Below are 124,675 nucleotides of genomic sequence, written 5' to 3'. Positions count from 1 at the left end.
TGGAAATAGATCTTTATTTTAGTTTATGAAATGAAAGATTAGAGTATGCCAAGTGGAATGTTGATATGTATACTATATGTGTGATTATGTAGATATAGAACGTAATTTTGTTCCAGAATAATTGAAGAATTATGATCGAATCAAAGCAAGCAAGGCTAAGGCTAGTACAAATTTAATTGTATTTATGTTATTGAATAAACATTGGCTTACGATGAGCCAGTGACGGAGTTACTATGGTAAGAAGTGACTCCTAAAATGTGATTTGAATTATGATTCTTATGTGTGTATGAGTACATGAAAATGGGTATATGTTATTATATATGAAATTATAATATAGGATATGTGACGAGATATGTGTAATACGTGAAAATATGTTATAAGTTGTGTAATAAACTATGTGAATTGATATAAATAATTAGGAGAATAAATGGAAAGGTGAGATAAAATAAGTAATATTTACTTATAAGGTAAAAGGAGATTATATGAATAGAAGTATTGATAGGGCACACAAGACTACATGTCTATCTTTTAATGTAATAAAAGTGTATATGTGAAATGACATGATAGGTGATAAAAACCGTGAGCCTATATGAATATGTAATATGAATGTGATATATGTGATGTATGGAAACATATGAGAACAAGAGATGTTACATGTCATATGAACACAGGAGAAATGTTATTTCCTATAATTATAGTATATGAAGTCATAAATATAAGCAGGTGAATGACATGATTTGTATGATGTATGAAATGAGATATATGAGAAAAGGTACATGTAACATGTGAATTATATGGAAATGATCTACTGGTAAGCGAACTACGTGACTATGTGATATGTGAATATACTTGAAAAATACATGTTATATGATGAGATATATGTTTACACATACATGTGGTATGTGACAGAAAAGAGGAAATATGTGATCATAAGAGCAATGATATAAATCATAATGATAGTGTCCATGTTATGTGATATGAGAGCTATAAGTATAGTTGGCATGCCAAGAGTCAAGGGTTTACCTATGTCTTTCGGGACATATGGACATTATTACCTATGTCTTTCGGGACATATGGACGGTATTACCTATGTCTTTTGGGACATATAGACAGTATTACCTATGTCTTTCGAGACATATGATTAGTTTACCTATGTCTTTCGGGACATATGGACAATTTACCTATGTCTTTCGGGACATATGAACAGATTATTATATGAGTTGTGGTGACAACATAAGTGTGCACAACCTAAAAATACTCACATACCTTAAGTTCTCAATAGTGTGCATGGGCTTATAAAAGATGTAAAAAGTGTCTACATGTTTGCATGTTATTATTGTTTACACTGAATTACATGTGTGCATGGACTAATAAAGAGAATTAATAAATAAACTTGGTATGATAGTATATGTGTATGCATGCATTTTGTTATATGAAATGTTATATGGTTTCTATTATATCTTTTATATGCCTCACTAAGTCAACGACTTAGCGTATGATTGTTTCATACGTAGGTTCCGAGAAGAGGAAGATTGATAAAAGTTAAGCAAGACACGTCAGTTACTCCTTTCCAAAGATCATATCATAAAAGAATTGAATAGTTTGTATTTTGTCATACGGATGGTGGTTGGCATGTAAATAAAGGTTTGAATCTGATATGTTCTAATCGGTTTTGTAAAATCATATGATCTAGCTTTATAATATTTTAAACGTATTTATATAAATGGTAACTGTATAGCAATAGAAGGTTAAATTTTTATGAGTTTTATGTATTTTACGGAAGTTATTGTAGCAGTGTATCGGTTCATTGTAGCAGTGCATCGGTACATTGTAGCAGTGCATCGGTACATTATAGCAGTGCATCGATACACAATTTATATTTGATGTTTTTGTGCATCGGTACACTGTAGCACTGTTTATGGTACTGCTCACGGTATTGTCCATTATTGTTCACGATACTGTTCATACCGTATAGTACTGTTCATAAATATGTTTTTGCCTTAAATTTTATAATGAACATAATTCAACAGTATATTATTGTATTTTCTTAATATGAGTTCAAATGTTTTGTTATTTTGTAAGAATATTGTTTTAAAAAGTCAATGTGACATCTTAAACTCGTATCTGGGTCGGGTACGGGTTAGGGGTGTTACACATCGAGCAGACCAGACCATCATAAACTACAGCTAAGAGGGCCAAAGATAGTAAGGGTTTGTAGAGACCCCTAGTAATAAAATCGATGACGACTAGATATAGTTCAGATTGAGGGGGTAGATTCGAACCTAAGAGAAGACCCCTGACCTCAGTCTCCAGGGCTAGTTCCAGTGAGTCAGCAAGAGTCTTCACTCACCCTATTTATGGTAAGTATGAGATGAGGCATCTAGGGACATGCCAATAGAGATCGAGGGGTTGCTTCAGTTGCGGCTCCTTAGATCACTTTGTCAGAGACTATCCAGGGACTCAAGGAATGAATCTAGTGTCGACCCAAAGATCAACATTGTTTGTATAGAGAGGTTGGGGGCCGATGAATGGTGGTAGCATTGTATCTGGATAACAGAGTATAGGGATAACCAGACTAGTGGCTGATGTAGAGCCGAGGCCAACCTTCAGACAGTATGCGAGGAGAGCCCAGGATAAGTGCAATACAACATACGTGATATCAGGTACATTCATAAAAGTTTCCATTATAGTTACTACATTAATAGATCCTGGTTCCACCCACTCGTATATTTACTCTAACCTATTTCAAGAGATAGAAATCTCAACTGAATACTTAGACGTAGGAGTTTGAGTATCGAACCCTCTAAGTCTATATGTTCTAGTAAACAAGATTCACCGAAGATGTCCAGTAGAAATTCAGGGTCAGAGTTTCCTAGCAAACTTAATGGAATTACCCTTCCAAAAACTCGACATGAACTTAGGTATAGATTAGTTATCTGAGCATGACGCCAATTTAAAGTGTAAAGACAGATAGCTTAAGCTCATTGTAGATGATGGTACCCAGTTATTGATGACCAGTGAGAAATTAGGCCAGTCAAGGATCGTATAAGCTATAAAAGCCCAGAGGATGATCGACCGTGGATGTGAGGCCTTATTGGCTCATGTGGTCGAAACTCAAATTTTAGTTTAAACATTTAAGGATACCCGATTAGTGAGAGATTTCTCTTATGTGTTCCTAAAGGATTTTCTGGTGTATCGCCTGATCGTGAACTAGAGTTTGGTATTGAGGTAATTATGGGTTCATTTATGGTGTCCATTGCACCCTACTGCATAGTACCGATATAATTGAAAGAGTTAAAGACTTAGATTTAGGAGTTTCCAAAGAAGGTTTCATTCAACCGAGCATTTTTTGTAGGGAGCGTCGGTCATGTTTGTCAAGAAGAAGAATGGATCAATGAGGTTGTGCATCGACTACAGACAGTTGAACAAGTTAACCATCAAAAACCATTACCCATTTCCTAGGATAGATGACCTCTTCAACCAACTGAGAGGAGTGTGTGTATTCTTTAAGATTAACTTGCGGTCAGGCTATTACCAGTTGAAGGTAAAGGATGTCGATGTAGCGAAAACATCTTTTAGGATGAGATACAGTCATTATGAGTTCCTAGCAATGTCGTTTGGACTCATCAACACCCCAACGATATTGATGGACTTGATGAATTAATTCTTTCACCTATACCTAGATCAGTTCATAGTGGTGTTGATAGACGACATCATGGTGTACTAACGATCATATGAGGAGCATGACCAACATCTACGTGTCATCCTTCAGACACTTCAAGATCGACATTTGTATTATAAGTTTGGAAATTATGAGTTTTGGTTACCAGAGGTTTCATTTTTGGGTTATGAGCATACGATATCTGAGTCGACCCTTAGAAGATTTAGGCTATAGTTGAGTGGGAGTCACCTAAGAATGTGTTAGAGGTACGCAATTTCCTAGGTTTAGTTGGGTACTATCATCGATTCATTTAGGGATTTTCGATGATAGCTTCCCTCATTGACCAAATTACTTCAGAATGAAGTTCCTTTTGTGTGGGGTGAGAAGCGACAGAAGAGCTTCGATGAATTGAAAACTATCCTAACTCAAGCCCTAGTGTTGACCCAACCAGACTTGGGTAAGGACTTTATAGTTTTCAGTGACGTTTCGTTAAATGGTCTTTGATGTGTCTTAATGTAGGAGGGTAAGGTTGTAGCTTACGTATCTGATCAGTTTAAACCTCACGAGCATAATTATCCCACAGTGGTGTTTGCCTTAAAGATTTGACGACAATACATTTTTTGTGAAAAATGTCACATCTTCACATATCACAAGAGTCTTAAGTATCTACTTACGTAGAAGGAGTTGAACTTGAGAAATTATAGATGGGTCGAGTTACTTAAGGACTACGATGGTGTGATAAACTACCATCAGAGTAAGGTAAACGTTGTAGCGGATGCCTTGAGCAGAAAGTCGATATCAGAGTTGTGAGCTCTCCTAGCACGGTTGAGATTGTCTAGTGAAGGTGGGTTGTTAGTCGAGTTGTGAGTTGAGCCTGAGTTGGTGGGTAAGACCAAGAGATTTCAGAGTTTAGATGATCGTTTAAAGGCTCGGGTCGAGTAGGCTCGTTTAGGCGAAGCATTAGGCTTTGAGTTACGTGATGGGGGTATTGTACTTCAGGGGTCGATTGTACGTACCCACAAATGCTTAGTTACATAGTAAGATCCTCCATGAAACACATTGAAGTCCATCCTTCATTCATCCAGGTAATAACAAGATGTATAATAAGCTTCAACAATTGTATTGGTGGTCAGGCATGAAAAGGGAAGTGTTACAGTTTGTCGCTAGATGTCTAGTGTGTCAGTAGGTTAAAGTAGAACACCAGTTCCTTCAGGTTTACTTCATCTCATTCAGATTCCTCAATGGAAATAAGACAGAGTAACCATTGACTTCATGACTGGGTTGCCCATGACCAAATAGAGACACGATGTAGTTTGGGTCATAGTTGATCGTTTTAAAAAATCAACCCATTCTCAATTAGGATAAATTATACCCTAGAGAGATTAGCTCAGTTGTACATCCATGAGATAGTGAGATTACATAGAGTACCGACTTCTATCATATCCGATAGAGATCTCTGATTCATTTTCCGTTTCTAGAAAGCCCTTTATGAATCCTTAGGCACCAAACTAAACTTCAGTACCATTTTCCACCATCAGATAGACGACCAATCATAATATGTCATCCAAATCTTAGAGGACATGCTTAAGTGCACCATCATAGATTTTGAGTGTAGTTCGGAGAACCACCTACCATTAGTGGAGTTTATGTACAACAATAGTTTCCAGTCAAGCATTCATACGGCACAGTATGAGGCTTTGTATGGGTGCAAGTATAGAACTCCGTTATGTTGGATAGAGCTCAGTGAGGGTAAAATTATAGGTCTAAACTTGATCAGAGAAACTAAGAAAGAAATCATGTTGATTCATAGTCAGTTGAGGGAGGCTTCAAATAGAAAAAATCATATGCGAATTTAAAACACAATGATGTAGAGTTCGTAATAGGGGACAAAGTGTTCTTCAAGGTTTCCCCATAGAAGAAATTATTTCGCTTTGGTCGCAAAGGAAAGTTGACCCTTCGTTTCACATGACCTTACGAGGTACTAGAGAAGGTTAGATCAGTGTCTTGCCAGTTAGCCTTACCACCAGAGTTGGAGTGCATTCACAATGTATTCCATGTATCCATGCTTAGAAAATACCGTTTCGATCCATCTCATGTCATACCCTTAGAGAAAATCAAGGTAAGGCCATACATTACCTGTGAGGAGGAACCGGTTAGAGTTTTAGCTAGAGATGTAAAGGAGCTAAGCAATAAGAGAATTACTTTAGTAAAGGTGTTGTGGAGGAACCATGTCGTTGAGGAAGCAACTTGGGAAACCGAGGAAAAAATGCAGCTTCAGTACTCTCACATATTCTATTCAGGTAAATTCGATGATGAAATTTTAATTAAGAAGGGAGATTTGTAACGCCCCGAATCCTGGGTTAGTAGTTAAGGTTAATCTAAGTGGGCCTTAAAATAAATTTATTAGCCTTGTAAGGAAGTTTAACCCAAATGAGTGTAGTTTGAACCTAATGGATGATAAAATAGTGTTTTTAGTTGTAATCAAAGTCAGAAGGACCAAAAGAGAAATTATACCCTATTTAGTTTGAAAGGCTTATTTTTATTAAAATTTGTTGATATAATGCCTAAACATCTATTCCTTCCCCAAGCTTTTTTTCATCTTCTCCATTCATCTCCTCCAACCTCATCTATTTTTCCTTCACGTTTAGCTAGCAAAAGGTGGAGGCTTTTTAACACCCCCAACTTTTTTACGAATTTCCTAAGGTAAGATTCATAATCGTCTCTCCCAAAGCTTCTTTTTAAGCCCCATATATCAAGCTTTGGGCATGGTGACCACATATTGGTTTAGTGGGGGTTAGAAACTTAAATGAAACCAGCCCATTTTTGGAAGATTCAGACCCCTAAAAATGTTTTAATTTTTTTTTCTAAACTTTCCAACAACATTAGTAATCCATGTGTTTGACTATTGCTTAGTGAGAGAAGTTAGAGAAAGCTCCATGACTAAGGGGAAGTAAAAGCTCACTTTTGGTTGAACCTTGGGTGTTTTAAGCAGCTTAGGAACCCCAGGTAACTCACTTTTAACTCCACTCTGCCACATGTAGATCACTAGGTTAGTTTTGGTATGTTGCATGAGTTATGAAGCATGTCCATGGTAGAATGCATCTTTTGATGTTTTCAGCATGTTAAAAACCTATTATGATCTCTTTTAACACACTTAACATTTTAATAACATTTTGGGGACCTTAGTAGGATGTTTGGGAGTGTTGGGGAGACATTTTCGTGTCTAAAATAGGATATTTTTGGGAATGAGTATCGATACTAAATGAACAATACTATTATTGTTCTTTAAGTGTACAAAGTGATTTTGTTCTAGTAGTATCGATAATCATGCAATGGGTACGACATTATAAGTAAGGTATCGATACTCGTAGGGTGGTATCGATATCGAGTTCACTTAGCAGACTTCAGTAGTCATTTTTGGTATCGGTACTCATGAGACTATCGATACCGTAAACCAGAAGTATTGATACTCCCCAATAAGGGTATTGATACTTAGGAATTTTTCAAAACATTAAAGCCAAATTTGGTATCGGTACTCAGGAAAGTATCAATACCGTAAACCAGAAGTATCGATACTCAAGAAGGAGTATAAATACAAGCCCTTTGTTATCAACCTTTAATGATTCAGTAGTATTGATACCTAAATGTTAGTATCGATACCCAAAGGCCAATGTCTATATTGAGGAGCTTAGTATCAGTACCCACGAACAGTTTTGGGTAAGAAACCCTAAGGGTTTTAAGGGTTAGAATTAATGGACCCAATAATACCAGAACACCATGAAATAAAACTACAAGTGAGAAAAAAATAAACTTAGAACAGTTAGAAACAACAACAACTATAATGACATAAAACTAGCCTTAATTGATGTTCGGGACACAGTCAGGACACTGGAATTACTTTAGCATATATGATCGTATAGTTGGATATCCCAGTTAGTGCCAAGACACTTAGCCGCCAGTTGGGCACAGATGCCCTAAGACTCGACGGAGTAGTTGGTCAGGCGTACGCTCTCAATGTAATTCCGGATCTCGCCCATTTAGGAAGACTAGAGGGATGTGTGAGCTCTGAGATGCAGAACCCTCAGCCACACCATGATGCCTACTTTAGTATGTTAAATCAATATTCTCGTGTCTTTATACATGTGCCTCTAGCATGCACATTTAGTGAATGCATTTAGTATAGTGTAGTTATTAGGGATTAGGGTGTTAGATACATTACTATTGAGATTTTCCAAGTTTGCGATTTGTAATTTTCTATTTGAGAGAGTGTCTCAAGAATTTGGGGTATAATTCTTGAGAGAGTTGTAAGGTTACACTTTGTCCTCAAAGGTTGATACAGATTAATAAATTTGTGGAAATCCTTAGTTTGGATAGCTAAAGTAGTGGATGTAGACTTTGATTTAAAAAGTCGAACCACTCTAAAATTCTTGTGTTCAATTTTTATTTTTTCTTAAGCTTCCACCAAAATTTTTATTTGTCAATTCACCCATCTCTTGACTATTTCATCCTCTTGATTGACTCAACAATCATGTTTAATAATGTAGGTAGACTAAAGGATATGCAAATTACAGAAAACACAGTCTTCAATCTGTATAGATAAACATAAATAAAGAAAACATAAAATTTAACTAATCACTTCCTTTTATCTTTATTTTCTTCTTTAAAAAGTCTGTCGAGAGTAATCTCGACTTTGCTGATCTTATCGAGTTTTTTTACAATGGTAACCGAATTCACCTTTCCTACGACTGTTAGTTTCTGCTCACTCACATTTGTCGCTATTGTATCAACGCATGTTCATCAAAATCTGACGCCAAAACTAGATAATGATTTTAGAGAAACAAAAATATCTCTTGATAGAGTATTATTCCATGTATGTCAGCAACGGTCTCCATAACTTTCATCTTTGTCTTTTCATCATTCATGGTCGTGATTTTCACAATCACCTCTTGAAATTCAAAAGTTAATATTTATTTACCCATATATATATATATAAATTAATTAAAATTAAAATACCTGTTGAGGATATTTCTTGGAACGAAAGCACGATAGAACCATCTTAAAATAAAGAACACTGAACTTTTATTTAAAAAGTTCTTTCAAAAAAATCACAGACAACTTGATATATAACCTTTATCTCTCGTATTTATTTATAGGTATAGTTAATTGAAAATAAAAAAGAATCTTATTTAATAGAGATTATAAAAATCAAATTTTCTACTTTTAATCAATATTAAAAAGTTGATATTTTCTTAATTTATATATTAAATTAAGTTTTCCACTTTTTTCCTTTTAATTTATATTTTCGTTAATGATAATCAAATCAAATTCGAAGTAACTACAACCATGAAAATAAGGTAAGAGAAAAGAAAGTTACAATTCAATGAAAGGTCGTCAAAAATGTTGCATATGTATATATATGACTACTGTAATAATGTCTTAAATAAGCTATTACGAACAATGGATCTGACTTTCTTTTTTTAAAATACTGATCATATTCTTGCAATATTGAATGAATTAGGAGTATTCAACTTCTTAAAGAACCTTCATAATTTTTTCCTTTTGATTTTATAATGATTATTGCAGTTATATTTGATAGTTTATGTAGATGTTCAAGCTCAACGATTATATATATATATATATGAATATGAATATGATTCAGTAATAAAATATAGAAATTTTTTAAGAGATAACTCATTATAAAATATATAATTTAGGAAACATTGGTATATTTAAGTTTTTTTATCTCAGGTTTAATATAAAAATAAGTGCTTAAAATTTAAAATTGATTGGTTGTGTTTGAAGTATTTTTCGTTAAAAATAAGTGTATAATAATTGTTGGTATTTACCATTAAAGGAATCCATAAGTGTCATGTATCACGTATTTTTAAAAAAATATATTTTTAAATATTATTATTATTTTTTAAAAAAATAATAATATATACACGTGATATGTGTTATTTAACTTTTTTTTTTACGATAATCGTTTAAAATTATAACCGTAAAAGTTAGACTCGTGTTTTTAATAAAAAAAATTAAACACCAAAATTTAATTTTAAGCATAGTAGTATGCATTTATTTTTGTATTAATCCCTTATCTAATGACAGTTGTTCGGGTTCCTAACAGTTAGCCTAAAAGTATAATCTACTGCGCCTCTCCGTCCGCAAAACCCTAAATCTGTTTCCCTTCGAGTTGAATTTAGTAGGATTCTATTTGCGGAAATATCCTTGAAATTCTTTAATCTCCCTCACTATTTCAAATCTAAGCCATGGATGCACAGCGAGCTCTGCTTGACGAACTCATGGGAACGGGTATTTGGAAACTTCGTATCTATTTGGCCCCGATATTTGTTTATTTATTGGGTTTTGTACGAGTTCATTTTCTAACATTTTTCTTTTGTTGACAAAAAAAACTATAGCTCGTAATTTAACTGAGGAAGAGAAAAAGGGACACAAGGAACTTCGATGGGATGATAAAGAGGTTTGTGCATTTTATATGGTTCGCTTTTGTCCTCACGACCTCTTCGTCAACACTCGCAGTGATCTCGGTGCGTTTTGAATTTTGAATTTCCAGTTGCTATTTGATTCCAATAATAATTTATTACATAATCAGAGAATGTTTTACTATATTCGATGATTCTGTTTCTTATAGTTTCTGAGACGGTTAGGTCTTCTTATTTTCCTTTAGCTGCTTCGTATCTTAGTAGTGGTTACTGAGCTGTGTTAAGAGAATGTGAAAGTTTAATGACTGTTTTATGGTGTTCTGTTTTGGTGGATCAGGACCATGCCCTAGAGTTCATGATCAGAAGTTGAAAGAAAGGTGGGATTCAATGGGCATTCTTTTTGGATGTCTATGCTGTGAAATTTCCATTTTGTCCAAATGCATCACAGATGGCTGTTTAAATGCCTGTGCTTATTCTGTTTGTTTTTTAACCTTGCATAGCCTTGGTGATTAATAGTGAAATTTTAATAAACATTTATGAAGAATGTTACTGATCTTGTGTTTTCCTTATTAAGTTAGCTTCTTCATATGTCCATGTAGGATGGAACTTAATTATGCATTACACGCGGTATGCTAAGGTGTTGCTGGTTTTTCTTTTTGAGGTAACTGATCTAAACATTCCGATCAGATATTTACAAGGGGTATGAAGAGATAATTGAACTCTTATCATCAAAGGATGTTATTGGAAAAAAGGGGGGAAGGATGTTTTATGTTGGATCCTTTCTAAACCTTTGATTTTCTTACAAAGAAATGCTTTAGGACCTCAATTTTATTTTCCAAGGGGAAATGAAAAAAAGATTATGTATTCTAACTTTCCATGTAAAATGGAGCGGTATTAGTCACAATAATTAAAATTGAGGAAGTAATTATAGAGGTAATTGATTGTGTTCCATGCCATTGGTGCTTAGCTCTTGAAACCTTGCTTTTTGATTTCCCTCCTTCAAGTATCCACAGTTAACATTATTGCCATCACAGTCAGCACCATCAGAGATACTGGGGGATTTTTCATACCAATTAATTGGGGGTCATTTACTTGCTCAAAATTGCATGTCTACTTTTATATCTGTTTGAATTGTAGTGACATTCTGGATGTAACATTTTAACATTACCTCTCTTCTGTATTATTAATGGTATCATTCCTGGAAATCTAAATGGGTGACTGATGCACACAGGAGAGCAAATTTTTCTATATCTTTTCCCCTTTGACCTGTCTCAAACCACTGTCCCTTTGAAACAATTTTCGGATATACTTTGCCTTCTGAGTAACTTGTTCTTGTCTCATCTGATATGTTAAAGGATGAGATGGTATTGTTACAAGAATGAAGTAAAATTTAACCAAAGCACATTAATCTTTGGGGTGACTGGTAATCCCTTGGCAATATATGGTAATATCAGATGAGAAAAAGTTGCAGTAATTCACTTTTTAGTAAGTATATTTTGGGTGCATCATGCTTTTTAAAGTAAACCTGCCTCGCAATTATAGCTTACTTACCACGTGTGGGGAAAAATTTCTTTTAAGATGTGCTGGAAAAAATTGTGATCTAAAGTGCCCCACGGTTTAAGTTATATCATTGCTGCTGCTTTCATATCTGGTTCCCTTATGCTAAATTGCTGCTTGATATTTTTCCCTTGTAAGTTGCACGCAGTATCTTGCATTGTTTACAAAAAATAACTTGTCTACTAGCTATTTTGCAGCCTCTAACTTTGGAGGTTGAGTTGTCTGGAGTCTGGACCAGTTCTGTTTTTTCTGATCAATGTACATTTTTCATGTGGGATTCATATTTTAAGTTGGTGTTTGATATTTGTGACTTTAGTTTTGAGAAGTCCTCCAGACACGATGCATATGTGCCGAAATTTGAAGCTGAACTGGCTAAGTTCTGTGAGAAATTGGTGGGTTCCATTTCCCTCACTTTTTAACTTAATATCCCTCTTGTTTTCCCGTGACAACACTTGTATTCGTATATCACATAACATGCCTACACTGTCTAGGTGATGGACCTTGACAGAAGAGTTAGGCGTGGACGAGAACGCCTTGCTCAAGAGGTAGAACCAGCACCACCTGCTCCACTATCTGCAGAAAAGTCTGAACAATTATCTGTCTTAGAGGAAAAATTAAAAAATCTGCTGGAGCAAGTGGAGAGCCTTGGTGAAGCTGGAAAGGTGGATGAAGCTGAGGCACTTATGAGAAAGGTGCGGTTAAGGTTTTACATTATCCTTTAGTGATTGATCCAAAAGTTTATTCTAAATGTTGTCACATACCGGACAGACAGCAGTTGACCACCTTGGAAATTTTCTTTTTGTCTGATTGCGTCTTTAATATGTTTATTTTTTTCCATTTCACTTATGGCTTTTAAATTTATCACAATAGGCATTTCAGGTTTTGAAGTTTGACCTTCTGTGATATTTGTTTAGGTGGAGGCACTTAATACTGAGAAGACAGTCTTGACTCAACAACCTCAAAATGATAAAGTATTGATGCTTGCACAGGAGAAGAAAATGGCTCTATGTGAGGTTTGTGGATCTTTTCTAATAGCTAATGATGCTGCTGAGAGGACTCAATCCCATGTTACAGGAAAGCAACATATTGGTTATGGAATGGTTCGGGATTTCATCGCCGAGTTCAAGGTAAATGTTTCTGAGTAGAATGCTTTGTGGGTGTCAGTATATTTATCCTTCTGTTGTGAATGAAGAACCTGAATGAACTTTTCAGGAAGCAAAGGAGAAAGCGAGGGAAGAGGAAAGATTAGCTAGAGAAAAAGAAGTTGAACGGAGAAAGCAGAGGGAGAAGGAATACGAGAGCAGGAGCAAAAGTGATTCAGGTGATAGGGACAAATATCAGGATCGAGACAAGGATTCAGACAGATACCGAGAACGTGATTTGGATCATGAAAGGTCTCGAGAGAGGAATGAGAGAGGTAGTAGGGATGGAGAGAGGGAATGGAGGTACAAGAATGGTAGGGATGGGGGCAGAGATAGGCATCATAATCTCAGCAGGCCCCGTTCCCCTGGTAGACATAGTAACAGGAGGTCCTCAAGAAGTCCAGTTCGCCGATATTAGTGCCATTCTGTACAATAGTTGTTTTGGCTTTGAAAGCCAATGAGGTAGACCTCTTATTTTATTTCTAGTTTATAAACGTGTGCTTTTGGAGTAGAGCTAAATTGTCACCATGGATGAAACTTTTTTCTTGGTAACTCACAGCTTTGTTGGGACTGTACCAACTCCTCCCTTTCATCAAAATTACTAGAGAAGAAAAGGGTTGAGGTAGGTATAACAATATTATTGTTCCTTTTATTTTGGTTGGACTAAACTTATATCACGCATCTATGGACATTGTTTTGAGTCTTATTTATCCCTGCTTCATTCATATTGCTTTTATCCATAGTCAAGCTGCTGAGAAAGAGGATCTTCTGGCTTCGAGTTAATAGAGCAAATTTCAGTTAGAGCACCACAATGCTTTAGTTGACTTAGGCATCCATTTATGCGTTTTTATTTTATGGTTGTCTCCGTTGATGCGTATGTGGCTTTATATCAATTATTATTTGAAAAGGCTTGCTGTTGTGGAATAGTACAGGGAAAATCTGAGATAAATTGCGAAAGTGCCTTTAACCGTACGTGGTTTGAACCTAGAAGTAAAATTTGACGCATTTCTTATGCCTTTAAAAACCCATGCAATAGAATACTGCACCCTTCTGTTTAGTCTTGTAAGCGGCTAGGTTGAGCTATTTGGTTTCTTGTGATGTTTTTTGTATGATTACAAGTTTACAATGTGATGGATTTGTTGTTTGAATACTGATTTTGAAGGTTGAAATAAAGTTTATTTGGTCCGTGAAAAGGGCCTTATATCTCTTTATTTATATCCAAAAGCTAAAAACGAGAGAATTTCGCTGCGACCTAAATCAGTGTTGGTCCAAGATTGCTATTTTTTCCATGTTTCCTTTTGGTTTTGAGGATAGCCGAGCAATACCATACATTTGTTGAACTATTAATTTTTACGTAACCTTTAGTTTGGAAGTAATTTTTTATTTGACTAGTAATTTCATTGAGTTACCGTGGGGGGCTCCGGTAAATGTAGCAAATAATATTCAACTGTAAGAGTTAACGTCCATTGAACATCTGTTTTGTGAACGGAATAAAATTACCATAGATTCCATTTACCAAGAAACAGGTGCAAACGGGAATCATTTCATTAGTAAAAACTAAAAAAAATGGCCAATACGGAACGTAAACTGGGTTTTTTCAAATTACAAAGTGGAGCAAAATTTAATAATCCAAATTCAGACCCCCGAATTTTACACAATGTTAGCGGTAGGAAGATCAAGGTGGTTCCCATTATCAGACTTCAACAGATCTTTTAACTGATGCCTAGGAGTTGCAAGGCAGGTTGAAAGAACCGGAATTGACATGAGGAGAGCAGAAGGCACATTACTCAAATACTGAATATCAACCGACAGCTGTTGTGCTCCATGATCTGTTATATAGCAAGTACTGAATATCAACCGACAGCTGTTGTGCTCCATGATCTGTTATACAGGGCGGTGGCACCTTCAGCGACCTTCCCAAAAATAACACAGCCAATATGTATAACGATGTAAATGTCACGGAAGAAATAAAAATAATTTAAAAAAATATTCATAACTTTTGGATATAAATAAAGAGATATTTGTAAACTTATCATTAATATTTGTAAAATCAGTACAACATGGGAATACGATTACAAAGGATTTATCGATCAGCTCGATATCTTAGGAGATGTAGGTAGTGTTTTCTATTGTGGCCTTCACCTCTACAGTGGCCACCACCTCTACAGTGGCCACATAACTTTGATAGACCTTGTTCTCTTTGAGGGTCATCCATATTAGTATGAATTTGATTAGATTCAGGATAATCCCTCAACTTTCTTCATAATTACGGATTGGACAATCATTCTTCAGAGACAGTAGGTGGACAATATGCATTGTTCGGGAGATACTTAAACTCGTTCATAGGCAGAAATAAATTTCACATTTCCTCGAACTCGTTTTTAACAATGGACAAGGCAATGGGGAAGTTGTTTCTGTCACCATCTTGTGCAACAGTTATCATAAGGATGTATTTGTATAAGCTGTACAGAAAAATGTCATCCACTTGAATCATTTGTTTGTAGTAACGAAAGTCTTCAATTTGTGACTTGAAAGCTCATAATAAGCCTCTAAAAATTCTCCTCCCAGGGATAATTTGTCTATCAAATGTGGTTGCAAGATAAGTGTAGGAGCGAACAATGGTCCCTGTGATGAAATATTCCATTGCGTGCAATAGATGTGGCAACTCATTATACGACTGATCCCAATCACCGTATAGTAGTGTCATAGCTTTCTGTTTGGCCATCCAGGACTTGTAATAAGACGAAATATACCCAAATGTATTTCGTATTGATGTCACAATCATTGATACTGAGATCCTTGGATTTTTCTCCACTAATAGTTTCATGTATGCCACAACTTTCCATAGGTCATTCAATGCATAATTTAAACAAATTTTTAAAAAACGGGTGAAATAGTGGTACATTATCATATTATGCAACTTTTCAAAGGTCATTCAATGCATAATTTAAACAACATTTCAGATAACGAGTGAAATGTGTCTTATCATCTTCAGCAATTTTTCAGTGATGTATCAACTCAAATCAAAAAACTTTTGTGTGGTGCATTTATCACTTCATATCAGGAAAAAAATGTGTTTCTCATAGGCCAAATAATGACCAATTTCACCAACTTTTCAATGCCCATTTAATTATCTTCAGCAATTATTAACATGTGTGAGTTGAAAGCCATTTTACTCTGCTATTGATGCAAAAAAATCAAAACACCTTCAATCTTTCACTTCCAAAGCTTGAGGTTTTTTCCTTCAAACATGTCAACTATTTGTGCAACTGTTTTTTACAATTGCAAATCTATAACCATGTGTTTCCTAAATAATAGTAAACTATTCGAGTTGAAGTTCAGTATAGAAACAAGAGTTCTACTCAGAAACATTAGAATAGTATCTTCCTTATATTATAGATTTCCACTATCATACACGAGGTTTCATCTAAGCGATGATATAGACCTTACTGGAATGATTCAGACATATTACTATCACTCTTTCTCTACTGTCGATTTGTTTGTAGAGTTAGATGATCTCAACCTTGCTCGTACCATTGAAGATGTTACTTCCAACTCGAATATTCCAACAACTCAGACAAATGACCAAGAAAAAATATAGATGATGGAGACCCAGAAGCATGGTTCCAATTCGTACGTGCACGACAACAACAAAAAGAATGGAGAATTGAATAACTTAATCTTACCTCTGACGAGTCTATTGATCACGAAGATTAAAACTTCTTAATCAATACTCCTATGTTAATGATTTTATTTAATGTTTATGATGTTCGTAAGGTTAGTCATATTTACGTCCTTATGTTAATGTATTAAGTTTATAGTTTTTTCTTCCTAATGTGCATTTATGAAAGTCTAATCTAATGTTCATAGTTTATTATTCTTTTCAACCTAATCTACCACATTTTAGAGAGAGAAAAATCTAACAGAACTCGTCACCTCGACGTGATGAGTTCCAGTATATTTTTTTCTTTCCAACATTAAATCTGTATAATAATCTAAAAAAATAATAATTTTTTTCACATGAAATATTAAAATATTAAGCCCATAATATAAAAATTATATCTCATGGAACTCATCACGTCGAGGTAACGAGTTCTCCCTAGACTGTAGAAAATACCGTATAATCCAAATTAATTATTGAGGTGCCCTATTGGGGGCTTATCAGATGTCAATGAAGCATTAGTTCAATGATAGTATTGGGGGATCCTAAGAATTTTAATTACTTATGTTTGGCTTTTATATATATATGAATTTTTATTTCAGATTTTGTTTTAATTTAAATTTTTTGGGTGTATACTTACTTAGGGAATATATTCCGTTTATTTGAAAAGACAATTAATCCAACTTCAAAGTTAGTGTAATTTCAATCAAAATTTGGCAGTAATACTAAGGCATTCATCTAATCAGTTATACTAAGACATTAAATAGTATTTAGAGACTCGTGGTACATGATAAACTTGTGATTATTTTTCTAATCAATCCGCAAATTTGGGGAAGGCATGGGATGCACAACGCTTGAATTATGACTTTTAATATTAACATTAAAGCATATCTAGAAATTCATTCGAAGGAGAAAAAGAATCTGTTTCATATCAACTCCTTAAAGAAACGTTCTGGTTTGAACTTCTGCAAATCGCAATCTCTAGTCGATTCAGAAAATTTGTTAGATATATAATAATATATTTTTTACATAATAAATAATATTTTCTATTTTAGTTTTAATTACATCATCTTTTAAAATTTAGAGTAAAGTACATAAACGAACTCCGACTATAGGGTGCTACCTTATTTAGTCTCCCGACTATTCAATGTTACAAAATGTTATTCTTACTACAATGTTATTTTGTTGAACCCCTAAACTATTAAGAGCCGCAAAATAGTCACTCGACTATTTATATGTTTCAAACCCGTTATTTTATGTTAAAAAATTGGTGGTTGTTTGAGTATGACGTTAACATGATGGTTGTGATATGATGGTCGTTTGAGATTGTAAGATCATATTTTATCATATATTAGTTAATATGTTATCATCCATCTCAGACTGCTTTCATTCTTTTAACAAAAAAGGATAAGTTTGGAACATATGAATAGTCAGGTGATCATTTTGTAATTTTTAATAATCAATGATTCAACAAAGTAACACCCTATAATCGGATAGTCAATTTGTAGCTTTTAATAGTCAGGGGATTCAACAAAATAGTGTCTTCTAGTCGAAGGATCATTCTAAAATTTATGTTTATTAAACATATTAATTATTGTTAAGGATGGTGGTTATTTAGTTCAGATAGTATGTTATAGTTGGTTATTTAGTTAGGCTTGATAAGGTGCTATATATACTTGTAAATACTCTTTTATTGGTGCAAGGAATAAAACTTCTCCATTCATAAATTCATTGTGATAATTATATTTTTTAAGTAGATCACTGAACTAAAATTAGAAATTAATTTATAATCGATAATATCTGATCTACATCTTAATTTAAATTCAATATATAATTTATATTAAATTCTAATAAATTAAAACATTTAAATCTTTATAATTTATCAATAGTAGAATAAAATCCCTTATAATTTAATGAATATATATATATATATATATATATATATATATATATATATATTGTCAAGTCCCTAGAATCACGAACTAGAAATTGTGCAGCCTTAGAAGTTTTCTTGAGTGAAAATGGCTAAATCAGCCTGAATCGTCTAAGTGAAAAGATACTTAGACAAAAGAGCAAAAATAATAAGAACTTCGAAAGGAAAACACCTCACAATAAGAACAACAACATAACTTAGCTTTATTCAACTCTGAATGAAAAATGAGGTGGGAATAAGCCTTTATTTATAGTGAGAGCTCCCTACATCCAAAGGTAGAAATTGAATTACATCAATTTCTTCGCACAAACCCCTTGTACATATTCAGGTTGCGCAAGATTGATGTCAACTTGGCAAGGACAAGGTCCCCAACTTGAAAGTTCATGTCCCTACGCCTTTCGTCTGCCCACTTCTTGTCCCGTTTACCCGCCTTGTGCAAACAAGCTTGGGCTAACTCATGGTGCTCTTGTCACTCCATGGCGAAGTCATGTGCAATTAGAACAAGCCCATCATACCTGAAAACAACCATGTTGGGTGTTAACGGTTGTTTCCCTGTTACAATTTCGAACGGACTCTAATTATTAGCCTTGCTTCACTTTAGATTGTAGGAAAACTGAGCCACGTCAAGTAACTTCGGCCAATTGCACTGTGTGGCACTTACATAGTGTCTCAATTAAATTTTCATGAGTGCGTTCATTCGCTCTGTTTGCTCATCGGTCTGTGGATGGCAAGTCGTTGAAAAAATCAAGTTTGACCAATCAACTTGAATAACTGAGTCTAAAACCTTACAGTGAATCATGTGTCTCAGTCATTAATGATTGTCTTCGGCACGCCCCAATATTTCAAAACGTTCTTCATGAAAAGACAAGATGCTTCCTCAGTTTGGCACACTTTCAAAGCCGGTATAAAAGTCTCATACTTGGAAAACATGTCCACCATAACCGTTACACTAGATAATCCATCAGTGTTTGGCAAACCAACAATGAAATCCATAGAAACACTTTCCCATGGCTTCTCTGAAATAGGCAATGGTTGTAACATTCCTATTGGCTTCTTCATCTCAATATTATGTTGTTGGCACACAATACAAGTTCTCACATAGACTTCAACATCATTGTCCATGTATGGCCAATAATATTGTTCTTTTATTAAGGCCAAAGTCAGGTTCATGCCCGGATGTACCGTCTATTGAGAGTCATGACACTCTCTCATGAGTCCCTTATGTAATTCTTCATATTAGAGAACAAAGAGCTGACTTCCCGAGCTACAACAAGTCTCCCTCGAGCCAGAACTTTCTGGTTTTCCCTTCCTTCATAAGATCAACAAGCATCTTGGTTATTGGGTCATGAGACAACCCCTCGATAATACGTTCAAAAAAATGTCACCTCAGGTAAACTCACAAACTCCATCGCATACCTTCGGCTTAAAGCATTTGCCATATAATTCACCTTCTATGGCTTGTACTACAAGGAAAAATCGAATTCTAGCAAGAAATTCTTAGCAACGTGCATGCTTAGGAGAAAGTTTTTTCTAGGTTAGAAAATAATTATTTACAACATTATTAGTAAACACAACAAACCTCAAACCCAAAACATGGTATTACAATGTTTGCAAACGGTGCACCATAACAGTCATCTTTGTCTCATGTACGAAATATCTTTTTTCAGTGTCATTCAACTTCCGGCTTTCATAAGGAACAAGATGTTCCTCCTGCATCAATACTCCCTCGATGGCAACATCTGATGCATCAGTGTAAACCTCTAAAGGTTTGGTGTAATCTGGTAACACTAACACCGGCTCGCCCACCATGGCTTGCTTAATTGCCTCAAAGGCTTCTTGGCACTTTAAATCCCAATCCCACACATTGTCATTTTTTTTAGCAACTCGGTCAAATTTGTGACAAGTTTAGAGTAGCCTTTCACAAAACGACAATAATAATTTGCAAGCCCCAATAATGGTCTCAATTCCGTCACCTTGGTCCGTGGCTTCCATTCTTTAATTACCCGAATCTTGTCCCCGTCTATCTGAACCTTGTCATCTCCCATGATGTGACTGATAAATGGGACTTATTTTTGGGTGAACGAGCATTTTTCTTCTTTCGCATAGAGCTCATTTTCTTACAATTCTTTGAACACTTTCCTATAGTGTTCCACATGCTCCTCTAGAGATTTACTATAGATGACAATATCGTCAAGATAAACAAAAACAAATATATCCAAGAAATTATGTAATACCTTGTTCATGAGAGTGAAAAAGGTAGCATGAGCATTCGTGAGGCTGAAAGGCATCAACAAAAATTCATACGAACCGTAACGAGTCACATAGGTTGTCTTCTATTCATCTCCCTTAGTAATTCTGACTTGATAATACCCAGATATGAGATCCAACTTGGTGAACCACCTTGTACCACCAAGTCGATCAAACAAGTCAACAATTAAAGGGATTGGATACTTATTCTTTAGCGTAAGCTTATTCAAAGCTCGATGATTGATGCACATCATAAACGACCCATCATGCTTTTTCTAGAACAAAACCGAGGTGCCAAAAGGTTCCTTAGATGGGTAGATGTAACCAACATCAAGGAGTTATTTCAATTGTCTAAGTAACTCCTCCAACTTGAACGGAGCCATTCGATAGGGAGCTCTAGTGGGTGGTTCTTCATTTGGCACAAGTTCAATCTTGTGATCCACATCCCTCTTCAGTGGCAAACTCTTAGGCAATTCTGAATGCATCACATCACGGAACTCAACTAACACTTGTCCTACCTTATTAGGGAATTAATCAACCTTGGTAACCTCATTAACCATATGGCTTATCGAAAAGATTGGTTCCTCCTTACACACCACCTTTTGGAATTGAATATCTGACACCATTTTGGCCTCAACTCTGAAACTTTGGTTACACACTAATGCTTTGAGTCAAGAATCACTAAGCAGTTAAAAAATAGAACAGGGAACACATGGATTTGGTTAAAGAAACTTAGGCCAACTACAAATTCAAAGTCATCTAAGTGAATTACCTTAATTATTTTCTTATCAATACAATAACCAAGCTTTAGTTTGACTCCATTACTTTCCCGGTAATCAGATCTTCTTTGGAATTAATAGTTTTGATGAATCCTCTTACCTTCTCAACATGAAGGTCAAGTCTTTTAGTAGTATGCTCAGACATGAACAATTTTGAGTCACTTGTATCAACTAATGCACTCAGTTTCCAACCTGTCATGCTGACATCTACAAACATAAACCCCTTCTTCTTGTGTTACTTATTGGTTTCCAATGAACACATGATGGAACCAAGGTTTGAGAATTCTTCTGGACCATCAGACTCTTTAATTGCTACACTTTCTCATTCTGTGGGTACTTTCGTGCAATGTAGTTTCCCCATAGTTGTAACATTTAAAAGGCTAATTGTTCTTTTCCTACGGCTTGTAAAACCTCTTAGGTTTATCACTGGCTTATCTAGAGGCTTGTCAAATCCATCTTTGAATGTTCTTTCCTTACCTTCCCCACCATTGCCTCTGGATTTTGGCATTGGTTTCGAAGGGTCGGCTCTTCGTATTTTAAACTAGACAATGTCTTCAACTTCATCTAATGCCCTGGTGAGATCCTATACTCCCCTGCGTTGGAGCTCCATATTTGGCCACCGTTTTAGCCCATCCATGAAGGCAAAATAACCTTTTGTTTCACTCAAGTGTAGAATCTGAAGTTTTATCTTGGTAAATCTATTGTCATACTCCATGATTGAGCGATTACGCTTCAATTGCTTCAACTTTGTGCAGACTATTAACTGAGTATTATTGAGGTAAAATTTTGCCTTGAGTTCTCGCTCGAACTCCTTCCATGTCTCGAAGAGAATAATTTTTTCTTTCACCTCGAAACATCTACATCGCCACAATAAATAGGTGATACCAATCAAATAATTAGAAGTAGCGTTTACTTTGATGTTATTGTCTTCGATACCCATGCCACGAAAATACTGCTCCAAGAACCAAATAAAGTTCTCCACCTCTTGGGTTGAATGCTCCCTTTGAACTCTTTTGGGTTTGGGATATCAATCCTAGGTGGGGTGTTAGAAATTCATTTCGAACTTCACTCCTCACAGCGGTCTTATAGATGAGTAACTCACTCTCAAGGTCATTTATCCTTTAAGTGAATCTGGCCTCTACTTCTACCACTTGTTGTTTCACAAGAACCCTCATCTCCTTCTTCGAACTTACTATCAAGCTTTCGGATGCATTACTTTGTTCAGCCAACTTGTTGTAAACTTCATCAACAAGTTTTTGTAGATCCCCATCTAAGGATTCTAGTTTTACCAAATAGGGTTCTAACTCCTCTTGGGTCTCTTTGATATCTTTGATGGAAGCCTCAAGTTTGGTAACCCTTTTTTCCATCGAGCTAACAACATCTCACAATGTTGTTATCTTTTTCCTCTTTTCTGTTGAACTAACAACATCTCTGGGTGATGTTCGTTTCTTTCCAACATTACACTTATCGACTGACGAGGCTTCTCCTTGTTGTGGGGCAATCTTTCTTCTCGAAAACATGCTATGATACCACTTGTCATGCCCCTAGAATCATGAACTAGAAATTGTGTGGCCTTAAATGTTTTCCTGAGTGAAAACTGCTAAGTCAGCCTGAATCATCTAAGTAAAAATATACTTAGACAAAAGAGCGGAAATAAGAAAAACTTCGAAAGGAAAATAACTCATAATAAAAACAAGAGAAACTGAGAGAGAAACTTAACTTTATTCTACTCTGAATGAAAAATAAGGTGGGGGTAAACCTCTATTTATAGTGAAAGCTCCCTACATCCAACGGTAGAAATTGAATTACATCAATGGCCAAGATTAAAAAGAAATCTAGCTAAATATTTTTCTTATTTTTATTTTGAATTCAAAATAAAAGATAAAAAATAATAAAAATTAAATAATAAAAAGACTTATTCAACTTGGGCCAGCTTAAGCTTCAGTGGCCCAGGATGTTTCTGCAGGCCCCTATGGTGGCTTGGTGTCGCATTATGATGTCTTGATGACGCCCCTATGGTGGCCCAAGAGGGTCTGGATGTGCCTATACTAGTTTAGTCTTCACTTGGCTCGATCACAGCCTGGCGAGTCGTGACAATATATATGTACAATTCCTTAAATTGTAGAACAAATTACGTATTTAGTACCTAAACTATCAATTTTTGTCTGTTTTAATTCTTCAACTTTCATTTTTTTCATAATCATACTTAATGTTTAGTTTTTATTTCATTTTAGTACCCATCGTTAAAAACTTAACGTGTTTAATACCTAAAATATCAATTTTGATTTATTTTAGTACTTAAACTTTCTAGTTTTTCAAAATCTAGCGTTAAATTTTGAACGGGGTATTAAAATGAAACAAAAACTAAACTTCAGGTATGATTTTAAAAAATTAAAAGTTTAGATAATAAAATGAATCAAAATTAATAATATAGATATTAAACATGTAATTTATTTGACAAATTAACCGGAAACAATGGATTGCTTTAATTTAGCCTTATTAAATTGTCCTATGGGATTGATAAAATCATTTAAAAACTAGTATGGATGGATTGATTGAAAAGCCCAATAACTCTGTTTTAATTGGAGTAAGCGTTTTCCTTCTAATAACTGATACGATCTAATTTAAGGCGATTTTCCCAAAAAATACCTTTTCGTTTAATATTTACGTGTCAGACACTCTTTCAGATATATTTCCCGGTCTAACACCCTTTGCAGAAAGGCACAGCCCATGCACCGCACCTTACGCTGATGTGGAGCCACGCTAGGTAAGGCACGGTGTATGGACCGCACCTTATGCCACGTAGGGTAAGGTGCGGTGCATGGGTCACGCCTTATTGTCGTCTGACACACGCGCCAAATAGGCGCGGTGCATGGGCCGCGCCTTGTATAATTATTTCCGCATTTCTCGACTTTAATGCTTTTCCTCTCGGCTATAAATGAAATGCTCTCACCCCGTAAACATTCACACAACAATCCTCTCAACCCGAAAACATCACACAACAATCCTCTCAACCCGTAAATATCACCCCACAATCCTCTTACCTTTGATTCAGAAGTTCGTTCGATCTTTCGTCGTAAGGTAATTTTTATAATATTTTTAATAATTATGTATGATTATTTAAAAAAAAATATTACACTAATTATTTTCAATTAATTTTTGTGGTTGTAAAATTGGAAAGTGGGAGCATACGTCGAAATATTTTTGTCGATACGGTAATAATATAAAATTATATTATTTACGTTTATGTGTAAAAATTTTATTGTGTTGTATTTTAATTCATATATTATTTATTTAGGTTTGTTTAAGGGTTTTTTTCGGACATAAAATTGTCTCCCTTTCAAACTCTAAGAGTGATGTGAATTTCAGCTATTGTTTATTATGATGGAGAAATTCGGGAAGATGAAACCGGCGTTGTTTTCGTATCAAATCATTATGTTAAAAATATCCTTCAAGAGAAACATAACTCTTGAGGAGATGATAACGAAGATTTCAAGGAAGGTTCATGTTGGAAGTACTAGAAGAATGTCGTCGCTTCAATACAGATTTCCAACATCATTGTTTCTGTTAACTTATACAGCGTTCAAATTATCGAACAATGATGATGTTGAAATGATGGTTGATTCTCAAAATCATTATTCAAACGCCGATACGGAGATATATGCAAAGTTTTTTAAAGTACGTGTTATTTGGGGTCTGTCATTAAGCTCCCACTATGGGCTGGCTGAACAACCTGATCAAGTTGACAGCCCAACTACAGTAATGTGTAATGATTTTAATTCCATAATGGGAAATCCACATCATTGTGTCATCTCATCAACTTCAATGGGGAGACATTCATCAACAACTCTTTACGATCTATACCGAGGTGGGTCCACGAACAATTCGTATAGCAATATAGCGTCCAGTTCAAGGGGAGGCATCCATCTGCCAATTTCTTTGACCTAAATATGGAGATATCATCGACGCAACAATCTGTACAGTTTTCATTTGATATAATGGGTTCAAGGTCCAAGGGAGGCATTCTACTGCGAACTTTTTCGATCTCAATATCGAGATGCCTTCTAGTTCAAGGGGAAGGCATGCAAGTAGTAGGTTCTTCGACCTAAATGTGGAGAGCATGAAGGAACCCTTATCTCCACCAGAATAACCGCTTCATGAGCCAGGTTCGGATGGTGCTGAGACTGGACTATTCATTCACCCAGAATCACTGCAGTTCAACTCCGATGATGATGATGATGATGTCGATGAAGTTGCCATAAACATGGCACAAATTGAACCTCCAACACACATGTATGAAGTTGACTATGGTGGAATGTACGGGTCAGAATTTGCGGATGACTATGGGTTTAACTCATCAATAATTAATGGTGAGTTATATTTAGGCATAGAGTTTTCAAGCAAATAAGAAGTGATGATGGCTATAAAAAATACAATATCCATAATTATGTTCAGTCCAGAGTCAACCGCTCTACGGTAGAAAAATATATCTGTCACTGTGTTCGATGTGAAAACGGATGTAATTTAATGGTTCGTGTATCGAAGAGGAAAAATAATAGATGAGAACTAACAGTATACAACGGTCCTCACATATGTCTATTGTTGTGTCAAGCCATAATACCCATGGTAAAAGCAAGGTCAAATATAGCTATTGTTGTGTTGATTTCAGCTATACAATCGCAGTATGGGTATTCCGTCTCATACAAAAAAGCATGGTTGGCAAAGCAAATTGTGAGTAAAAAACTTAAAGGCGAATTGGATGCATCTTACAACGAACTTCCAAGTTGGTTTAGGGTGGTAAAGAGGTTGAATCCTATATAATTGTGGATTTTAAAACTTGTCATGCATACTATAATGATTGAGTTTTTTGTGATCGATGTCAATTCTACCGGGTTTTTTGGACTTACTCGCAGTGCATTAATACTGTAAAATACTACAAGCATGTGGTCCAGATCGACGAGACTTTTTTATATAGAAAATACAAGCAAGTTTTACTATTGGTAGTTATCCAAGATGGTAATCGCAACATTATTTCAGTTGTTTTTGCCCTTGATGAAAGAAAATATACAGATTTTTGGGCTTTTTTCCTCCGAAACTTACGTTCACATGTTATCACAAGGTAAAAAATTTGTGTCATTTCAGATCGCGGAGCTGGGATCAAAGCAACAATGAAGTTTTTGGGTCCAATGTGGCAACCACCCTTTGTCTAACATAGGTACTGTATCCGACACATTGTTGCGAACTACCATGGAAGGTTCAAGAAGAATGATGAGCACCAATTACTTGTGCGCATGGGTAAATGAAACTGTTGTAGCTTTTTCTTCTTTCGATCATTTTCATTTTTAAAGAAACAAAGTTAGTAAGTTCTACATTTTATGCTCATGTTACGAACTACTACCTCAAACAATTGAATCAATGCTTCAAGATTTGCGGGCGAAGAACGAGGAAGGATACGATTACATCAGCCTCATCAATAAAGAAATGTGGACAAATGTGTATGATGGTGGATATCGATATGGACACATGACGACCAACTTTGCTGAGGCAATAAATTCGACCTTAAAGGGGGCATGTCACTTACCTGTAGCGGCTTGGGTAAAAATGATATATTTTTGTCTGAGGCGCTTTTTGCGAAGCTTGGGGGACAAGCTCAAACATGGATGCAAGGCGGTCATATCTATCACCCTAGATTAGTTACAAATCTACAAAAAAAATTACTGCATCAAATGGAATGTCTGTAACAAGCTTATCTAGAACGCATGAATTGTTTCGTGTCACAGAGATGTCGCGAATTCTTCAAGGGATTGAAGCTAACTCGTTAAGAGTAAATATACGGGACAGATGCTGCAACTGTGGGTTTTTTCAAGCTCTGAAGTATTCATGCTCTCATGTGATAGCAGCTTGCTCGCATACCCGTCAAGACTATAACCGTTTTGTGGATCTCGTATACCTACTATCAGAAGTGTTTAAGTTATACGAATTTGAGTTCCCCCTATAGGTAATGACAAAGACCCTAATGAGGTTCAGAATTGAGTTTTGATTGTACTAGATCCGACTTTATTGAGGGACCGTGGTCGGCCAAAATCCACTCGAATTCGTTATGATATGGATATTCGAGAAACATCTAGACAAAACAGAAGATGTGGGCATTGTAGAAACCCATGAAACACTACAAAAACATGTCCACTTCTTTTGTCATCAAGTAACCATTGATGAGGAACTGATGTAGTTGTTGTTTATCAAATAATAGTTATTGTAATTTAATTCACATTTACTTAAAGTTAATGTCATTTGATAACCACTGTTTAATTAAAAAACAATACAAGAAAACGATAAAAAAGAACCATTCAAAACGCAAATTATCCATCAATATTGATAAAGAATAACCATTCAAAGATATGACAACATTTTTATTGGTATAACGGGATTCGACGTTGGCGTTATATGTGATTAAAATAAAAGAGATAATAAGTGACAAACTTAAAAAAGTTATCGAACACAATTATTAAATTTTATCAAACTAATAGCAATTTGGTATTTGAATATAATTTTAAATACAACAAACTTTTAAAAGACAATTGTTTTTTATACATAAATTTACTATTATTATTATAAAAGCAATTAAAAAACATTAAATGATCATCACCATTCTCTTGAATTAAGTAATTAACAAAATTAACAAAATAAATTAAGTATTAAATGGTAAATAAAAAAATTACAATAAAGAAAGTCCAACAAACAAGTAAATACAAATATAATAAAATATCAAAAACTATCGATGTCTGAATTGTGAATGTGTTCCACAGGGCGGTGAATGTCTGTCTTAATTAGGATTTCTTTGTATAAATGGTTCTGACTCCTCACTGTCATCATCATCATCGTCATCATCACCATCATCATCATCGTCATCAGGAGCATATAAATTTTATTGATGAGGAACTGATGACGATGTAGCACCTCCATCGAATAAGGACCATGGAGGTGTATGACTGAATATCCCACCGCTCATAGAAAACTCAGAAAACACAGACATCGATGAGTGAGAAAAATGTACATAAGGTGTCTATGTGGCAGCCATTGGTGGTGAGGTTGCACCCGCCAAATAACCAGAATATGAACCCCAAGTTGGATCTACAAACATAGAACCATAATATCCTCCATTATGGGTCATATAACTTTGTGATAGTGGCGGTAGCGACATCTGGTAAGTAGTGGCAATATCTGATATGGTTGCGGGATATACGTCGTTGCAGACGGTGGTTACTGTGAAGGTTCTGGTAGAGCAGATGACGTCGAACCGGAAGCACCTGCTCTCCGTCCATGAGTCAGGGGATAATGGGGTTGTGATGGTGCACGTCTCTGTCGACGTCGATAAATGCCTCGTCCTCGTGCATCCTCGAAAAACAGGAACGATTTCCCGTTACTGTTGAACCACTAATAATAACCATCTGCAACCGTCAAATGGTCAACATAAATGGGTTATCTATAGGGAATGCGTCGATGTCGATCCTCCCATATCGTGACCCACTCATAATGCTTCACCAACCAATCTATATATGTCTTACCACGTCGATCTGTGTTATACAATTGGTCGATATTTTAAGGTGCTTCCGGAATTGGTTGTACAAAACCAAATTGCCGGAGCACATGATCAGTGTGTTGCCACTCTATAATCGCATAACAGATCAGAGGGACCACTGTCATCCAAACATCTAATGGGCCCCTTAACTTAGGTGGGATGCAGATCCTCATATCATCATTACAATAAGGAGCTCATTCAAACTAAAACAAATATATATAATTCTTATCAAAATAATAATCTAATTATATAACTAGATAAAATGATTAATATACGAAATCAGTTTTGTAATTATCTCAATAGTAGTGGGAATACGAACGGGTTCTTCACAACAGGACATAAAAATGGCAAGCGATACCATGCCCAAGACTGTAGTAGAATGAGACATCCGTCGATAGCATTTTTCCTGTAGTCAGTAACTCGACACATCTCCCTATACAGGAATGTCAAAAATGTCAAGCCCCAACTCAGTGATCCAGCCAGATGAAAATCGCCAAGATGCCGTAACCATATACAATGAACTTGGTTGCGCGATTTGTCCGGCATCAGTAACCCTCCTATAAGCTGTAGTATGAATGCTTGTGTATACTTTTTAACTTGATCCTCTGAGGCGTCCTCACTCAAATTCTGGAAATTTGCATCCAACCAATTCCGACCACCGTTAAAATTTTGCGAGACACCTCCTAGATATTCCTGGCACAAAGAATTCTAGTTATCGTGCGCTATCCCTGAAAGCGCATCTCCATCCATCGAAAGCCCCAAGTGCATTGAAACATCTTCTAGCGTAATCGTGCACTCTCCGAACAGAAGATGGATTGTGTGTCTCTGGTCTCCACCGCTCCACTAATGCAGAAATCAGATTTGGTTCTATCATACAATGGCCTTCATATCTAGCTATGTAACTGAATCCAACCTCGACTAAATACGGCCAGACACGGGTTGGTATCGCTAACTTAACGTTGCGGATAAAATGATCTAATATACGGTCGTTATCCTAAAAGTTTAATAATTATAAAAATTAATTTATAAACTAATAATAAAAAGTAAATGAATAAATTATTACTAATAATTTAAATTAAATTAAAATTTAAAAATGTTATCGTATCAGCAAAATGTCTTGATATATGATTTTCATTCAAACGAAGCAGACCGTCTTCCATTTTATAACTGCAAAAAAATAAAATAATTAAATAAAATATTAAAAAATTTAAATAATTAAATAAAATACTAACAAAATATTAAATAGAATAAAATATACCTTATAAAAAAAACTTAAACAAGAAGTAAGAGAATTTGAGAGGATTTGAGAGAATTTGAGAGGATTTGGTGTGGTGAAAATAGTTGAGAAGTGGGTATTTATATGGTGGGATGGGGGTGTGAACGGTCGGTTGGGCCGAATTAAAATCGAAGGTGCGGTTTATGCACCGTGCCATTCTGACTCGTGTCAGTTGGCAGAAAGGCACGGCCCATGCACCGCGCCTTACCCTATGTGGCATAAGGTGCGGTGCATGGGTCGCGCTTTTTTTCAAAGGGTGTTAGATCGAAAAATATATATGAAAAAGTGTCTGACACGTAAAAATTAAACGGAAAAGTAATTTTTGAGGAAAATCACCCTAATTTAATGGCGAAATTCCTGATAAATAACCCTCACCCTCTTTTATTCCCTGTTAGGCACCGTTCAGAAAATATTTCCCGATCTAACACCCTTTGCAGAAAGGTGCACCCCCTGCAGCGCGCTTTAGGCTAATCTGGCGCCACGTGGGGTAAGACGGGCCCCCTGCAGTACGCTTTATACTGAGTTGGATACACGCGGATAAAGCACGGCCCCTGGGGCGCGCCTCGGTGCAGGGGCTGTGACTTAGCTTTAATGCTGACACGCATCAAAAATGCGCACCCCCTGTAGCGTTCCTTAGCTTTAAATACCTCGGCCGTTCACACCTCATCCTTTCCCTATAAATACCCCCATTCTCAATTACTTTCATCACACCAAATCCTCTCAACTTCTCTCAAATACTCTTATATTCTCTTATAACTGTTTAAGGTATATTTTATTATATTTTGTATTTTGTTAGTAATTTATTTAAGTATTTAATTTTTTAATATTTTATTTAATTATTTTTTTACAGATATAAAATGAAAGGCGGTCTACTTCGCTTGGATGAAAATCATATATCTTGATATTTTGCTGATACGGTAACATTTTAACGTTTTAATTTAATTTAATTTATTAGTAATAATTTATTTATTTATTTAATGCATGATTATTAGTTTAATTTTTGTAATTATTTAATTTTAAGAGAGAGATCATATATTAGATCCTTTTATTAGGAACCTTAAGTTAGCGATACATGCCCGTGTCTGGTTGTATTTAGCAAAGGTTGGATTCGGTCACATAGGTAGATATGAAGGTCTCTGTAAGATATAACCATATCTTATTTCTGCCTTAGTGGAGCGGTGTAGGCCGGAGACCCACACATTTCATCTTCTGCGTGGAGAGTGCACGATTACACTTGAGGATGTTTCTATACACCTGGGGCTACCAGTGGACGGAGATGTGATATCAGGGATGCCGTACGATTCCTGGAGTGCTTTGTGCTGAAATTATCTAGGACGTGTCCTGGAAAGTTTTAACGGTGGTCGGATACCGTTAAATTGGTTAAATAACAATTCTTGGGAGTTGAGCGAGGATGCCTCTGATGATGAAATTAAAATGTATGCACGAGCATGCATATTACAGCTGATAGGAGGGTTGCTGATGCCGGACAAATCGCGCAACCAAGTTCACTGTATGTGGTTTCGACATCTTGGCGACTTTTATCTGGCTGGATCACTCAGTTGGGGCTCGGCAATTTTGGCTTTCCTGTATAGGAAGATGTGTCGAGCGATTGACTACAGAAAAAATGCTATCGGCAGATGTCTTCTTCTGCTGCAGTCTTGAGCATGGTATCGATTGCCCTTTTTATGTCCTGTTGTGAAGAACTCATTTGTATTTTCGCTACTATTGAGGTAATTATGAAACTGATTTTGTATATTAATCCTTTTATATAGTGTATAATATTTTTATCCTTGAATAGGTGGTCTATTGACAGGAAAAATCATCAGGAGATACCTGATGATTTAGAAAAAATTAGGGTGCTAATCGATCAGAAGGCTGACACATAGGTATGCAATTTAATGTTTAAAAATCGACGGAGATACCTGATAATTATTATTTTGATAAAAATTACATATATTTGTTTTAGTTTGAATGGGTGCCATATTCTAATGATGATGTGAGGATGGCAATCCCACCTGAGTTGAGGGGCCCATCAGATGTTTGGATGGCAATGGTCCCTTTAATCTGTTATGCGATCGTCGAGTGGCAGTCTATTGATCGCGTGCTCCGGCAATTTGGTTGTTTTCAACCAATTCCGGAAGCACATCGCAATATGGACGAGTTGCATAGCACAGATCGATGCTGCAAATCGGATACAGATTGACTGGTGAAGCATCATGCGTGGGTCGTGCTGTGGGAGTATCGACATCGGCTACTTCCCCATAGAGAGCCCATTTATGATGACCTCTTGACGGTTGTTGATGATTATTATGAGTGGTTCAACAGTATCGGGAAATCATTTCTTCTTTCCGAGGATGCACGAGGGCAGACTTTTCAGCGACGTTGATAGAGACGTTCACCGTCACAGCACCATCATCCCCCGACTCGTGGACGGAGAACAGGTGCTTCCGGTTTATCCTAAGCTGAACCAGCAGGACCTTCACAGCAACCACCGTCTGCAGTGACTTACATACCGCAGCTATATATGATGCCGCCACCGCCATTCCCTTACCAGATACCGCCGCCGCCACCGTCAATTGGTTTTATGACCCCGCCGCCACCACCGTCACAGAGTTATATGACCCCTCCTGGAGGATATTATGGGTATATGTTTGCATATCCAATTTGGGGTTCATATACTGATTATTTGGCGGGTGCAGCCTCATCACCCATGGTCGCCGCGCAAACACCTCCTGTACAGTTTTCACACAATGCGATTTCTGGGTTTTATGAGTTTTCGCATTTATCTATGAGAGGTGGGATAGTCGGTCATAAACCTCCAGGGTCCTTATTCTATAGAGGTGCTACATCATCATCAGCTCCTCTTCAACAAAATGTATCTGCTCATGACGACGACGATGTTGATGGTGATGATGATGACAACGAGGACTCACAACCAGCTATATGAAGAAATCCTCCTCGAGACCGACAGCCACTGCCCTGCAGAACACATTCGCACCGCAGACATCGATAGATTTTGTTTTTTTATTATATTTGTATTTAGTTGGATATTGGACTTTTTTATTGTAATTTTTTTATTATTTATCATTAAATACTTACTTTATTTTGTTAATTTGGTTGGATATTTTTAAAATTTATTTTGTTGGACTTTTTGTTAATTTATTTTGATAATTTTGTTTATTACCATTTAATATCAGTTATTGTAATTTGATTATTATTTACCATTTAATACTTATTTTAAGTTTGTTGTATTTAGAATTATATTCAAATACCAATTTATTATTAGTTTGATAAAATTAAATAATTTTGTTCGATAGCTTTCTTAAGTTTGTCACTTATTATCTCTTTTATTATAATCACATATAACGCCAATATCCAATATCGTTTTCTTGTATCATTTTTTAATCTTCATCAGCGGTTATCGAATGACATTAACTTTAAGTAAATGCAAATTAAAGTACAAGAATTATTATTTGATAAACAACTACATCAGTTCCTCATTAATTGTTACTTGATGGCGACAGAAGTGGACATGTTCTCCTAGTGTGTCCTGAGTTTCTACAATGCCCACATTTTTTTTGTGTCTATATGTATCTCGAATATCCATATCACAATGAATTCGAGTGGATTTTGGACGTCCACACTCCCTCAATAAACTCGGATTTGGTACAATCGGAACCCAATTCTGAACCTCATCAGGGTCTTTGTCATTACCTATGGGGGGAACTCAAATTCGTATACCTTAAAAAATTATGATAGTAGGTATACGAGATCCACAAAACGGTTATAGTCTTGACGGGTATGCGAGCAAACTGTTATCACATGAGAGCATGGATACTTCAGATCTTGAAAAAACCCGCAGTCGAACGTTCTGTCCCGTAGATTTACTCTTAACGACACAGCTTCAATCCCTTGAAGAGGTCGCGGTAACTCTGTGACACGAAACAATGCATGTGTTCTAGAGAAGCTTGTTATAGACATGACCACCTTGCATCCAGGTTTGAGCTTGTCCTCCGAGCTTCGCAAAAAGTACCCCCAAATAAAAATATATAGTTTTTGCTAAAGCCACTACAGGTAAGTGATGTGCACCCTTTAAGGTTGAATTGATTGCCTCAGCCAAGTTGGTCGTTATGTGTCCATATCGATATCCACCATCATATGTGTTTGTCCACATTTCTTTATCGATGAGGTTGATGTAATCGTATCCTTCCTCGTTCTTCGCCCGCAAATCTTGAAGCATTGATTCAAATGTTTGAGGAAGTAATTCGTACCCTGATCAAAAAATGTAGAACTTACTAATTTTGTTTCTTTGCAAAATTAAAATGATCGAAAATTAACAAACTACATCAGTTTCACTTACCCATGCGCACAAGTGATTGATGCTCATCATTCTTCTTGCAGCTTCCATGGTAGTTCGCAACAATATGTTGGATACAATACCTATGTTGGACAAACGATGGTGGCCACATTGGACCCAAAGACTCCATTGATGCTTTGATCTCAGCTCCGTGATCTGAAATGACACAAATTTTTTCCCTCATGATAACATGTGAACGTAAGTTTCGGAGGAAAAAAACCCAAGAATATGTATCTTCTCCTTCAATAAGAGAAAAAGCAAATGGAAGAATGTTACGATTACCATCTTGGACAACTGCCAATAATAAAACTTGCTTGTATTTTCCATACAAGAAAGTCTCGTCGATCTGGATCACAGGCTTGCAGTATTTGACAACATTAACGCACTATGGGTAAGTCCAAAAAACCCGGTAGAATTGGCATCGATCACGAAGAACTCGATCATTATGGTATGCATAGGAGGTTTTGAAGTCCACAATTATCCCAGGATTCAACATCTGCACTAGCCTAAACTAACTTGGAAGTTTGTTGTAAGATGCATCCCATTCGCCATGAAGTTTGACAATGACATTTTGTTTTGCCAACTAAGGCTTTTTATAGGAGACAATGTACTCATACTACGTTTGTATAGCTGAAATAAACACATCAACAACTATATGGGAGCTTGCTTTTACCATGGGCATGATGGCTTAGCAGATCACTTCAGAGTCCAAGTTGGGATGATCTTGGTTGATCCCTCCAGCACAACATGTGTGAGGACCGTTGTATACTGTTAGTTATCATATATTATTTTTCCTCTTCCTCTTCGATACGCGAACCATCCAATTGCATCCGTTTTCACGTCGGGCATAGTGACATACGTATTTTTCTATCGTGGAGCGGTCGACTCTAGATTGAACAGAATTACAGATATTGTAATTTTTTATAGCCTTCATCAATTCCTATTTGCTTGAAAACTCCATGCCTAAAGATAACTCACCATTATTTATTGATGAGTAATATCCATAGTCACTGAGATGAGGCATATCCGTAAATTCTGGCCCGAACATTGCACCATAACCAGCTTCATACATGTGTGCTGGAGGGTCATTTTGTGCCATATTTGAGGGAACTTCGTCTACATCATCATCATCATCGGAGTTGAATTGTGGTGATTCTGGGTGCATGAAAAGCCCAGTCTCAGCGTCATCCACACCTGGCTCACAAAGCGGTTCTTCTGGTGGAGATGATGGTTCCTCCATGCTCTCCACATTTAGGTCTAAGAACCTACTACTTGCACGACTTCCTCTTGAACTAGAAGGCATATCGACATTGAGATCGAAAAAGATCACAGTCGAATGCCTCCCCCTTGAGCTTGAAGCCATCGTGTCAAATGGAAACTGCACAGATTGTTGCGTCGAGGGCATCTCCATATTAAGGTCAAAGAAATTGGTAGATGAATGATTTCCCCTTAAACTGGACGTGATGTTGTCATACGGATTGTTCGTGGACCCACCTCGGTACATATCATAAGGAGTTGTTGATGAATGTCTCCCCATTGAAGTTGATGGGCCGACACCATGATGTGGATTTCCCATTATGGCATTAAAATTATTACACATTACTGTAGTCGGGTTGTCAACTTGTTCAGTCAGCCCATAGTAGGAGCTTAATGATTGACTCTAAACAGCACACACTTGAACAAACTTTACATACATCTCAATATCGACGTCTGAATAGTTACTTTGAGAATTAACCATCATTTCAACATCATCATTGTTCGATAGTTCGAATATTGTATAAGTTAATGGCAACAATGATGTTGAAAATCTGTACTGCAACGACGACATTCTTCTACTATTTCCAACATGAACATTCCTCGAAATCTTCGTTATCAGCTCCTCAAGAGTTATGTTTCTCTTGAATGATATTTTAACAAGCTCATTTGATACGAAAATAACGTCGGTTTCATCTTCTCTAATTTCTCCATCATAATAAACAATAGCTGAAAGTCACGTCATTCTTAGAGTTTAAAGTGCGATAATATTATATCTGCAAAAAAACAACTGAAACAAACCTAATTAAATAAATAATATATGAACGAAAATATAACACAATAAAATTTTTACACATAAACGTAAATAATTTAAATAATATAATTTTATATTATTACCTGTACCGCAAAAATATTTCGACGTATGCTCTCGCTTTCCAATTTCACAAACTCAGAAATTAATTGAAAACAATTAGTAAAATATTTTTTCAATTAATCATATATAATTATAAAAGAATATTATAACAAAATTACCTTATAACGAAAGATCGAACGTACTTCTGAATCAAATATAAGAGGATTGTCGGTGTTATTTACGGATTGAAAGGATTATTGTATTAATTTCTCGATTGAGAGAGAGTTGTGAGAAAGTTTACAGTGGAGAGAGCTATTTATAACGGAGAGACGATGCTTTAAAGCCGAGAAGTGCGGATGAAATTATGTAAGGTGCGGTGCAGGGATCGCGTCATGCATTATGCATATGTAATAATTAAAAGGCGTGACCTCTGCACCGCGCTATAGCCTTACGTGGCGTAAAGCGCGCCTTAATCACGTGTATCAAACTCAACACGCTTCAAAGAGCGCACCTTTCTGAAAATGATGTTAGATCGAGAAATATAATCTAAACGGTGCGTGACAAAGAAATAAAGACGCTTAGAACGATTTATCGCCTAATCTAATCAATTAATGCAAAAATTCGAGCTCCCCCTGTCCTTTCAAGATGAGACACCAGAGGAAGGAAATTTCTGAGTGATTTCTTCAAGCTTCCATTTTAGTTATAAAAAAAAAAGAACATATGGAAAAGGACTTACTGATTGGAGAAATACCTAGTCCAAAACAAATCATTCCCCAGGGAAGGCTATAGCTTTCATATCCATACCAATAATTTACACTGTTCAAATGTCAGCACCTCCCATCAATCTTATTTATTTTATAAAAAAGATGATGTCTTATTCAAGAGATGACAACTACGGCCGAACGGGTAAACTAAAAGATTTTAGTGTTTCTTTTTTACAAACGGCATCGCCATTGTTGTATCATTCGATTTAATATTGGCATTCTTATTTAGCAGCTAAGTGTTTCACCTTGATCTCATAGTTAGACGAACTATGTATTTAATCATTTAAATGTTATTTTGGTTTTATTCAGATTATAAATTATTATTTTTTTAAAAATTATATTTAAAATTATATTTGAATTCTATTTAAGTCTTTTGAATCCAAAATTAACCAAACCAGCTGAAGCCAAGTCAAGTCTCTCACTCTCCAGGTGTCCCTCAGATCTTCCTTCAACATTACATAATACTCGTCCCACGTCATGGACATATCAAGTCAACTAAATTGGAGAACGATTAGATTTGGTTAAATAATATTTCAGTTTGATATCGTTTAAGCAATGTATCATATTTGAGTCTTTATGTATGTATAAAATTTTCACTTAAGTGTAAGATGCGGATCGATCTGATTAAAGAACAAAACCTTAAAATCGGGGGAGCAATCAAAATGATAATAACAATACTTTAGTTAAGGATTGATCGAAGGGAAGTGAATGAGAACGTTCACTTTTCTTAAAATTTTCAAATTTTCATGCATTTTAATTTCTTTATATTTCTATCATTAATTTATTTTCAACTTGTAAAACTTTATAAATTTATCACTTTTTAAAATTTTATAAATTTGTTCGTTTAACATAAAAAAATTTACTCATCCTAATTTCAATTTAATTGATACAAAGAATGAACGTTGAAATGTTCATTATATTTAAGATAAAATGGAGAGTCGATGAACTAGGTGATTAGAGAAGGTGAAGAAAGGAAAGGAAGATGATAATGTTGTGGGGAAGTGGTATTCTAGAGTAGTCGACAAAGTCCAATACTTGTATAGGTATAAGTGTTATCATAGGTGTTATGTGCCATATTATAAATTATAGTCTAATGTTGTAAAGGATTGATAATAAATAAGTAATTTTTCTATTATAAGTTATGATGTGTTGTAGGTTCGTACCTAATAAGATGTGAACGTTGAGTCAAGATATAACAGCTTATGATTTAGGATTTAAATTTTTATATTTCCAGTAAATTTATAAAGTTTAAAAAAAAGAAAGATAAAAATATTTAAATTATATGAAAAATTAAAATTATTTAAAAGACAATTTTTTATTTAATTAAAAGTAATCTTACTATAATTTATGATGTGATTACAGTTTCTGTTTCACCAAAAGAATGTCTCAATCCCCAAATCAACAATGGACTCTTAGATTTTTTTCATCATCTGATCTCCATCATTAATCATTTGATGGGATTAAAACTAGACTATGTTGGTCGACTCGTCATTTTCTCGTGTTTCACCATTTGGATTGGTCGTCTGTCCATCGGAGTTATGTCCCATCAGTACGTTTGCTAAGTTTTTAACGACCGGATACTAAAATGAAACAAAAAACTAAACGTTAGGTTGATTTAAAAATAAATAAATACTAAAACAGACCAAAACTGATAAATTAGATACTAACTATGTAATTTATCCTATTAATTAATGAGCTGATAATGATTGTTATTGAAAAAATGCTCGTATATTATTTTTCAACTTACTATGAAATATATTATGTAATCCAATCAGACTCGCAATATATTATGAGACAACGTGTTATGTTTTTCATCAAAAGTCCTTGTACTGGATCCTTTTTAATACATCTAATTATCCTTAAAATTGTATCCAAATGAGAATTCTTTGGTTGTTATATAAACTGAGTTAGATGTTGAACAACGAATGTGATATCATGTAACGTTCTAAATTTTGAGTTAGTAGCTTCGGACTAACCCAAGAGAGTTTAGGATAAGTTCATTAGCTTTGTAGAAATCTTGGTTCAAGTTGATGTGAGTTTGGGCTTGTGTTGAGCCCAAATATAATTTTAAAAAAAGATGGTTTTGAATTAGTAACAAAGAATGAAGCACCAAGGAGGTAATTATCCCAATTTATTTTCTAAAGTTGGTTCTCTCATGTGTTGATGGAAAAGGCTAAGTTTTATTTCACAGCTCATATTTTTCACCTTTGTTGTATCTTTGAGATAAGATAGTAACGTGGTAACCTTGCAAACTTAGTCCAAAAATATCAAGGTAAGAGTTGTAATCACCTCATCTTAAGTTTCATTTCAAGTCCACAATATCAAGGTTTGGTCATGGTGGCCATAAGTAGAGGTTTAGTGGGGGTTTAGAAACCCATAGTGAACCAGCTCATTTTTTATGGATTTAAACATTAAGAAGTATTCTTAAGTTCTCAAATGAGTTAATAACTCGTTTCCTTGATTCTTGTCTAATGAAAGAGTAGAAGAAAGCTCCATGAGCAGGGGCAAAGAAAAACTAGTACTTGATTGAACCTTGAGTTGTTTCCAGAAGCGTAGAATCAAGGCAACAGACTTTTAACTAATCTTTACCGTTTGTAAGTCATTATGTGTTAGATTGGCTTGTATGAGTTTATGAAGTATGTAGGTACATTTACAGTGAATCATGACTTGTATTCTTGGATGTTATACAACATGAGAAATAACTTATAATGACTCCTTTTACCATAAATAAGCTTTAAATAATGTTTAAGGGCCTTAGAGAGGCTTAAGGGTGAAGATGGAGTTTCATTTTCAGACAAAATAAAGTATCTGGATTTGAGTATCAATATTGGATGAACATAATCAATATTGTTCTTCGAGTATCAATACTGAAAGATGCAGTATCAATATCAGTGTTAAGTTACAAATTTCAATAGCCAATTTTGGTACCAATACTCATGGAGTATTGATACTACGTAAAGTAGAAATACTGATACTCTAAATAAGGATATCGATACTAATTTATTTTCCCAAACATCAAACCTCAATTCGGTATTGGTACTCAGGATGGTATCAATATCCTAATAGAGAAGTATCGATACTCAACATAAGGGTATCGATACTATAAGGCATCCTCATAACATTGAATGTAAGATAAATATTGGTACCATGCAAGAGTATCGATATTGTCAGGTCGATATCAATAGTAAAGGGGTTTAGTATTGATACCATCGTATATTTTTGGGCAGAAAATCTAACTTAGGGCTAAGGGTTCGAGAAAGGGTCTAGAACCACCAAAGCTTCTCTAATGAGCGTACAAGTGAGAACAACAAATGAATACCACAAAAGCTTAAAAATCTTGAGAAGTAAAATGCGTAAAACTACTTTGATATATGACTCTTAAAGAAGTAAAAAAGTTCCATACCACGAGTACTAGTGAAAACTGATTTTAAACCAAAATAAAGAATTGCTTAAGATAGAGAATGATGTCAGATTTTAATCTCAACAAGAAAATGTAAATCATTCAGGTGTGATCATCAATAAAAGTAAAAAAAAATAACCTTGATGTGTAGAAATTCTGTAAGGCCCCACAAATCTATATGCATTAGTTTAGAGGGAGTATCAACTCTAGAATGACTTAAAAGGAAAAGGTAACCTATTTTGCTTAGATAAAGGGCAAAGTGGGCATTGCTTAATATTATCAGCATGAAAAGGTTTAGATATAGAAAAATCTGGTTTGTGCATTTTAATAAAAAGAAGATGAACACAAAAAAGTTGTAATTGCCATATTAACTGTAGAATTGTTAGGGGAAGAGCTGTACAAAAGGTCTAAGATTTGTTGATATTGTTATGAAGTGAACACTGGAACACTATGATTGTTATAAAACCTATGAGCAGCCACTATGAGTCTACGACTCACATACTCACCTATGACAATTATAAAACCTATCCAGCATGATCGAAAAAATATTGTAATCTTAATAAAATTATCTCACCTTCATCTAACTCTGCTATACCCTTTTATGAAGATAAGAGTAGCTCAACATCAACTAACGACCGGTCACGATTTTATGCCTAAATTAGAAGGAATAAATCTACGTTATTGACATAATCAATTTATTCCCATAAGCAATAATATACGACAGCATGTATAAATTAAAAAATGAATTGGCGAAGTAGGGCGTGTATCATGTGGCTTATCGTTGGTCAAATCATTCTCGCAACAAGTCATTAACATTAGACTTGGTCTTCTTCACCTTACATACTGATGAGTGAGATAATTTAGTCACCACACTGCATTTTTAGGTTATAAATGAACGAATTTCAATTTCATTTTTAGTTGCGTACGTTAATTATTATTGCCAGAAAGAGCATGATGTAAGGATAGATAGTTAGTGGCTTAGTGGTGATTCCTGCCTAATGGATCCCTCCATCTTAATAGTTAAGAAATTTCCAAAAACGTGTTTTCGAGTGCAATTGAGTAAATTTACCCAAAATTGGAGTTATACAATAACTAGGGGATCAAAATCATAATTGGAAAATATTTGTAGGGACATGATCGCCAATTCCTATCTTCAAATTATTTATTTACGTCCATTACAAGAACCCTGACGCGGCAGCTGGAACTTGGAACCGTGATTGCGTTTCTCCTTCATTTAACAGAGGAGGGTAACTTACAAACGAAACAAAACAAAGCGAGAGAAAGAGAAGAGTTTCACTGGGGAAGGGAAGTTAAGAATCTAGTGAGCTCAGCCAAGTTGAAGGTAATGATCTTTCTGTTCATGCATTCTTGTTTTTTTCTCTGTAAAGTTTTAATGTTTGTAAATAGTTTTTTATCTTCTTTCTACTTGTTTTTTGGAAGTAAATTTGACAAACCGAGTTTTTTTATTCCCTTTTCCTGCGCCAGTGATCTCTTTATTTCGATGTAGAATCTGTAGTCACGCTTAAAAAAAGTATTTTAACTCTCGATCGTAGTTTTGTTTGCGATTCATGTTCTGTTTCTACTGCTTTCTGCATTTTTTAAAGATTCCTTTGAATTCTCTTCTTTGTTGAATCATTAACTATGGCTCTATTTAAATTGGGGTACGATATTGATTTGTATGTTGAATTTGAGACTGTTTCGTGTTTGAAAAAAATGAAAATTGGGGCTCTTTCCTTTGGAGAAGACGATGTGTATTAATTTCTAAAGGACTGATTAATTTGAGCTGCGATATTGTTATTTTTTCTCTGGATCTTTCTTTTTATTTCCTTCAGCTAGGAAAAATAAGAGATTAATTTGAGGACTGAATGATTTTTTTAATGGAAATTTAAGCATGTTTCGGACTCTGCCCTGCATTTAACGACTTATATTGGGCTATTTCTTAGAGTTGTCGCGTCGAGTGATATCGTTGTTTTGGTTTAGAATGAATCAAGTTCAACTTTATTGTTTGATTATAATTTACTTCAGAATCTACAGTTGTATTTGGTATTTGCTGTTTTATTCTTTAAATTCTTTGTTGATTAAGAATTCTTTTGGAGTTGCATATCGAATTAGTTTCCCACATTGCTAATTGATTTCACAAGTCTCCAGCTTGTTCTTGTTGTTTTTTAGGGGAATTTGCTGCTCTGCTTTCTCATATTTTTCCGAGGGAATCGAAGTGCATGGGTCCTCTAGGTGAATTGCCAGCTTTGAGAAATCTCAGAATGCCTCTTGGGATTAGTTTCTTCGAGCACATTAAGAGAGGGAAGCTTTCTTATAAAACTCATAAGCAATTGTCTTGATTGTAACATTTCTCGCTTACACTTGCTACCATGCCACAAGGAAAACAACCAGCATCGTCAAGAGTGCTCTCGATCCGCAGTCACCCGATGTAAGCTTGAAGTTCCCGTGGAGGATAACATACCTCAGTTCACCTGCTGAAAACAAAAGAGTTTCTTGGGTTCTAGGAGATGGTTGGGCACCATTTAACCGATCCGATGGTCGGTCTTGCTTGGTGAACTGGACGTGGCGTTCCTCGCAATATATGCTTTTGGAACGTACTTCTCTGGACATTTGGGTGATAGAATGAATTTAAGGATCTTTTTGACAGTCGGAATGATCGGAACTGGCTTGTTTACTTCACTATTTGGTGTTGGGTACTGGGCTAATATCCATAGCTTTTACTACTACCTTATAGTGCAAATGGTTGCCGGTTTATTTCAATCAACAGGGTGGCCTTCGGTTGTTGCAGTGGTCGGTAACTGGTTTGGGAAGAAAAAGAGAGGTTTTATTATGGGCATATGGAATGCTCACACATCTGTTGAGAACATTACCGGTTCATTGATTGCTTTGGCACTATTGAGCTACGGATGGGGTTGGTCCTTTGTCGTGCCTTGTCTGCTTATTGCTTTCATTGGCTTGTCGGTTTTCCTTTTGTTGCCCGTTAGTCCCGAATCAGTCGGTGCTGATAGAGATGAAGATTTAGTGGATTCTCCTAGGAAGAACGGAGAGGAAGTGACAGAGCCTCTACAATGCTCGGATACTAAGATCAAGGAGAAGGCTGTAGGGTTCATCGAAGCATGGAAAATCCCCGGAGTTGCTCCTTTTGCTCTCTGCCTATTCTTTGCCAAATTGGTCGCTTACATATTCCTCTATTGGCTTCCATAATACATTTCCCATACAGGTATGCTAATATCTATTTTTGGTCTTGAAACATGTTGAATTCATTGGTTTTTAAATGTTTCTTGGTTGACTAGTTTGTTCATCACTAATTCTCTGGTCCATTCACCGATCTTGCAGCGATCGAGGGAAAATATTTATCAAGTGAAACAGCAGGAAACTTGTCAACAATCTTTGATGTTGGAGGGGTGCTTGGAGGAATCTTAGCCGGACACATTTCCGATCGCTTAGATGCCAGAGCCATAACAGCAGCAACTTTTATGTACTGCGTGATCCCAGCTCTCTATTTATACTGTACTTACGGACACTTTTCGATGGCGATGAACATAGCTCTCATGTTCATTTGCGGCATGTTTGTAAACGGCCCCTATGCTCTTATAACAACTGCTGTCTCAGCCGACCTGGGAGCGCACGGTTCATTGAAGGGGAACTCAAAGGCATTGGCAACCGTGACAGCAATCATAGATGGAACAGGCTCCGTCGGTGCTGCAATCAGACCATTGCTGACCGGTTACATTTCCGCCAAGAGCTGGAGTGCGGTTTTTACAATGCTCATGGGAGCAGCTCTGGTTGCAGGGCTTTTGTTGACAAGGCTAGTGGTGGCCGAGGTGGTTGCGAGGGTTTCCGAATCAAGGTCAAGGTCCCAAGGAGGATCCCAAACAACATCCCAAGATGAAGAAATTGATGTATGAATGATTTGTTTGTAGAAGCCCCATATGTATATAGTGTGTGATTTTTAGAATTTTTCTTGCCTCTAGTTGTAAAAGGAAGGGGGGAAGATACTTTGAAGCCAGGAATTTTCTGCCAATTTTCCATGATTAACATGGGAAGAAAAACAAAGGGCGGGAGGAGAGCACGCTCCATGTCTATTTGAATGTACATTTTGTACGTTGTGTATTGTTTTAATACATTGGCCATAACATTATAACATGGTTAAAGTAAACCTACCATTTATCTCTCTGAACCAGTTAATTAATTATTATATTAAATTATTATTCTTAATATTGACTATTTATTGTATTGAATTATTAGTCTCAATAATATGTGATGGTTGATCTTTATTTTAATCGCAATTAATAAGGTCGGATTCAAGATTTTATTTCAGAGGCAAAAATTTAAGAAGTTTTATTAAAAATATTATAGTACAAATTATAAAAATTTAGGGATGTAATATTATATCATAAATAAAATATAAAATATTTAAATCATATTAGAATTTAAAATTTTTAATAAGTGTGATTGTCTCTAAAATCAAAGATAAACTTATAAACTTAAAAAATTATATTTAAAATTTTAAAAATAATTAAAAAATAATTAAATTAAATGTGAAAATTGTGACCGCTTCTCAACAAAATTTCGATATATCCTTGCCCAAACTCTTCTATCTATCCATAATTTAGTAAAATGACGATTACAAGGGTAGTACTTGTTCTAAAATATCTTAATCATTTGAAAATTAATCCTCAAATATCATTTAATCATTGATACTCGAACTTAAAACTTAAAAAAAAACCGGCTTAATTCGTACATAATAGATTATTAAGAACTATTTCTTGGTCTTTTGTTTTCGGTACGACGCAGTTAGAAATTCGGCCCACTAATAAAGGGACCTGCCTGCCATTAGCCCCTTGAGCATCAAGGCCTAAAAGGGAAATTAGGGTTAGATTAACTCAATAAGTCAAACGGGTATAAGAATAGTCTATTATATCAATTTGAATTTTATTTTGAGATATACGATAATATAATAAACTCGTCACGTCGATATAACAACTTTTAAAAAATATATTTTATTAAAATTTATCACATCGATATGACGAATTTTAAATCACTATAGTAAATATTATAGATCTCAAATTAATTTTAGAAGTGACCTAATAGGTTAATCTTTTTGAGGCCTATTAGGCCAATTATACCGCAAAATTAGTCCTAAACATAGGCTTTAAGAGTAGACATTAGTAATCTTTTCCAGTGGATTCAAATTTTGTAAGTCCAATTAGTCCAACCTAAATTTATATTGATTTATTAGTTTGTTCGTATATTGTAACACTGACTTCATTTATATTTATTTAGGTGTATTGATTATAATTATAAATGTATTTATAATTTTAAGTGAAGAGATAATAGTTGGAAGATAGACTCAAGTAACTATGAAATTATTTAATCACATGTATGATTGTAAACGATCAAAACATACGATAAATTATTTATAGTTATTCATATATTACGTCAGTTAAATGTTAAATAAATATGTAAGAACAATAATTTCATATTCTTTTATTAAACAAATAGATTTGTGTAAAATATATTCGATTCATTAATATTTACGAATAAATTCAATATTTATTAGTTTGCTTACTTGAAATTTTTATTAAACTCATAAACAATACTTCAAAATATTTTATTTTATATTTGTTTATTTATATATAATTATTAATACTTTTGTTTGATTACTTTATATATAAAAACAAAAATATATATTTATTTACAATTTGTTTATTATTATTATTACATGAATATATGTGTTTGTTTAATCAGTGGCGGATCCAGAAATTTAAGAATGAGAATCCAAAATTTTAATTTTTTTTCTTAAAAATAATGGATATGCAAAAATTATAATTTTTTTTCTTTTTTCCTTAATACATTAAGTTAAATTTAACCAATTTTTCAAAATAATGGATGCACTTGCCACTGTGTTTAATATCCATGAACAAATTTATTTGGTATGCATGAACAAATTTATTTAATATGCATAAAAGTTAAACCGACAAATGCACTAACCAAATAACCTTCCTTGGTAATAAAAAAATGATCGTTATTTTTTAAGTTTTAAGGTTTAAGCACTATGAATAGCATGGGTATAAACATTAAATTTTAAATAGTTGAGAAACAGATAATACATTATACTTATCCCATGTTAAAATAAATAAATAAGAACCTACATATTTAAAAAAAAATAGCAAAAATACAATTATAAAATTCAAACTAAAAACAAAAACAATTTATAAAAAAAAATAGGGGCAAGAATCTCGACATTAAACGCACAAATAGAAGAATACCAACTATCAGGATATCCTAAAAAAATAGCCACTAGATGAAGGGGACAGTCCCTTCCCAATGAAAACATATGATATGAAGAGAACACTCCAAACTTGAAAGCTATACTTTAAAGGATCTCCTTCAAATTCATGTAAAACGACGTCTGGAGGGAGGGATTGAAAGAAATTCAAAGCTATTGAAAAAGTCAAAATCCTCAGCCCCAGTTTGCGAATTGAAAAGTATGATCTAACTAAAATTTCAATACCATTTAGAAGTAAAAGCGCGGAAATTTCATATGAAAACTCGTGTTCAACCATTGCAAAGTCTGCCATTACTTTGAAATGTTAATGGTGAATTGTCACTTTCTGGAGATATTAGAAAAGAACACATGCCGAATGAATAAGCCCTGTTTTATTCATTCCTCAACAACGAACAAATCCAAATTCAATGTAGTCACAAAAACATACAGTGAAAATAAGAGTCCAATTGCAAGTTGTAATCAAACACCAACTTTACGGGAAAAAATATAGTGGTTTTTTGTTTTGCAAATCCCGAAATCATATTTGATCCTAAAAGAGGAATTCTCTTTTTTCTCCATAACTAATGCAGAGAAAAACAACATCGAACCTGTTGATTCCATTGATTCTTGGAATTTTGGATCTAATCGTCATCCTTGTTCTTGGGCTTGCGGTAATTCTCCTCGACATGCTTGGCTATGAAGAAGGCGGAGTCGGCAAGCTTCTTGACGTTCGGAACGTTGTAGTTTTGGGCAACGTAAATCCCGCAAACTGTGCCTGCGATGAAGGAAAAACAGCTTTTTATTATGCCCATACTTTGCTGTAATCGCTCGAAAATTCGTTAGGATCGGAAACAAAAGGATTTGGGGTTCTAATTAGGGTATCGGAATTTTTTAGGGATTTAGGGCTCTGGGGATGATCCGAATAACTCTTGCAAGATCGGAATTTTGACGGAAAATAAGTTTGCACTCAGAGGGCTTAATTGTCATTTGACAAAGGTCAAACATCTATTCTTTATAATTGTTCGAGCCTTAATTGTCGAGAAATACTCACACACGACAGTTTTAATATACTATTAAAAAAAATGTTATCGGTAAAAAATTATCAGAAACATTATTATTTCTATTAGTTTTGTTATTATTGGACATTTTACTGAAAAAACGCTACCGATTTTGTTATTTTTTCTACCGATTTTATTATTGAACACTTTTACCGAAAATGTTAAAAAAGTTGAAGTTTTAAGTAAAAATAATAATGTTTTAGGTAATTTTTTACCGGTTTTATTATTTAAACAATAACAAAACCAGTAACGTCTTATTTTAGTCTTATATTAAGGTGTCGCATCGTAGAATTTCCCTTATCTAAATTATACTTTAAATTAGTTTTAATGTATAATTTTTTTTCATTAAACACCTAAAATTATAACGAAAAAATCATTAAATGATTAGCGTCATATTCAGATTCTTTAAAATTATATTTTTTAAATAATATATTATTTTTAAAAAGTTAAAAAAATATAAATATGATACGTGTCATTTAACGATTTTTTTATATTAAATACCTAAAAACATAATGAAGAAAATATTAATCACATATTTTTAATAAAAAGTTATTTATGCACTAAAATTTAATGTAAAGTAGAATTTAAATACCTAAAAGTATATTAAGACTTGTTCTGATAAATTATTTATTTAGTGGATTATCAATTATTTAATTTTTAATTTGATTACTCATAATTTAAAAATTATAGATGATGCTATTTTGGTATATTTTTATTTTTTTTAATACTTATATCCGTTCTGTATTTTTACATGAACAATTCGATTATATTTAAATTAATTTTGTTTTATCAATAAAATAATAACAGTATCACCATATCATGATAATAAAATTTATAAAGAATGTGATATTCAAAATTTGTCCCTTTAGAAGAGGGTTATACACCTAACAACTGGACTAAACATGTTAACTATATTAGTTTCATTAGAACATAAATTTAAGTTATGAGAACAAAAGAGTAGATTTCAAATGTGAAGATAAAAGGATTCAAATGACAACTTTGAAAGAGAATAATTGTATCTAACCACTAGAGTTGAGTTATTATTTATGTTAATTTTACATAACATTTTTTTATAGAAATTATTAATTTTATTAAAAATAAAAAATATTCCAATTATAATTAATGTTTATAACCATAATCGTAAACTAAGTACACAATAAAGAATTTTTTAAACACGATAAAATTATCCACTTTAAGATCACAATGACAATAAAGGGACACTATTAAAAAACCTAACCAAATAAACTCAAATAAAAAGATAGATAGAAATAAATTTGATTGCATTTGTTAACGGATCACAAAAGGAATGAAGCTATTGAAAGACCACTGACAAATAACAAATCAGAATTGACCGACGTGAAAATACTATTCATAAACGCAAATCGTATCCAAATCCAATCCAAGAGTCCAAAGCAGGCAAGATCAACATGATAACAAATAAAACGCCACATTGAGCAATCGTGATGTTAATTTCAACATGGAAAAAATGGTCAAACGAGCGAAAATATGCCATAAAAGCATGAAAAAACGTACCACAAAAATATAATTATTAAAAAAAATACACTATAATAAAAAAATGAATATAAACTATCGTCAATCAAACCCAAAACTAATATTACCGTCAATCATAAATATATATAAAAAATAATAATTTTTGGTTGAACTTTCTCGTAACATATAACATTTCAAAAGAACTATCGGCCAATAGTTAAAAAATATATAAACATTTCAAAATATAATGAGTACTATTGCATTTCAAAAGATATTAATTTCAAACTAATCATGTATTTGGCATTGATAATATGGAGTATTATTACATTTTAATAATAATATATGTGATTTAAACAAATAAACTGTTTATTATCATTATGGTTAAATTTTAAAAATCTTTTAGTTTTCTTTTAAAATAAGTGATTATTTTATTTTTTACGTTATATAACTAATTGCGCCAAAAAAAAGAGAAAATTAAACAAAAAACTTAAACATTATATTGTACGTAAATCCAAAAGTTAGATACCAAAAGACTTATTTATCCAATCTAAAAAATTAATATATAAAATAGACACTGGTACATATATATTTTATTTTATTTTATTTAAAAAATAGTATTTTAGGATTTGTCTTTTGCTTCCCCGCAAAAACAATCTGACCCCGCCTGCTGTCTATTCTTTTCCTGTCTACTATTTAACTTATTTTGTCAATTTTGAAAGAATTTTCTTAAAGAAAAACACAGGAAAAAGGGGGGAAAGAAGAGCATGCAATCGCCGGTGAATATTAGCAGATAACTCCGCCGACTCGTGACAGCTTTATGTTAATCTTCTCAGACGAGATCGAATCAGGTCGCCGATTCTTTCGATCTTTTATCTTTTGTCTATTGTTCCATTATCATTAGATTTCGCATGGCGAATCCATGAATTTATCTCCTTTCTCTTTTTATCTCCATATTCCCTAAATATTATTGCCCTCTTATGTCCATTTCCTGATTTTATTTGTTCTGCGATGCTTTGATATTTTCGTCTTTGGTTATATAACTTCTGATGCAATTAAATCGTTAAATATTGTTATGCTTTCTTATTGTGAATTCCGTTGGTGTTTCACTTTTTATCGGTTGTTGTTTTATGGTCCATCTCGGTCTGTTATATTTCAAAGAAACTGATTGATGAGATCTGAAAAGGACATAATCTGATAATCATTTAGAAGCTGAAAAATTAACATCAATACATTCATTAACTGCTAATACTTGCTCTCTGCTGCTTTTCTGGTTATTTTCTAATGGTCTTTTTTTCTGGGCTTATTTTTCAGGTTCTCATGGTTGCAAAATAACTGCAATTTGTTCAATTGATCAACTTTAAACGTGCCAATTTTGAATCCCGAGCTACTTATATTATCCGAAATTTGTCATTATTGCCTGTTATTAGTGACGATAATTAAGTTCTAATGAAAGTTTGGGAGTTTGTTTTTGGTGGAAAATTTGTTTTTGTTACCGATGGCTGTGAGCTACTTGGCAATCTCAACAGTGTCTACAGCTTTAAGCTTCATAGTTCTTCAAGTTTGGGCAGAATTTTCACTTGATAAACTTCAGAATGATGGGTGGGTTAGTGAGAATTTTATTCATACGGAAAATGTTGACCGTGCACTTGAGCTTCTTTTAGGCTCTTATACCTCCTGGGCTCTACTGGCAAATTTTGTGCTCAATGTATTTATTCTACTCATCCTCTCTCTAAAGGTCAGTTTAATATTTTTTCCATGAGCCTTAATGTATTTGAAAATTTGACTTTACAATGTTATAAATCCCATGCAATGGTTACCTGTGTTAAGAAATGGATTTAACAATGGTTTTCTATTTAAGATCCTTCAATACATGATTCTTACTTGATGCAGTACTTTCAGCACTGTACATGAAAACTTGACAAGTTAATTAAAGATAAATATGTTTGAGCAATGTACACCCTGCTTTGTGAAAATTGGTTAGTACTTTGGAAGAATCATTTTGGAAGGATAAACAGTTAAACACATGATTGGAACTTTAACTCCCAGTCCTCTCTTTAAACGAAAGCTGTGGAAATGCCAATTGAATTGTCATTCTTAGAACATTAGAAGATCTTTACATCTGAAATTATGAAGATGAAATCTTAGCTAAGTTTCTTCATAGTTAGTATGTTTAAGCTATTTATCTTCATGGTATTGTGTTTTTTCTTTGACTAAAAATGGGAAGGTTAAATGGAATAATCATTGATTGTTAAAGTGAATTCGTTCTATTTTATTTCTATAGAACCTTGTCCAATTACTGTGGTTTCTGTTTCCTCTGTGCAGACTGTTTTTTTGGCGAGTTATACCCCTTAGAAACTCGGAAGTTAGTAGAACGCCTTATCAACTATGTTATCTACAAGGTAAATGTTTTAAATGATTTAAACAGTTTGGTTGCTCATACAAACCTCCTGCTTCCTCCTGGAATATATCTTCTGAGTGCCAGTTCTGCATCTGTAGAACAATGGGTGCTGCTGTATTGTTAGTACTGAATTGAGTAACTGAGCTAAATAAATTGCTTAGCCAAAAAGAAAAAAGAAGCTAAATATCTGGTGTCAGTTGGCGTAAGTTGCCTCCTGTTTGATAACTGATAGTTTTATGGTAAATATCATGTTTGAAATTGCTTATTCATTTCTGATTATTTCAATCATAAATTATCTAGACAGTTTTATAGGGTTATTTTCTTGTGAGGTTCATGTTTCAATTTTTTCTGCTTCACTAATGCTGATAAATATTGATGATTTTTGACACAGGGGACCTTTCTACCATTAGTAATTCCACCAACAGTATTCCAAGCGGGCCTTTGGTCAATTTGGTTGATTGTTATATGTTGTCTAAAGGTATATAAATGTAATTTGTGATGGAGGTCTTGTTTTTAGCTCACATTGGAAGAAATTGAATTGTTTTTTTTTGCATCCTAACATTTTGTTGAGCAATTGATACAGATGTTTCAAGCTTTGGCCAGGGACAGATTTGAGCGTTTGAATGCCTCCCCGTCTGCTACACCATGGGCATACTTCCGTTTCTTTTTTGTGTTTCTTTTTGCCCTCTCCTTCAATTTGTTTTGGTATTGCTCTATTTCTTAATTTTTTGAATTTAGAAAGTCTTTCATAAACACCCTTTTGGATTTGCAAGTAGTGTAATAATAAACATTTTTCTCTGAGTAGCTACCAACCGTCTAGGAGTGAGTATATGATTTATTAATTTCGTTACTTTTTGTATACCCTTTCAAATTTAGTGACCAAGAGAAGTAAAGTACCTGTTTTTTACAATCCTGTTCTGGTATTTCTTCATTTCATGCAGGCAATTAAGCTTTTCACAACTTATCTAAACTATTTAAGTTACTTTGTGGGTTCATTTCAGGATTTGGCTGAGCTTTATGTTATACAAAACAGTGAATTCATCCATGTTTTTGCTGTTGTTTTTTGAGCCTCTAAGTATCGCTTTTGAGACCATGCAGGTATCCTTATTGAATGCTTTTTTTGGGGAGCAATTTTTGTGATAAATATGTTCCTTCTGAATGTTATGGAATACAGTTATTCTGTGGAAGTTATTGGATCATGGTTTGATGAGGTGCCCTTTGTTGTATCTACTATTCTCTGTAGGCTATACTGGTTCATGGGTTTCAGCTGCTTGAAATATCACTCCATTCAATGAGAAACAATGCTGATTGCCAAAGAGAAAAACTTTTTGATTTATCAGCTGCAGGTATTTGCTTTTTCTTTTTGTACTTGGATGTGATCATTTAGTTTGTTGATAGGTTGGCTGTTATCAATGATTCTCTAATTGTGAAGTTCATGGCTTGTAAAGTCTTGTTTTAAGCTGCAAATGTAAGGGTTTCATGTTTAATCATCATTCACATTAAACTAATCTGGCCTGTATAATAGTAAGACCATATGAATAAGTTGAAAAGGCATTTTTCTTCCTTACATGTCTGAGTGTGGCTCAATATCTAATTCTTTCAGATTAGAAAGTTTACATCATCGGTTCTTTGTAATTGCTAAACCTTTCTAGGTTTGGATGTTACTTTACTATTTCATGAGTTTCTTTCCTCATTAATTCATAAGTTTGTTGCATTCCTTTGCTATGTAACCTTTTCATTTTTTAGAATGGTTGTTTTCTTATTTGGTCATCTGGCTGAAAATGCAAGGCTCTTTCTTGTTACCATTTTCTATTTGTTCTCTTCTCTATCTGCCTACACTTCTTTTAACTATTGCACATGCTTGCAGGTTCATTTTGGGAATGGAAGGGCATTCTTATTCGGAATCTAGGTTTCTTCCTTGACATGGCAACACTGTTAATGGCACTTGGACACTATGTTCTTATTTGGTGGCTCCATGGCATGTCATTCCATCTCGTGGATGCAGTTCTGTTCTTGAATATACGTGTAAATACTCTGTTATTCTTTATGTTATTTTACAGCTCAATATATCCAGAAGTTGACATCCCAATGCATATTACTTCTATTCACAAATTCAATATTTTTTTATTAGGCTTTACTAAGTGCAATTGTGAAGCGTATAAAGGGATTTATTAAGTTGAGAATGGCATTTGGGGCTCTTCATAGAGCACTGCCTGATGCAACATCTGAAGAGATACTAGCATATGATGATGAATGTGCCATATGTCGGGTATGGTATGGTCTTTATTGTGCCTTTTCAGGATTTTTACTGATTTCTGAAGGTCTAACTAACTTCACTAAGCTTAGGAACCTATGGCCAAGGCTAAAAAGCTTCACTGTAATCACCTTTTTCATCTTGCATGCTTGAGATCCTGGTATGGTTATATGGTATTACAAAGTTTGGTTTGTGTTATCGCCGGTGTGTGGATGAACCTAATGCTGGATATTAACATACCATGCCAGGTTGGACCAAGGCTTAAATGAAGTTTACTCATGTCCCACATGTAGGAAGCCACTTTTCCTGGGAAGAAGAGAAAATGAGACAAATTCTCACTCTTCAGAATCCTCAAGTGATGAGCAGTTGGCCCGTCAGATAAATTCTGGTCTAAATCGACCAAATATGCCTGCTCTACCTGCAGGAGTATTCCCGAATCAAATGCAGAATGCAGAAGGTGGGCCTTGGAGGTATGTTTCCTTCAAATTAGTCTCTATGGCTTGGCTTGGAATAAAAGCCTATGATACCTTGTGGTATAACTAATTCATCCATTGTTGTTATTGAGGATGTGAAAGCTGGTGTCGTAGCTTTTTGGGAGGGTTACTCTGTTGTGCCTTCTGTTTGGACAGTCAATTAAGTTCATATTGAGATGGGAAACATTTACTCTTCCTGATTATCAACTTAATTCCCTTATTTTGTTGGTAATAGTCATTCCCTTTTAGTTGCGTTTGGCGGAATGATATGGAGAGCTGCTGAAAGAGAAAGGTTCCACCAGTTTGTGGAAAGGAGTAAATGACATCATGTGCATTATTTCTTCTGTTGGTGTAAACGAGGGAGAGGAGATTATAAGTTTCTGATGCCTTAACAATTCATTCTGATTTTTATTGCAAATCAAGTAGTCAAACAACTCTTTAGAAACAGGTTGCAAAACATTTCACTAATCATTCTACTGCAGCTTGCTCATCAGAATATGCTTTATTTGCCCTTTGCAGGAGCGTGGGATTGGATTCTGAATGGTTGCATTCTTGGCCAAACCAGAATGTAGATGGAGCTGGTCCTTCTGCCGATACCAGATCAGTTGGACTTGGGAGAGTTCCTATGATGATGAGGCATCTTGCATCTGTTGGAGAAACTTATGCTCAGACTGCTCTAGAAGATACTGCTTGGAGCCTTTGGCCCATGAACCCATCTCAGGCTGCTGCATCTAATCCATCCATTCCTCCAAATGTCGGTGGAAGATACCCCACAAACACTGGAAATTTACATATTAGGACTGCTGCACAAACAGCAAATGACGGTGTAGCAAATATACTTACCATGGCTGAGACTGTACGGGAGGTTTTGCCTCATGTCCCAGATGAGCTTATTTTTCAGGTATTGTTAGGATCTACTGCATTAGATTAAGGTTTTTAGCATACAACTCTAAATTGTTTCTGTTTAGCTGGTTTATCACCCATTCAGGGGGAGGGGGGGGGGGAGATTACTCACAGGGTATTGAATCTGTCCCCGTTTTCTATTTCAACATATATAATGAACGAAATTTGCAGGACTTGCAGAGAACAAATTCTGTTACGGTTACTGTGAATAATCTTCTCCAAATGTGATGATACATCGAATTATCTCGGGACATGAACAGTGGGCAACGGTGTTGAATTAAAAGAGATGATTGTTTCCCCAATCTTTCCTACAAATTTATTCAAGACGGATGGTCCCTCTGTGTATATATATATATAGAAGGCAAGTTTTGGTGAGAATCTGATATCATGGAAAAGAGAAGGGTAAAAGATATATATAAAATTGGTAATGTTTTTTGGTGTGAAAAATAAAGGTGATAAGTTTAGTATTGGTGGGTCACTGCACTTGGGGATTGATCCCGCCATTCCTAATCCACAGGAGTTTGGATCCATTTGGTGGTAGTGGTACCCACTCGAATTCTTCTCTTTTTTTGTAGTATTATTATGTAACTATTCACATGTTTAAGAAAACATTAATCAATTTATTTTTTCTCGAATATTACTGAATTATAGATTGATAATATTATAATGTAAAATCTTAGCTTTATAAGCAATTATGCCATTGCATAGTCAATTATACCATTACATAGTCAGGTCATACATGATGCATTGTCGTGAATGACGATTTTTGTTAATGTGGTTAAAGTGACATCATTATCGTTTTGATACGAATATATTGATGTTTTGAAAAAATAAACTAAAAATTGTTGAGACTATCGTTGTTATCGATCATCATTTGTGATATAATTGATATTTGCATACTCTTGTTTTCTCTTGGTGGATTACTTATTTTGGTTAAAAAATATTTTTATGTATTTATTTTGATAAAAATTAACTTTAGTATTTATTTTGACTAAAAGTTACATTAGGTAAACTTTAGGTATTTATTTATTATATAAGTTTTATTGGTGCTTGATTTATTAATTAATTAATCTAAAATTTATGTTTTAAATATTCATTATGAACTAATCTTTCAATCTAATGTATTCTATTTATAATGACAGAATTTATTATACATTTGTCGTAACCGATTTCCGGCGATACGACGAGTCTCGACTCATTTCGTGAAAACCCGATTTTGTAAAAGAAATGTTTCGGAGTCGCCATCGACCTTTTGGGTTAGGTAGGCCGAATACCCAAAAATCTTCTTTTAAAAGAGTTTTTTAAGAAAAACATCATTTTAAAAGATGCATCGATCCACGTATAACCAGAAATTCATTTTTAGTAATAAAAAAAGTTTGGGGGTCGATTACGTGTGGGGAAGGATTAGCACCCTCACAACGCCCAAAATTGGTACCCATCGATTATATATTGTCTCTAAATAGTAGAAATCTAAGAATTCAAATATATATTTAGACCACGATTCCATTATTCCTAATTCAACCATACAAATATTATAGAACAAAAATTCTAAGGAAAAATATAAAATATTCTCTTATTTCCAATTGAAGAGAAAATACTCCCTAAAATACTTTAGGACGAAATATTTCTCTTCCCAACTGAAATAAAAAGAATATAATAATTTTTCCTAAGGATTCCATATATATAAAAAAAAAATTATTCTACCAAAGAAAGAAATTAAATTTATTAATCCGAATATTATTAGAAAAGATAAGGGATATTCAATAATTTAAAAACACCGAGACTTAATCTCTGATAAAATTAGCAAATTGTCTCGATAAGTTTAAAATAATGAATATTTCATTTTCCCTTCAAAATTAATTAATTTTAAATGCAATCAATTTTTTATGTTTTTCTAGTGGGATATTTATTTATTTTAAAATATCGGAAAAGGACATCTAATTGTTTTAAGACTGTCCCTTCTTAATATTTTAAAATATATAAATACTACACTTAATCCAATTATATAATCGGTTAAGTTATGCTAATGAGGCTTTTAAACAAAATAAAATATGATACATTGAAGCACTTAGAGAAAAAATATAAACACATGGATTAAAAGAATCATTTTAAATTTATTTTAACTTTATATTGCTTTATAAATATACATATTTTCTAAATATTATATTAAACATAGAACATGATATTTATTCTAAAATATAATAAAAATATAAAATAAAATGTTTCTATCATGCTATAATATTATATACAAAGTAAATATAATAATAACACAAAAAATACATATATAAAACATAAAACATACTTTAATGGTAAAAATAAATAATATACACTTGGATTCATTCACTATATGGTGACAAAAATAAATATAAAATAACTTTGATATCCTAAACATTAATAAAGTAAATATTCTAGCATTAAACAAGAGAATAACAAATAGAAGCATCATAATCATAATAAAACCATAAACATAGGACTAAAATGGAATATAAATATCAGTACCCAATTTCAAACACACAAAAAAACATACAACAGAGGACTAAATTAAAATAATACAAGATTATGCAACCAATTCGCAACTCATTGAAAATAAACAGAACTGGAGACCAAATCACAAAACACGGTAAAACTAGGAGGACCTGAAGTGCGATTAACCCTAAAGAATGACTAACACACTACTCATAAACAGAAAGGATCAAGAGGGTGATTAATCCTAAAACTAGTAACTAAACATGAAACACACTAAAAAGGGGGACTTAAAGCGTGATTTACCCAAAAACCTTAAGATATCAACTCTTTCCCCCTCTCCAGAATCATTTTTTTCACGCCCAACTCTTTCTCCCTTTTCTTCCTCCCTCAACTCACGGTAGCGTTCACCAAGGAAACCAAAAAGAGCCACCACACACGGTGGCGCTACTACCCAAACTACACTAACCCGGCTCTAATCGCTTCCCCTACGACTCTATTCGACAAGGAACACAAGAAATCCAGGTAAACTTACTCTTTAACTTATTTTCTTTCCCTAAAAAATTTATCTAAACTTTGTTTTAGTTTTTATTATCCTTTTTAAAACCAAATAACAACGAAAAGGAGAAGAAAAATACCTTAAAAAGGCTTCTTGTATTTCTGTTGAGAAAGAACGAGAGGAAGAGATCTTTTTTTTCTCTCGGTTACATCGCTCGGTTCTTATAACCGATTTACATAGGTTTAAAAAAGTAAATAAAAACAATCCTAGATCTACTGTGGTGCTACTGTGTTGATGATGGAGCGTTTTTAATGCTCCAGATATTCCGGGGTTTTGTCGAGCAAGTTTGGACCGGCGGTGACGGCCGAATCATGACACCTCTATGGTTAGGATTAGGTTAGGGTTTTGTTGGGGTATGAAAAATGGTGGTTACAGCTGCCCCTCTTTGCTCATTGATGTGAAAAGAGAATGAAGCAAAGATATAAAAGCACCATTTTTCATATTGGTCTCTTCTTGTCACATTGCAACCTCTTCACTGCAAATGTCGATTCTTCTCTTCCCATGATAGTTGCACCAATAGTGATGTCGATCCAACTCCTTATGCGATGGATTTAGATGGAAATGTTTGATCCACCTCATTCTGTAATGAACGAAATGTTGGTGCTGTTCCAACTCCATATGCGATGAAAACAAGTTAAGGTTAAACAAGTTCTTCTCCTTATGAACTTCTTCTCACTTATCGGATGAGTTTTTCTTACAAACTCTCCATTGAAAATGTTAATCCCTCAAGCGAGGTATTGCTGATTCAAAGTGTTGTGAATCGAGCAATAGGTCGAATAAGCTCCTCTCATTATAAACTTCTTCGCTGGGGATGTCAATCCACTTCCTTATATGATGAAATCACCCAGGTTGAACAAGTTCTTCTCATTATGAACTTCTTCTCCCTCATCAGATGAGTTCTTCTCATTATGAACTCTCCACTGGCAATGCTGATCCCTCGAGTGAGGTGTTTCTGATTCAACTCCATTTGCGATGAATCGAGCTAAGGTTGAATAAGTTCTTCTCATTATGAACTTCTTCTTCTTTTGTCGGATGAGTTCTTCTCATTATGAACTCTTCTGGAAATGTCGATTCACCTCCTTCTGGGGTGAATTTGAAAGGAACATACTCTTCTCATTACGAACCTTCTCCTTTAAGACGAGTTCTTCTCATTATGAACTCTTCTGGAAATATTGGTTCACATCCTTCTGCGGTGGATTTGAAAGGAACATGCTCTTCTCATTACGAACCTTCTCCTTTAGGACGAGTTCTTCTCATTATGAACTCTTCTGGAAATGTTGGTTCACCTCCTTCTGCGGTGGATTTGAAAGGAACATGCTCTTCTCATTACGAACCTTCTCCTTTAGGACGAGTTCTTCTCATTATGAACTCTTCTGGAAATATTGGTTCACCTCCTTCTGCGGTGGATTTGAAAGGAACAGGCTCTTCTCATTACGAACCTTATCCTTTAGGACGAGTTCTTCTCATTATGAACTCTTCTGGAAATATTGGTTCACCTCCTTCTGTGGTGGATTTGAAAGGAACAAGCTCTTCTCATTACGAACCTTATCCTTTAGGACGAGTTCTTCTCATTATGAACACTTCTGGAAATATTGGTTCACCTCCTTCTGCGGTGGATTTGAAAGGAATAGGCTCTTCTCATTACGAACCTTCTCCTTTAGGACGAGTTCTTCTCATTATGAACTCTTCTGGAAATGTTGGGTCACCTCCTTCTGTGGTGGATTTGATTGTTGTTGAATATCCCTGCATTTCTGTCAAAGCATTTCAATGAACATGAATGGGTGAGTATGCTCCTATTTATAGATGCCTACTAATGTATGCATGATGTCGTTTTAATATGGTGAGCTCTGTTGTCATGCAAATCTTCAATTCAAATGCATCATTTGATTTTCATTTTTATTTCACTTGGGCTACTTTATATAAGTTCTCATTTCTCTCGTTCCCATATAAATCCTTTTCTGCTTCCATTTGAACTGCTCATCTCTGTCAGGTAGATAATTTCTTGACAAAATCCAGTCGTAGCACATACCATAATATCATTGTTTTCAATGTACTCTTCGAGATTTCAATTCACATGCATTTCTTTGGCCATGTTTTACCCTACACTCTCCGACTATATACACGAGTATTAGGGTCCTGACTTACTTAAGACTTTTTGTACTGGAAATATTAGTTCAAAGTAATACCAAGAAATCTTTTATTTTCTTTTTAATGTTATGTCAATCTACTTACAAGATGTTTATGTGTATGTACAGAACGAATAGAATTGGGCTTGAAATAACAAACTTCGAATTTACTGACAAGGAATTGATTTTACAAAGTGATGGCAATCATATAAATAGTGGAAATTTAGAACTACAAGTCAGATGTCCCTATAAGTCACTAGCACGAGTATTCCTGAACCAATCCACTTGATATAACTCGGAGCATTGAATTGAGCTTCTGTCTGGAGGACTTCAAGGGTTGCCAGAATGTCTGTAGACGTGAAGCTTCTCTCAAAATATCAGACTGTCGAGAGGGTTTAACTGCCTGATGCCTAATCTCAAAATGCCTTTGAACCGCCTTTACAGGTTTTCAACTCAAAGCCTTCATTTGGTTTCAAGATGTCCTTTGTGGATTTTCATCTCGAACCCTCATTTTTCTTTTTTCTTTTCATTTTTTCATTTTTCCTTTTTTTCCCTTTTTTTTTCTTTTTTTCTTTTTTTTTCATTTTTTTTTCATTTTTTTCATTTTTTCTTTTTCACTTTTTCATTCATTCTTTTTTTTTTCAAGCATAGTATTTCTTGACAGAATCTGAGTTTACCGGATTTCTCAGTTTTTTTCCATCCATCTCTGCCAAAATCAACGCTCCCCCAGAAAAGGCCTTATTGACAACATATGGACCTTCCCAATTAGGCATCCATTTCCCTCGGAAATCTTTATGAATTGGCAGGATCTTTTTTAGCACCAGATCACCCTCTCGAAATTCTCTTGGATGAATCTTCTTATCATGAGCTCTCATCATCCGTTTCTGATGCATCTGACCGTGGCAAATAGCTTTTAATCTCTTTTCTTCAATGAGATTCAACTGGTCAAACCGAGCCTGAACCCATTCAGCTTCATCCAACTTCACCTCTTTCAAAATTCGAAGTGATGGGATTTCCACTTCCACTGGCAAGACTGCCTCCATCCCATAGACTAAAGAGAAAGGTGTTGTCCCTATCGAAGTTCGCACTGTAGTTCGATATGCATACAAAGCAAAGGGTAATTTGTCGTGCCAATCTATATAAGTATCAGTGGTCTTTGTAATGATCCTCTTAATATTTTTATTTGCTGCTTCCACTGCTCCATTCATCTTTGGACGGTAAGTCACTGAATTAGAATGTTTTATCTTGAACTGAGCACAAAGTTCTACCATCATTGTGTTATTAAGATTGGTGGTGTTATCTGTGATGATTCTTTCTGGCAGCCCATACCGACAAATTATCTCTTTCTTTATGAATTTGTAAAATGTAGATCTCGTGATATTGGCATATGATGCGGCCTCAACCCACTTAGTGAAGTAATCAATTGCCACAAGTATGAAGCGATGTCCATTCGAAGCCTTTGGTGTAATTGCCCCAATGACATCCATACCCCACATAGAAAACGGCCATGGTGCAGTCATCACGTGCAAAGGTGACAGAGGTGTATGGATCTTATCTCCATAGATTTGACATTTGTGACATCTTCTTGCGTAATCAACACAGTCTGAATGCATAGTGGCCCAATAGTATCCGTATCTCATGATCTTCTTGGCCATAGAAAGCCCATTTGCATGTGTTCCACATATCCCTTTATGCACCTCTTCAAGTATACTTCTTGCTTCTCGGGCATCCACGCATCTCATCAAAACTTTATCACTACCCCTTCTGTACAAAACTTCCCCATCCAAGATATATCCAGCAGCCATTCTCCTTATTGTCTTTTTATCAATCTCAGACGCTTGTTGTGGGTAAGTTTGATGCTTGATGTATTGCAAGATGTCATAATACCATGGACGACCATCTACCTCTTCTTCTAGGCTATAACAGTGTGCCGGGGTTTTATATATTTGCATTTTAATTGGTGTCATGTCAGCTTTTCTATTTGCTTGAAACATTGCAGCCAGTGTGGCCAAAGCATCTGCCATTTGATTATCTTCTCTAGGGAGATAATTGAAAGTGACATCTTCAAATTCTTTTACCAATTCAAGGATCAATCTTTTGTATTCCACTAACTTCGGATCTCTTGTCTCCCATTCTCCACGCAATTGGTACACCATCAGTGAGGAATCTCCATATACTTTGAGCTCTTTAATTTTTCTTTCCATGGCCGCTCTTAACCCCATGGAACAAGCCTCATATTCTACCATATTATTGGTGCAAAAGAACTCCAATCTACTTGTAAAATGATAGTGTACATCTTCCGGGGAAATTAATACAGCTCCAATTCCTCGTCCTAAAGCATTGGATGACCCATCAAAATATAACCTCCAAGACTTATCATTTGAAACTGTTTCATCCTCGGTTGTGACGCACATCAGATCTTCGTCAGGAAAATTAAAGTTTAAGGACTCATAATCATCCGAGGCACGACTTGCAAGAAAATCTGCTATGACACTCCCTTTGACCGCTTTTTTGTTTACATACACAATGTCAAATTCTGATAACAACATCTGCCACCTAGCCAATCTACCAGTTAGAGCCGGTGATTCCATCAAATATTTCAATGGGTCAAGTTTGGATATCAACCATGTAGTATGGTACAACATGTATTGCCTGAGCCTTCTGGTAGCCCATACCAAAGCACAACATAACTTTTGAATTGGCGGATATCGGATCTCACAATCTGTGAACTTTTTGGTTAAATAATAGATGGTTCTCTCTTTCCTTCTAGATTCATCGTGCTGCCCTAACACACACCCCATCGAATTCTCAAAGACCGTTAGGTAAAGGATTAATGGTTTACCAGGGACTGGTGATACCAGAATTGGAGCATTGGAAAAATATTTCTTGATTATCTCTAAAGTATTTTGGCACTCGTCATTCCAAACTTCGGGGTTGTTCTTTCGAAGCAACTTGAAAACTGGGTCGCATTTCTCAGTTAATTGCGAAATGAATCGAGATATATAATTTAACCTTCCCAGAAAACCTCGAACTTCTTTTTGTGTACGAGGTGGCGGAAGATCTTGAATGGCCTTTACTTTGTCCGGATCGATCTCAATTCCTCTTTGACTAACCACGAAGCCTAAGAGTTTCCCTGACATTACCCCGAATGTACATTTAGTTGGATTGAGTTTGAATTGATATTTTCTCAATCTTTGGAAAAGTTTCTTCAAGTTTTGAATGTGTTCTTCTTCAGTCTTGGATTTGGCAATCATGTCATCTACGTACACTTCAATCTCTTTGTGCATCATATCATGGAAAAGAGTCACCATAGCTCTTTGGTAAGTTGCCCCAGTATTTTTCAAACCAAATGGCATCACTTTATAGCAAAATGTGCCCCACATAGTCACAAATGTGGTTTTTTCCATGTCTTCAGTGTTCATTTTGATTTGGTTATAGCCAGAGAAGCCATCCATAAAAGAAAACCACGAATGCCCAGCAGTGTTATCCACTAGAGTATCTATATGAGGCAACGGAAAATTGTCTTTTGGGCTTACTCTGTTGAGATCTCTATAATCCACACACATGCGAACTTTTCCATTTTTCTTTGGCACAGGGACTATGTTAGCGACCCATTCCGGATATTTTGCTGCCTGAAGAAACCCTGCATCAATCTGTTTCATCACTTCCTCTTTAATTTTTAATAGCATTTCTGGCCTCATTCTTCTGAGCTTTTGCTGAACTGGCTTACACTCAGGCTTTATTGGAAGCTTGTGCACCACTATGTTTGTACTCAACCCTGGCATATCTTGGTAAGACCACGCAAAGATGTCTTTGAATTCTCGGAGCATATCTATTAGGTCTCGTCTTATTTCAACTGAAAGTGCACTGCCGATTTTTACTTCTCTCTTTTCATCATCAGTTCCCAAGTTTATAATCTCAGTCTCCTCCTGGTAAGGTAAGATCTGTTTGTCCTCATTTTCCACCAGTCTTACTAGTTCGTTAGGAACATCACATTCTACCTTATCCTGACACTCATTGATTTCTTCCAGACATATGGGTCGCTCAAAGTTTATCTCAGGATTAAATTTAGAAACATTCATGCTATTGATATTGTGACACCTGCAAAGGGAAAAAAATGAATCGAATATATATTTGGGAGGAGAGACAAAATTTATGAAATGAATGTAAAGAATGAAGAACAAAGAATGAAGAATGAAAATGTAAATAATGATGGCCATTTGAGAAACAAAAATATGTCTTTCATTGAAAGCAAGTAGAGTTAACATAGCTGCCCTTACAAAAAGATTCCTTAATACTCGCGGGCACAAGTATAAGGATTAGTTCTGGGTATTACTCTGAATTAATCTTAACAACTACAGGGAGATCCTCTACAGTCCAATTTTTTAGCGTTTCTCCTGGGAAGCAAGGACGAATTCTAGCCAAATATTTTCCCGCTTTATCGTCCCCAGTTATCATGTTGATGACCAAACCCTCCATGGCTTCGTCAAACAAGTCTTTGTCTTTCATCTGCTTTCCTTTATCAGTTGCTCTGGCTAACTGTTTCTCCATATCGTTCACTCCTCCAAACTTGAATGAGCTCTTTAAGGGAGGGAAAAACATACGATCCCACGGAATGTCCTCTCTGTTCAGTCTAGCTCTTCTTACTTCACATCTCCTCTTTAATTCTTACTTTCTTTGCTGAGAATCAGGCTCAAACCCAAGCCCAAAGCGGTCGCTCTTCATCATAACAAATTTGGGATGTAAAGTCCCCTGCAAGCATTTACCAAGACCCTTTCCAATTTTAGCTCCTTTTCCTAGAGTCTCTCGCACAGTCATCTTAGTACACTCAGATAAATGCGGGTGAGGAATCTTGTTTCCTTCAGTAATGAAAGTAGCATTGACAAATTCTAAGGCTCTGAAGGAACACTCTAGGGCATTCTCATTGGTCTCAATGTAAGGGGTGTCAGTCGTCACGGAAGCAATGATCTCTTCCTCTGCCCCAATACTGATTAACTGGCCATCTGTCACAAATTTCAATTTCTGATGCAATGACGAAGGGACTGCCCCTGCAGAATGAATCCATGGTCTCCCAAGCAAGCAGTTATATGATGGGTTGATATCCATTACCACAAAATCAATATTGTAAACAGTTGGTCCAATCAATAATGGTACCTCCATCTTTCCAAGGATATCCCGCTGGGTTCCATCAAAGGCTCTAACAACATTTTGGTAGGCCCTCATATGTGAGTTGTCCATTGGTAATCTTCGTAATGTGGCCATAGGCATAACATTGAGTGCCGACCCATTGTCAATCAAAACACCTGGTAAGACATGACCATGGCAGTGGGTTGTGATATTGAGGGCTTTTACCGATCCCATTCCACCATCAGGAATTTCATCATCAGTGAATGTTATATAATTGTCTGTAGCTATATGCCCCACAATTCGATCCAACTTGTTCACTGTTATATCCTCAGGCACAAATGTTTGATTGAGCACTCTAAGTAGAGCATTCCGATGTACTTCTGAATTCATTAACAGATCCAGAATTGAAATTCGTGCTTGTTGCTTATGTAGCTGCTCTACTACTATACTCACTATGTTTAAGAATTTCAAGAATTCTTGTGCTTGTGCTTCAGTTACCGACTCATTGATTAGTGGTAGGGGCACATCATTAAATATCCTTTGCGGTACCACAACAGCTTTTCCTTTCAATTTCCCCTTGTCTACTTCTTTTGATGTTTCAGGAGAGTAACACCTTCCACTTTTTGTAAAGTGCCCTACTTCACTCACTATTTCATTCTTCAAGCTGCTTCCTGGTGTTTTATCATTTTCTTCAGCTACTTTTGTTTCCTCTAGCGAACCAGATCCCCTTATCATTGAAACATTGGCAGTGTAGTTCCAAGGTACCTTGTGGGTATCTTTAAACGAAAATGGTGAAGGGGCCGTGATAACAACTTTTGGCTTCACTGACGTGGAATTCATCGCAGATGGTCTCACAGTGATGACCACAGGCTTATTTGTTTTATGCATTGGCTTGGAATTTTCGGTTGTGCAGACATCTTCTCCTCTTTTTTCCTCATCTTTCTCAAAGAATTCTATTTCCTTGTTGTCCATCAACTTTTGTAGTAACCCCCTAAATTCAGGGCAAAGTTGAATTTTTGTCATTCTTCTTGGTGATATTCACAATAATTTTCACATTCATTGGGCTTTGGTTTAGGATCTTGTTGAACCATGCCGACATGATAAAGTTGTTGGAACACCCAAATGAAGGGAGATTTGATTTCATCAACATCTGTCTTCGTTTTTTTCCTATTCTCCTCATGGACTGCGTTCACACCTTTACCTCCATGATTCGATAGTGGGTGTGTCGATACATCAGGTGAATCAAATTGCAATCCTCCAGTATTAATCAGATTTTGCACAACTTTTTTGAAGGCCAAACAGTTCTCAATAGAGTGACCAGTAATTCCATCGTGGTAATCACAATGTGCATTTACGTCATACCAATGAGGGTACGGTGGTTGCAGAGGAGTCAAACGATAAGGGCGCACCACATCCGCCTTTAATAACGAGGCGTATATCTCAGAGTAGGGTACTGGTAGTGGTGTGAAGGACATTCTCTCATTCTCCTTGCGAGGTCCCTTGGAATCATTTCTGGCGGTGCTCGTGTCATTCCTTTCATCTCTTGGTTGGGTTATTGTGACACTTTTTGAAGTATTCTTGTTGTATACATTTGCATTATTAACTTCGTTTTCTTTTTTCCGGTATACTGGTTTTTTTGAACTGGACCCATCAACTGCCTCGATCTTGCCACTCTTTATAGCGTTCTCGATGAGCTCCCCTGAGATAACTAGATCAACAAAGTTTTTGGTGGCATTTCCAAGTAAATGCCCTAAGTACGGAGCCTTCAAGGTGTTGACAAAAATTACAGTAGCTTCTTTTTCAAGTAAAGGGGGTTGGACCTGTGCGGCCACGTCACGCCACCTCTGGGCATATTGTCGGAAAGTCTCATTATTTCTCTTTTCCATATTCTGAAGAGTCCACCGATCAAGAACCATATCTGTGACATGGCGATACTGTTCTAGGAATGCCTTTGCCAAGTCTCTCCATGATTTAATGTGAGCCCTAGTTAATTGGTTGTACCATTTGGCGGCAGATCCTTTCAGACTGTCTTGAAAACAGTGAATCAGTAGCTTTTCGTCTTGCACATGGCCGGCCATCCTTCAGAAAAACATGGTGATATGAGATGAAGGGCATGTGGTACCATCGTATTTTTCAAATTCGGGAACCTTGAACTTCATAGGGATGATCAAGTCTGGGACCAAACTCAGCTCTCTAGCGTCAAACCCATAGAATGATTCAACCACTTCTACCGATTTTACCCTTTCTTCCAAATTCTTCAACTGTTGAGTTATTTCTTCATTGGCTTTCTCCTTTTCGGCTAACTCATTTAGATCTGGGATTAGGTGCTCAGTACTAAATTCTCCTAGCCTTACTCCTGGAACAGACTGATAGCTATTTGGGAATGTGGATCCCATTTGTTGTTGATTCTCACTGCTGATATATGCATGAGATTGAGCTTCTTGAGGTATCGAAGAACGAGCAGAGATGTGTATAGGTGTGAAACCAAGAGGAGGACCAGATTCTGTTGTGATCCCTGGAGGGGGTATGAAATCTTGGTTAGAAGAGGCGGGATTTCCAGCATGACTCTTTTCAGCATGTTTCTTGAATAGGTCCTCTAATTTCTGCAGCATATTCAGTTGTGAACTGGCAATATTGGCCTCAATCTTTTCAAATTTACTTCTCATTTCTGCCTGCATATCTTTCTGCTCTTGCTCGAGACGGTCCAATTTGTCATCCATCTTCTTACTCACTTTCCTGGTATAGTAAGAATGTTGCGTTTCTTTGTTGCTAATAGGGGCCAGGGTAACTGCGATTGGAAACCTTATCGTATTATTTTGGTGCTTTTAATTAATGAATGCATGTCTTAATGCGAAATATTTAAAATTCATACATAAATAAATACAAATGAAGAATGAATGTATGCAAGAGGTATTGATCCAAAAAAGTTAATTGTCATAGAACAACTTCCATTATAACAAAAAGTTTTTATTACATAATAGTTCACTTCTACAGATACGGCTTAGTTCAACATCCATTGCAACAAAAAGTTTCATTACATAATAGTTCACAGATACGGCCTAGCTCTTCTATTAAGCTCAGCAATTTCACTAATCATCCACAACATCTTCTTCACACACTTAGAAACCGGATTGATGTGGTGCTCGATGACCTTTGCTTCGACAGCTAGTTCTCCAATGTATCTGGCAACTTCACTCATCTGTATTATGGCCTCGGCTACCATGTTGCTTCTGGCTGCATTTTGTTCTTCATAGAAATCATTTGATTTTTGCCACTGTTCAGTAGTTCCTTGAAGATTTCGCTCTAGTTCATTAATTCGTACATGACAACTCTGCAGTGCACTTTCCAGATGTTGAATTCGCTTTCGCAGCAAGGCATTCTCTTCAAGACTTTTCTGAAGATCACTCGGTCCCCAGAGAATATTTTCTTGGAACAAGGATTCTTCGAGTTGTAGGATGTAATCACCGAATTCTGTGTTTTTAGCCCGACACTGAGCCAGATCCTCTTCAAGTCTTGTATGTCTTTCCTGCATCCTTCGATTGAGACTTCGTACTTCTGTATTTTTGTCTCCACACCTTTTTATCCAGCCGTTGGTTGTCTCTTGCCTTGCTTCAAGCGTAGTATTGAAGTGTTGCTTTTCCAATTCCCATCTCTTCCTTTCAGTATCAAATTCTTCGATTCTTTGTCCTCTATCATCAAGTTCGACAAGCATGTTATTCATTTCGGCTTCAAATCCTCTGAACATGATGGTCTTCTCAGCCTCGAACCCCTCAAGAATGCTATTCTTTTCGTCTTCCAGTTCTTTGACACGATCTTTCTCCCTTTTTAATTCTTTCATAGCTTCGTGATTCTCAGCTTTATATTTTATGATCCGCTCCCTCTTATCAAGCTCAAGCTCTTCTGCTTTTTGCTTCCCTTTCTCTAAGCTCTTGAGTAGACGATCGTTTCTTGCCTTCATATTTTTGACTCGATGTTTCTCTTCGTTTAACTCTTTGGTTAATTGTGCTGACGTTCTGCTTGACCCAACTGTGGACCTAGATTTTTGCAGCTTGTAGTAATCTTTCTTCAGATCTTTTAAATCCGATTCTATTTTTTCTTTTCTCACTTTTAGCATTGCAAATTGTGCAGCATGAAAGTCAGCATCGATACTCAACATGTATTTGTCTTGTCGCATCTGTTCCAGTTCTTTTGACCAACCTTCTTTCTCGGCCTCGAACTCCGTTCTCAATATCTCTACCTCTGATGGGACTATCTGAATTCTTTCTTCCATAGAGATATCCTCATTTTGGTCAGGTAGAGGAATATTTTCATTCTTTCTAGCATACCTCCACTCCTCATAATCTGGCGTCAACATCACTTTGGTTGCCTCAGCTCTAGTACGGAAAGTCTTTTTCCATGCTCTAACTGCCTCAAGGATGTTTTTCTTATAATTGTTTCCGTGAAACACGAATTCAGATGAGTGCAATCCAGCAGTGACTGGGACAAATTGACGGCCATCATATTGCCTCAAAACCAAAAGGGGTGCGTACCCAATTCCTCCCCACAAACCAAGCAGCATCACCCAATTGTAGTCACCACATTTATAGAGGAGTTCACTTTGTATTTGCCAAGGGGCGAACCAAACAATGTCCTTGTCTCGCATATTTCTAAAGGCATCTATCCACATGTCTTTAGTGACTCCTTTTGGCCAATCTTGCTCGAGGAATTCTCTCAAATGTGAGTAGCTGGTACTAAAACGATGATATGAAATCTTTTCAATTTTCCAAAAATGACTACGTATCCAGACATATAGTAGTTGTACGCACCTGAAAATCGACCACCTCTAAGCCTTCGACAAGCATTCAAGGATCGGAAGGTCTCTGCTAAAATCACAGGAGCAGGGTTGATCTTTTTTGGTAATTGTTCAAATAAATCCACAACTGCAGCCTCAATATATCCCAAGGCCTTCGGGAAGATGACTAAGCCATAAATACCCAGTGCAAAAAGATCAAATCGAATTTTCTCGTCAGGATGACTTTGAATAATTTCTTTAATAGCAGTCCAAGAAATACCTTCGCTTTCGCCTTTTTGTTTGGTACGAGCAACCACCCATTCCTCGTGCACTCCCGCAATTTTTGCTAATTTGATTCTGAAGGGTTGAGTTTTGATGGACTTGGAATAAATCCGATTCTCTTGAGCCTCTTCTATGTGCAACAAAGCAATATATTCTTCGATGGTAGGAACCATATCTTCTTGATTGAAAGTGAAGCAGTTGTAACCTGGATTCCAAAATTGAATCAAGGCTCGGAGCAGCTCATCCTCTATGTCAACATACAACAGATAGGAAATGTCCCCATAACACTGGTAAAACTGCAGTTTCTTACTTGATTCCCATTTTTCCCAAATGTCTCGTAAGTCTTGGACGTCATTTCTTTTAAGAGAAATAGGAGCATAACCCAATAATTCTGACACATGATCGGCTTGCAAACTGTCCCCTTCTTGTCTTTGTAGTGCTTCAGACCACTGTCGTATCTTGGAGTTTTGAATAATTTGACTCGAATACTTTTCGTCCATTACTGAAAGCTTTCCAATTTGATGATTAACTAAAGATCAACACCCTCAATCTTGAATGATGCAATGCAAATATCAAAAAATGAAAGGAAACAAGAAAATGAAACAAGTTAGTACATGTAATGAGTTAATAAAATTTTGGGAAAAAAAACCTACCCATCATGATAGCTACCCAAACATAATTTTTAATAAATAACAATCCTACCCAATCATGCTTTCTAACCCATATACTTAAAATAATAAGATAGACCTTAAACCGCATAATTTTCTAATTCAATGCATTTATAAAAATAAATTTAAAAAAAGGTTAGAGTTCATTTCTCCTTTGTGTACACTTATTTGGGTACCTATGGACAAAGTTTCGGCTTGGTCTTAAATCGGGTGGGTTTCTATGGTTTATTATATGCAGAGTTTCGGTTCTAAGAGTAAAGGTACTCGAATTGTCCTTGTTGGTGCCCCCTTGGGCGAGCCAGACCCTCAATCCTCACCCATTATAGGCTTAAGCGGATCGAGTTCAATTCGAGGGGGCACATTTCCCTATGCCTAACACGGAGAATAAATTCTCACGAAGACATAGGATATATGTACCCCGGAAGCTAATTGCTAGGTCTGACACGGAGAATAAATTCTCACGAAGACGTCGCTTTCACTCCCACTTAAAAGGAAAAGCTCGTGTATGTAGCTTATGTTATGCAATGCAAGTGTTGTGTGTGAGGAGAAATTATCAAACCTTTGACAAACAACGACACAAAATGAACTAAAATGAATCTGAGACTTTAACATCTGAAAATTAATCAAATACACTCATTAGTATACAAAGATATTAAATAACAATTGAAAGGAATCAAAGGAATCGTAAATTAAATATAACCGAATTCTCAATTTCTAACTATAGACACCATATATAATCGATTTAAGGCTTGAGCCTCTAATATCCCCAGCGATCCACGTATAACCAGAAATTCATTTTTAGTAATAAAAAAAGTTCGGGGGTCGATTACGTGTGGGGAAGGATTAGCACCCCCACAACGCCCAAAATTGGTACCCATCGATTATATATTGTCTCTAAATAGTAGAAATCTAAGAATTCAAATATATATTTAGATCACGATTCCATTATTCCTAATTCAACCATACAAATATTATAGAACAAAAATTCTAAGGAAAATATAAAATATTCTCTTATTTCCAATTGAAGAGAAAATACTCCCTAAAATACTTTAGGACGAATATTTCTCTTCCCAACTGAAATAAAAGAATATAATAATTTTTCCTAAGGATTCCATATATATAAAAAAAATTATTCTACCAAAGAAAGAAATTAAATTTATTAATCCGAATATTATTAGAAAAGATAAGGGATATTCAATAATTTAAAAACACCGAGACTTAATCTCTGATAAAATTAGCAAATTGTCTCGATAAGTTTAAAATAATGAATATTTCCTTTTCCCTTCAAAATTAATTAATTTTAAATGCAATCAATTTTTTTAGGTTTTTCTAGTGGGATATTTATTTATTTTAAAATATCGGAAAATGACATCTAGTTGTTTTAAGACTGTCCCTTCTTAATATTTTAAAATACATAAATACTACCCTTAATCCAATTATATAATCGGTTAAGTTATGCTAATGAGGCTTTTAAACAAATAAAATATGATACATTGAAGCACTTAGAGAAAAAATATAAACACATGGATTAAAAGAATCATTTTAAATTTATTTTTAACTTTATATTGCTTTATAAATATACATATTTTCTAAATATTATATTAAACATAGAACATGATATTTATTCTAAAATATAATAAAAATATAAAATAAAATGTTTCTATCATGCTATAATTATATACAAAGTAATATATAATAACACAAAAAAAATACATATATAAAACATAAAACATACTTTAATGGTAAAAATAAATAATATACACTTGGATTCATTCACTATATGGTGACAAAAATAAATATAAAGTAACTTTGATATCCTAAACATTAATAAAGTAAATATTCTAGCATTAAACAAGAGAATAACAAATAGAAGCATCATAATCATAATAAAACCATAAACATAGGACTAAAATGGAATATCATAAATATCAGTACCCAATTTCAAACACACAAAAAAAATACAACAGAGGACTAAATTAAAATAATACAAGATTATGCAACCAATTCGTAACTCATTGAAAATAAACAGAACTGGAGACCAAATCACAAAACACAGTAAAGCTAGGAGGACCTGAAGCGCGATTAACCCTAAAGAATGACTAACACACTACTCATATTAAACAGAAAGGATCAAGAGGGTGATTAATCCTAAAACTAGTAACTAACATGAAACACACTAAAAAGGGGGACTTAAAGCGTGATTTACCAAAAAACCTTAAGATATCAACTCCTTCCCCCCTCTCCAGAATCATTTTTTCACGCCCAACTCTTTCTCCCTTTTCTTCCTCCCTCAACTCACGGCAGCGTTCACCAAGGAAACCAAAAAGAGCCACCACACACGGTGGCGCTACACTAACCCGGCTCTAATCGCTTCCCCTACGACTCTATTCGACAAGGAACACAAAAAATCCAGGTAAACTTACTCTTTAACTTATTTTCTTTCCCTAAAAAATTTATCTAAACTTTGTTTTAGTTTTTATTATCCTTTTTAAAACCAAATAACAATGAAAAGGAGAAGAAAAATACCTTAAAAAGGCTTCTTGTATTTCTGTTGAGAAAGAACGAGAGGAAGAGATCTTTTTTTTCTCTCGGTTACATCGCTCGGATCTTATAACCGATTTACATAGGTTTAAAAAAGTAAATAAAAACAATCCTAGATCTACTGTGGTGCTACTGTGTTGATGATGGAGCGTTTTTAATGCTCCAGATATTCCGGGGTTTTGTCGAGCAAGTTTGGACCGGCGGTGACGGCCGAATCATGACACCTCTATGGTTAGGATTAGGTTAGGGTTTTGTTGGGGTATGAAAAATGGTGGTTACAACATTATATCTCATATTAAGTAATTTCCAGATACTTGATAGTAATGATATTAGTTTCTGAAAAAGTAGGGACAACTAGGCGCATATTTGGGCTAACTCAAGCCCAAACCAATCAAAACATTATGTAAACCTACCACTGCGCTGAATTACTCACTGAACGAGCCAAATCACATGTACCCTATCATGGTCTTAAAGATAGGTTCCATTTTATCATTGTATTGAAGTTATATATAATTAGAAATGAAGGGCGAAGCCCTTGACTCGGAGGGAAACCCAAAAAGAAAATATAGTATGAGATTCGGATTTATCAATTTTGATTTGGTTCAATCTTATATAATAATTTTTAAAAGAATTTTTTTTTTGGATGTTGGTAAGGGGTTTTAAGAATAAGATTCAATAGAGTTCAAGTTTAGAGTAGAAAATTTTGGACTTAATCTCGACATGAAATAATAATATAAAATAATTTTTTGCCTAAAAATTGACTTGAATATAATCAATTTAAACTCAAACGACTCGAATGATAAATAGAGAAATATAATAACCAAATTAAATTTTGATAGACAAAAACCTGAATTCGACCTGACTCGACTTTACCAAATCTTATAGATAACACAAAATAAAATTTAAGTATTCATATTAACTTCGAGTTTTTAGTAGGGGTCAAGTGCATCTCATTATTTTTGAAAAAAATGATTAAGCTTATTTTAATGTGTTAAGAGAATTTTTTTAAAAAATTTGCTTACCCATTATTTTTGACGAAATAAAATTAAAATTTTAGAATCCGTTCTTAATTTTTTTTTTATCGCAATAGATTTTTTAGGTATATTTAGTGGACAAACAGACATTTCTGCACTTTCACTTGGCTGGTCAATATTGAATTTTCATACTTCGCCTTAAGGAAATCATGACTTGCTTTTTAGTACAAAGTCTTTCGAAACCAATCATTATTATATTTAAGGTAAATTATAGATATAGTCACCTAATTATAATTAGAGGATACAATTTAGAAAGTATGTTATAATTGAGAGATTATCTGAGTAATTTATTTTAATATTGCTTTGTATCGAGACATAATAAAATCGATGTTTCTAATTGGGAAATTTCTGGTCCACTAACATATAAATACAGGAAGCAGCCTGGAAGGTAATTTTTAATGCCTAAAATCAGATCAATTTGCGTAGCACGTTGAATAATTAATTTCTTTTGAAGTTCTTTTGGTTCATTCGGTTTACACTAGGAAAGTCTCCCTAACGAGCAGTGGAAAGCGACGAACCATGCTGTAATTGATTTCTCTAGTCACTCACCAATAATAATAGTAATTTGGGTTTATTTTATTTGTCTGTGAAAGCTGGAATATTCAGTTCAGATTCTAATTTTAGTAAACCAAACCGAGTATGTTTGTCAAAGTAAAAAATAAGCCGCTTCGACCATGTCGAATTAATTAACTTAGCTATTAAGTCATAATATTACTAGCAGCTAATAATTAAATAATTAGTGAATAACGTGGCGCCATCGTGGGAGGAAAAAGAAAAAAGAATATAGACATATAGTATATATGTATGTACCGAACCAACTTATTCGGTTCAACCTCCAGCAATCTGCCTATGCCGATTGGCTAACGTGAAGGGCCAATTATGGTTAATGTTATTTATGCAAAGCCTAAACAATGATACGATGGTGAAATGCATGCGGACCCTCAACAACACGAAAATGACATTCAATAATAAATTGAAAAGGTATGCACATGATTTTGATGGGACATTTTATTTATAATCTCAAATGTTTTTTTTATAAGAAATATTTTATTGAAAATAAATATAATAATTTGGAATAGATAAGTAAAGCGCTTATAATTGTCCACCACTAGTTAGGTATTAAGGGGAAAGTCACTGTGAATTGGGATGCTCAAATTGACCCCAAACGACTGCGTTGCAACTTGCAAGCCGAAGATTCCAATTCAGGAACATGCAAATCAAAGCAAACATTAATAGACCTTGGCCTGTGGACCACGCACAGTTGGAAAACGAAACCCAATCACTCCTCTCTCTTTTAGTTTACTTTTACTAGTTTTTCTTATTTGCGTCGATATCTTTGACTGGTTGGGTAAAACCTAAATTCCCAACTCTGACTGCTACCTCTGTTTACTGGTCTCCAAGCCAAATTTCTGAATGCACATTATTAAAAGTCGCAAGTCTTTAGTTTTTTTAAAGTTAATATCATATATATTAATTGTTTGTATTAATTATTTAAAAATAATTATAACAAAATTAATTAAACGTACATACATAGCTTAAAATTTAGATCAACCACCGACACAGGTATTAAGCCTCCTTCACAATGATGCGAGTGGCTACGCCTTGTCTAGATTGATTATTGCTAATTCAAGGTTTAAAACTAAAAAGTCTTCATAAACTAAATTAAAAGAAATATTTAATTTAAATGGTAAACATGTATTTAATTTTTTTTAAATTGAAACACACATTTAAAGAAATTATAAAATTTATGTTAAACAGAAAGAGTTTGGTGCATCATTGAAGCATACATATTAACTCATGTACGAATTAAATTATTTCAATATTTAAATAAGTAAATATCATTTTTAGAGATTATGAGATTCCAACATTAGAATTACAGGGTATTTAATAATTTATTATCAAATAATTAAAATATCTAAACATATATTATCATATAATTATCTTAAATTGATATATATATATATATATTATTACCTTTGTGGTTTGCAGTAAATGGTAACAGCTGGGGATCCCAGCAACGTGGGACCACGTTGTTTGGCCCAAATTAAAGGCAAGGACGCGACGACCAAATCCCAGCAGTGTCCGAAAGTGACGGCACGCTGACAACATGTCCAGCACATCCATAACGGGCCCGGTCTCCAACGCTAACCACGTCAGACTCGACTCAACAACATGTGTCCACACGCGTATCGGTTGCAGAGTCTTCTCCCACGTGTCCCCCGCTATTCCGTCAAGAATCTAGATCCCCCTATTCCTCAAAACAACATTGTTAAATCACTAAAGCTCAAATGTTTTAATCCCAAATAAATAAATAAATAAAACAAATCGACATTTGAACGAAATAAATAAACCAACAAATCGTGGTTCTAAACCCTATAATTACGCGCCTCTCCCCACTTTTTCCCCATCTACTCGCTCTTCGAATTCAACAACTCAACGCAGAGAGTTTCCTTCTCCGCTTCAGGTGATTATAATATTCTAATTCGCGTTATCGAATCGCATTTTCTTTGCTTTTTTTTCCCTTTCTTTTTGCTCGCCTAGAAAATGGAATGAAGGCAGTGGTTCATTTCATCACGGCGTCGCAAGTTTTTCCCCCCCATGCTTCTCTATAGGCTAGTAGCTATGTTTCTAGATTACGGATTCGACTGCGATATCACGATGATTTTGAAGATTGTTATGATGTGCTCATTACACTATGTTGCATTGCAATTTAATACTATGCCTCTCTCCCCTTGTGGGGCAATACGTCGATTTCATTAAGCAACTACTATTTACTTGTATTTTCTCTACCAAATGCCTTCTTTTAATCCCTTATGGGTCAGTTTTCTTTATGAATGAATGCCTGCTGTTTCAGTTTTTTGTTTTTGGTTTCATGTAAATTCAGGTTTTGGTGCCTTTTGCATGCTTGATTTGAGGATGATGTAGGTGTTTGTTTTTATCTTCCTTTTCCCCATACACTTACAGCTTGAGTTATTGAGGGTGGTGTGTTCCTGCAATTTTATCCTTTTTTTTATATCCTTTGTTCCTTTAAATGTTTTAATTAGGTGATAATGTTCTATTAGAGTTTAAAAGAATACTATTCCTTGGCAACAGTTTGCCTTGAATTATCATAATCAGCTTGTACCGTAGATACAACTTTATCATAATATTTTAGAAGTTCATGTAGAATTGCAGCCTAGTTGCTTAAAAAAAGAAGAAGAAAACGACACAAGACAGTGGGGGTGCTTTAACGGGTTGACCAGCTCGAACTCGATTCGGTTAAAACTCGATAAAAGTTCATATCGAGTTGATTCGACTCGAGACCTTAACGAGCTGAGCTTTATCGAGCAAAGTCTAACTCGATTCTATAAATTCGCGAGCAACTCGTTAATTTTTTAAAATATATTTTTAATAATTACTTCAAAATTATTTCATTCAAAAAATAAATCTAAATTATTATTAATTTATTAATAAATAATAAAAAATAATAAAATATTATTAATTAATAATATTATTTTAATACAAAAAAATTATTTTTAGTTATAAAAATAAGGTAAATTTCTTAAAAGCAACGAGTCGAGTTTAACAATAAATTTTTTTAACGAGCACGAGTCGAGCACAATTTTTATGAGTAACAAGTCAAGTCGAGCAGTACATTTTTTTAACGAATACGAGTCAAACACTTCCTAACTCACTTCTTATAATCACCCCTACATGTTAGTTGTCGAAACTTTCGCTCTTACAAATTAACTTTTGTCTGGTAAGAAAGAGAGTGAACTTTAAAAGGAATATGAGGCTATGAATGGTCATAAAAAGTATAATTTACTCTATTTCCCGGTGATAATTTATGCTTTTTTTAAGAAAATTCTCATGCTTATAAATTCTCTTTCCTTGCAAGTTGTGTGTCAGATTTTGCCCGCCTGTTCTGACTGATAAGATGTTTCCCTTATTCCCAATTTGTTTAAGTTTATTAATCTGAGCTGCTGATTTTCATTTTTGTGTCATCTTTGCTCATTTTCTTCTTCAACTTATATATAGTGCCTCTTCTGCCCCCAACCTTTTGGTTTTTTTGAAGTTATTTGTTTATAATTTTTTGGTAAGACATATTTGCTATCCTTGCCTTCAAATCAATGAATTTGTCAAATATGTTTAGTGGTTTTTGTTGCTCATTATTCATTTTCTGTTTTGATGGATGTTATTTTCGATCTGTACATTAATCATAGTTCTCCAATCAATTCCCTGCAGATACTGTCCTCGTACATAAGTTTTAAGCAGATTAACCAAAAGATATGAACAGGTTTGATTCTGATAGCAAGTTCTTTTAAAAAGTATCGAGATCTTTAGCTCGATTTTGTCCATTTTAACACTCTTTCTGTATCAGTTTTCACGGCCCTTATGTTTGATGGACTTCTCGCTGAACAGCTGTGACAAGAAAACTTTAAAGAGGTGGTTCTTCATTGATAAAAGGGTTGGCTAATTAGAATATCTGAGATTGAACATTAAGATTTTCTTTGTTGCTCGAGTGGAAAGTTTGCTAAGGAATCTGTTAGCTTTTACGTTATAAGTAGTGATACAAAGCTGGACCAAATGGACCTGAAACCCAATCCCACTGCTCCTGTTCTTGCTGATCCTGTAACGATAAGCAAGTCAAGATTAGTTGTACCTTCTGGTCTGTTTCCATGCTCACCTCCGGCATCGGTGTTTTCTCCAAATATATTAACTGTTCCTAGGAAAAAGCTGGAATTCTTGATGATGTCCGTGCTAGCAGCTGGCTGGATGCTATGAAATCCTCATCCCCACGTCATAAAATAACCATGGATTACAACCATGAACTTGTATCGGCTGATACGGATGTTGCATATCACACATGGATGGTATTGTTTCACTTTTACGTCTTTTCTCTTAGTTTAACTTTGAAGCAAGTTGATGGGTTATTGATGTCTCTGGTTACTTCTTTACTTTATTGTTTTACAGGTAAAGTATCCCTCTGCACTCACATCTTTTGAGCAAATTACAAATTTTGCAGAAGGCAAGAGGATAGCATTGTTTTTGGACTATGACGGGACGCTTTCACCTATTGTGGACAATCCGGATCTTGCCTTCATGTCTATTGATGTAAGAACCAATGGTTTGCTTGACAAGCCATTTGTAAAATATTTAATTCCTCATTTCCCCCCTTTGTCCTCTACTTATTAGTAGACTAACCAAAGGTTTTTATTTAGATGAGATCTGCTGTAGCAAAAGTGGCGAAATACTTCCCGACAGCTATAATTAGTGGAAGAAGCCGTGACAAGGTGATTTGAGGATCAAGTTCATTAATAACTTTGACGTCTTCTTTGGCATTGTTTGATTGCCTCATAATTGTGTTTTAATTTTAACTGCACCTTTCTCCATGCAATTGTTTATTCAGGTATATGAGTTTGTCGGCCTAACAGATCTCTATTACGCCGGAAGTCATGGAATGGATATCATGGGTCCTGTTAGGCAATCTTCTGTTGATGCTCCTAACTGCATCAGATCTACTGATAAGCAGGTTTGTCCTACAAATTTTCTATCTTTTTACATTATTGCCTGTGTTTCCATGTATTCTTTCTTAAGTAAACTTTTCTCTTTAATGCACAGGGCAAGGAAGTAAACTTGTTCCAGCCTGCTAGCAAACTTCTGCCGACGATCGAGGAAGTATGTAAATGTCTTCACGGTGCCGTACTTTAAGCCCTCGACTTTTTCATCCCCGTTCTAATGTCGAGCTCTCATTCTTCACAGGTTTATAACTCACTTGTCAAAAGCACCAAAGAAATAAAAGGGGCGAAAGTTGAAAACAATAAGTTCTGTGTATCTGTTCATTACCGAAATGTAGATGAGAAGGTAGATACTTTGCTCTGTATAAGAAGGCTATATCTTTTGGCGATGATTCTTAATAGCATCTACATAATTTATTAACTTCTTGAAACCTTTTTTTTTGTTTACTCAGAACTGGAAAACAGTCGCACAATGTGTCCATGATGTCATCAGAAACTACCCTCGTCTACGATTGAGTCATGGGCGGAAGGTGATCTTTAAAGACAATCTGATTCTCTGATCTTTCTGTAAATTCATGCCGTGTTCTTTTTATAATATTATTCATTCTTCTACATAATTAGGTTTTGGAGGTTCGGCCTGTGATCGACTGGGATAAGGGGAAAGCTGTTACATTTCTACTTGAATCACTTGGTATGTTTCCTAGACCTCTTCTTGGTCATGTCATGAGGCTTGTTTTTTCATCCATAATAATTGTAAAAAGAAATGGTTCAGGGCTCAGCGATTGTGACGATGTGCTTCCCATCTATGTCGGAGATGACCGGACGGATGAAGATGCATTTAAGGTTCTGAGGGAGGGAAACTGCGGATATGGCATTTTAGTATCTCCCGTGCCCAAGGAGAGTAATGCATTTTTCTCCCTTAGGGACCCTCAAGAGGTACGTAAAGGAGGATGGGGAGACCTGCAACTTGATCCATCCACTCCGTTTTCTCTTTTTCTTTCTCGTGGGTCTCACAATTGTTGTATTTGATCCAGGTCATGGAGTTTCTGAAATCGCTGGTGACGTGGAAGAAGAAGACAAGTGCTCTCTGAATACAAGAAGTAACATAGTTAAGGAAAATACACTGATACAAAGATAGACCATGTTTTTACTATATTCTATAGTTAACACATCGAGGCATTGGAGAAGAAGAATTCAGGCTCAATGCTGCTTGTCTTAACTGTATATTCCTCTGCTTCAGCTATCTTTTCTCACTGCTAGCCAAGGATTAGATGTCTTCCCCCATGGAGAACTCTGTATTTTTTTTTCATTCTTTCCAAGTATAGAAATTCCCTTTTTTTTATGTATTTACACTCTTGGATTTTGTTTTCAACCAATTTTCGAATTAATTGAATGGAAATACTCACCTTACCTTAGGGATTCTTTTTGGATGGGTTAATGAAATTGATATCGAAACTGCTGACTTCGAGAAGGATGGGCTTCTCTTTAGGTACATTGACATACACTAAGGTTGGATTGATGGGTGAGAACAATTCCCTTTTAAAAAATATACCAAAATTTCAAATTATCTTGTAATTTTTTTTATTAATAACATTGTTTCGCTAAATTCTTTCTTAATAAAATTTTATTTTTTGACATAAAATCATGTGTCATAACTACGTACATACAATATCATTTTTGTAATATATTACTACTAGTCTATGAAAGCTTAACCAATCCATTTGTTTGAGGTAAGCTCCAGCTTTAGCTCTATAGTCCTCTGTCCAACATCATTTCCCTAACCCTCTCCACATCCTCCCACCTACCTGCATTGCTATAAATCTTCATCAATAGCTCGAAATTATGTCGGTTATCCGGCACCAGCTCGAAAAGCTTTCGACCTCCAATCTCTCCCATCTCTATATTTCCATGAACCGAACAAGCATACAAAAATGCTCTCCACGCAGTTGGCCCTGCATAGAACTCCATTCTCTCCGCTATCAAGTTGAAAGCCTCATCTATCAGCTCTGCTCTCCCATAAAGATCCACCATGCAAGCATAGTGTTCCATTCTCGGATCGATCCGGTGCTTCTTTCTCATTAACCTAAACAGCCGTTCTCCGTCATTAACTAAACCTAAATGAGAACAAGCTGATAGTATTGCCACGAATGTGATGCTATCAGGTGAAGTACCACTGTTCATCATCTGTTCAAAGTACAGCAGAGCTTCTGGGTGTTTACTATGACCAGAGATTATCGAATTCCACGACACAACGTCCCGCTCAGGCATTCGGTGAAACAACCAACTTGCCCCATCTAACTTACCAACACTGGAGTACACCGTAATTAAAGCATTAACAACTGATATATTCGACTCGATTCCTTGCCTAAGAACCCACCCGTGTATCTGTGCCGCGATCTTCAATGACAAAAAACTAGACAGAATTGTGGATACGGCGACAGGGTGGTCAGGCTCAAATACCTCTTGAATCATCCCACGGAATAACTGCAATGCCTCGACCGATAGCCCGTCAACATAGAATTCCAAGAAATGTTATCCTTACAAGCAATGTTATCAAAAACCCGCCTAGCCTTAACAATGTCTCCACATTTTGCGTACATATCAATAAGAGCATTAAGCACAAACCCATCATTTCCAAAGCCTTTGTGCACCACATCGCGGTGAAACGCTTGCCCAACATGAATCAACCCAATTCCAGCGCAAGTCTTCAACACTCGGGGAAATGTGAATCGATCAGGTTCAACGCCCTCTTCCTCCATCTGAAGGTAAAGGGCTAAGGCATCTTCATATTGTCCCAGTTCCGCGTACCCCGAGATAAGAGAATTCCATGGAAAATCAGGTTCGTCCCGTATAGACATTTCATCGAACTCCTGATGGGCACTTTCCATCCGTCCACACGCAGCATACAATCTAAACAGTTTTGAAGAAATGCCCTTGTTTTAACGCAAAAAGTTTGGGGGAACAAGACGATGAATCGCAATGCCGTGATCGATGGATCGCAATTGGTAACACATATCTAGCAGGGAAGAATATATTTCCGAATCAATGACTATGCCGTTCTTGACCGAGGCTTTGAGATCATTAACGACGGAATCGAGGGCCTCGAGTTTAGTTTGAGCGAAGGGCTTGTTTTTGGTAAGGAGTGGAGTTGGGGAGGATATTGGGAAAGGGAGGGCAGGTTTTCTGTCACGCTGAAACTGTTTTCGCTCTAATTGTTTCTGATTCTTCTTGCTTTTGGAAGAGCACTGGGAATGGAGAATCGATGAAATTGTGCGTGGCTGCACCTGTAAAAGGGCAACCATATTCGGCGGCAACAACCGAGTCCTGAAATTATGCAGCTGAACGCTTCTTCAATAAGTATTGAAGCTCATATATTTATTTGAGTAAATACCACAGGAGATTGAGATAAAAGTGAGAGCTTTCAGGCAGCAATAATCATCATCCAAACTATTATGTGTCTCATTCTCTCTCAATTTAAAAGAAAAATAATACTTGAGCTTGTCATTGTAGTAGTGAATGTAGATCCCATTTTATAACAATGATTCTTTACCAGGACAAAAAAATATTTTGAAAACCTCCAAGTTCGCTCTTATGGTTTTATTGGCGTTTATTTTGGGACATTATTATATTTGCTCTGACTTGACCCTAATATGCTCTCTCAGCACCAGACCCTACTGATTGAGTCTGTCTACCTCTCATCAGATTTGATCCTCTAGCGGAGGATGCCACTGACTCAGACCTCGCCTGATATCAAAAACTAGAATTTATACATATATTGGGTGGTGCAGAACTTGATGAAGCCCTAGCTCTTTTAGACGTTTGGGCTCTTTGCTCTCCAAATCTTTCATTTTGAGCTCTCTCCAAAGCTTTAGCACGATTAACTACATCTTGAAATGAGGACAAGTTCAACACGATCAGCATTTCTTTCAACCTCGGGCGCAAGCCCTTTATAAGCCATTCATATGCATCTTTCTCCGTCGGAATCAACTCAGTTGCAAAACGACTTAACTTATTGAACTCGTACTTATATTCATACATAGTGCGATTCAATTGCGTCAAATTCAAAAATTCTTGCTTCATCTGCTTGATGAATTGATCTCATATATACTAGTGTTTGAACTCTTCCAAAAACAAGGACCATGTCACTTGGTTACTTGTCATCCTCATAGTGACATTCATCCACCAGATTCTCGCTTGCCCACGGAGCAACTAGACCAATCCATCTAACTTCTCCACATCAGAACAGTAGAGTCCATCTAACATGATCTTCACATCATTGAGCAAAGGTCTGCAGCAACATGATCTTCCTCGGCTTCACCTTTAAACTCAGGAGCTCATAATCTCTTTAACTTATTTGCTACATTCATTCTCTGAGTTGAGGGAGCAGGAGGTTGAAAACGCGTCAGGATAGCATCCAACGTCCTGAAGAAGACATCTCGATCTTGCACATGCACTCTTGAAGGTGCATGTTCTTCACCTTGCCAGGCCAGGGCAAGTGAATTACTACTCTCGGCTGGCCTATCATCTCCCGCTTCACTTCGGGAGCTATCGTGTCCGGACATCTAATAAGATATAACCATATAGTTTGTAACACCCCCAACCCGTACCCGACCCGGATACGAGTCTGAGGTGTTACATTGACCTTTCGAACTTTGGCTCTTAAAGAAAACCAAATAAATTTTAAACTTTCATTGAAATAACATTGTTACTTTACATAGGTTGACCAAAACAAAACAAAATCGATCAGAGCATTCGTAACTAACACATTACTTACATGCCAACACACTATACACAACAAAATACATACTTATCAGTTACTTCTGATATGATCTTCTAGCAATGATGCTGTTCTTGGCACCCCTATTTATGTTCTTCTGGATTCTTAGTACCTACGTGTAAATCACTTACACACTAAGTCACAGACTTAGTGAGGTATAAAATAAACATATAACAATAATATCATGAACATACACAACTATCAATCCACTAGGACATTGCAATGTACATGTAGATACCACACCATGACATATAAGTATGATATGCATGAATGAACAATTATGTCTCATAAGAATTTCCTTTAGTTTATCTTTGAATGCTCATGTACATTATTGAGAATAGAAGGTACGCGAGTACATTGAGGTTGTACACGAATACTGTTACCACAACTCGAATAAATTCCCACTGTGGCACTGAATATTTATCTCGAAGGACCACTATGTCCCGAAGGACCATTATGTTCTGAAGGACCACTATGTCCCGAAGGACCACTGATAATCCCTCGACTCTTGGCATGCCAATTATACATATAGCTCTCACATTAAATAACACGAACTTAATTATAAAGACCATTCTCATTTTCATATATCTTTTATCACTTTTCACATAATACATAATTCACTTCATATGAATACACATGATCATTTCCATTATTTCCCATACCTGAATGGATTTTCATATAATTGCATTCATTCATATAAGTACATATTAAAACATGAATGAATTATGTATAAAATTTCTATAACAATAATACATATATAAATATGCATGTGCATGAATATGAAATTATAAGTTTAACTATAAGAGATAGACTCATCGCAAGTCTTATCTCAATACAATTTCATTTAGGATATACACTCACCTTAGCCTTGCTTTGACTCGATTCTAATCCTTCGATTGTTCCGGAACAAGATTAGGTTCTATATCTACATAGTAATACATTGATACATATCAGTATACTAATTGATATATTCTAAACTATCACTTCTTAGACTAAAATAAAGGCTATTTTTATCTCTGAATGAAGGTATGTATCGATGCACTCTACAGTGTATCGATGCATCCCTTAACATGTGCATCGAAACACAAATCGCATTCAATGTTTTCATCTTAAGGGAGTGTATCTATACACTTATTGCATTCGATGTTTATTTATTTGAGAGTGCATCGGTACACATTGAAGATGTACCGATGCACACAACCCAGAAATTCCAGTTTAAGCACAAAATTCACTTTCTTTTCAATCCAACTCTTCATATTTCACCTTCTTTAATATCCCTAACATGCATACATATACTTACACTCATTACCATTCAATAATCACTTCTTTAAACCTAAATTCCTATCCTTTATATGGCATTAAAAAATCATACTCAATTTCTAACATGTTCTAATTCTCATTCTAACACTTCTTATTCTTTAATTCCACTAACGACAAGTAAAATTTAGTCTTGAAATCTAATTAATACCTTTCTATCAAGATTTCACTTATTCGCCTCCTTACTTTAATCCTTCCTAATTCCATCATCTTGTTGTTTTAAAAAAAAATTAAGTTTTCCTTAAGCTTAATTAACGTCTAATGATCAAAATCAAACTTAAATTTCAACTAATAATCATCTCATGAGAAAACTCACCTTTGCTTTGAGTCTTCACGTGAGGAGAAAGAAAAGAAGAAGAGAACTCTAGAACCTTGTGTTTTTCTTCATTCACCTCCACGTGTAGCTAATATATATATATATATATATATATCCATTCTTTAATTATTTTCCTTGCAAATGACCATTCTATCCTTCTACTCCTCATTCTTTTTAATTTGATCCTACACCACATTTCATATAAGTCCTTGAACTATTCAATTATTCTACTTTAAGTACCAAATCCACAACTTTACAATTTAGTCACTAACCCGGTATTGAGGATGTTACATAGTTCTATTAGCAAAATAACATACTCGTTACCCTATCAGATCAGAAGTTCTTACTATTTTGTTGGCATGTATACATTTAAAGACACTCTACACTTTGGTTTATGCCTAGAATCGACTAAACCTTGGCTCTGATACCATTAAATATAATATCCCAACTCGTACCCGGCCCAGATACGAATCTGAGGTGTCACATTGACTATTCAAAACTTATAAAAATCATGAAAATTCAAACTTTCATTCAAATAAAGTTAATAATTTACATAAGTATATTCAACACATTACAAAAACCGATCAAAACATATGTAAATCACAATTTGTCTACATGCCAACACCTTTGATACAATAAAATACATATTGTCTAATTTACTTCTGATCTGATCTTCGAGTGGAGGTATGTTGTTCTGTCGATCCTAGGTCTGATTCCCTTGCTTCTCAGTACCTACGTGTAAAATGCTTACACGCTAATTCATAGACTTAGTGAGGCATAAAAATACAATAATGCATTTCCTAAGATATGAACATGCAATCTAACCATTTCATGTATCACCATAATTATCAGTTCACTATTTAATCATATCATTTATGATCCATCATTAACAAATAATAACATGATATCTTATAAGAAAGTAAACTATTTTATATGTTTTATGTGCCCATGTATATTATTGAGAACTTGAGTATGTCAGTACTTTAAGGTTGTGCACATATATTGTCACCACAACTCATATAATTTCCACTTAGTGACATATGAAATTTGTCCCGAATGACCTCATGTATGTCCTGAATGACCTCGTATATAACCCTCAACTCTTAGCATGCCAACTATACCTATAGCTCTCATATCACATAACGTGGGCTTGAGTATTTATATGTTCCATATCTCTATATAATCACTGTTTCATCATATAATCATATCATTTCTCTTATAATCACATATATCTTACCACATATCATATATCACATATACATATAATCATCTATCTCATATCATATAGCTTATGTTATTTGATTATGTTCACAATGACCATATAGCATGTATCGAAACATATGAACATATAACACTTATGCATGTGCTTATAATGATCATAATATATGCATGTTCATACTATTGAACCATGAAATTTAAACATATAAAATAGACTTATCACAAGTCTTATTTCCATAAAACTACATTTATACTATAACATGCACTCACCTTACCCTCACTTAATCCCAATCAACTTCTATGACTTTATCTCTCTTGATCGATCCTAACTTTTCGGTCGTTCCGGAACTTGCTTATGCTCGATATCTACACAATCTTACATTTTATATACATATTAGCATTCTAAGTATCATAATTTGATCTTTAATAATCCAAGCTAAAAGAAAGGCTTTATACAATTTTTCTCTTTGAGTAGTATCGGTACCACCCTGTATGGTACCGATACTTCCCTAACTATCGTATCGATACCAGGTCTGGGTATCAATACCCATTTTCGATTCTGTGATCCTTATTTCCAAAATGGTATCGATACCTCATCTATGGTATTGACACCCTGGGTATCGATATTACCCTTTTTGTATCGATACCCCTTGAATAACTTGTCAAATTTTGCTTATGGTATCGATAGTGTTATCGATACCCCTATACCAAATATCACTCTTTTACCCTTGAAGTATTGGTACTTGATGAATCAGTATCGATACCCATAACCCAAAAATCACTTTTTAAACCCAAAATTTACCTATTTTAATCTAAACCTTTCATTTCTTCACCCCATTCATACACTGAAACTCACATACACATACTCTAATCAATTTATATTCATATAACACACCCTTATCTTCCAAATCCCTCCTATATCTTGAAATCAAGAATTCTACCAATTTTTCAACATGTTCTAATTTCAATTCTAACACTTCATACTTCTTAATCTAACTGATGACAAGTCAAATTTCATCTCAAACTTTACTTATAAATTATTTTCCAATATTTCACTTAGAAACCTTTTATCTTTAATTTCTCATAACTAACCATTCTTTTAGTTTCTATATCTCTTTAAGTTTCCATGGTCCTTTCTTATGCTCCACTAATCAAAATCATTCCTTAATTGAAAGAAAACCAGCTGAAAAATTAAACTTACCTTAAATAGGGAGCTCACATTGAAGGGGAGAATAAGAGAGAAGATAATTCTGGAAAACTTTTCATTTTTCTCTTTCATAAGATCCACGTGTATATATCCTTACCATAACATATTTTTAATTCATTTTTGTCAAATGACCATTTTGCCCTTCAAATAATCCTTCTTAGATATTCAATCTTACACAAGATTTCCTATATAAGCCCATAAACTTTTCAATTTATCTACTTTATTCACTAAATTTTGAAATTTTACAATTTGGTCACTAACTCGGTGTTTGGGATGTTACAATCCAAATAACAACTGTGTTGAGAAATAAATACGGCTAAACCCGATTGTGAAAGAGGTTTTTAGAAAAGAAATTATTAAGTGGTTAGATGTTGGGATCATCTATCCCATTTCAGACAGTAATTGCGTGAGTCTAGTTCAATGTGTGCCAAAGAATGGTGACATCACTGTTGTTTCCAATGAGAAGAATGTGTTAGTTATTACTCGCACCATGACTGGTTGAAGAATTTGTATGGACCTTTAGGCTACCACTTTTCCTTCTTGCATTAGAACACACTCGAGTCTATTTAGCGAATTATCGCTAAACATGGTGAAGTCTTTTCCTGAATCGATTGGGTTAGAATTGGGGCTTGGGTTAAAATGTCTTTCAATTGCTTAAAACTCTTATGTCGCTTCTTGTCCCAGACAAAACATTACTCCCTTATGAATTAGTTTAGTCATTGGGGCTCCTACCATCGAGAAACCCTTTATAAACCAATGATAGTATCCAACAAGACCTAAGAAACTATGCGCCTCGGTATCATTCTTCGGTAGCTCCCATTCTAACACTACTTGAATCTTGTGAGGATCAACTCGAATATTATCTACTACTACTACATGACCTAGAAATAAAACCTCGAACAACTAGAACTCACACATCCCAAACTTGGAGAACAATTGACAATCTCTAAGGGTCTGGAGAACTATTCAAATGTGTCTGTCATGTTCTTTCTCTGATCATGAATACACAAGGATGTCATCTATAAAGACTACCACAAACTGATCTAAGTATGGGTGGAACACTTGATTCATAAGATCCGTGAATGTTGCGAGGCATTAGTGAGCCCAAACGATATTACAAGGAACTCGTAGTGATCGTACCTCGTTCTAAACGCTATCCTGTCTTTATCGACATCCTTAACCTCCAACTGATAGTACCCAATCTCAAATCTATCTTGGAGAATACACACACTCCATTAGTTGGTCAAAAAGGTCATCGATTCTTGTAAGATGATAGCAGTTCTTGATTGTTAACTTATTTAGTTGCCGGTAGTCGATACACAACCTCATCGATCCATCCTTCTTTTTAACAAAGAGGACTGGTGCTCCCTATGGAGAAATACTTGGTTGGATGAAGCCTTTCTCCAATAACTCTTGAATTTGAGCTTTTAACTTTTTTAGTTACGTCAGTTTTATATGGTAAGGGGCAATAGACACTAGGGTTGATCCTAACATTGCCTCAATATTGAACTCTAGCTCTTGGTAAGGTGAAAACCCTAGTAACTCCTTTGGGAATACGCATGGAAATTCTCGAACAGTTTGGATCTTCTTAGGTCTCGAAATAACGACTTGGGTGTCGATTACGTAAGCTAAGAAAGCTTCACAACCTCTATCTAGCATCCTTTGCATCTTGATAGTTGACACAATCCTGGTACACTTCGACCTCTGGCTAACCATCACTACCTTGGTTTCGTTTCTCTTCCTAAGTTTGAGTTTCTAGCTTTGCATCTCAAACTTGCATCGTGCTCTAACAACCAATCAATACCCAAAATCATGTCAAACTCTCTAAAAGAAAGCTCTATTAAATCGAATGAAAATGCCTTTCCTTGAACCTCAACGGGACACCAATGGTGAACCTTGTCTACCAAGACATCTAATCCTAGTGGGTGGAATCTTGAACTTCTATCTCCAGGTCCTCTATTGGGATATTTCTCTCTCGAACCGAGTCAAACATATGTAAGAGTGGGTGGATCTTGGATCTACTAATATCGTAACTAGAATAGAAAACATCGTAAATGTATCTTAGATCACCTCAGTGTCATCACACTCCTCCTTAGCTCAGAAAACATAATAGTGTGAATTAACTCTCGATTCAGTATCAATAAAAAATCGAGTGGTACCCTTACTAAACTATTCGAAAGTAGCACTCCCTCCCCCGAGATCCTTTACCCCTCTAAACTGACTGTACTGACCTCTAAGTCGATATTAGGGCCGCACTCAATGCCTCAGGGTAATATATGATGAAGTGGTTTAGAGAAACACACCCAAAACATCCTCTAGACCCCTCTTGGCAAACCCCTAAGTGTCTCCTACTATAGACAGAGCAATTAGGCTAGGAAGGTACTCTCGATGAACCACCGATGCTCGCCACAGAAGCTCGCCACAGAAGCTGATGCCAAGGGTCTTCTATACTCAGATCTACCCCATTTGCTCGTACTTTGTTTAGACCTACTAGGCTGACTTGAAGGATTCCTCCAAGATCCCTTAGAGTCTCTGGCCATCTCGACCAAAGGTTGGAAAGGTCTCGAGGACTCAGCTACCCTCCTACTTTGTCTAGAGGTGGTATCGGATACTCTAGTTCTGATCCTCATAACCCTCTCTAATGCTTTCGCCTGGTGAACTAACTCAACAAACACTCTTGGTGGGTCGGCGACTAAATGGGTGTAGCTATCTAAGTGGAGGCCCTCTATGAATCTCTTACAGTGGTGGTACTCAGATGCCACCAACTCTGGTGCGTACCGACTCAAATGAAAGAACTTCTTCTCGTACTTAAACATGAACCAGACTCTCTGGGTCAGGTGCAAGAACTGGTCCCTCAAATTATTTGCATGAGCCTTGCCTATATACTTCTAAATGAACTCCTCCAAGATGTTCTCCTAGGTGGATCGCTAAGCCCCATCGCCATCTCGACAGTCTCCCACCAATCTATGGCGTCACCCTTCAGTAGAGTAGTGACTCACTCCAATATACCCTTTGAGGTGAGATGTAGCTGGCGGGTTATCCTAAGGGTCTCTCTCAACCATTGGTTGATGGTTATTGGTTCGTCATCCACAGAAGTAAAGAAGTTTGTAGTCTGGTACCTTCGGAGCGTCTTAACTGGGGACTCTTGCGGTGCTACGATGGGAGAGACTAGCAGAGCTAACTGGGTAGGTGGTGCAGTGGGTGTCCTTGGAATTGCCTTAACTATATGTCTTAGGGCGGCTATCAGATCTCGAAAAAAGGTCACTTTGTCGACCCCTGCGTAACCCAAGACCTCATACTCAGAATTCGAGATGAAATTATCGCTAGTATCCCCCGCTAGGGAAACTATAGTCTTATCTTTACCCCCATGGCTCGAGGCAGGGCTATCATTCATGTCTAAACTCTGAAATTAAGACAAAACAATGAATCATTATAGCTATCCCAGACATGACAATACTCTTAACTCCCTAGAGGTATGTATACTTATAGACTCTTATTGACTATAACCCGTGGGTACTAGGAAAGACTAAACCTGACACTTTGATACCACTAAATGTAACACCCTAATCCGATTCAACACAAAGTCGACCGATTAGAATGCCACACAGGACCACCTAAGTAGCTAACCAAAAAAAATTTCTTTAAATACTTTGGAAATCATACAATTAAAACCTATTCAATTAAAGGAAATCAATATATTTCAAACAAGGTTTATATCAGGAGCTTCTAAAATAAATATCTCAAGATAATAAATACAACTGAGTATAAAAATAGAGTTACGACTCAAATACAAGAAGTTCTATAAATAATGCATGCCCTCTAAAGAAATTACTCAAGACGTACTCTGCTACTCGAATTGTTTGGAACATCCTCCGTGTGATAGGCTCCCCAAATGCTCGTCCTAACGATATGTGTACGGAGACAAATTTCAAACATTGAGCCCACTAGCTCAGTGCAACACTAACAACTAAACCATACTAAAAGTGCTCAGTAAATGCTCATGTTATCAAATACAATAAAAGAGTGAGTATACTTGTATACTTCACATTATTCTTGGGTAGACATCATAGTGTGGTCATAGGTTTACACATGTTGGGACACATACCCCTATAGTCCACCAAGGATAAGGTCTGAGATCTCTACATTGCACACAACACCCAAATAACCCATCCCTCGTAGATGTTCAGGTCTCACACCCTAGTTAGTCTCAAAGTGCCTCGAGCATTACCTAAGGATATCTAAACATTCTATAGTGTGTTGCTAAGTTCTTCTTCTAAAGTAACTCGGGTGTCCTAGTCGTTTTCCTGAGTATCAACCAAGGCTAGTTTTATGTTGCCCTAATTGATATTGTTTCTAGCAGTAATTGCATACCAATTATGGTTCTCACTTGTAGTTTTATTTGATGGTATTTTAGTGTTATTGGGTCCCTCAACATCATTCATAAATTCCTTGGACTTCTTGCCTAAAAATGTCTGATGGTATCGATACTCACCCCTAGGTATCGATATTATAAGGTTAAAACAAGCTGGAAAATGGTTAAGAGTATTCAATACTACTGCACAAGTATCAATACTCTAGAGTTAAGGATCGATACTCTTCGGGTACTGATACCAAAATTTGCTTTGATGTTTTGAAAAAATACCTCGTATCGATACTCATATAGGGAGTATCGATACTCTACCCATGATATCGATACTCATTAAAGGAGTATCGATACTCTTATACTCATTAAAGGAGTATCGATACTCTTATACTAAATTTCTCTCATTTTGTTTCTCGAAAGAATAATATCGGTATTGTTCTTCCAAAACCGATACCCAAACCCAGAAATGCCCTATTTAGGCACGAATTTGACTCCCAAGGTTACCCAAGATGCCCTACTGAGGTCCCCAACCATTATTAAAATCTTATGTATAAAGTAAGGGGTCATAATATGTCTTTAAACATGCCAAAAACACAAAATTTGTGATTCTACCATGAATGATCTATAACTCAAACTCTCTAGCTAGATGCACTCTAATGATTCATAAATGGTATGGAAGAGTTGTAAATGTGTTACCTTAACTTCCTAGCTGTTGAAAACTCCTTCGAATCAACCAAGGGTCAACTTCTCTTTCTCTCTTGCCTTGGAACTTTGTCACACTTCTTTTCACTAATAAAATATAAGGTAAATGAGTTACTAACTTATTTAGAAGCTTGGATTTAAATTAATGACACTTCCTACAACTCAAATCCACTAAAAACAAGTTGGGAAAACACTTGGTGTCATAACCGATTTTCACCCGGGCACGAAATGTTTCTTGGCGGAAAAACGAGTGAATAAATAAATGGTTTTTATTGAAATGTTTTGGAGTCGCCATCGAACCTTTTGGGTTAGGTAGGTCGAATATAAAAAAAATCATCTTTTAAAATAGTTTTAAAAAAAACTATTTAAAAGATAAACCAATCTGCGTATAACCAAAAATTCATTCTTTTTAGTAATAAAAAGGGATTCGTGGTCGGTTTCGTTTGGGGAATGATTAGCACCCCCACAACGCCAAAAATTGGTACCCATCAATTATATATTGTCTCTATTAGTGGAAAGTTACGAAATCGAATATAAATTTAATTTATGATTCTATTATTCCAGATTCAATCACATAATTTTATTTAATAGAAAATTCTAAGGAAAAAATATAAAATATTCCAATATTTCCAATCCAAGAGAAACTAGTCCCTAAAATATTTTAGGACGAATATTTCTCTTTCCGACCGAAATAATAAGAATGTGATAATTCTCTCAAGAAATAATATTAAAATAATTTGATATAACCAAAAATAAAATAAGTATATTTTTTAGGTTTTTATAAGCATGGTATTTATTTATTTTAAAATATCAGAATAAGACATCTAGTTATTTTAAGACAGTAATTTCTTAATATTTAAAAATAAATAAATATTATTCTTTAATTAATTTATAAAATCGGTCAAATTAATTAGCATAAAACATTAAAAAATAATTTATTGAGTACATTATCACACAATTTATGTAGAACTTACAAAAATCAAAGTTTAGGAATTACGAAGGTTAGAGTTTTGAAATTGAATTTAAAAAATAATTTCTTACAAGTAATAATTTACTAACTATAAACAAATTAAATATTAGTTTTATTAAAACTACTAACAAATAATTCAAAGGTTATGGTTCCCACTAGTAACAATGTAGGAAAAAATGTGCGTAATGAGAATAAAATTTGACAACATGCAATTATTAATGTCCACTAACTAATCATGCCAGCTTTATATCAATTTCAAAAATATATTATTATCACCAATTATGTCCATTGACTCTTAGCACTTTGTTTCTTATTACTATTATTTTTAATTACTCAATATTTGTATTTTAATTTAACTATTAATATGTATTATTAGGATACATATATTCATCTAATTAAAATAAAAATAAAATAAAAAATAATAATTAAATAATAAATTTAAAATATTTAAACATAAAAGGTAATAATAGAAATAAAATTAAATTGCAACTAAATAATAACAAAAAATAATAATATAGGATTAAATAAAAAATATATATATAAATTATTGGTCCTAAAGGCAATTGAGTTTAAAATTAACATTCTTTGTATCTTCCATTATTTGTTTTGCGTGCATAGTGTAGTTTTGACTCTTGTACAGAGAAATTTTTGAAAAGTCTTATATCAAACATAAAAAATTTGAATAAAAATCCACTTGAAGATTAAAAAACAAAAAGGTCTTTCCAAAGTGTAAAGTTCTCACTTTCAAATCAACAAGAATCACATACAATATCTAATTTTAAACAAGTATATTCATTTAGTAAATTTATACGTATACGTATAAGTATAAATATTATAAAATATAGATATTATTAATATAAGTTAACCATAATTAATTCAAAACTAAAATATAAAGTATCAGTATATAAGGGACTAAATATTTAATTTTGCCTAAAATATATAAACATATAGGTATGGACTAAAATAAAATAAAATAAAATGTGAAAACAAAATTAAAATGCAAGGAAAATGATTAGGTGACCAAATTGCAAAGCATACAACATTGCAAATACCACGAGCATGATTTACCCGTTCCATAATTTACGCAAAGGCCATTCTCCAAAACTACGTCATTTGGAGAGGGGTATTTATACCCAAATTCAGCCTTTAGAGGCCATTTCTCTTCTCATTTCCAATTTTCATTATCTCTCTAAAAAGAGAGAATGATGAGATGCTCTAGCATCTCTCTAAAAAAAACCTCACCGGAGGGAGGTGATCACCGCCGACCACTAATAACCACCGTCTACAGTCACCGTCGGCTACCGTGAACGGTGAATGGGGTTTACAAAAATACACCAAATTGACCCTCTATTTACCTTAAACTCAGATCTAAGCACACTTTATCCTAAAAATGAATCAATCAGATTAGATCTGAATTTTTTACCTTCGAAATCCCAATGTTCTGATGATGTGTGGAAGCTCCTTCGACCTTGGTAAGCCATTTTCTTCTTTCTTTTGCTTATTTCCAAATGGTTATTGTTGATTGTTGCGTTGCTTGGCTCTCCGTTTCTCTTTTTTCAGGACTGGTGGATGGCTTTTTTATAGGCCTCATCGATGTTGCTCTCAAACCGGTCACAAAAGGAGCTGGCGGTTAGGAGATGGTGATGAAAACCCTAAAAGCATTGGGCCTTCTCGGATTTGGGTCTGGATTGGGTCTGTTGGGCTTCCTTTGTAATTTGGGCTCCGGGTGATTGTATTTGGGCCTGTAAATTTATTTGTAATTATTATTTAATAATAATAATAATAATAATAATAATGTATATGACAAAAACTTAGTGTTTACACTTGGATTCTTAAACCGCCTCTAAAACATGTTGTATGAAAATATGGCCAAAACTTGTATTTAAGGGCTTGAAGTGAAGCTCTTGAGATGGAGATTTCGGTTCTTACCTTAGAATTCTTGAAATAGGCTTAAAGAATTACAAAGTTTCAACATTTTTCTATTTACTTGGAAAGGAAAAAAAAAGGACGAAGAGGAAGAAGACAAAGAGAGAGTGGTGAAAAAAAGAAGGAAATAAATGTGAGATCATCCAAATTAATGGATATTCAACTTCTGTATTAAAATTTAGGCTAATAGCTCTTTTAGTTCTTCATCTTTTATCCTAAGATTAAAAATACCCTTTTTAATAACAATTGGGCCCCAAACCAAACTTAACCCAACTCCAAATGGGTCTAGCTCTCCTACAATACTCATATGCTCATCTAAATCATTATCGGGTTAATTCGAAACTTTAACCTAGAATTTGGGGTGTTATATCTACAACTCAATGCTCAGAAGAAGATGAAGTAATATTGGCATGTCCATTAACCTGAGAACCAGAACGTCGTTTGTTGGAGCAGCATTCATAGCTCGAGCTGTTGGAATTATATGCAGAATACTATACATTTGTATTATCACCCTTATAGTGTACTCGAGTATCAGCAGTTACTCCCCAAAAATCTTGATCAAATCGATGCCAACATCGGTTAACCAAAAGACCATTCTTACCGTATAGCTGACATTGCACACGAGACCTTCCTCTTTCTCTACCACCAAATCTGTCATTTAATGTTGAAGATCGATAAATATGCTTATGCTCATACGATCCAAAAGAATCATCTACTTCTTTCTTTTGAGCAAGATTAGGCTCATGGGAAGTATCAAAGTTTGAGCATCGAATCCAACAATTTGTGTCTCAACATCCACAAACATCGTAAAGATAACTTTAAGAGAAAATGAATCCCTCATGACAGTTATATCTGCCATGAACAGCTGATATACACGCAATAATCCCTTTAGAAATCTAGCTACATGTTCTATCGATGATATCGCACTACCACAAGAGGCATGTGCATCGCTCACTTCTTTAATCCGTGTCAAATATACCCTCATACTATCAGAACCTTTCTTCAAGGACTGCAATTTATAGTGAAGGCTCATCACCACAATTGTAGATTTGTTGGCAAAGAACTACAAGACTATCTTCCAAGCGGATGACGTCTTCTCCGCCCCAACAAACAGAGGAAGCAAATGCGAACTAATCATTGACAGTAACCAAGATGCTAGGACACTGTCTTGTGCGACAAAATCCTCGTAGACATCATTTGGAACAACAAGCCCTTTATCATTGATAATGGTTTCCAGCAGAGATACCATCACACCAGTCAAAGCCTTTCAAGTAGGTGGCTCCGAATAGTGAGCAAAATTTTTTGTTTCCACAAGAGGAAGTTTCTTTCGTCAAGTATAACATTGAACTTCTTGTGAGAGACGACTTCATGCTTTTAGTAGAGGAGACCATCGAAAAAGAATCCACGGTTTGTTGACTAGAACCGTCGTTTTCCATTGAAGAGCAAGAAAAGAGAAAGAAAAAGAAAGCAACAAAAGCTTAAGAGCAATACCCTCGAATCTTGGCAACTGATACCATAATGACTTTACTAACTTTTACAAAAAAGCACAATAATCAATAATACTACTGTTATCGAAAGAACGTGTTTTACATAGTAGCAGACTTCACATTTTATAGCATACATGTAAACTAACGCTAACAACTTATCTAACAGAATACTAACATCATAACAATCTAACCACCCTTAATACTCAGCTTTAGCCACGTGAAATACTTAGTACTAACAAGGTTGAAAGAGGAAAAGTGAGTTGAAGGAGCAACAGTGTGGGAAGAGGTGAATGCCTAGGTTGATGAGAAGGGAAAGCCACCAGTGGAGATGATAAGTGAAGTCGGACATTTTACAAGGAGTGAAATGAGATATTCTCCGCCTAAGACATTAAAAAAAGAGAAAATAACCTCAGTGACCAAAAATCCCATATAATATACGATTTTAACCAACTTTTTCCGGATTTGCCAAAATGACCAACAAAATCGCAATGCGATCGCTAATTCGCAACGCGATCTCCATTATCGCAAATCAGTTTCCAGATTCGCAATGCGATTATGACTATCGCAATGCGATTTTCCAATTTCGCGTTGCGATTTTCCCAATTCGGAATGCGAATAAGTAAATCGCAATGCGAATTTGGAAAATCACAATGCGAATTTGGAAAATCGCAACGCGGTACTGACTATCGCAACGCGATAATACAAAATCGCAACGCGGTACTGACTTTTGCAACTCAATACTTAATTTTGCAACTCAATATTGACTTTCGCAACGAGATAATACATAATCGCAATGCGATTTTCAAAGCGCCATTAGTATCGCAAAGCGTATTTTATTTTCAAATTCCAAACACGAATATTAATATATTGGAACACTGAACCATCCACAGTATATCCCGTAATCGCAACTCATAACCTAAAACCTAAAATCACAACTTAGTCCCATCTCCATCTCTCACTCTCTCACCCATCTCCGACGAAATCCGTCCCCATCTCTGGCGAAATCCGTCTATCTCCATCTCTCAGAGCCACCCTCACAATCAGAAATGGAAAATCAACCAAATCAACCACCGAGGGTTAGTTTTTTTAATTATTTTCTTTTTGAAATTTTTGCATTATTATTAGGTTTTTCATATTGAAATTGATGATAAGTTTACTGGTAATTTCAATAATAGATTAACCATTTCACTTAGATTGCTTATTAAATCAACCGAGAATCGCAACGCGAAATGAAAATCGCAACGACAAAATCGCAACGCGATTTTATTCTCTCGTTGCGATAGTCAAATTCGCGTTGCGATTGTCATTTTCGTGTTGCGATTTTCATTTTCAGAAACTATTCTTCTTCTGCAAATTGAAACTTGAATGAATTGCATTACTTCAACCAAAAAACAAAGACAAATAAGAAATTCACAGTGTTGCAAATTTAAGTTTGAAGAATAAACTACTACTCTTTATGTTTATTATTGTTTTTGGTATATCTTCACAGTGTAGTTTTTGGTATATCTAACTTAGTATGTTTATTGTTTTTGTAGAACTTTTATTCGGCTCAATTGACCTTAAGAAATAAAGTCAGCCTGGCCAAAATAATTGCGTCGAAGCTTTCACCTGTACAAAGAAAAATGTTTGAGGATACTTGCTTCGGGCCATGGCTGAAAGTACAACATCCCGGTGGAGATGCGATGTTGACACACCTGTTTCTTCAAACCATGACTAGGGATCTACCAGATACTATACAACGTCGTGATGAAGATATGGTTTGATTTTCCACCGGCGTATACGTGTTTTGGGCGGGAGGAGTTTTGCTTAATCACCGGTCTACGCTTCGGACACGATGATGTAGGTCGGTACACTAGACACATTACCCGCCCATCATGGTTATCCCGGGTTTTTCCTGAGCTGGAGAGGCCGAATCTACACGTGGAAGACCTGACGATATTATTGAATAAGAAAGATGGTTTTACTCGGATGGATGACGTCGATATTGTCCGAGTATGCCTTCTAATACTTTTGCATGCCGACTTTTTAGGCAGAGAGACCAGACAACCTATTCCGAATGATCTAATCAAATTGGTAGAAGACCTAAATGCGTGGAACCTGTTTCCATGGGGCTCGTATTTATGGAAAGCTACATGGAATAAGTTATCGTCTGCCTTGGATGATCGAAAAAGTTTGCATGTCGATGGTTCCAAATACACTTTGACAGGCTTTATTTGGGCCTTTAAGGTAAGAATTTTTATATAATGTTTCCAAAATTATAAGTAATTATTTAACAATTACTAATGTTTGTTATTATATTGTTTGTAGATTTGGATATTTGAGGCCTTTCCCGCCATGAAGACATATGCAATAAAAACTTCAAATGATATTCCCAGTGCTATTTCCTGGAAGAGGAAACGGACCTTTTAATGGGAAGATTTACTACGGTATACGACAATAAATAATGTAAGTTAACATAAATACTACCATATGTTTATAAACAAGTTATTACTAGTACACGTTTAACTTTATTTGAGCTTTTATATTGTTAGGAGGCCAACACTCCATTACAGAGGCTGACACCCATGGAAGCTGAGCTTGCCACTGATTGGTGGCAAGCTAGTAAGCGTTTTTTTGATGGCACGGATGATGAGCATCCTCCACTTCGGGAGCCATCACCTTACCCAGAGCTATCACCTCACCCAGAGCCATCACTTGATCGACCCGACTATACACCTCTACAACGACAGCCATCACCTATTCTATCACATCATCGAGCCTCTTCTCCACCATCACTGCAAGATAGGCGACCGGCAAAGATGCCACGACGTTTATCTCCCTGTTCTCCACGTCCACGGGATGAGTTAGGAGAGTTACGTGATGAGGTCAATGCCTTGCGTGAGGAGGTCGGTACTTTACGCAAAGATGATGGTGCATGGCGTGTTGAGGTGTCTACTTTACGCGGTGAGGTAGCCGCTCTAAGTGAGATGGTAGCATCGTTGCAGAATAAGGTTCATACTCTACGCAACGAGGTAAGTTTAAGATTTTTCATATTTAACTTGATGATAAATTTACTCGTAATTTCACTTAGATTAACCATTTCACTTAGATTGCTTAATAAATTCATTCGGTTGCTACCAATACTGCTAAACTATTTTTGTTAGTATTTGTTTTTGGTTTTGTTTGTCTTTTGGTTGAAGTAATGCAATCCATTCAAGTTTCAATTTGCAGAAGAAGAAAAGTTTACTTTCGCAACACAAAAATGACTATCGCAACGCGGAAATGGCTATCGCAATGCGAAATGAAAATCGCAACGACAAAATCGCAATGTGAAATGAAAATCGCAACGACAAAATCGCAACGCGAAATGAAAATCGCAATGCGATTTGTGTTTCGCGTTGTGATTTTGTCGTTGCGATTTTCATTTCGCATTACGATTTTGTCGTTGCGATTTTCATTTCGCATTGCGATTTTGTCATTGCGATTTTCATTTCGCATTGCGATAGCCATTTCCGCGTTGCGATAGTCATTTCCGCGTTGCGAAAGTAAGTTTCGTGTTGCGAAAGTAAACTATTCTTCTTCTTGAATGTTTATATATGTTGTCCTTTTAAATGTTTATATAAGTGCTTACTTCTGGAATGTTATCTGATGCATTTTGTGAACTATGATAGAATAATGACTTGGGTGAATACAATGCAAGTTTGAAACATATTTGTCTTTGTTTAATATCATGTCTGTTTATTTACTGATTTATGTATTAATTTTTTTTAGCAGCCCGATAAGGTGGATGCTTTACGTCGGGTTTTCCTTGCACGACGGAGTTCACGCATCAGACGGCGTGCACGTGCTATTACGTCTCCATTCACCCCAATGGTGCAAAGACTCCGCAAGAAGAAGCCCGACTCACCTGTCATTCCTCAAGAGTCCCCTCCAATCGTTCAAGAGGCCCCTATCATCCCTCAAGAGTCCCCCCCACAGTTCAAGAGGCCACTGTCATCGTTGAAGAGGTCCCTCCCACCATTCCAGAGCCCGATTCACATGGGGTAATATATCGAATTATTGAGAAACCCCCACCGTTGCCGGACATGATGGATGAGAGTTGGCTCTCGTATGAGTTACCGGCTAGTACCCTTCCGGTATCTGAAGTGGAGAGGAGACAACTACCGGAAACAATTCTGGATAATACCCTTTGGGCTAAGACCGCAGTTGATTTTTATCTACATGAGCGGAGCCAAGGGTGTTACACTGACATAAGCAAACTCAACGATGAGATGTATTTGTTGCTTAATCGGTCTTGGTGGGGTGTGTTATTAGGGGTTGAAGACAGTGGCTATTTCGATGGGGAGGTAAGTCTTATATTTGACTTATATATGATTTTGATTAATTTTTTTAAAAATTAATGTAATTCACTAATATATGTCTTTTTTTTTTGTAAAACAGCATATCGATGCGTGGGTGTCACGTCTTCTAATAATAAGGAAGCTTAGGAAAAATAAAAAAAAATTCGCGATATACAATAATGCCGGCGGCTTTTCACGCAGTTCACTTGAAGAATCAACGAGATGAATCATTTTCGTTGGGCAATGGACAAGCTAAACTTTATCCTGCATGGTGGGAGGTCGATAAGGTTAGTGTTTATTTTTTAATTTTTTTAAAGGTGTTCATAAATAAGTGTGCAAATAAATGAATTATTACTTATGATTGCATGTGTTTATCCCTGTTTTGGAACGTCGTCATTGGCTTCTCGTCCAACTTCAGCTCCCATCCCTGAAGATAATAGTATATGACAGCATGATAAATTACATATCACTGTCTGATTTGAGAGATATTATCAAAGGATGGAGCTCTCATTTGGCTAAATTCTTGGATGGGATTAATTATTGGACTCATTCTGGACACAAGAAGCCAAAGAAGTTCAATGTCACAGTTGTCAGAGACGAGACCGTGCCACAATAATCGCCGGGAGCCAGAGGGGATTGTGGTCCTCTCGTATGCATGTGCTTGGCGCGTTTGACGATGGGAAGCACAGAGTTTCTACCTCCCAGAGATAGAGATAGAGCTGCAGTAGGCTTGTGGTTTCGGCATTATATGGCTAGAGCGATATATTCTAGACGCTGCCTACCTGCATTCGCGTTATGAAAGTATCCATTGTTAATTGGTAAGTCAAATGCAAGTTTTGTTAACATATATACTCCTTTTGGTTTGAAAATGTTTGGTTAAGTACCTATAATTCAATAATTTGCTGTTTGTAGGTTTTAGATGTGTAGGAAGTCTTGTTTGAGCAAATGTTTGGTTTTTGCAGGTTAATCCTTAAGTGAGCTGCGTGAAATGGATGTACGGGTGCAAAAGTTGATTCATTGATTCAATAATTGATGAGGAAATAAGAATTATTATTATTTTTTGATTGTTTAATTGATTTGTAAAAAATGATTTGTAAATGTTGATTTGTTTAATTGGTGTGTACATAATTCTTATTTGTGATTGTTTAATTGATTGAAATGTAATAGTTGATTTGTTGATTTTCAATCTGCATTATGTTGAAGGCAAAACAGACTATCGCAACACGAAACTGACTATCGCAACGAGAAAATCGCAATGCGAAATGAAAATCGCAACGAGAAAATCGCAATGCGATTTTCATTTCGCATTGCGATTTTCTAGTTGCGATAGCCATTTTCGCGTTTCGATTTTTCATTTCGAATTGCGATAGCCATTTTCGCGTTGCGATAGTCAAATGAATGTCTAATAAGTGATAACAACTGAACAGATCATAGCAATGTTCAAACTCAAGTTACTAATACATGCCTAACTGAAAATGTTAAAAGTGCACACATAAAATACACATAATACAACGTTTGCATTTAAAAATCACCTAAGTTAACAGTCCCAAAAGGTGAAGCCGGTTGTGATTGGGATTTTGAAGATGATTGCGATTTTCAAAATCTCGTTGCGAAAGTCAGAATCTCGTTGCGATTTTGTATTATCTCGTTGCGATAGTCAGTATCGCATTGCGATTTTCCAAATTCGCATTGCGATTTACTTATTCGCATTGCGAATTAGGAAAATCGCAATGCGATACTTACTTTCGCAACGCGATAATACAGAATCGCAATGCGATTTTCAAAGTTTGCAATAGGTTTTAGTTTCGCAACACAAATTTGTTGTGTATATATCTACGCAGCAGCAATAACTCATAACCTAAATCCCTAAATCGCAACTCATTCCATCTCCATCTATCACTCTCTCCGGCGACATCCGTTCCTACATCCTTCTCCATCCGGCAACAGGTCTTAGTTTCGCAACTCGTTTGTTTAGTAAATTAATTTACAACCATGAAATCATCTAATGTTGATCATGTTTGGATAGATTTGTGTTTTGGAGGGTCATGGGAGAATGTTCATGGTGTTTTACAATATATGCCTTTACCCATGAATCTTCAACTAAAACTGTCATTAAAAAAGTTAACTTATGAAACTCTAATGTTACGTGTTTCAAAGAAATTGAATTTAGAGCCCCTAAGTGGATTTAGGCTATCTTATCAGAGAAATGGTAAAGTTTATTTGTTAACCGACAATGAAGATGTTGAACGATTCATTGCTTACATTAGTGTTTCAAGTGATGATGTTACATTGTATGTTGTTGAACCTAGAAGTAGTATTGTTGGGTCAGTAGCGGGTAGTAATCAACTAAGTTTTTCTCAAAATCCACAACCTTTCTCTAATCCAAATCTCAATCAACTTTCAGCACCAAATTCTGGTTTTCGTATTGACCAATTAGACGATGATGAGCCAACAGAAAAAATTGTGAGTACTAGTCAGTATTCGAAATTTGATCTTGGTCAATACCCGGACTTTAATATTGGTCAATACTCGGATTTTGATGATGTTTCAGAAGAAGAAACATACCCTGCGTGTAATGATTTTGATATTGGTCAATACCCAAATTTTGATGATGAAACAACCGTTGCCGAGGAAGATGTTGTTGATGATAATGAGGAGGAAGTTACGACTGTGAATGAACATGTTGAACATCCATTCTGTAATTCATATAATCCTGAAGAAGAAAAAGAAGAAGAAAAAGAATAAGAAAAAGAAGAAGAAAAAGTCCCCGAAGAAAAGAAAATGCCACGGGAGTATAACTAGAATATGCCAGAATTACTTCAGATACCGGAAGAAGAGTTGGTAAAGAAAGAAGTTGATTGTTACACAAAAGTTATTCGTATCAAGAAAGATGATTGTTTTGATACAAAGGAAGACTTGAAGATAGCTTTGTATATGAAATGTGTGGAAGATGGCTATCAAATAAAAGTTAACAAATCAAGCAAAGATCGTTTCGAAACAAGGTGTATGATTGACAAAAACTGTACGTGGCGTATGATTGCAAAGAGGATAAAAGATTGCGAAATGTTTCAAGTTAGGACTTTTATTGATAAACATACATGTTCAAGAACCCAAGTTTTTCCTCACCATAGACAGGCAAACAAAAAGGTGTTGGGTGGTTTTCTGGCTGAGTTAATGTTTTTGAATGGCAGGGTATATCGGGGACATGAAATTATGACTGACATGAATGCTCGATTCAAGATTAGTATATCATATTCTTAAGCTTGGAGAGCCAAATGTTATGCCTTGGAATTGTTGAGGGGGTAGCCAGAAGCATCGTTTGCCCAACTGCCGGCTTATTGTCACAATTTAAAGCTGAAAAATCCTGGGTCGGTAACTAATATCAAAACAGATAGAGATGGACGCTTTGAGTTGCTGTTTATCGCCATTGGTGCTGCGGTTAGTAAATCAATATAATTTTGTTGACTTATTTTTGTTAGTTACATGCATTTCACATTTAAATGATTATATTTCTTGTGTATATTATTTTTGTAGATTCGTTCGTTTATTACTTGCATGCGCCCAGTTATTATAGTTGACGGAACACATTTGAAAGGTCGATACCTTGGAGTAAACTTATTAGCAGTAGCCATGAATGCTAACAATGGGATATTGCCAATAGCTTACGGGGTTGGCAAATCTGAAACCTCTGATTCATGGACATGGTTTATGGGGCATCTTAGGGATTGTATAGGTCCTATTAGCAATCTGACAATCATATCCGATAGGGCAAACTCAATTGACAACGCTGTTAGAAGGTGTTTCCCAGATGCTTTTCATGGACTTTGTGGTGTTCATTTGTATAGAAATATAAAATCAAGGTCTGCTGGTATAAAAAAGCACAAATGTACATACTTGAAGGCTGTAAAAGCTTATCGGGAAGTGGATTTCAATAAGCATATAAACTGTTTAAGACGTGTTTTGCCTCAGTGTGCTCAAACACTAGAAGATGTCGGGTTTGAAAGATGGTCAAGAGTACATCAACTTGGAGCAAGATATGGTTTCATGACGTCTAATAGTGCAGAATCAATCAACGCTCTAAGTCGTCATTCCCGGAAATTACCCATTACTATGTTAATGGAGTTTTTTCGAGCCTCTATTCAACAGTGGTACTACAAGAAAAGAAACCATGTAGGTATTATTTCTTTGAATTCGTAACTTATCATATATTTTACTAAGTATTATTTATTTAAATATACAGGAACATTGGAACATCGTGTTACACCATGGACTGAAAAAAAGATAACGAAACATGTTGTGAAGTCAACGTCATGGAGAGTTGAACCATGTTCAAACACTTTGTTTGAAGTACTGGATAATAACTTAATTGGGCTTGTCGATCTAAATGCAAGGACGTGTAATTGTATGAAATGGCAAACATCTGGTTATCCGTGTGGCCATGTTATAAAAGTTGATCTTCATCTAAACCAAGATGATTCAAGCACATACGCTATGGATTGCTACACTACAGAAGTATATCGACAGACTTATGCCGAGATTGTCTATCCTATTCCACATCCTTCTGAGTGGGACATACCAGATGACTTAAAAACAGTTTTGCCACCAGCCATGGACAGAAGGCTACCTGGCCGACCAAAAAGTCACGATTGTATACCGTCTAAGGGTGAAGAGAAGAAGAGATCGACATGTAGTCGGTGCAAGGAAAGTGGTCATACAAGGTTGACATGTGGATCACCAGTGCCATCACAATCATCTTTTCCTCTACCAAAATATGGATCATCATCAAAATCCAAAGCTCATATGGTGTCAAGAAAAAGGCAATCAAAATCGCAATCATCTTTAAAATCCCAATCACAACTGGCTTCACCTTTTGGGACTGTTAACTTAGGTGATTTTTAAATGCAAACGTTGTATTATGTAGATTTTATGTGTGAACTTTTAACATTTTCAATTAGGCATGTATTAGTAACTTGAGTTTGAAAATTGCTATGATCTGTTCAGTTGTTATCACTTAATAGGCAATCATCTTAATGTCTATCACAACGCGGAAATTACTATCGCAATGCGAAATGAAAATCGCAACGAGAGAATCGCAATGCGAAATGAAAATCGCAACGCGAATTTCGCAATGCGAAATGAAAATCGCAACGAGGGAATCGCAATGCGAATTTAGTTTCGCGTTGCGATTTTAGTTTCGTTTTGCGATTTTCATTTCGCGTTGCGATTTTCATTTCGCATTGCGATAGTACTTTTTGCCTTCAACATAATGCAGATTGAAATCAACAAAATCAACCATTACATTTCAATCAATTAAACAAGCACAAATAAGAATTATGTTAACATCAATTAAACAAATCAACTTTTACAAATCTCCTTTTACAAATCAATTAAACAATCAAAAAATAAGCAATAATTCTTATTTCCTCATCTACTATTGAATCAACTTTTGCAGCCATACATCATTTTCACGCAGCTCACTTCTGAGATTAACCTGCATAAACCAAACATTTGCTCAAACAACACTTTCTACACATCTAAAACCTACAAACAGCAAATTATTGAATTCTAGGTACTTAACCAAACATTTTCAAACCACAAGCCTATAAACATACCAATTGTTTATGGACATTTTTATAACGCGGATGCAGGTAGACAGCATCTCGTATATATCGATCTAGCCATATAATGCCGAAACCATAAGCCTACTGTAGCTCTATCTCTATCGGTGGGAGGTAGATACTTTATACTTCCTGTGATCAAACGGTCCAACGCCAAGCATACGAGAGGGCCACAATCCCCTCTGGGTCCTTTCGTTTGTTGTGGTGCGGTCTCGTCTCTGCTAACTGTAATATTGAGCTTCTTTGGCTTCTTGTTTCCAGAACGAGTCCAATAATTTATCGCATCCAAGAATTTAGCAAAATGAGAGCTCTATCCCTTAATAATATCTCTTAAATCAGCCAATGATATGTAATTTATCATGCTGTCATATACTATTGCCTTAAGGGATGGGATCTGAAGCTCGACGAGAAGCCAATGTTTACGTTCCAAAACAGGGATAAACACCTGCAATCATAAGTAATAATTCATTCATTTGTGCACTTATTTATTAATACCTTTAAACTCAATCTAAAATAAACACTAACCTTATCGACCTCCCACCATGCAGGATAAAGTTTAGCTTGTCCATTGCCCAACGCAAATGATTCATCTCGTTGATTCTTCAAGTGAACGGCGTTAAAAGACGTCGACATAATTGTATATCGTGTATTTCTTTTATTTTCCTTAAGTTTCCTAATTATTAGAAGACGTGACACCCACGCATCGATATGCTGTTTTACAAAAAAAGACATATATTAGTAACTTACATAAATTTAAAAAAATAATCAAATTAAAATATAAGAAAAATATAAGACTTACCCCTCCATCGAAATAGCCATTGTCTTCGACCCCTAATAATACGCCCCACCAAGACCGATCAAGCAACAAATAGATATCATCGTTGAGCTTGCATATGTCAGTGAAACACCCCTGGCTCCGCTCATGTAGATAAAAATCAACTGCGGTCTTAGCCCAAAGGGTGTTATCCAGAATTGTGTCCGGTAGTTGTTTCCTCTCCACTTCAGATACCGGTATGGTACTGGCCGGTAACTCATACGAGAGCCAACTTGAATCCATCATTTCCGGCACGTCAGAGGGTTTCTCAAGAATCCTACATATGACGCCATGTGAATCGGGCTCTTGAATGGTGGGAGGGACCTCTTCAACGATGACAGTGGCCTCTTGAACGGTAGGAAGGGACTCTCGAGGAATGATAGGGGCCTCTTCAACGATAGGAGTGGACTCTTGAGGGATGATAGGCGAGTCGGGCTTCTTCTTGCGGTGTCTTTGCACTATTGGGGTATACGGAGACTTAATAGCACGTGCACGCCGTCTGATGTGTGAACTCTGTCGTGCAAGAAAAACCTGACGTAAAGCATCCACCTTATCGGTCCTCTAAATAATTAAATACAAATATCAGTAAATAAACAGACATGATATTTAAACAGTGAAAACAAAGACAAATATATTTCAAACTTTCAACCAAAAGACAAAACAAAGACAAATAATAACTTCACAGTGTTAAAGAATACACAGTTTAGCAGAATTGGCAGCAACCGAATAAATTTACTTCAACCAAAAGACAAAACAAAAAGACAAATACTAACTTCACAGTGTTAATAAACAGTTTAGCAGTATTGGCAGCAACCGAATAAATTTACTAAGCAATCTAAGTGAAATGGTTAATTTAAGTGAAATTACGAGTAAATTTATCATCAAGTTAAATATGGAAAATCTTAAACTTACCTCGTTGCGTAGAGTATGAACCTCATTCTGCAACGATACTAGCATCTCATGTAGAGCGGCAACCTCACCACGTAAAGTAGATACCTCCACACGCCATGCACCTTCGTTATCGCGTAGAGTACCGATCTCCTCACGCAAGGCATTGACCTCATCACGTAACTCCCTTGACTCATCCTGTGGAGGTGGAGAACAGGGAGATAGAAGTCGTGGCATCTTTGTCGGTCGCCTATCATGAGGTGATGGTGGAGAAGAGGCTCGATGATGTGACGGGATAGGTGATGGCTCTCGTTGTAGAGGTGTATAGTCGGGTCGATCAGGTGATGGCTCTGGGTGAGGTGATGGCTCTCGAAGTGGAGGAAGTAGAGGCTGCTCATCATTCGTGCCATCAAGAAAACGCTGACTAGCTTGCCACCAATCAGTGGCAAGCTCAGCCTCCGTGGGTGTCAGTCTCATTAATGGAATGTTGGCCTCCTAAAAATATAAAAACTCAAACAAAGTTAAACGTCTACTATTAATAACTTGTTTATATATGATAGTATTTGTGTTAACTTACATTATTTATTGTCGCATATGGTATTAAGTCTTCCCAATCCAACAGACGTTTCCTCTTCTAGGAAATAGCCCTGGGAATATCATTTGAAGTTTTTATTGCATATGTCTTCATGGCGGGAAAGGCCTCGAATATCCAAATCTACAAACAATATAATAACAAACATTAGTAATTGTTAAATAATTAATTATAATTTTGAAAACATTATATAGAAATTCTTACCTTAAAGGCCCAAACAAAGCCTGACAAAGTGTATTTCGACCCATCGCCCCGCAAACTTTTGCGGTCATCAAAGGCAGACGACAACTTAGTCCAGGTAGCTTTCCATATATACGAACCCCACGGAAACAGATTCCATGCATTTAGGTCCTCTACCAATAATATTAGCTCCTGAGGAATAGGTTGTCTGGCCTCTCTGCCTAAAAAGCCGGCATACAAAAGTAGTAGAAGGCATACTCGGACAACATCGACGTCATTCATCCGAGTAAAACCATCTTTCTTATTAAACAATTTCTTCATGTCGTTGACGTGTAAGTTCGGCTTCTCTATTGACTCATCAGGAAAAACCCTGGATAACCATGATGGGCGGGTGATATGACGAGTGTACCGGCCTACATCATCGTGTCCGAATCGTAGACCAGTGATTAAGCAGAACTCCTTCCGCCCAAAACAAGTATACGCCGGTGGAAAATGAAACCATATCTCTTCCTCACCACGTTGTATACTGTCGGGTAGATCGCTAGTCATGGTCTGAAGCCACAAATGGGTCAAATTAGCATCTCCACCCGGATGCTGTACTCTCAGCCATGGCCCGAAGCAGGTTTCCTCAAACAATTTTCTTTGTGCAGGTGAAAGCTTCGAAGCAATTGTAGTGGCTAGGCTAACTTTATTCCTTAATGTCAATGAAGCCAAAATTTTTTTTCTACAAAAACAATAAACATACCAAGTTAGATATACCAAAAACTACACTGTGAAGATATACCAAAAACAATAAACATAAATAGTAGTTTATTCTTGAAACTAAAATTTGCAACACTGTTTTGTCATTTGGTTGAAATAAAAATCGCAACGAGATAATGAGAATCGCAACGCGAAAATGACTATCGCAACGCGAAATGACTATCGCAACGAGAGAATCGCAACGCGAAATGAAAATCGCAACGAGAGAATCGCAACGCGAAATGAAAATCGCAACGAGAGAATCGCAACGCGAAATGAAAATCGCAATGCGATTTTGGTTTCGCGTTGCGATTTTCATTTCGCATTGCGATAGTTATTTCCGCGTTGCGATTTTCATTCTCGAAACTATTCTTCTTCTGCATTACTTCAACCAAAAGACAAAACAAAGACAAATACTAACTTCACAGGCTAAACAATTTAGCAGTATTGGCAGCAATCGAATGAATTTAATAAGAAATCTAACTGAAATGGTTAATCTATTATTGAAATTACCAGTAAACTTATCATCAATCTCAATATGAAAAACCTAAAATAATGCAAAAATTTCAAAAAAAAAAACAAAAAAAAAACTAACCCTCGGAGGTTGATTTTCCATTTCTGAATGATTGTGAGGGATTTCTGACTGTGAATGGTTGTGAGGGATTTCGCCGGCGATGGGGACGGAAATCTTCGGAGATGGGGACGGATTTCGCCGTAGAGAGTGAGAGATGGAGATGGGACTGAGTGTTGTGATTTTAGGTTTGAGGTTATGAGTTGCGATTACTGTGGACGGTTCAGTTTCCGATATATTAAGAAAAAATTCGTGTTTGGAATTTGAAAAAAAAATACGCGTTAATACGAATGGCGCTATGTAAATCGCATTGCGATAGTAAGATTCGCATTGCGATTTACGTATTCGCATTGCGATTTTCCTAATTCGCATTGCGATTTACTTATTCGCATTGCGAATTGGGAAAATCGCAACGCGAAATTGGAAAATCGCATTGCGATAGTCATAATCGCGTTGCGAATCTGGAAACTGATTTGCGATAATGGAGATCGCGTTGCGAATTAGCGATCACATTGCGATTTTGTTGGTCATTTTGGCAAATCCGGAAAAAGTTGATTAAAATCGTATATTATATGGGATTTTTGGTCACTGAGGTTATTTTCTCAAGAAAAACAAAGACCTAAGGTGGAACCACCCTAAGAGATATTCGAGGATGAACCTCTGCCAAAAATTAATGAGTCGGTGCTAGAAAAAATGTCAATATTAGATTCAAACTCATGCCCTATGAAAATAATATCATCAACTAAACTACTAAATTAAATTCATTGTTGGTTTATAATTTGGATAAATTATATATATATTTTAGACTATAACTAATGCAAGATTAAAAATAAATTTAATTTTAAAAACATTAAATTTAATATTTTTTATTTTAATTTTAATTTGAGTTTTTTCTTTTAAATATATAAATTATGATAAATATTAAGTTTGATGTTATATTCCTCTTGAATTATATTTTTATTATAATTTAAAGTATTCAAATTTATAATATATTTATATGGATTAAGTGACTTTAATGGTTAAAATGATAATTGTTATTTCTAGAAATTTCGAATTCAAGTAATAACGACTACATGACATTTATCACTTGTAATCACCTAGATTAATAAAAAATATATAATATGTAACATCCGCAATACCGGGTTAGTGACTAAATTGGAAAGTTTCAGAATTTGATGACTAAAGTAGAAGAATGAAATAATTCAATGATTATTTGAATATATAATGAAGGTTATTGAGTAATTATTAAAGGAAATTAAGGGTATTATGGTCTTTTCCTTTAAAAGATATTCGTTCCCCTTTTATAAGAGTGAAAAACGTGGGAAGAGAGCTATCTGGAAGCTTTCTTCTTCTTGCTTTCTCTTCTTCACGTGGGGCTTAGCTACAATAGGTAAGTTTAATTTCAGTTGGTTAATTCTTGAGTTTTAAGCTTAGTTTTGATTCTTTGGGTATTAAATAAGCTTAAGGAAAGCTTATATGGGATTTAAACAATAAGATAAAGGAATTAAGAAGGAATTTGTAATATGAATTTTAAGATGAAATTTTGATATGGTATGGTTGTTAAAGTTTTATGGATGAATTTAACTTGTCATCAATCTAATTAAGAAGTATGAAGTGTTAGAGTTGGATTTAGAACACATTGAAAATTTGGTATGATTTTTGAATCTCATATGGAAGATAGGATTTTGAGGTTTAAGATGAAATAAATGAATATAGATTGGTTTAAGTATGTGTACTAGAGTTAAGAATGAAAAGGGGATGATATAGGAAGTGTTTGAGAGAAAATGAAGTAATTTTCGGGCTGAAAAATGATTTCTGGGTTAGGGGGAATCGGTACCCATTCAAAGGGGTACCGATACCCTCTCAAACGACAGAATTCTAGAATGTCATGAGGGTATCGATACCCCCAGTAGGGAATCGATACCCCCTAAAGAAAATTGTGAATATGGGTTTAATAAGTTCGTTTAAGTTGCTAGTATCCAATTACAAGGTGTAGGTATCTAATGATAGCCTCAAAATGTACATTTATGTAGATTCTGCGCGTAAAGCAATTCCGGAACATTTGGCAAGTAAGATCGATCAAGGGAAAGATAAGAGATTGAAATTGACTAGTGAGGCCAAGGTGAGTGTATACTAGTGACATGTAGTGTTTAATGGAAATAAGACTTACGATGAGTCTATTTCTAGAGTAATATGCATGAAGTCATAGACATGATTATGTGTTGGTTATAACTATATGTGATTATATGTATTACATTGATTGTATGTATGCATGACTAAAGATAATGATATGATTGTATATGCTATATGATTTATGTAAGACTTTATTATGTAATAATGGAAGAACATGGAATAAGTTATATGATAGAGTCATAAGAAATGAAATGAACATGAGAGAATAAGATAATCAAGTATAAATCATATTATATGGTATAAGTGATTATACGAGAAATGTTAGGAGACTCTAAGAGAATAGTATGAATTCGAGGGCATAAATAAGGATACATAAGTTATATAGAGAAGATTGGTAAATTAAAGGAAACTATGGTTTATGTATTAAAGTGAAGAGCTACAAAGTTTTATTAAAGAGTATTGTGGAAGTCATGAGAAATTGAACTAAATAAATAGATGGTTTATGTGAATAAAAAGGGAAAATGATATAAAATAAGTTATGAAATTATAGGAATATAGAAGATAAGTCGAGAGATGTAGGGAAATATAGGAGAACAAATATATGTAATATGATAATGAAATATAAGACTATGTGGATACATGGTTATGAGATAAAATATGTAATAATAGGAAAATATGATGAAAGTGAGTTTATAAGAAGTGATATGAACTAGGTAAACATGGGTAACAGTATATGCATAATGGAAACATGAGTTGGACAAGTACCTAGTGGTATGATTTATTATGAGAATTAGTATAATGGAGCTATATGAAAAGATTATAATGAATATATGAAATTGAATTAAGTAAAGAGATTAAATTAGTACTTAAATAAAAAATATTATTAAATGATATATGTTTAGAAATACGGCATAATTTATAATCTAAGGGAATACAAAGAAATAGAGCATAAGGTAGATAATATGATATCCGTTATTATATATCTATATGATATATGTCATCAGGTAATATGAAAGGACTCTGAAAATTGATATAAGCTATGAGAAAGTGTTCTAGGTGTTTCTATGTGTTATATGAAGCATAAATGATCATATGTGAACAAGTTATGATATGTATGTTTATATGAATATCTGAGAAATGATCTAAGCTATATGATATGATATGTGTGATTATGTGCACTTTGTGATATATGTTATATGATATGGATCTATGTAACTACGTGAGAAAGTATATAAGCTATGTGACATGTAAATGTGACTCATATGAAAATGTTCTATGAGTAATTGAACTATGTGTTATGTGAAATGATAAGTATAAAAGAAAATGCCCATGTTATGTGTCTTGAGAGCTAGGGGTATAGTTGGCATGCCAAGAGTAGAGGGTCTACGCGGTCCTTCGGGACAATATTCTACGCGGTCCTTCGGGATATATATATATTCTTTGGAACATGTGTGAAGTCTGGGGAGACACATATATGATCCCTAGCATATGTATATGAATCTTAAGGAATTCTATGTGGTCCTTATGGATATCATTATATGGCACTACGGTGCAATTCTACGCGGCACTTCGGTGCATTTATACGAGTTGTGGTGACAGCATAGTGCACAACCTCACAATACTCAGATACCTTAGGTTCTCAATATGATATATCATGGGCCAATAAACTCATTAATACAAATTCATGAATGTTAAAGTAATATGCTTACATGTATGGATATTGGTGATATGAGAATAATGTATGTAATATATGTATATGATTTGTGATATGATGTGTGCATGATATGATATATCTGTGATAGGGGTAATGGTATCTGTTACATAATATGCATGAATATATGTTGATGTATATGTAAATGAGTTGTATAATTTGATAGCATAAAACAGTCATGCATGATTAATGGGTATGAATTCCATTAGATGTGTTTTCTTTATGCCTCACTAAGTCTTCGACTTAGCGTGTGATTGTTTCACACGTAGGTTTCAAGAAGAGTAAAGAGTAATGCGGAGCAAGACAGGTCAGTTCTCCTTACCAAATGTCAGATCAGAAAATATATGTACTGTATATAGAGTGAAGTTGGCATGTAGTCTACAGATATAAATTGTATGAACTCTGATATATATTTTGTAAACGTCTTGAATAATTTAAATGTTATCAAAGTTTTTAAATTACTCACTATTTTATACGAATAAATGTTTGAAAAGTCAATGTGACACTTCGGACTCGTATCCGGATCGGATACGGGTTGGGGTGTTACATAATATTAGTTTAAAACCTAATTTTTTATAGATAAAACATGATAAATATTGAATTAAATTTATATGTATCATGAATTATAATTTAAAGTATTATTTTTATTATCATATTGAATCAATCTAATTCCTGCGTAAGCCTTCAACACCCGTGGAAATGTGAATCGATCAGGTTAAACGCCCTCTTCCTCCATCTGAAAGTACAAGGGTAAGGCATCTTCATATTATCCCAATTCTACCTCGAGATAAGAGAATTCCATGGAAAACCGGATCTGTTCCATTTAGACATTTCATCAAACACCTGATGGGAACTTTCCATGCGTCCAGACGTTGGGTACGGCCTTACCAGTTTTGAAGAAATGACCTTGTTTTTACGCAGTAAGTTTAGGCGGAACAAGACGATAAATCGCAATGCCATGATCGATGGATTGCAATTGGTAACACGTTTCTGACTGATAAGAGTATATTCCGAATCGATGACTATGTTGTCCTTGACCGAGGCTTCGAGATCATTAACGACAAAGTCGAATTCAGTTTGAGTGAAAGGCTTGTTTTTATAAGGAGTGGGGTTGGGGAAGATCTTGGGAAAGGAAGGCAGGTTTTCTGTCAGGCTGAAACTGTCTTCGCTGTAGTTGTTTCTATTTCTGATTCATCTTGCTTTTGGAAGAGCGACGAAATTTTGTGTGGCTGCACCTGTAAAAGGGCAAGCATTTTCGGCGGCAACAACAAAGTCCAGAAATGTATGAATATATTTAGCTAGACGATGGGGAGATCAATTGTGAAGCTCAATGCTTCTTCAATAAGTATTGAAGCTCAAATATTTATTTGCATGTTATTTGAGTGAATACTGAAGGAGATTTAAATAAAACTGAGAGCTTTCAGCCGGCAATCATCATCATCAGTCAAACTATCATGTGTCTCTTTCTCTCGGTATAAAAAAAAATAACAAACAACATCTGCCTTTTGTTCGTTTCTGTATTTACATAATGGGCAAAAACTTGTGATTTTCTTGTTTCATAAGAACCTCATCTAACGGCCTGCTGCAAAAAAAAAAAATCGTTAAGTCGGTCCGAACTCAAATACCGTTTATAATATCGGTATAGACATTACGATCGGTGCACGATACATATGTTTTTCTCGCCACCATTCTCCCTCCTCTAGCTTATACCAACCACTACCACTACGACAGAGACAGAGATGTCTCGATGGATATTTAGAGGGGACGGAGTTTTCTATTGTTACAAGTAAATAATACAGCATAGCTGGATAGAAAGGATCATTGTGCTTGCAGAATCATTGTGCTTGCAGAACATACCTCGAAGGCAGTAAAGATAGGACGAACTTGTTCGAATATTTCATCTTCTGTTCCTACTGCCTTGATCTGCAAGTATTAGGTTCAAGTACGGTAACCAATATGCTATAAGCAACCATCAATCTAGAAAGGACAACCGTATATATATATATATACCGTATAGAGCTTTCCTCTATGAGAGTAGTAATTAATAACTGGAAGACTCAATGCCTCGAAAACTTTTAGGCGTTTTTTTATTGTTTCCAAGTTGTCATCAACTCGGCCCTGCAATAAGAGAACAACATATTTTGAAAAAATGGTTTTCACTTGATTCGAATTAAGCCATGAAATAATCATATGTACCTGATTACGATTCAGCAAACGTTTCACCATTTCTTCTTCTGGGCAATCAAAGAAAAGTACAACATTTGGCTCTACACCAATCTGTAATTTTCATTAGGAAAGTTACATTATTAATAAAAAGATCATTTCCCAAATATTCCCACATATTTAGTGAGTTTCTTCAACCCTGCAAGCAAAATATTTTAGGAAACACATAATTAACAGCTTTGTGAAGCAGATAGTCAATTGTTTTACAGTTATCACATGACAAATCGATTTGGAGGGAGTTAGAAGCTCACAATTCGTTCGAATGACACTCGGTTCTCCTCAGTACGTGGGAAGCCATCGATGAGAAATTTGTTGCTGCCACTTGATTCCATCTCCTTTTGTATCAGTTTGACGGTCACCTGTGACGGGACGATTTTTCCTTCTTTAATTGTGTTAAGAATCATGGCACTGAAATCAAAGATTCATTATCAGAGGACATTGATTACTGTAGTCATTTCATAATATGGTACTGTAAACAATGATGAGAAATTTTTACCCATCGGCACTGTTAGAAGCTATTTCTCTTCTTAACAAATCTCCGGCACTCAAATGTTTGAATCCAAAGGTCTCAACAATCTTTATACACTGAGTACCTTTTCCACTACCGGGACCACCTGAAAATTAAAAGGCAGTTTGGAGAAGACTCGAATAAATTGCAAGCTCCATAAAGAAATTTGCAAATCAAACAATGTTATTTAAACAATTCATAAAAGCAGCACCACACATACTGTATCAAAGCCTGGTGTCACAATTTTTTCCATACCAGAGTAGGATACAAAGAACAGTTCAAATAAGTGAAACGACAATGGATTTTGACATCAGTGTTCCCTTTAATGTGGCAAACTGGCAACGGACATTTTGATTTCTCAAAAGGTTTGTAGCAGTGGTATATCAACCTCAAGTATCATTTTTATTAACCACACAATAAAATGCCAATTGACATCTAATATAATTAACCAAACCATATAATGATGCTGTGGATCATGTAACCGTGACCGTGATGTTTTACTGCAGTTAAAAAGCCAAAAGGTTTAAGCAGAGAATCAAGTATGGTGAATGTGCAGTTTGCATCTTTAATTTTGGGGTCTGTTTGTTTCACTATAATTGGTTTTTCGAAAAGCGTTTTCCTCATTTTCCAGTGTTTGGTTGACGGAAAACAGATTAGTCAATGTAAATCATCTTCATGTCAACAGAATTTCCTTTATATTTTCTGTAAAGTAACTATCGGTCTGATTTGCGGAACTTTTCACTTCAAAATATAAATACTCAAAACAATAACATCATGCAAACACCGTAAAATGATTTTCAGAAAATGTAATTCATTTTACGGAAATCATTTTCCGAAATATGTTTTTAATGAACAAACGGACCCTTGTTTAAGAAACGTAAAGGAGAAATAAGGTTTAAAATTGTGCAGAACTTCCCAACCTTCCAAAGCCAAAACATAAAACATAGCACGTAAATGTGATTGCACATGACAGTACATAAAGTAAAGCACGGTGCATTGTTTACTCACGGTAGCAATGAACAAGATTTACCTAGGACAAAAGTTATGAAAGGATTTTTCTCTTTGGGGACGCTAACACCATTTTCCTGCATGCAGATGATGGTGAACCAACAAAAAGAACCCATTTTAAGAATATTTACATTCGCAGAGTTAACAAAACCTTGAAACAGACGAGTGAACAAGTTGAAATCCCGGCGAAACAAGAATGGTGTACTAAAATCTAAACTATCTTAATTACAGTTTTAAGTCGGATGAACTCATGTTTAAACTATCCACACCAAACAAAACGTGGCCAGTTCGATACACGACCAGGGATGGGCCAGGGGATTGGCGGACGGCCGTCCCTGAATATTTCAAATTTTCCTAGATATTTCCTTTGTATTGTATATTGATAATCTATTTTTTCACTCCTTCAATTTTTACAAATTCATTCTCTAGGATAAAATCCTCATACCTATACACTTTAAATGCTTTCGCATCATCTCCATCTGACATATTTAGGTTGATCTGTGTAAACTCAAGGTTTGCAAATTAACAGGAACCAACATTTTCCCTTACCCACATAAAGAAATGAAAGAAAAATAACACCACATACTTAAGTAAACCCATAAAGGAGGGGCCTCTTTTTTTGGGGGTGGGGGTGAAGAATCGACCACTTTTAAGATTCAACCTGTCCAAGCCTAACACAATTGGAAATGCAACAAGAGATGTTCATCACATCGACAATCGAAATGCAATACCTGATGGGGGATCCCTGTTGTTAATGATTCCCAAGTGTTCAGTCTAGACGCTGTCTATAAAACAGCAACAAGAACCCAATTGGTTTAAAAAGATGAATAAGTAAACTAAAAGAAGAGAAGAACAAAAATAAGATAAACCAAATGCGTGTAATGGATCAGTATTAATTTTGAATTGAAAAGGGGAAGAGAATCGGAACCTGGGCAACGAAGGATGAGCTGGAGGAGGATGAAATGAAAGAAGAAAGCGAAGCCACGCGCCTCCACATCTCCGTTGGACTTGTGTACCCTTTAGCTGTTTCTCCCGTTATTGTTGGGGGTTTCAGCTATAAGTGAAAACCCGGGGGGGTGGAGATGAGTTGGGTTTTGGGGTTTGTTACTGTTACGGAGACATTACGTCGAACAAGTAACGTGCTCCATGTGAGGTGTGTTGTGGCCTTATGTGGAGACTGTCAGATTGTGGACAGTTAGATTGAAATGGGGCCCAGTTTACTTTTTCTTTATAAGGAACAAGGATCCCAGATTCGAAAGTCAGACCATACCTCAATCATAAATCATTTCATAACTACCAATTCATATAACTATGATGTTTTAGAGACTAAATTTCATATATATAACAATTCACAATAGAAGAGAAGTTTGGTTCGATATTACCATGAGCGACGTCGACGATGAGTGGAAATATTACAGGTAAAATGAGAAATTGAAAAAGTTTATAGGTCAATTTGATATTTTATTTACATTTTAACATCAAATTAAAATTAATCATTTTTAATAATTTACCACATCATGAATATAATGAAAGTTGACGACTCAATATAAATAATCAAAAATATATATTTTTAATTTCAGTGAACAAAATAAGACAACCAAAATAAAAGGTGATAAGTTACCCTTTTATATATACAAAATATAATAATGTCACGCTATGCAATCGTCTTCGATCAAACTTAATTAAATTATTACCTATGAAGAAATGAATCCAGTCGAGATGAATAGCAGAAAAAATAAAGCCGGGTAAGAAGTGCACAAATTAAGGAAACAGAAACGGTCAGCGCTGCTTCACTCGGATCTACTTAGGTGGGTTCATTATTAATTAGTCAACAACATCCTTTTTTATATATGCTACCTACGAATGCATACACGGTTGGGAAATAAACGAGTAAACAAGTAATTTCCCTATAACCATATTAGTAAGAATGCGAAATAAAAACGAAAAAATAATACCCGAAAATTGATAACGGAATTAAACCAATTGTGCTTACGTCTCCGGACTGCTGCAGATCTTTTACTAAGAGAGAAAATTTACAGGTGTTTACAAAACACTCACTACTCACAAGAAACTCTCTAGTATTGGGAGAGAAATGATTTGGGATTTGGTATGATTTTGAAGCTAAATGAGCTAGGGTATTTATAGTTGAAACTTAGGGACTAATATTTGAAAATACCCTAAAGTGCAATGAGTAAAGTGAATTTACCCATTCCTATTTTTAACAAACATCTACCAAACTTTACCAAACTTTGAAAAACATTTTTCAAAGTTAGTTGCCAAACTTTGAAACTAACTTTTAACAATCTCCCACTTGAAGACTGATTTTAATCTGTCTTCACACCTCGATCAATGCAGCAGTATTTCTGGTCTTGTTATTCTAGCCTGCCAACTGAAGCTGAACACAACTTCAGTTTGTCCGTAGTCACCGTCTTTGTAAACATGTCTGCCGGATTTTGAGCTCCACTAATCTTTTCAAGTTTCAAAATCCCATCTTCCAGAAGAGATCGGATAAAATGATATCTCAATTGTATGTCCTTCGTCCTGGAATGAAAAGACAGATTCTTTGCTAGATGGATAGAACTTTGACTGTCGCAATACAATACATTGTTTTCTTGTTTATTGCCTAACTCTTCCAAGAAACTTTGGAGCCAAACCATCTCCTTGCTAGCTTCCGTAACAGCGACATATTCTGCTTCAGTTGTGGAGAGAGCAACTATCTTCTGTAGTTGAGAAACCCAACTCACTGCAGTTCCTCCTAGAGTATAGACATACCCTGTAGTGCTCCTTCTGATGTCAATATTTCCGGCTAAGTCAGCATCTACATAGCCTGTCAGTATCGTATCTCCACTTTTGAAACAAAGTGTTTTGTTTGTAGTACCCCGCAGATATCTGAGGATCCATTTGACTGCTTCCCAGTGTACCTTGCCTGAATTATTCATGTACCTACTAACAACTCCCACTGCTTGAGCAATATCTGGTCTGGTACAAACCATGGCATACATTAGACTTCCAATTGCTGAGGCATACGATACCTTCACCATGTGTGCACGTTATTCCTCCGTCTTTGGTGACTGTTCTTTGGAGAGTCTAAAATGAACACCTAAAGATGTACTTACTGGTTTAGCATCTTGCATGTTGAACCTGGAGAGTACTTTGTTAATGTACTCAGCTTGTGATAACATCAAAGTCCCCGACTTTGTGTCTCTCTTGATCCTCATCCCAAGAATCTGCTTTGCAGCGCCCATATCCTTCATATCAAACTGCTTCGACAATTTTTGCTTCAAGTGTATAATCTCTTGCATGTTTGAGCCTGCAACGAGCATGTCATCAACGTACAACAATAAAATAATGAAGCTATTGTCGAACCTCTTGATGTAGCAACAATGATCTTCTTGGCATCTGGTAAAACCACTGTTACCCATGAAGCTATCGAACTTTTTGTACCACTGTCTAAGAGCTTGTTTTAAACCATACAAGCTCTTCTTCAACCTGCATACCAGGTTTTTCTTGCCTGCCTCTATGAAGCCTTCTGGCTGCCTCATATAGATTTCTTCCTCCAAATCACCATGAAGGAAAGCTGTCTTTACATCTAACTGCTCAAGATGTAAATTCTCTACAGCTACAATTTTCAATACCAGTCTGATTGTAGATAGCTTCACGACTGGAGAGAAAATTTCATTACAGTCAATGCCTTCTTTATGTTGAAAACCTTTGACAACCAATCTCACTTTGTAGCGTTTTCTCCCATCGTGCTCTTCCTTGATCCTGTAAATCTACTTGTTGTGGAGCGCTTTCTTGCCTGGTGGTAATTTAGCTAATTCCCACATCTGATTTGACATAAGCGAGTCCATCTCATCTTTCATGGAAGACTCCCACTTGACTGAATCCTCCACTTGAATTGCTTCATCATAGCACTTTGGTTCACCATTGTCAGTCAGCAATAAGTAGTGTAAAGAATGAGAATACCGTTGGGTTAGTTTAGGAATTCTGGAAGAGCGTCTCAGTTCTGGTGTGCCTGGTTCTTATTGAACTTCTTCAGGATTAATCTGAACATCATTTCTAGAAATCTCCTCAAACTCAGCAAATTCCTTTGTTTCAGCTTCGGTATTGGAGCTACTTGATTCTACAGTTGACCTGTCTTTGCACATCACATTCTCATTGAAAATGACATCTCTGTTTCTGATGATCTTTCGATTTTCGTAGTCCCAAAATCGGTAAACGAACTCATCACCGCCATAACCAACAAAGGCACATTTGTTGGACTTA

At 35.5% G+C, this 124,675-nt stretch overlaps 4 protein-coding genes and 3 pseudogenes across 7 annotated transcripts; 4 read left to right on the top strand and 3 right to left on the bottom strand.

The window, feature by feature from the left end:
- Nucleotides 1–9,795: 9,795 nt before the first annotated feature.
- On the top strand, nt 9,796–13,457 carry LOC120187180 (luc7-like protein 3). Of its 3 annotated transcripts, XM_039190964.1 has the most exons (9): nt 9,797–9,970; nt 10,078–10,206; nt 10,439–10,478; nt 11,975–12,050; nt 12,150–12,350; nt 12,573–12,785; nt 12,871–13,033; nt 13,064–13,262; nt 13,360–13,453. In XM_039190964.1, exons 1-8 carry the CDS (start codon nt 9,928–9,930, stop codon nt 13,216–13,218), a joined length of 1,020 nt encoding a protein of 339 aa, XP_039046895.1. In that variant the 5' UTR covers nt 9,797–9,927; the 3' UTR covers nt 13,219–13,262; nt 13,360–13,453. The 3 variants fall into 3 exon arrangements, with proteins under 3 accessions (XP_039046894.1, XP_039046895.1, XP_039046896.1); XM_039190963.1 differs by having other exon boundaries at nt 9,796–9,970; nt 12,871–13,262; XM_039190965.1 differs by lacking the exon at nt 9,797–9,970 and adding an exon at nt 10,701–10,762 and having other exon boundaries at nt 10,133–10,206; nt 12,871–13,262; nt 13,360–13,457.
- Nucleotides 13,458–43,107: 29,650 nt separating this feature from the next.
- LOC120186976 lies at nt 43,108–45,024 on the top strand (annotated as a pseudogene).
- Nucleotides 45,025–47,551: 2,527 nt separating this feature from the next.
- LOC120187050 lies at nt 47,552–48,139 on the bottom strand. Its single transcript, XM_039190841.1, has one exon. The coding sequence runs from the start codon at nt 47,984–47,986 to the stop codon at nt 47,816–47,818; it is 171 nt and encodes a 56-aa protein (XP_039046772.1). The 5' UTR covers nt 47,987–48,139; the 3' UTR covers nt 47,552–47,815.
- A 2,323-nt stretch (nt 48,140–50,462) lies between these two features.
- On the top strand, nt 50,463–74,805 carry LOC120186981 (E3 ubiquitin protein ligase RIN2-like). The gene is made up of 17 exons (XM_039190773.1): nt 50,463–50,571; nt 51,035–51,462; nt 52,046–52,122; nt 52,513–52,599; nt 52,705–52,826; nt 53,123–53,219; nt 53,365–53,467; nt 53,989–54,146; nt 54,253–54,390; nt 54,468–54,535; nt 54,624–54,845; nt 55,368–55,749; nt 55,923–56,049; nt 58,933–58,941; nt 63,288–63,297; nt 69,496–69,501; nt 74,792–74,805. The coding sequence occupies exons 2-13, from the start codon at nt 51,219–51,221 to the stop codon at nt 55,977–55,979; spliced, it is 1,755 nt and encodes a 584-aa protein (XP_039046704.1). The 5' UTR covers nt 50,463–50,571; nt 51,035–51,218; the 3' UTR covers nt 55,980–56,049; nt 58,933–58,941; nt 63,288–63,297; nt 69,496–69,501; nt 74,792–74,805.
- Nucleotides 74,806–79,690: 4,885 nt separating this feature from the next.
- LOC120187013 lies at nt 79,691–81,917 on the top strand (annotated as a pseudogene).
- A 646-nt stretch (nt 81,918–82,563) lies between these two features.
- Nucleotides 82,564–84,253, bottom strand: LOC120187021 (annotated as a pseudogene).
- A 33,881-nt stretch (nt 84,254–118,134) lies between these two features.
- On the bottom strand, nt 118,135–121,453 carry LOC120187022 (probable UMP-CMP kinase 2). 2 transcript variants are annotated; one of them, XM_039190818.1, is made up of 9 exons: nt 121,338–121,453; nt 121,141–121,194; nt 120,432–120,486; nt 119,390–119,507; nt 119,145–119,301; nt 118,867–118,947; nt 118,681–118,788; nt 118,528–118,593; nt 118,135–118,252 (listed from the first exon to the last, which is right to left on the bottom strand). In XM_039190818.1, the coding sequence occupies exons 1-9, from the start codon at nt 121,404–121,406 to the stop codon at nt 118,238–118,240; spliced, it is 723 nt and encodes a 240-aa protein (XP_039046749.1). In that variant the 5' UTR covers nt 121,407–121,453; the 3' UTR covers nt 118,135–118,237. The 2 variants fall into 2 exon arrangements, with proteins under 2 accessions (XP_039046749.1, XP_039046750.1); XM_039190819.1 differs by having other exon boundaries at nt 118,136–118,249.
- Between the last annotated feature and the right edge of the window lie 3,222 nt (nt 121,454–124,675).

Source organism: Hibiscus syriacus, unplaced genomic scaffold (assembly GCF_006381635.1).
Source record: "Hibiscus syriacus cultivar Baekdansim isolate YM2019G1 unplaced genomic scaffold, ASM638163v2 tig00113722_pilon, whole genome shotgun sequence".
NCBI lineage: Eukaryota > Viridiplantae > Streptophyta > Magnoliopsida > Malvales > Malvaceae > Hibiscus > Hibiscus syriacus.
The sequence above is the reverse complement of the archived record's forward strand: the minus strand, read 5'-3'. Positions and strand labels throughout refer to the sequence as shown.

Bases quoted from the DNA above. Each gene is read 5' to 3' on its own strand.
- LOC120187180 (XM_039190963.1), top strand. From the start codon at position 9,928: ATGGATGCACAGCGAGCTCTGCTTGACGAACTCATGGGAACGG. The intron at 9,971-10,077 runs GTATTTGGAAAC...AAAAAACTATAG, and splicing joins TGACGAACTCATGGGAACGG to CTCGTAATTTAACTGAGGAA. The intron at 12,786-12,870 runs GTAAATGTTTCT...TGAACTTTTCAG, and splicing joins ATTTCATCGCCGAGTTCAAG to GAAGCAAAGGAGAAAGCGAG.
- LOC120187050 (XM_039190841.1), bottom strand. From the start codon at position 47,986: ATGGGCATAATAAAAAGCTGTTTTTCCTTCATCGCAGGCACAGTTTGC.
- LOC120186981 (XM_039190773.1), top strand. From the start codon at position 51,219: ATGGCTGTGAGCTACTTGGCAATCTCAACAGTGTCTACAGCTTTAAGC. The intron at 51,463-52,045 runs GTTTAATATTTT...TCCTCTGTGCAG, and splicing joins CATCCTCTCTCTAAAGGTCA to ACTGTTTTTTTGGCGAGTTA. The intron at 52,600-52,704 runs GTATATAAATGT...CAATTGATACAG, and splicing joins TTGTTATATGTTGTCTAAAG to ATGTTTCAAGCTTTGGCCAG.
- LOC120187022 (XM_039190818.1), bottom strand. From the start codon at position 121,406: ATGTGGAGGCGCGTGGCTTCGCTTTCTTCTTTCATTTCATCCTCCTCC. The intron at 120,487-121,140 runs GTATTGCATTTC...ATCTGCATGCAG, and splicing joins CAACAGGGATCCCCCATCAG to GAAAATGGTGTTAGCGTCCC. The intron at 119,302-119,389 runs GTAAAAATTTCT...CTTTGATTTCAG, and splicing joins GCTTCTAACAGTGCCGATGG to TGCCATGATTCTTAACACAA.